Source organism: Lagopus muta, chromosome 2 (genome assembly GCF_023343835.1).
Source record: "Lagopus muta isolate bLagMut1 chromosome 2, bLagMut1 primary, whole genome shotgun sequence".
Classification (NCBI taxonomy): Eukaryota; Metazoa; Chordata; class Aves; order Galliformes; family Phasianidae; genus Lagopus; species Lagopus muta.
The window spans coordinates 48,915,917-49,060,095 of record NC_064434.1 but is presented as its reverse complement, the minus strand read 5'-3'; positions in this window follow the sequence as shown (position 1 = coordinate 49,060,095).

The following is a 144,179-nucleotide window of genomic DNA, read 5'->3' as shown; positions in this document are numbered from 1 at the left end:
AGAGTCCAGAAGTGTTTGTCATCTTCCCACTGCATGAAGTTTGTTTTCATTCTTTTATAACCTCTGCCAAAATAATTACTCTGAATTTCTAAAAATTAGCAGAAGGAGGTCTTAACCCAAAAAGAGTTACTTGATATTCAGTTTGAATAACCTTGATAGGCTGACTTCAGGGCACAAGAGGTGGAACTGCATGTGGATATACAAACACCTTTGATTTAATGTCAAAATAGTTTTGAATATGTATTTTTGCATATTTGGCAAGCACATACATTCTAGGATGAGAGGGAGGAAAGGCACTAGTCTAGTCACAGAGGTGCTATGCTTTAAACAATAATTTTTCATTTGCAATATTTATTATTTTCCAGGTTTTTTCTTTCGGTCTGAAAAATTCACATTTCAGTGTTCAAGTTGTCAAAGACCTGCAAGATAACAGCTAGATCCAGTGCTCATGAATTTATTGGAAGGACTTCTACTGACTTCAGTAGACTTTTGTTCAGCCGTGTTGTGTCTTTGACATTTGGCACTGAGGAAAAGGCACTGAGGAAAGAGTCCAGAGCAAACATTTAGACACTCCAATGAAGGTGCTGTTAAGAGGAAAGTGATGTAGTCTTTGTATGTTTGTGCTTATAGGCATGCTTGTCCTTTTTTTAAAGTCAACTTGACATTAACATTTAAAAAGCAAAACATAACTAGGAAAAATGCAGATTCCTGTAAGTCCAAATCTTCATCATAAACACAGCGTTTGTTTACAGACAATGGATGCCTCCTTGGGCCATTGCCAGGCCTCTGGGTTTGGACTGTTTCTGAAAGCTCACCCAGGAACTCAGTTGTGCACAGTCCTTTGCTTTTCCTTACTTTGAGGGCTCACTGTGCCTGTGGGAAAGCTTTTGGGCTGCACAGCAGTCACTTACATGGTTCTTTACTTCTTTTAATAAATTTTGCCTATTATATGGGATTGTTTTAGACAGTATCTACCTCAGCAAAATGATTTGCCAAACGGAAAAGCTGGACAAGTTCAGCAGTGTTCCCAACTCCAAATATTTTCCTCAGGAAAACCAGAAGGGAAAGGTCGTCTCCAACAGCTGAAGGGAAAAAAAAAAACAAAGCATTACTTTTCTAAAAATAAAGGAATGCAGGGATACTAGCATAGATGGCATTATATGAATAGTACCACTTAACAGCTATTTTGTTGCCAAAAAGATTTGAAGCTCCTAATTAAGTTTTTAATTTGCAAGAGACAGCTACTGAAATATCCAGTAATTAATACTGTGAATAAACAAGCTTCTCACTTCTAGGCAGAAAGGGCAGTGAATCTTCATGAGATTTGAAGCTGCTAGAAGAAAGACGACTGTAAATTTGTGGCATCCTTGAGCTTCCCTAGAAGTTCCCCTATTATTTAAGATAATCATATCATTATTCTGCAAACAAAAAGAAAATGCTGGCCAACTGAAAATACAAAAAAAGCCTTCATACGTTTTGAGAAAAGAATAGAGGCTTTCAGATAAGTTGGTTTTTCTTGCTGGGCTCTCTTTTGCTGTAGTTAATTATGAGTGGCATACACAAGAAAGGACAAGCCAGTAAGAAAAGTTTACAGGCAAAACTAAGGAAGCGTCCTAATTCCCTTGGGCATTTTAACATATTGTTATACACCACTAACCATTTGCTTTCCAAGTGGTCTCACCAGGGTACCAACAATGTAGGTGGCTTCAGTGGATGCTTGCTCAGGCCTAATAAATACAGTTTAAAGAACAGTTGGTTGTGCATTGTCTCAGTTGAAATTAAGACACACATTTTGTTCCCACAAGAAATTTGACTGTGTTTTTCTGTTGAAGAATGTATAATACAGAGTCTTGATGAACAATAGGAACCTGCAATCAAGACGTAAGTTTGAGAATTGCTAGTGTGACTGAACAACAAAAGAATAACTTCAGATGTCACAAAGGCCATGAGGCAGCAAACAACGACACACACGTAATGGCTAAAATACGTGAGCCTACCAAAAAAAGCACTTCATTTCTATTAAAATAATTTATTTATTATTCTCAGGGAAATTAGAGTAAGCAGTTCTTTATAATTTAGACATGTCTTTGTGTTAGAAAATGAGAGCAGAAATAGCACAAGACATTCACACGAACTACTGTTTCGTGCAGAATAAAATGGAATATGAAAGGAGAACTCTGGCTACTCAGATACAGTTTTGCTTTATGAGTGAATCTTATTTCCACAAGTCTTCTAGGTAGAGGCAAGTATATAGAGTTAGTATAAGTTTTGTTGCAATGTAACTGCATCCTCTACACATTGGGTACCTCCTCTGTTGGTCTCTTTCTCTCTCCCTCTCTCTTTTTCTCTATTCCCAGTAGAGAGAAAAAGAGAAAAGAGCATCTTCAGGGTGTAACTTCTTATATTCATTTTAACTTTACTCTACAGATGTAGTGAGTCACCTTCCAGTGCTCTCTCTTATGCTGACAGCTAGCTTGGAAGACAATTGGTTCTTAGTTTCAAATGTAAATTCAAGGTGTGCTCACTGTCACATTCATAGTAAAACTGGGGCACTTCTGAAGCTGACTCAGTTTTGTCACTGATTTCATTAACTCAGAGGTTTAACTGAGCTGCATAGGAAGGGTGCATGATCAGGGCATCACAAGACATCACAGCACAAATATATAGCAATAAAGTGATGCTGAGGTATGCCTTGCCTTTCCCCACTACTGCTACAGGGAGGATTGTTGCTGATTTCCTTGCCAAGAAAGAGGGGAGGAACATATGTACAGAGTGGAAAAGAAGAGGAGAAAGTGAGATGATTCCGGTTGGTCCTAGTTCTTACCTGCAGCATTCCAAAGCTGTTATCTGTTCCTCAGTGCCATAGGGCCCATCATGGCTCCACTTGTGTGGGAAATGTTCATGAATTTTGTATTCCCCAACATTATTTTTTTCCACATGGCATTCTACAATAAATGACTTTGCAAAGGGAAAAAATAGACCAGTAAATCATCTCCAAGATGCAAATGTCTCAACTCTATGTATTCAAGGTCTTTTAACCATTTAGAACATCAGTCCTATCAAGGTGTCATTCCTATTTTTTTACAAAATATACCTGTGTATATGTTTCTTCTATTAAAAACACAGATATGCTGGGAGGAGTAGGATATTATACAGTGTATTCTCTTATTTTGTTTGTTTGTTTATGTTATGCTAAATTCACCCTGTACCAACCCTGTACTGCATGCCAGGGAACCACAATCACAAGTGTTTTATAGATGCAAGTTTACTATTATTAGCATTCAGACACTACTAGTCATATATACAACTGAATGTAGAAATTAAGAGGTGGGGCAAGGAAAAAAAAAAGAGATAAAAAGGCAATCCAAAAGTATAAACTAGGTACGCTGTAATGCAACTTAAAATACTATAAAATATTATTGGTTATAATACTTGCTACTAAAACTTTCTGTTTGTTACTGGTAAGCTATCTATCAGTAAGAATTATTAACACTGAAAATTTGATCTTCCTTTCTTTTCAAGAGAATAGAATAACTAAAAATCCTGGTTTATTTATTCAGTATTTCACTGATTATTTTCTGTGAAATTCTATTAATTAGAATTAAGTTAAGTTTAGCACCTATCATCTCTACTAGATACTCTACTAGCGGATTGCAAAGGCAGAAATCAAAGCAGTGTGATGGGACCTTTAGAGGCCTTTAAATTGTCCTGGCAACTTCATCCATTGGATATTATTGAAAATATATATTATTATTATAAGTTTAAAAAATAAAGATACAAAAGCTCTGAACTTGTAACTTGTATTTCCATTGGGCTTGGTTTGGCAAGAAAATACAAAAACAGTAATGATATTTCCTAAGCAGAGATCATTTTTTGTATTCTTTTATGTTGGAGATTTTTTGCAATCTTGCATATCTCTGTTTATTACTGTTGATTCTTACTATAACTGATATTGATTTAATTCCCTAGTTCTTTCTTTCCACCAGTTCCTTTCTGAAGATTTCTGCAACAACATTCAGACCTACAGTATTATAGAGCTGCCAAAATCTCTGCCCAACCCTAAAAATACATGAAAGCATCTCCCAGGCACCAGTTTGGAAATGCATGCAGTGTATAAAGACAAATTCATCTCTCTGCTTCTACTGACCATGCTGTGCCTCCTAGACCAGAAACTGTGAGGAATTTAGTATTACCTGGATCTGGTAGCTGCAGGTAATTATTTCCCTAGCTAAACTTCTGGATTCCTAGATCTGTGTGCTGGAAATAATATACCATGCATCCTTTAAGTGCTGAGACAGCTGCTTTTCAAGAGGTGTTTATATATGCTGACTATTCTAGGAATTTCATCCACTTTTTTTCTTCCAAATAGAAACTGGTAATTGTGCTAAGGTCATTTACTTGTTTCTAATGGGAAATTTTCTAATTCTTGTTTTGTCAAAAGAATCAACCAATGACAGTAGCCATTCTTACATAGGAGTAAGTGAATGGGAAGACTTTTCCCTCTCTGCAGTAAAGGAACGAGATATGAAGCTGGAGAAGAAGTATTGTTGCCAGGCTCTTGGATGTGAAATTAAGGATTATAACTAGAAGGAATTGTCTGGATCAGAAACAAAGTACTAAGTTGTGAGTAAATGTCTCCAGCTGCAGAAAAAGTAAGGAGCTCTTGGGTACGAGGACACTATTCTGCTGAAATATACCCTTAAAAGGCCATGTAACTACAAGATTTCTCTGGTCTTAACCTTGTGTTATCTGGTGAATATTTATTACTCTGCTCCACCTTCAAGATCACTTTTTCTACCTTCACATGTTCTGCCTTGTCTCCTCTGATTCTTTTCCCATTGACTTCTAACTACATGTCCTCCTGAACTGGTCCATGGGGAACCAGTCCTTGAGCCCCTAATTATTACAAGGTATATGTAGGGGAGTACAAGGAAGAAAAAGTTATGTATTCCTGGTCTCAAAAATATAATTATGCATAAGAAGGCAAAAAAAAAAAAAAAAAAAAAAAAAAAAAAAAAAAAAAAAAGGCAAAAATATAATGGATATGTTAATTAAAATTTTATTTGATGTAAAGTTCATGCAGTGCACATTTGGATCCTAGACTGTAAGAAAGTCAGTTAGTTAACCTAGGAAAATTAAAAATCACATTAATTCTGTGATTGGTATTTAAATTCTCAAACACGCTAGCTGTAAGAAAAATTACTCTTGAACTTTATTCAATAATATCAAAGAAGAGATCTGGAATTGTAACAAACACTTGTTTATTTCTTTCTGCAGTTGTAAGAATCTGGTAGGCTGCAATTCCTCTGAATATCGAATAAGGTTACGTCCTCTTTTTCTCTCTATAGGCTATTGGAGGTTAGATCTGAAACTGAGCTTTAACAAAGTAAAAGCATTAGCAGTAAAAGCAAATTAAAATTCCCTCTGCTTTACTTTTCTGAAATAAGACTATCTATGTACATTAACAGAAATCAATCTAGGAAAAAAAAAGAAGATGCCAAGGCTAGCATTCCAGTCATGTGTACACCATTTTACTGAATGTGGAAGCTGTTGTTAAATGAGAAACAGTAATGAGTTGTCACTGTCAAGAAAATAAACCATTAGATTGGCTTCTGAATATGTCTTTCAAATGAACGAGGACATTGAAGACAAGGTTCTCTGGACAGGTTCTTTGATTTTTTATTTTTTTTTTTTTCTGTAAATCCTTTTGCCATTAGTCTGGCTCAGCAGTGGGTGTTTACAGCCTGTTTATTGAAATACCAAATTGAATATGTAGTACTGATTCAAAAAACAATGCTTATTACCTACTTGGATGCATCTACCTGGATGACCTCAAACCATTCTATAATTCTATGATTTTAAAATGGTTCTTGTACAATGCCTGCAAATGTTAATAGTTGTTTGTTTGTTTGCTAGTTTTATTTTGTTTTGTTTTTCCCTGAGTTAGCTTAAATGAAGTAAGCACAGTTTAATTTCTACCAGATATGAATTTCTTTCTACTTGACTTAGTATGCTCAGGAGGATCTGAGTGAAATCTTAATTTTCTCAGGTATTTGAACCTTTATTTTACAACTAAATTTGGTAAACTCACTACTTTTTTGTTTCTATGGAAACTGAATTAATATGTCTCCTGGATCATTCTTGCGGGCTGTTTACTCACAGAATAGCATGGAGTTACAGTTTGCAGGTTACCAGCGCTGAAATAATTCAGACCTTTACTTTGTTTCATTATGAACAAATGCAGGCTTGCCAAAGACTATGCCTGCTGCTTTTCTCACTTCATTGTGCAGCACAGCTGTTTTAAACTTCCTAAAAGGATTCTAGGCTGATCAGCTGGTATTTATTGGTCTTAGTGAATGTGCCAGGGGTACATACTTCTGAAGCTTAAGAAAAAAGCAGTGTTTGTTGTTAAACAGTTTTGGAAAAAATCTTTTAACCACATTTAAGAGAGTGACAAATAACTGTGCTTTAAGAGAATGAATTTTAAAGAAAGTTTCTTTTTGTTTTCTGAAGGAATGCTTCTTTTGGAATGACGAGATTTTTCCCAAAGAGCCATTACACCAAAAATGCTTTTGTTGCTTCACTGGATACTCAAGATTTCTTTCCTCCTTTAGCAAGACAAGCACGCATACTTCTGAAAATTGAAGGAAGAGGGAGGGAGGACAACACACAAAATTGGTTCTGTTAGATTTTCAGAAATCCCAGCAGGGATCCTGGAGCATCTGTGGTGGCATGAAGCAGGTTAACAAAACTAAAGCTAGGTAGGATGAATCTTACAGTTGCTGTTGGGTTCTTCTTTCGAGGCTTTTTTGTTGTTGTTTTTTACCAGCTGCTTCCCATGTTGTTCTCAAGAAGACAACGAAACTTTAGAGAGTCAGTAGAAGTCCCCTTTTCTTTTGTTCCCTTTGTTTTGTTTTTAATTGGTGGTGCCAACCAGTATTGAAATACTCCTGTAATGAACTTCAGAAGCAAAAACAAAAATGAAGAAAAAAAGGATTTAACTATTAGTCTCATATTAGTCTCATTGCCCTGTGTACGTATCTTGTTAGACAAAAAAGAGAAATCATATAAAGACATATAAATTCAAAGGACTTGGGAAATGTTTGATGTAATTAAATTCTTCCTGCCACCTAGGAGCATTCTTGCTGATGATGTGTGCTTTTAGCAATCTGTAACTTCAAGTCAAATGAATAAAATACGGGGCTTTTTCTTTAGCTTTTTTGGATTTTTTTCCATGTTCAACATGTTATCGAGTTAATCCTCCCACATATTGTAGTGTAAGACTTTCATTACACCATTTTATAAAAGAGCAGCAAAATACAAGAGAAACCATGACAGCCCATGGGGTCTACATTATGCCTAGTTGTCATTAGTATCTGAAACAATACACCACTATAGGACCAAAACGTAAACAATTTTCATAAAATATTGGGAATAGATGAAGATGTTTGTTAATCAAGCTTTACAGCATTCTTTAAAATGTAAAACATGCTTCTTACCAAGGGATTGTGCAGTCACATTTAAATGACTTATCTGAGAATATTAAGAACTCTCAAGGGTGAAAAGTGGTGGGGGTTTTCTAAGAGAAGAACAATTTAGTCCTGAAATGCAGGACTCAGTGTAGGCTCCTCAGTGTATTTATATGCACTGCACTCCATTCCTTCTTATCCTTTGCCTTGTCTAAAGACTCCAAGTAGTCCCTGTGGAGCACCATCTTGACAGAAAGGACAGCATAATTCCTGAATTTCTGTTGTTAAGGTTCTGCAATATTTTTTTTCCTATACTAAAGAAAGTTAAACACAGTATGAGGAGGAATTAAACATGAAGTAACATGGTAAAAAAAAGAACCTGAAAATTACTGTATTGAAACCTCAGCTCTTAATGATAGCTTAAATAATTTTCCCTCCCTCCCTCCCTTGTTACAAATCCTACTCCTGTTCATGCATTTCTTTTATCTTTTGCTGAGAGTGCAAGAAACAGACTTTTAATTTTCAGCTTTAACTTATTAATGGTCAGTTTTCTCTTATTTATTTCTGTGCCAACATTGTTTTTCCATGTCTTCTATTGAGTGGTTCATATTTTATGAATGCCCCATTTTAGCTTTTGTTAGCCTACATTAGCTTATATTTAAAAAGCCGACTTCTTTTTCATATTTTGGGTTTACCCTTTTCTTGTTTTTCTTAAATTGAATATTCCTTCATCATATGTACTTTAAAAACATTGTGTGAGAAATCTTGGGATTTATAGTTTTTTATGTTTATGGTACGCAAGAAATGCAGTCACTGTTTTTCTCCTAAGTATTCTTCTACACAAATGTCTTGTTGTTTCATATGAACACAGGAAAATAATGAGAAAACAGTGACTCATAGAGATGTTTCCAGATATTCCTAATCTGATTAAACTGAAGGTTATCATATCTCCTGACAGTCTTTGTTGTCCTGTATTTACCTACAGTGTCTTTCACCCCAGTAGCGGTAGGAGCATTACATCTATCATGCATGTTCAAACTCATCATCTAAACGGTAGTAAAAGTTCACCAGAGCAATGAACTCCACATCCTTCAGATAGCTATAGAGCAAGAAGTTATACTAAAAAGTTATGTTCTTAGTTGTTGCTTCCAGTGAACCACAGAGTTGTACATTACCCCGAGTATGAACTATTGTTCAAAATGAGATTTGCTGATGTAATTAGGCACGGTGGAGAAGATATATCGTGTGGCTTGTTAATAATTTCCCCAAAAATCTAAAATTTCTGAAAAGCTACATAGATAGATAAAAATTGATACATTATTTATCATGATGATGATGATTTGACCTACCATTTTTTTAAAATTGCCTGACTCTCACCTTAATCTAATTCCAGGCTATACAGAAGTTCTTAGAGGTGAAAAAAAATCTATAATGGTTATTAAATGAAAGGTATATTCATGTTCTGCGTGTTCTCATTCAGAAAGATATTTGGAAAATACTAAAAGTAAAAAAGCTTTCTTTTATTAAACCAAATGTTTTTATACTTGCTTTCACTGGCTGAGTTGTATTTCTCTATCTAATGTCCAAGATCTCAAATGAACTTGTACCTGATGTCAACTTGTAAGAGGGTATTTGTTGCTCAGATTAAGGATTGAAATAATGGATTTATGAACAGAAACAAACTGCTTTGGAGAGGCTTAATTAGTAGAGTTATTTTTTCCCTAATATATATAAAAGTATTTGAAATTTATCACAAGAATTCACATAAGTATATAAGTACTTGAAAATAAGTTTTTGTGTTTCCTAGCATGGTTGAATAAGCACAGTTAGTCTCATAATACATATGTTGCTCCAAAGGTAATACATCTTGTTTATTTCCCTGGAAATCATATCAGATGCAAAGAGCACGATACCACTATTTGGTAGAGCAAATTCTCAGTTACAAAACACTATTTTTCATCAGAGTCACTGTCATTATCCAATTTGCATGGATGAGCTGATTGAGACTCTCTTTATTCTGTGGCATGAGAGCTGCACACAGCCATCTGGAACATGACCTGTCTTTCACATCAATGTCACTGCTGAAATGCACCACGTATTACTTCATTGTGCTCACATCCTATGTTGGGTCTCCATCAGCGTTCAGTAGGAGTCAGTGAATGTCAATGAGTGCATGGAGGAATTCAGTGATGTATCTTTGCTTCACACCCATTTCCACATCAGACAATATTTTGTCAGATCCCTCTGTTGCCAGCTGTTTTACATCAACAAAATGTAATATAATATTGGTGGTAAGGTTCAAACTCTACTCCCATACCACTAATATCCACCTCTGATGTTGTGTGCCAACGTAATAAAATAGGAGGCATTACTTTCAGAGGAAGCATTACCTTTGTAGAGGTAAGCACTGAGTCAAAATGCTTGCAGGCTAAGTGATAAGGAATTTTATCTTTAAATCCAGTAGATATGAAATAAAGCTGTGTTTTCCAGTAAGTGTAAATAGCAAGGCTATATTTGCCAATTGTAACATTATAATGTGGATTCAAATAACAAGCTAACAGCCTACAGAATGAAATACATGATGCACAGTGTGAAGTGTTGAACTCGGGGATGTAGTTTACAAGTTTGTATTGGAGTTTTACAGCTTACAGATAAAAATAAGATGCTTAGGGAAAAGAGAAATTATTCTGAGGAGAGATCTGACATCAGTCTTCATCTTGCAAACATACTGAAGGGAAAGTTTATAATCGTGCAACAAAGCCTACAGGAGCTTCTAAGAGTCTGTCTTTATCAGAAAATTTATTTGAACGATCAGTAATGAGGAGAGTTAAGTTTATATGTTGTCATTTTATTATGCAAACATATGCTATATACAACTATATTACCTTTCATAATTTTAATGTGGTTGTTTAAAAGGAGAAATCAAACAGAGAAGCAAGCATTTAATGGGCCCATTTTATCAGAGTATTTTATCTAATAGTTTATGATTATTTATATGAGATTATGTGTCAGTAATTGGCATGCCATTTTAAAGAAAGTCTTTACATCTGGCATAGGGCTGTACTGAGGACTGGATTTTAATGTCAAGAAAGATGCAATAAAACAGAGAAAACTAAAAAGAGCCTTTCCCCCTACTAATAAATCCAGACATAGAGTCCTGTTTCTGTTCCAGTGACATCAGAGCACTGGACTGATACCAAGTCATTCTGAAAAATGACTCAAAGAAACATCTCTCCCCTCTCTACAGTCATGAGATGTAAGAACTCAAGTTATAAGAATACATTTTAGTACATTTAGTACAACAAATCAAATAAAAAATCAATTAAACATTTTCCCACAAACTAGAATCTGAATAACTTTTGTTGTTATTTGATTTATGGGCATGAATTGAAGTCTCCTACAAAACCAGCCTTTGTATCTACTTTTACAAGCTAACCAGCAGCATGTGACTGTTTCTTCTATTTCTTCAGGGATATAAAAAGTCTCATTTAAAATACTTCATTTATTGTATGGCACATTTCATACCATATGTGCATATCCTGGGCTGTATCGTATCAAGTTGACTTCTAACTGCAACATAAAACAGAGCAGGACAATAGGTTAGTATCTACCAACTTTTCTCTTTAATTGCATGCCTTCTCACTAGACATAACTGTTGATTTAGTTTCATCTGTGTTGGGGGAACACCTTGGGGTGCATTATTTTAGGATACAGACTCTTATGAGTTCTACATATTGGCTGAGCCAGGTTCCCCTTCTCGAACTTTTTGCTGGAAGTTATTATCCCCTCATTTTCACATGCAGTTGGCTTCTTAATCCATTTTTGACCAAGTGATTTGGGTTAGCAAAGACTAATCTGTTTTTCCTGAATTTTTTTTTTTTTTTTTTTTTTTTTTTGGTAGTCCTTTTCCATAGTGGTGCAGCCAGTTATGGTGATTTTCTCAAGGGAAATAGAAATGCAGCAGCCCCTGGAATTTAGTGGGCAAATGCAGCTGTAGTCTATAGAAGAAGGAGGTAGCTAATAGATTATGAATGCCCCTTGTGTACACAAGTGCATGTGGTAAATGTGGTAATGTGTTTTAATTTTTTTTGTAAATAATCATGAAAGTTCCTTGACAGGCAAAATGAACTGGAAAACATACCCAGAACAGTGCAGTATTTTCTACATATACATATACAATGATGACACAGTACAAACACTCTTTATTTTAAATGTTGTCTTTTTTTTTTAATTAAAGAAGGAAAAAACCCTAGGAGTCTAGGCAATAGGTGCCATAGCCAAACTCTTTTGTTGTTGTTTTGTTATTGTTGTTGTTTTTTGTTACCATTCAACTAGCTAAGTATTATGAGATGCCAAGTTGTCTATTTGTTTTAAGAATGTGTCTCTCTCTGTGGCTGTAAATATGGCCCTGTTCCCCATTTCAGAATAAGATATTCTTTGTGCATAACACTGTAGGCATGCTTTTGAAATTGCAATGATCTGATAGCAAAAGCTAACGTGAATCAACTGCATTTTAAATCCACCTCTACTGAATATGGAAGTTATCATCAGTGTAAGGGGACTATCACTTGCAGCTCACATTCACTGTATCACACTGGTAGACAGCTTGCCTCAAATATTTTTTTCCCCATAAAATGTCTGTGTCAATTTGTAGTTCAAAAGAAACTACTCCATTAGGATTCTTTTCAGCTTGTCTTTATTTTTAGTTTTAGACTAACCAAAGATTTGTAACACAGAAAAACTAATTTTAGGCATGAATTTTGTATACACACATTTTTCTTTTTTTTTTTTCATATTCACTCTTTCTAGTAATAACCCGTTTTTCTGTTTTGAGTTTCATCAGTTCACACGAGACTCTAAGCTGTTAAAGATGGGCTGATGCTTAGAAAGTTTGTTTGCAAAGAAGTTTGTTTCCCCACGGGATTATGCTGATCTTCCCAGAGTAGTGTCTCAACAACCGTCAATTATAATAAGAGTATTGTGAATAATGACAACCATACTTCTACTGATGCGCTGTTATAATATCATGGGACAATCATCTCATAATAAATGTGGCTCATCAATACAGCTACCATGATGAAAAAGAAAAGGCATGATCTTGTGTCTGGGTTCTGTTTTACTCATCCTTTCAAAATGAAATAAATTTGAAAAAAATATTTTTTATTTTTCTCTCTATTTGTGGCATATTCATAACATTCTATTTTTTATCAGTTTGGGCAGTCCTAATTAAATTTAAACCTTTAAAAAGACCATTCCTTCATAACTTAGTCCAACATCGGAATGCTTACTATTTTTCCTAGCCTCAAAAGTTCATTAAATTCTTCCCATTCCAGCTTCCCCCAAACAAGAACAGAATTAATGAAAAATGCCCAAGAAGCTGAGAATCTCAACTGTGAGTAGACAAATAAAGATTTCTTCGAGCAAAATAAGTGGGCTTAAATGTCATTGAAACATATGGTGAAACAGTTTTCGTGATGCGCCTCTTTCCAAACGCATTAAGGGGAGCTGTTCCACTGACTTCACTGGGTTTGAATCAGGCCCTGTAAAAGGTACTTAAAAATGCTTCTAAAATAAAAGCCTTCTCATGGAGGATACTTTCCAAATTAATGTGATCTGGTTTGTCCGAGAGAATTAATTTATACTTGATTGGAAGCCTAGTTTCATACATTTTAGTATTGCTACGAATATTCTGGGTTAGACCTTCAGCTGGCATGTATCAGACTTAATTCCATTAGGGTCTGTATGTGTGACAATTTACATCTGGACCATACTTTTGGAACCCATGTTCTAAATCTTCAGAGATTTTCTCATCATGTCTCACTGCATTTTTCTTATTTGGTTTTTCAAGTACAAGTTGAAGCAAAACACCATATCCAGGAAAGCAGACTGAACTCCTCTCTAAATGTGAGGAAAGATGATTGGAGATTATTTGAGAAGCGCTGCATATGGAAAAACTTTTCAGGAGAAATCTGGATATCAAATTGTCTCCAGTAAAATTCTCCTTCCATGAAAGGAGATTGTTAACAACTTGAATGCGGCAGCCTTTATTGTGCATACTTTGAAAAAATATCAGCCACTCCCTTCTGATTAGTTTCACCAGTACTGATCTCTGACAGGGTCTGTCAGCCAGCAGTGTGTGAATCTTAAGCACATATCAGATTGCTTCAAGGAGAGAGAAAATACTTCAGAGCAATAGCTTGTATAGAATACAACTTTTGTGTAGAATACAACTTTTCTTTCCTAAAGTACGTGGGATTTTGTTTATTTTTTTTTTTTTCAATTTAATAATTCAATTTAATCCTGCATCTGAGTCAAGTCAATCCCAAGCACAGATACAGATTGGGTGGAGAATGGCCTGAGAGCAGCCCTGAGGAGAAGGATTTGGGAGTGTCAGTTGGTGAAAGATTCAACGTGAGCTGGCAGTGTGCCCTTGCAGCCTAGAAGGCCAACCATATCTTGGGCTGCATCAAGAGAAATGCAGGTTGAGGGAGGTGATTTTGCCCCTCTACTCTGCTCTCATGAGATCCCACTTGAAGTACTGCATTCAGTTCTTGAGCCCCCAACAAAAGAAAGACGTGGAGTTGTTGGAACAGTCCAGAAGAGTTCCACAAAGATGATCAGAGGGCTGGAGCACCTCTGCTATGAGGACAGGCTGGCAGAGCTGGGGCTCTTCAGCCTGGAGAAGAGAAGGCTCCAGGGGGACTTTATAGTGGCCTTCTAATACCTGATGGGAGCCTACACGAAAGCTGTGGAGGGACTTTTCATAAGGGCAGTTAGTGAAGGGATGATGGTTTTAAATTGAAAGAGGGCAGATTTAGACTAGATATTAGGAAGTAATATCCCCTTTACTGTGAGGGCAGTGAGACACTGGAGCAGGTTGCCCAGTGAGGTTGTGAATGCTCTCTCTCTGAAAGCATTCAAGGCTGGGCTGAATGGGGATGTGAGCAATCTGGTCTACAGGGAGGTGCCCTTGCCTATAGCAGCGCATTGGAACTAGATGGTCTTAAAGGTCCCTTCCAACTCAAACCATTCTATGTTTCTATAATACAGCATCAATCAAACACAGACATACTGTGAAAAGCAACAAACATTTCTGCTCTCTTTTCCAAGATCTCTTGGTAAGAAATAAAAGCAGATTATAACTTCTGAAAGCCAGTCCTTAATTTGTTCTAAGAAGAAGTAGTGTCATAAATACACATCTGCTGTATTCTTTACAAGTAATGAAACACGGGCATAGTAAAGAGATCATGAGCTTGAAACCAAAGAAAAATTTTTCCTAAGTTATTCTAAGTTATTTATAGTTCAAGTGCTAAAACTGGCTCAAACAAAAAAGATATTGCCATTGCTTATTACAGTTTCTTATAAAAATATAGAAGAGGGATCAATGTGGATGGTATAGTTATGGAATTAGTCACATCTGCTGATATCACCAAATTGGATGAGGCATGGTCAAAAGCCTTTTGTGTTCAATATGTACCAGATTTAGAGTTAATTCAACAGGACCATGCAAGTCTTACTAAATCATCGCTGTTCAGCTCTGCATGATAAATGGCCTTCAACACTGAAAGTATAAAATACATTTGTTGAAAATTCACTTAGATACAGGTTCAGAAATGCTTGACTATCGCTCAGTCAAAAAGGTGCTTGACTTTTTTTTAGAAATGTGTGTAAATATGCTTCCTCTCCTTAAGCTTAATACTAAGAAAGTAAGCAGACTACTTTTGAGTTTATCGTTTACAGACTTCTAGTTCTTTGTCCGCTACAAATTAGTATAGCACTTGAATTTTGAGCATCAGAGAAATGTGATTATGACCTTGATAAGAGTATTCATTAAAGTAATTTTCTTTAATAACATGTAGAAGCTATAAGATTTGGGATATATTGGAATCTCAGTGAATAATCCTATGGATTATTTGCAAGTTAGAAACCACATAGAAAATTACTTTGATCAAATTATAAGCTTTCCACAATCATTTTTTAATAAAAAACTTCTAGTTCAACACAGTTACTGAGTGTCACAGTGTATGCAGATGTGTCTTATGATTCTGCACAGTAATTTTTCTCCTCCAGTCAGAGAGCTATTTACTCCCATACCAACTGCTCCATGAAAGGCATCTGCTTTCCCTTGCACAGGTGAAGAATCACTGTATGTTGGGTTTACCTTGCATTTGATAACATACCTCATTGCATTTTAGTCTTGCAACATGGAAGATGGAAATCAATGCAGAAGCTGTGTAGAGCACTCACAAAAAAAATAAGTAAAAAAGGAGTGAGTGGTATTGGAAAAGGCTGTTATCGGAATAACCACATGCACATGCATTAGCATTAAGCAAGGATACACTTACTTCCTATATGGAGTGATGGGAATGTGGTGACCTCAGTCAGAACAGTCTTCTGAATAGCTGGCAGTGCAAGTAAGACTGTATAGCAGTACAAACACAATATTATGGTAGGTGATGAATTCTAAGCGGGCTCAGTGTGTTAGGCACTATCAGAAATATTATTAGACTTAAGATAAGTGATGTAATTGTACCTTACTACTTCTACTTTTTTTACTACTTACTATTGTATTTTTCAGTCAGAGACTTTAATTCTAGATCACATTCCAAATACAGAAATTTTGTTAGGACTGCCACAGCAGTTCATCCGAACTTGCTGTTGTCAAGCAAGGCAATTTTCTGTAATGGTCTATCTTTTTAAAATTTCCTGGTAACAGAAATGGGAAGAGAATCACAATGCTTCAATTTCTTACTGAATTTATTATTTATTTATTTAATAATTTGGTTTTTGTAATATATTATCAGTCCAGGCTGGACAGGGCTTTGAGCAACCCGGTCTAATGAGAGGTGTCCCTGCCTGTAGTAGGGTGGTTGGAACTAGGTGGTCTAAACAGTCCCTTCCATTCCAAGCCATTGTATGATTATATGATTATTTATTTGAATTGCATTTCTTTTGTTAACTTTCACCAAATGCTCCCCGATTGTAACGATACATTTCAGTGTGTCTCAGATGTACACATCTGATTAACACTTCTATTTTAAAGGTACCTCTGGTGAAATCACAAGTTTCTGGAAGTTCCATATTATAAAGTACAGTTTTCAAATAAAATTCAGGCCAGTAAACCTCTAGTTTAATGTCGCTTTTTTATTCTGAATATTTTCTCCTTTTTTTTTTACAGTTTCTACATTAAACTGTTAAAAACAGTTCTGAGCAGTTAAATAAAGAGGGAAAATCACAAAACAATGAAGGGTGAGAAAAAAGCAAAGATAAACCCTGGAAACATTGTGGAAGCAAATCTGGAAATTCATAAAGGATCATAATAGGTAAAGCTCTCTTAAAGTCGGAAGAGAAGGTGTATTTGGTTTTTTCCTTCATATGGTTTTCAGCATGAATTATACACAGAAGGTATTTGGGGATAGACTCAGGAATCTGCTTCCACCAACTGCCTAGTCCTCCAGGGACCTAGACTGCAAATTTATGGAACTCAAATTTTAAATAGGTGAGATAATTTTAGGCTTAAATATGCAGTGAATTGGACAGTTCCTTCATGATTTAATATGTCCATACCAACATGATCATTCTCACTCATTCCTGTGGACGTGATTTTCAACCTACCCATTCCATTACGTACTTGCAAATTTGCACTGATGAATATACTTACTCACATCTAGCAGTGCAAACATTTGTGCACAATTTGACCTGCTACTGAAAATAACCAGTACACAAGTGAGAGAACCAGCATTCAGACACTGAAAAGATAATCTACACACACATAATACCATATATATGCACAGGTGTTAGATTCAGTCAAGATTGTAGCCTTGCATTCATGAAAAAAAATTTTGTACTCACGTATCTTCAAAGGCCAAGAAAAGACAGTTTCAAATATAGTCCCTACTAATTCAGCACTAGTACAATTTCACTTACATACATAAACTTAATTGACGATGTAGACTGGGAATGGAAAGACATAAAACAATTTTAAAATGTTTTAAAAGGCCTTATAATGCATACTGGCTCAAAACAGTAATGTGCATTTTATATTACTAAGCAGTCTGCCTTTTTTCATCTCCCTATATACTCTGTGACTAAATAAACTCATGAGTCCATTATATATACTTATGAAAACACACTTGAAATAGTGAACAAAATCACTCTGAAGCAGTAACAAGTCAAGACACTGCTCATCTTTTACATAGTATGAACATCTATATGAACTGTATATATTTTCTTTACTTAGAAACAAGTAATATTGCTTATGATAATGACATTTTTGGTCAACAGATGAACCATCTAGAAAAACAATAATGCTTTGCAATACTGTAATCAAGCTCTGAGTAGAAGTTAGCATTCAAGGGGAATTGCAGTTCAAATCACATTTCCACTGTATTGCAAATACCAGTTCAGCCAAAATCAAATGCAACAGCTAACAGCCTTGCATTTCTTTAGGAAATTGAAGTGTGAATCTAGATCAGGCATGTCCAATTACCAGTCTGCAGGCTGCATGTGGCCCTGGACTGCAACTATTGTAGTCTCACAAGATTGTAAACCTTAAACATTATTACATGACTTTAATGATACTTTTCATGAGTTGATTGCATGTAGTTCAAGCGATGACTGCTCATTTACATAAGTTAATCTTGAGTTCTCAAGGCAAAATCAACTTATTTTTGTTATGGCAGTGTTTGAAATGAAACTTAAATTATGACAATCTCGAGTTATGGCAAATAATTTTATGTATTTTGGTAAGTTGGATAAACAAAGTCCAGCGAATAGCAAAAAAATGTGCAACAATGTTTCCATTGTGATAAAGAAATTTGAGAATAGGTTTCAAGAAAGCATATGATAAAATAATCAATTTTTTAGTATATTTGTGACTCAATTTTCAACTGACATAACCACATCACCTGCAAATTTTCAAATGGAATGCATAGAGTTGCAATCAGACATTAAGCACAAAGAAAAAATTGATCATGTCTCTTAACTAGAATTTTGTAAGACCTATCTTACCAGAGAAATATGTCCATCACTTCAAAATCAGACCTTATTCACGTTGAATTTTGGCAGCAGGTACATTTACAAAAAACTGTTTTCAAAGATGAAGCATAGGAGAATTAGATCAGAAGTTTCTGACAAGCACCTTGAGAACTCACAAAGAATTGTATCCACTGCTATCAAACAAGACTGATGCATTCGTTTCACATAAGGCCAAATATCCCACTAGTTTTATGGGTTTTTTGCCCACTTTTTTTTTTTACGTCCTCTTTTTTTAAGTTTTAATTAAAAAAAAAAAAAAAAAAGTTTTGTTCCTTATATACATAAACTATATTATATATTTTATACTGTGAACAAAGGCAATTCCTCTTCACTCAGTGTGGTCCAGGCAAGCCAAAATTTTGGACAACCATAGTCTAGATGGAAATAGAATGCACATCTTGATATCAACATCAAAATAATCATTAAGCTCTACTTCCAAAGGTTTTCCCTACTTTTTATATAATCTGTAGGGAGATACTAAGCCACATGAAAGATAATCCTGCCAATCCCAAATGATTCAACTAATATGCTATAGGAATCTGTTCTCCCACTACACGTTCAACTTCAGAGTCACTCCAGTGATTTCAAGGAGAAACTTACATGGAGAAGAACAGTCCTAAATTATGTAGTCCTTTATTAAAAAAAGGTAAGTTGCAAACAAATTGAGAAAAATCTTTCAAGAGTAGACTCCACATCCTGGTAAGTAACCCAAAATATTAGGGAAAAAAAAAAGAAAAAAAAAAGAAACATTTGGGAAAAGTGGAAGACTTGACTGAGAGGAAATGTAACAACAAAAATAGACTAAGTTATTGTACAGAATATAAAAATAATAACAATAATAAAATGAAATGTCCATAAAGAGAAAAAGAAAGCACAAATGAGGACTTGCATACAAGTGTTGAGATGAAAAATAATCCACAGATGGCTTCCATGCTAATTCATGATGCCCTCACTATCCCATGCCAGACAAACCACTCTTTCAGTGCACAGGACTATGAGCATCCAGTACATCCAGTACTAATCAGATTATCAATACTCTGTTTAAATGATCTGAAATCCTTCAGCAAAGCCTGTGAATGAGGATGAAATTTCAGAGTGGGTAAGACTCAAGGGGACTCAATTAAAGGAAATTTCAGTCTTATACTTTAAAATATATTTAATTTAAAATTCAGGTCTTCTAAAGAAAAAAAGAAGAAAGACTTGAGAATTGCATATATTCAGCCTCGTGATAATAACTAGACAGATGCTGAGACTTGTAATTTAACAATCAATTTGTAAATGCTTAAAAGATAATAAGATGAAAGAGCATACATAAATTTGTCAAGAGCATATCATGGCAGATTAGTTTAATTTCCTTCTTTGAAAGGGAGTGACCCATCAGAAGAACTAAGAGACATGATATACCTTGACTTTAGTAAGCCTCTTCCTTTGATATCTTATGAGGAAGTAAGAAAAATATAGCCTATAATGAATTAGCACAAGCTGATCTAAGAAAGTACTTAGTGATAAAAATCAGTTATTCTAGGCAAACCAGGAAGACATCCAGGAGAAGGATGAACTTATGAAAATAGTGTTGTGAAGATCAGTGTAACATGAAAATTTTGCTACAAATGAACTAAGAAATTTGACAATGGGCAAAAAAATATTTTCTTTCAAAAGATTCTGGGGTAAATATTCTGCTTATATATAAATAAGGAAAATACTGAAACAGTTGAATTTAACATATTCTAAAATCACCTTCACCTCTGACATAAGGGTATAAGTATGTCTTAAAAAGATTATAGCATTTCAGAGCCTAAACTGAAAAAAAAAAACATCATATCTCTGTCATCAAAAAAACAATATTTTGCCCCATACTTTCAACTGCAAATAAACTGGAGATGATTCAAATGTTGCTATAATGAGGCTGATGGTCAGCTGGTTTTATATTCCCAAGAATACCAGAAAAAGTTAATCAGCTTAAATCTACTGAGCAAGATCTGAAGGGACTGTTAAGCAAACCATTATGAATATACAGACAGCTAAACACTGGAACTAGACAGAAAAAAATCATAGAATCATAGAATGGCTTGGGTTGGAAGAGACCTTTAATATCATCTTCCAACCCCCCCTGCTATAGGCAAGGACACCTCCCACTACACCAGGTTTCTCAAAGTCCCATCCAGCCTGAACACTTCCAGGGAGGGGGCATCCACAACCTCACTGGTATAAAAAAAAATAGTCACTGATGTTTCCTGAAATATTAATCAGAGAACAAATACTGCAAATGGGCAATCTCTTTATGTTATTTTGATGTTTAATGAAAGCATAAAACCAACAATCTTGAAATCTTACCCAATCTTATATTACTACTTAGTCTTTAGCTTCACAACAGTAAATGCAGAGGTTCAAATTGTTATGCTTTCACTATCCTCTCCAAGGATATTAGGGTCAGAAGGTAAGCTCATGATATTTAGTGTATACCCTTTGGGTCAAGACTATAATTTGCATTTCAGTTACTTAAGAAAGCTATAGAACTCTAGTGCAAAATCAGTGTTTAAAATAAATTAAGCCCTGTTAAGCCCTCTCCTGCTTGAGAGAGCTGGAAGAAATAAAAAACACAAGGTTCTGAGAGTCCTCATGTGCAGTTAAATGTAAAAAAAAAAATCAGTTCCAATTAACAATGTTGTGTTTCTATACATTAGCAGTTAGTTCTGTAAATTTCCATATTATAAAGATAAACCTTGCAATGAATAAGAGCATGCATATCCAGGACATCAGTTCATTAGAGCTAGAAAGTCTTTTAGGAAAAGTACAACTTATGTAAATCCAAACAGCTTCATGAAGGCCAGACAAATAGCTGTGTCAGAACTGAACGGACAGAGAGAGAAACAGAGAGATAGAAGATGCAGGAGTGAGTGTAAGTAGCTAAGGTGTAATATACAACACCAAAAAAAATGAACTTCAAGCTGACTTGGACTGACAAAAGAGAAACAGGTTTTTTAGCAATAAGACAAGATTTGAACAATCAAGATGCAAGAGTTACAGCTAGAAGCATCAAAGAGATTTAAAGATTTGGGGGAAAAATGTATTACTTTTTAAAGATTGTCTGAATTTTAATTCTGTATTCTGATCATTACTTCTTGTGACATTGCACTTCCAAGTAGAAGACAAATCCTTTCTTTCTCCCCAGATAAGCATTTATTTTTGCCATCATTTCTTGCCTCCAGTTTCTTCTGTCTAGTCCCATTTGTTGAATTCCTAAGGATATTTCATGGAATGAGATTAAGAAGAAATTAGGGGAAGCCATATTATTCGTCTGAGTAACTTGGCAAAGAGTTTGCAGCTAATTGAGATATTTTACTGGCTAAGATGCCTTGGCCTCTTGCCCAGTCATTGGACCCCTTGGAATAAGCTGTAAGATCATTAGTTTTCAGGTTGAATACCAGCTGACCTTTAAACCCCTCTTTTTCTGAGAATAAAAAGAATTGCCTAGTCCCTTTAGCCTGGGAGAGTGACACTTTAATTCTGCTATTTTTCATTCCTTTGCCTTCTGTCTAAATCATGTACTGCTTCTTCTTCTTTTTTTCTTTTTTCTTTTTTCTTTTTCTTTTTTTTTCACAGATGACTGAATGACCTGTACATGGAGATTAAATAATTTCTTTAACAAGTTCAGTGGATTACTGGGTTTACTTGTTTCCTTCTTGTAGGTATACTGGAGGTGTTCCAGATTTTAACAGTTCCTAGTATCTCTTATCACTTTTGTCTTTTCTTGGTCTTATATATGAGTTGGGGATAGAAAATTTAACTTCATATCTCTAAACATACATATGGATCTATGTTCACTCTATGTTCAATCTATTCAATCTATGTTCAGTCTGTGACTGCTTTTCTTTTGTCTTTGCTTTCCATATGATACTTTTCAGTATTTGGTTCTTCTTACATAAACTGATACTGTACATACTGTCTAGATTGCAGGAAGTACTAGTTGCAAAAAGGTTAGAAAGATCTAAGGAAATAATCAAGTTCAACACAGAGAAAAACTCTGAATTTATTATTTTAGGGTTCTTTTTTTTTTTTTTTTTTTGCTGTATCCTACTGGTTTCATAACCAATTTTCCTTCATAAGGATGTTACTTTGATGACTTCTGGCTTCTTGATGTTGGCTGCCAACGTCATCATCTCTGACTTGCCTCACGTATAGCGATAATAGCAGTGGTATCTGCAGGGAGCTTTCTCTGGAATACAGTTGGATCAAAGACGTGACAGAGAAGCACATAGTTTTTAGATAGTCATCAAGTTTGAGTGCTGAGTTGTTTATCTCTGCCTGTCAGCATTGGAACATCATTGATGTATGCAAGGTAAAAATAACACGAATGTGCTGAGGAACATTAAATGGGGAAGTGAGAAGAGCAGTCAAAAGCTATCTATATACATTTCTGTATGACCCATTTAATTTTAAGTTATGGCCCACTTGTGATACCTCTGGCCCTTGGTAGCTAAAGATGAAACTTTACAAACCACAGACTTCCAAGGAAGGGAGTGGTTGGTCGTAGTATCTGTAAGCTGATTGATCTGTGCCCACAAAAAACCAATGGCAATATCAAATTGAAGGAAATAATGCATAGGAGGGCAAGTCTGCTATTCAAAGGGACCACATACGACTTGGGGAAATGGGCTGACAGGAATCTCATTAAATTCAATAAAAGAAATTGCTTAGTCTTGCAATTACCTGTTACACCAGTACAATCTGGGGCCAGAGAGAATGAACCTTTGCATTAAAGGCCCTGAAGGTTCTAACGGACAAAACGTTGACCATGAACAAGCAATGGGCCCCTGTGGCAAGAAGGACAACAGTACCTTGGACTGTGCTACAAAATGGGTCACCAGGGAGCAAAATGATCCTTCCTCTCTGTTCAGCACTAATGTGACATCTTGAGACATCTTGGATCCAGCTCTGGACTCCCCAGTACCTGAGCAACAAGTGCATACTGCAGCAAGACCCAAGAGGGGCGATCAAGATATTTAAGGAACTGGAGCATCTGAAGGAACTGACAAAGGTAAGATTGTTTAGAATGGAAAAGGGAAGAATTGCATGGCTCTGATCAATATGTATATATAGTTGATGAGGGATAGTAAAGAAGCTGGAGACAGATTCCCAGTGGTGCCCAAAGGTCAAGAAGCAGATGTCACAAATGCAAGACACTTTGTTTAAATGTGAGAAAAAAAAATTCTTTATTATACGGATGATCAAACACAAGAACATGTTGCCAAGAACACTGTGTAGTTTCAGAGATATTCAAGCCCTGACTAGAAGTGGAATGAGAATCTGTTCCAGGTGACCTTGTTGTGAGCATGGGAATGAGACTAGACTATCATCACATGTAGCTTCCAGCTTTGGCTATTCTCTAATTCTGCGACTCTAAGGCCTTCGCAGCAGAAAATAAGCAGAAACTAAAACCATGTAGCAAGTATAGGGAATAATAAGGGGGTTGGAGCACATGACATACATGGAGAAGCTAAGAGAACTGAATTTACTGAATGTCAGGAAGAAAAGGCTGAGGGTACATCTTGCTTCTTCAACTGGTGGAGTGTAAGGAAACACACAGTGGGAGCAAACTCCTCTGCTATGAGGAGGATTGTAAGCAAACACACAGTGGGAGCAAACTCCTCTGCTATGAGGAGGTACACAGTGCAAAGGTGAGAGGTAGTGGATGCAAATGGCATCAAGGCAAAAAGGTACTGGGAAGTAAAAATATCACATTTAAGATGGACAAACATTTATTTGAACTGTTGTTCAGCGAGGTTGTAGAATCTCCATCATTCATCATTGCAGTATTCAAAATTTTACTGGACAAGGCCCAGAGCAACCTAACAAATTGTTCCTTTTTACACTGAAGGATCAAGTCGAGTAATCTTCATACATTCCTTTCCATCAAAATAATTCTATAATTATTTGATTTTATGAATGTAGATGAAGAAATGTATATTGTGTTTTGCTCAGAACTTGCCACTGGGCAGCAAGATTTGTCAGGAGGCTTCCCCGTATCTCAGCCAACACTAATGCAAAAAAATGTAGTTGTGATTCTGAATTTTGCATAATGTATTTATTTTGTTATTTTATAGTGATGTAGTTGTAGTCAGCTTCATACTGTTCCTTGATAACTAGTTTTCTTCCCTTGTAAGACAGTGTTTCTGGCAGAAAATATCAGTTTTTCGTACCTTTCATCACAAGAAAATGTCACTTGTCAATATTGTGTACTGAAAAGATGGGTTGCTTAAAAATATAGGAGACTGAAGAGTCATGGGAAGGAGTTTGTTTGGTTTACCTTTGGCCAAAGGAAAAAAATATCTGTCATTTCAAACACGTTGAACATTTTGTTGTCTTAATAGTCAGCATATACAGTCATTGTGATTCAAAAATTTACTGTAGCACCACAGATTATTCTCTTCTCTGTATCCGTTAGGAACATAAAGGCAATATCAAAATTTCGTAAGTAAGCAACAGATGACTCCATATGCATATAATTAAAGAGCTATTACCCTTGTTATCAGTATAATATGGCTATATCTATTCTAATTAAGAAAGACTAGGGATGTTGTGCAGCAGTGAGGCCAATAGGCTTGATAGAATCTATTTTCCTGCTTGTGGAGGCTGTTTTAGCTACCAAAACACGGTGTTGTCATACAAATTTCCAGTTTGAGATAGACCCAGAAGTGAATATTCTGACTTCAATCAAAGGGGAAAAAAATAAAAACAACAAGGAAAATCTTAGCAGGAAGGGCTCAGATCTGTGCCACAGAAGAATTTAGTGTTTTATGTGCATGAGTGATATGCCTTTTATGCAAATAATCATTTCTTTGCAAAAAATTACTAGTGTAGTCTGTTCCCACTCTCCTGAGTTCACTAACACTAGCAATAAGCTACTTTCTATTACTAGCTATAGGAAATAAGAAAAATAAAAGCATTTTGGTACTTCCTGTTTGACTTTCCTGTAAGAAATAAAGGGTTCAGATGAGCTTATTATCTGTTTCTAATTGTATGTACCAAGTGAATATATTAAAAAAACAAAAAACAAGAACAAATGAGTATGTGAAGGATTATTTATTATCTTCATTTTTAGTAATGAAATTTAGTCATATAGGGAGAAATGGATGAGGAAAATATCCAAATTTTGAGCAGAGCCAAGTGTTGACCTAGTATCTCTTGAGGCTAAATCAGGATTGTCTGCATTAAAATAGATTAAGATTGTCTGGAGGGTGCAGTGAAGCCCCATTGAGCTTTACTAGTTTAGTGACTGATCAGTGGAATTCCTATTTCACAGCATCTTTACCTTTTTTTTTTTTTTTTTTTTTTGGTAGAGAATGATACTGCATAATTTCAAAATTAAATAAAAAAAAATGGTTGATAATATATAAGAAAATTAATTTGTTGCTTTCTGAGGCTGCTTGGGAGAAGGTGAGAAAGTTGGTGTATTAAGTTTGCATGCTTATCAGTCTGGTAGCAGAGCAAAGAGCAGAAAAAATGAGGGACAAGTAAAAAGGTATCATCTTCTGCTGAGAAGTGCAAAAGGTGCTTTTTTTTTTTTTTTTGCATGAAGAACATTAGGCAGATGGGAGCTTTTCATTAGTTGTAGTTGCTTGCAGAATAACTCACCTCTTGAGTTATTCTGCAAGCAGAATAACTTGAAAACGCTCACTACTTGAAAACACTCACCTCAAAAGCAAAAGGGGCATCTACTTTGCCTGTTTAAAACAAGGTTGGAATAATTCTCTCTTCCTGGCAAGAACTGTTTTACTCAGAGTAACCACTTCTCTCTATTCCAATGGAGCTGTTTCAATGTATACTGATCAGCTGCATCAGAAGGAGACAGGTTCCAAAACTGACTCACCGGAGTAGGGAGATATAAGGACAAACAAGTCAGATTAGACCAGGTGTCTAAGTCTGATGATGATCATCCCAAGTACTGACAAACTTCAGCCCTGATCAACTGGCATTTCCTGTCAGGAAAGATTCTGTCAGAACTGCTGTACTCGCTAATTAAATCTGCACTGAAATCCACAGAAAACAAGATTTCTCTATCAGAAGCTGGAAATAAAACAGGGGAAGAAGACAGATTTTCTGTGCCAGTTTGTCATCTCACTACTGAGAAACTAATAACAAGTCACAAAGAATCCCCTCAGCATCTTATTCCTTTCTGAACACAGTGACACATGCATTTGAAGAAAATGTGTGCTTTGTGTTGTGAATCTTTTTTTGGTAAAGATGACTAATTTCACATGGCTTTCAACTAGTTAGCAAGGAATGTGTACCTCTAGGCACAAGTTTTCTGGGACGGGATAGATCTGTGCAACTCTAATGCCAAGGCTTAACTTTAAGGTTTTGCCTGAACAATAAAATTATTGTTCTAATTGTTCAGGAGGTAAAGTATTCAAGGGATTGCATCAGCTCCACCTTCCACACCTTCCACAACATGAAACTGAAATTTGCAGAAGGGATTTCTAAACACTGAGATGTTGACATTTGTAAAAACAAACAATAGAAAAATTCTGCATTAAAAGATATTTGCATTATTACAGAAAAATATTGATTAAAAACATATTCTATTATCAATTGTGCTTTCTACTCTTTAACTATCTGTTTAAGTTTTGTGTCTGTCTTGGCAGTAAAACCAATTTGCTTCCAATTCTATTTAGCTTTGATTTTTCACTTCCTGCTTCTCACCATGAATTAAATGTTGTTATCTTTGGTTTCTTCACTCTGCATGAGATGTTTAAACAGAAAGCCACAATATTTTTTTTTTAACTTTTATAAAACCAGTAATGAAATATCTTCTGCCCTGAGTGATTTTTTAATCCACTATGTTACAATATTTCCAGGTAAAACCACGTAATGATCATCATCAAAATCATTTTTATGGACATTTATAGAATTACTCTATAATTTACATGTTGGGATGACTACAATGTGTTCTCCACAGTGTACTGAACAGTTGCAGCTTGGGCCTTGATTAAATCAATAAATAAAATCATTAAATCAGAAATTACTCCTGTCTGTGTACTACTTGTGTAATAGTATAATGTGTAATACTATAAATGTGAAGCCAATATTCACCTCCAAATCATTTGGATGTTAAAAAACTCACAACCTACTACATATTATCATATTAAGAATCAGTTTTACCTTAATTCCAAACAATTATTTCTGTTCAGTGTTCACCAATAAAGAACAATAAGCAGTGAGTGAGGGACTGGGAGCAAAGTATATTTCCTTTGTTTGCATAATTTACCTGCAAATTGCTAGGCCCTGTGTGAGAAGTTTTTTTTACATCACTGAGTTGTCAGGGTGAACTGATGAAGGAAGAACCCTTCCCACAGCAAATACTCTAAATTTTTTAATCCACTCAGACAACTAAAGATTTGGCCATTAAACTGTCTGATCTGATTTTAATGATTGGAATAAAAATATTCTATACTGCTCCAACTTCATGAACGAATACAATTTTGGCATTAATTTTTTTCCTGTTGATGTCTAATTGTTTTCCAATGGAATCTTCAGGGGTTTTTTCCAATTTTAAACTTTTGTTTACGCTGAACTTTATTCGTGCTTAGACTGAGAAATTAGATGAGTAATCTTTGCAGGTTTCATTAATTTGTTTGTTCTTATTTTATATAATATGTTTGGAGGAAATACCGTTAGCGAACAATAAGAGAAAGATGTTTGGCTGAATAAAGAACAATAGGGCAACACTGGGGAATACTTAGGAAAGTTCTGTAATAGTGGTAGGAGAGCATCAAACATGACTATAAGGAAGAGAGCAAGTTGAGAGTTGATAGCTGAGAGTTATAAACTGCCATACTTTTTTTCTGAAAGACAGATACTCCCAGAGGAGCGAAAACCTGTATGCATGAATGACACTGGTTTTGTTAGAGCTGTTTTAATGAGTATGATTGGTTAACTGTCCCCAAACTATAGACCTCTAGCTGCTGCTTCATATTCAGAATTTCTCCTTGTCCATTTTTCCAGCATTTATATAATACTCTCAACTACAAAGCAATCAGTTTATCTGCAGGTGCCAAAAAAGAAAATTTGTGAATTTGTGAAGCTAACTTACATGAATGAAGTGGTGCAAGGTTCATTTTATTAGTAATGAGTTCCAAAAATATGTACTCCCTTATTTTATGAGATTTATCAGTATAAAGTAAACAGAACAAATGACCAAACAAAGCAGTATCCAAGTATCTTGCTATTTTAGGGTCCCACTGTCTGAATTGTGATGGTTTTTGTATTCTTCAGGAAATTAACTAAACAAATATGGTGATCTCTGTCATTAGATTTGTAAATATATACATGGTTGCTCTGAAAGCAATTCCTCCTATTTATTTCCATGGAAAATACAACAGGTACAAAGAGCACAATAGCCAATAACACTATTTGATAGATCAAATTCTCAGATATGAAACATAGTCACCACCATTAGCCGGGTGGTTGAAATGATTGAGATATTCCTCATTTCATGATGTGACAGCAGTACATGGCTCTCCAGAATGTGACTTGTCTTCTTTCACGCTGCTGTTGCCACTACTAAAATGCACCACCCAACATCTCACTGTGCTCACATCCACTGTTTGGTCTCCACAAATGATGAATTTCAGTAGTTGCCACTTTTTCCACATAGAGGAATTCAGTGGCACAGCTTTGCTTTAGATGTATTCTATGTCAGATGCCATTTTGTTAGACTGACCCACTGCTGCCATCTGACACACAGCAACAAAACATAACTGATGTTATGTTGTCAGTTGTACATAACTGATGAGGATACTGATGGGAAAGTTTGACCTCTATTGCCATATTACCAACATCCGTCTCTGACACTGTGGGCCAAAGTAATGAAACAGGAGGCATTACTTTCAGAGCAGCCCTTGTATGTTAATTGTCATTTTGAAAGTGTGTCATAAATGTAAATATGTTAATAAATAGTACAGTATTCCCACCACCTTTACCTACTAGCGACATAATAAAATGTGACTGAATACATATGAGAATAGACTAAATATTCTGTCTTTTTTTTTTTAACTTTGTATATTAGAATTCTTTTTTCTTTTTTCTTTTTTCTTTTTTTTTGAGCTATAGTAGAAATATCACTGTAAGCATGATGAAATATTTCAAACTTTTCAGATTGCAAATGATGGAAAAAATACAAAAAAAGCAAACATTTCATTGCTTTTTTCCCCCCCTTTTAATATGAGGCATTAAATCCAGCTCTATGTTATGTGTTAATATGTATTACTACTGAGCATGTACTTTCTAGCCATTGTAGTACTGGAATGTTATTACATATCTTGGATCTCCATGCTGAGTCCTGAATCAGGACACAGGCAGTGAAAACATAAAAGTCTGGTTTCCCACGCTCTGCATAAGCTATTGTTATAAAAACAATTAGTTGGCAAGACTAATATCTGGAATAAAATAAGTTGGACTCTTTGAACACCTGCAGAGATATGAGGAGGAGATCTCTCGATATATTTATTTATTTATTTGTTGCTGAAAAGCCCCATGGAGCTCATCTAGAGCTGATTGTTATCCTAATCATACAAACGATTGTCTAACCAGGACAGAAGCTGCCTTCCTGCAGTACACACACTGTATTTCAGAGTTACTCAGAAAAAGAAAGTTTGATCAATTATTATTTTACAAAGTTTTTTTTTTTTTGTTCAGATACTTAGCAGGCAAGAATAGGCAATTAATATTATTAAATCTAACACATCATATCATGTGCTATACATGAAGTAGTTTAGGGCTTACTCACAGCATCTTCCAGCTCATTTCTGGCTAAGGTGAATGTTAATTCATTGGATACACTTATTCAAGCAATATTTTTTCTTCTTATCTGATCACATTGCCATTAGCTTCTTTCCACCCTGTATTGCGTAGCATCCCATTAGTTCGTACACAACTTCAAGTGATGCATGCTGTAATTATGTAATGCTGTATCATGCATTATCACCTGGGGCACAAACAAAAAGTAAAATATTTCATTAAGAATGCAATTAGTAAGTAAAGCTAGCTGTGTAGTTTCCACAGTGATTTGCAGGTCCGATAAAAAAGCCACACAATAGCTACTTAAGCTACTTGGCAATGCATGATAGAGTTGCTGTGAGCAATGAACTAATTTGGTTTTGTATGAGGAAGTTCCTCATATTGTAATTGATAACTATACTGCATAATTAATAAGCTAAGCCTATGAAATAGAGTTGTTAATAGAGAAAAGTTCTCTCTGTTAATGGAGATACTTATGAGGCACTGAGTAGAAGGAAACATTCAACATGGTATCTGCTGATCCACAGCAGGGCTCTTCTGCAATGTGTAAAAACATCTGATTAGGGCAGGGGAACCATGTGCAGCTCACTAAGATGTAAACTTCTAACCAGAATGTTCAAAGCTGTTTTTAGACACACAATTCCCCATTAACGTTAATAGGAAGTGTATGGTTTTCATTCATCTCTTTGAAAATTATATCCCACGAACTACTTTGAAACAATATATTCCCATAAGTGTTGACTCAGAAAGGAGTACTTCAGAAGGAAAAGTGAAGTAGCCACGATTCTGAATCACTGCAGCTTAAAAAGGTGAACTTACTTTCCCAAAGATCTGTGAGGCTTATGGATTAGAAAAGACCAGTGCTTTTCAATTTTATAAATAATGCTAATGGAATCTTCACTGTTTTATCAACTATTTAACTATTATTTTTCTCCGTGAGCTAATGATGCAAACCATATTACAAGAACAGGAATGAATTTGGTCTATGCATTGATTAGAAGTAATGGCATTTATCCTTTTTAAGTTTAAGTGAACAGTTTTTTATTTGAGCTTGCTAATTTTAATTGTGTGAACATGTGAAGTGGGATCATACATACACGTTCTAAAAAAAATACCCATTCAACTCCCTATCTTGAAATTTCTGTTTCTTTATGCATTATAAAATAAAATAAGTTTGTAAACCCTATTTACTGATCAAGAACAATACTTTGTGTTTTGGTTGAATAATTCTTAATTCTTAATTAATAATTCTTAATTAATTATAAATAATTAATAATGAAAAATTAAGAATCCTTAACTGTAACTGTAAAACAGCTGAAAAATTGCATTTCAATTTTCATTTAATTGTAAGCATGACTGATTTGTATTTACAAGAACAATAGGGATTGTAGCTGTCCTTACTGCATGCTCACATTCCTGACCACATATCAGGAAGGTAGTCCTGCAAATTCAGAATTCCTCTCCTTACTGAACTTGTAACTAGTCTAGTTCACTTAAGTTAATTGACCTGATTTGTCCAACTCCATGTAAGGTTTAACCTAGGCTTAAAGTAGCATCTGTAATCTATCCTTTCTTCACTACCTTGTTCATAAAGCATCTTGAAAAATCTTGGGTTAAATGAAAATTTCTCTGGAAAATCATCAGATAAAACTACTGTTCCACAGTTTTATTTTGGGATTTGCTTTGTTTTAATAAGTATGATTTAGGATTGGCAGGAATGAAAATAAGATGTGGAGTAGAGCCCACAGTTAAGAATTCTGAATTTCCAGTGTCAGCTCAAAACTTTTGAGGTAAAGTCTGTTCTGATCTGTCATTCTTTTTTGCAAGCTTTATCAACATGAGTGACCAATTTGCTGAAAATGCTCTGGAAAAGTCCTCCCAGAATTGCACGTGTATTTTATTATGATCATAACCAAGAGAAATCTTTTTTTTCTAGTGTGAGAAGGAAATATGAAAAGTGCTTGCCTATCACAGGGATCTTCGGCATGATGACATCATTTGCAATTTCTTTGTCAATATTTCTCTTCTCTGAATGAACACAATGAAACTGCTCTGCTTTCTTTCTTTCAAACACACAAACAGCATGAGCACATCTGTTTTGCATGATCACTGACAGCTCATCAAAAAGAAAAATGCACATTGCACAGCTTTTATCCAAATGAAGTGGAAAATGTCATCTAAAGAGAATGAACTTCCCTTACCTTTTGCCTTAAAGTTTTGCTTGTTATTTTTATCCACTCTTGATTTTAAAACGATGGAAATAATACACTATCTTCCTCACTAGAAGCATATTACCTAATCACTTACAGGAATGCAACTCCATTGACATTAATGAAACTGTTCTGGGTGTAAATGTAAGTAAGTGACATCAGAATCAGGTCACTAGTTTTCCTCTGAGCTATCTTTTTTTTTTTTTCTAAATAATATGCCTTTGGAGAATTATCCCAACATAAAATAATCATAAATTTGTGTGATTTTCTCCATTTTTTTCTTTTTCTTTTTTCTTTTTTTTTCAGCTAAAGAAATGACAGAGGAACTTTAGAAACTCGTATAAGTACTAAGAGCCTCAAGGGAACTCTGGTTAATTCTCATTTTTTTCCTATGGTTCATTTTTCTCCAAGCATTGCTTTAAAGATATGTATATATATATATATACATACATATATATATATATACATACATACATACATATATATATATATAGTCAAGCATCAAGTTGTAATGCAGTAAATGCAGTAATACAGACAATAATGATGTACTGAATGAGTTCAGAAAGGATACTTAGAAAAAGAACAAATTAAACTTCACTTTTCAATGTCGCTCAAAATTGAAGATTCCTCATATTTTAGACTGATTTTTTTTTCTGGTGAACTGATCTGTTATATAGCTATAAAAAATTCTACAGAACTTTTCAATTTATCTTCATAACATTAGAACCTGATTACAATAATGTGATAAGGGCAAAATTTTAAGAGGATGAAGAAATGAAGATCCACAGAATTGAAACTGCAGAAGTTGTTCTGAAAACTGAAACAAGTAAAAAGTAATCATCCATAGCTACTGTTTTTCATTAGCTTTTTACAGAACTATTACATGAGGGCAATCATGCTCTGGGACAACATAATCTGCATTATTTCTTGCCAATGTCTGAATTTGAAACCAGAACAACTAAATCTTTTTCTTTCTATGTCTAGCAACAGGTGAAAGAAAGAAAATGGACCTTTCAATTACATTCGATGGCCAAAATGTCTCACTCATTTACAAGCAATAGCTGATCACATCCTCACCCACAGGCATCTCATGTCTACCCCCAGCAAGCCTTCAGAGATCAGTAGTGGAGAGCAGAGATATGTCAAAATAAAGTACTGGTCAACCAAATAGATACAAGATTAAGAGCGCAAGGATTTAAAGTCATGCTGGAGTAGTGGGAGAAAGACAGCTTCCGTAATAATACCCAGTTTGTGAACCTAGAATATACTCTACTATATCCCTGGAGCTGCAGATATAAGCTGCAGTTATGTCAGGAGTACAACTCAGCATAACCAGTCTGAGTAAAAGCAGCTTACTCCAGATTCTAGAAGAACATCAGTAACCCCATGGGAGAAAGTACTGCCTGAGTGTGAACTCTTTGTTCAGTTGGGATCAATAATATGAGGGAAAAATGAGGTTAATGTTTGACATCACAGTCCAAAGTTTGTTGTTAGACTTTTTCAGCTGACGTCCTGCAGCTTTGGACACCAACCCAGTATTCAATTTTAAGAGGCCCAAGTCCTGTGAACAGACTTCAGTGGATAAAATTGGTTATTTAGCCACTAGTCTTGACACTTTCTAAGAAATGGAAAGAAAAATATTTCTAGTTAATTACAAATAAACAGCAGGTGATGAAAACATTTAAATTCAGTAAAATATTTTTTTTTCTATTTGCCATCTTCAAGCAAGCTAACTAGAATTTTAAAATTACAACTGACCCCAAGAAAATTTGTTTGAATTCAAAAGAAAAGCAACGTATCAAAAATTTTTGAACACAGAAAATTTTCCCTATGCAGAGATACTAAATAATAGGATAAAAAATACTGAAATTATTGATGATGTAGAAAATTAGTAATTTCTGTTTTAAAGTAATTCATGTTTACAGAAAGAGCAAGGAATTATTTTATGACACATTGATCTGGCTTATAGTATTGAGAAGCAAATTTCTATAATCCATTCCACACAATGTACCTATCTCTGCCATTAAATTAAGAAGAGCCAGGTCACTAGAACAGGAGCTAGAAGTCAGTCACCCATGTTATTAAGCTGCTGAATGATCCTTGGCTTAGTTTTTGCTATCTACTGTTCACCGTAAAAATTCCCGAAGAACATTTGGAAGTTGTCATACACAATGATTTGTAATGATTTCTCATCCTATATGTTCCTCTGTATGATAAGAAATGGGATACAAAACCCACCTCAGTGCAATGTTATACTGGACAATCAATTGCAAACCGAGTGTCAGAAGTACTGGTGTTATGGCTAGGCAGACCATGTCTTCAGGTATAGCCAGTGCAAGTGAGAAAAACTGATAATGACCTTAAAAATTTTCTGTCTGCTACGAATCAGGAGTGCCTGATATTAATTATTACAGTTTAAAAATACTGGGCACTCTTAGCTACACAAGTCCCAGGAAACTAATCAGTCTGTCTTTAATATAATTCAATCATTATACAGGTTTCCTATACTATAAAGATAATATTTTTATAATATTCTTCAGGGTCATATTGCTGATATAACTTATTGCTTTGACAGACTGTTATATAAAATAGAGTAGATCTAATTCTGCCTAGAACTCTTTGCATTCTTTGCATCTGACAGCAGGAAGCATTTGTCACTAACCTAACCCTTATGTTGAGAAGGATAAACTGAGAAAGCATATATCAGCTGAATCCTGTGAAGACTCCAGAGCTGTATCTCCAGTAGTATGTAAAAAGTCTAGGATCCTCTTTGGCACTGAGACCAGCTGGCGTGACTCCTGTACATAATCTCAGCTTTTATATCCTTCAAATGAGCCCCATTCACATTGTCTGTTGGGAATGGTCATTGGACTGTGCTAAACTCTGGATTATGTCCAGACATTCCTTGGGAGAGTGCTAGCTGGACAAAGTGTGCCCATGGACTGACTGCACTAGTGAAAACAATCTGTTGACTGTGGGACAGTAATCAGATCCATGCCTTGGAGCAGTTTGGTTTACCAGCAGAGGCAGCAACCAATTGTCCGGTCTCCTGCTGCCCATTCTGACAGAGAATGCTCAACTTTATCTAAGTTCTAAAGAGATCTAAGTAAGAAAGTATGATTGACTATGTTATTGTGCTTGATTAGACTATTGCACAGGACTCCATTTTTTCAGGCCTGCCAGCATTTTTAGGAATGTTCATACGTCTTACTCATGAAAAAAATGTTTTAGAAAATTCATGTATTCTCTGATATGTTAATTCTTCACAAGGATTTCTTTTTTAAGAGATGGTAAATACATCAGACAATCTGTAAATGTGTTGAGATAGAGAACTGTGGAGAGCAGCTGGCATTTCATAAATTGATGCAAAGATTAGGGTGAATGTTTTTTACACTGAGACTACCTAAGGAATAAAAATTAAAACATATAATATTCAGTGGACAACAATGGAGATGTACAAATGGCTCTACTATTACTCCTATTGTGTTCTCCTTTCCACTGACTGAAATCTGATGCTTTCAAACTGCTTTTTGTTATTATATATTATATATTGTTATTATATATTATATAATGTTACATTATATGCAATTTATGCTAAATAGATTTGGAAGAAACCTATTTTTACTGCAAGAATGTTTCTTGAAGAAAAGAACACTTTAAAAGCTGGCAAGTGCATATATTAAGGCCAGGTAATGAGGCCTTTGGAAGCACCATGCATTTGTGTGCTTGAGACATTCAGAGTGTTTTAAAACAGTATACTTTGAATTGCTCAATCATTTTTCATTGTTAACAGGAATTACTTGGATAACTCCCCACAGTAAGCAGTTGTCTCCAAAGCCTTCAGAGTTGATAAACTATATTTCAACATTAAATGAAAAATTTAACATTTTCTTTTGAAGAAATACGTGCATATTACTTAGAAGAAAAAAAAAAAAAAAAAAAAAAAAAAAAAAAAAAGAAGAAATTGAATTCCAAATAATATATTTATATATGGCCCTTGCAGTAAGAATCCTTGACATTTTGGCCATTAAATTTGTGTTATTGCTGGAAAACTAAAATGACAAGCAAGGTTCTTTGGCAAAGGATCTGAAATGAGAATAAGTAAGCTTAGGGCTTTGCAGTCAATACACCATCAGCCTTTTTTATCTGTACCACATTGTCTACTGAAGGAGGCCATTGGTTTAACTGATTAAAAGCAGATGCTTAAGGCAGATGTTTGGAGTTCAAAAGAATAGACTGTACACTTATGAAATGCTTCCCTGCAAGGCGCTCAAGGCTATAGAAACAGGTACAGAATGTCCTCAGGTTCAAATTGAAAATATTCTAGGTAGCGGAGAAAGAACATTCACCTTATACTCTGTATACAGTGTTCTTGGTTTTGAGACTGTCTGTACAGTACAGTACGATTATGTTTGAGCTTTGTCCAGCAACTCTTCAGAAAAGTAAAAATCTGCTCTGTATTATTACTTCTGTAACCCTTTTATCTCTATAGTCCTGTGGTGACTTCACTAGGAGGCAAGATGGCAGATTGCCTGCCTGCTGCTGCTATGTAAAAGAAAGGGTGCTATAATCTGAGGGCGTCTAATCTAGCTGCATTTTTTTGGACCATATAGCACTTTCTGCCTTTCTAAGTAACCATTTACCAATAATAAAAAATCTCACTATTTTATCAAAGTGTGTATATGAGAATTAAATTCTAAAAGAAGGGGGCAAAGCCTCAATATTAAGTCTCCTAGGGCACCTCCAGTTCTGTGATCTCTTCCTGTCTGCCTAGAGCACCATGTCAACCCTTGCCCTTGCAAGGCTGCAGCAGGGTCTGACTCCTGCTCCACACTGCCCTGCCATACCCGGACATTCGCTTTGTGAGTTCTACCAGAGATTCACATCCTAGCCAGGCTTCAGTCCCTCCTTTTCCCCAGAGAAGTTGCTGGTCTGGGGATGCCCCACTGTCTTGTCTGCCTTGCCTCTGGCTAAGCAATGAAATGGGCCCTGACTACTGAACCCTGGTCTGACAGCCCAGGGTTGCCTCTGCCCCAATTCCTGGCCCCGAGGGAGCTTCTACTGCCAGTGTAAGAGGAGTGACTGTGCCTTTGGTAGGAAACCAAGTGTGTCTGAGGCCACCAATTAGTCCGACCACTTTCATGATACTAAACTATGCCAGGTGTGGAAATTGGGAGGGCAAATAAAACACACTGCCTGGGAGTGATCTTCATTCTACTCTAACTTACAAACCTTCTTTGTTAAGGTTGGTCATAGTCTTCCACCTGCAAAGGCATCACAGTCTTCAAAGACAGCATCTTCTGTCATGTCCAAAGCCCAAAGCCTTAAAGCTGTCATTTTTCAGATCTTGTGGGCTTTAAAACTAAATAACAATTTGCATGCCTGGATAGATTCCCTACTGGTGAGCACTATGTTTGTTACAAACATGAACATTTGAAATGCTCCGAAGTCTTTGTAAGCAAACTTGTCTGGCATTATATCCTTGAAAATGTGCGTGTTTTCCATTTACAAATAAATTTCTGAGAGTCCCGATGGGGTTATGAAGGATTCAGAGGAGCAAATATTTCTTTTCCTACATTATTTTACCTCATTTTAAGAGAAAAATATTGTATAATGTGACTGAGTTTGTTTGTTTCTATAAATATAATTATATTGTACTTTATAAAACCTTTTATCCTTTTTGGGAACAGTATAATCTCTTATGTGTTATATTGAAAACACATGAAGAGATGCTTCCATGGACAAGCTAAACCAGAAATCACTGTTATCCAGAACAGCCTACATGTAGGGAGCAGGAGGAAACATGAAGGCTCAGTGAAAGGATTCAGTGAGCTACATATTCTTGGTATTTTTCCAGAAACACTGCTGAAGCTTTGAAATTGTTTGTAGGTGCATAGATCTGTTCTGAGTTGGATAGGCAGGTTGAATTTTGAAAGGAATTCTTGAAGTTTTACCTTGATATTCATTTGCTGGGAGTCTGTAGACCTTTACATGCATCCTTTCCAATTCAGACATGTCATTGGAGACTAATTTAGGGAAAAAGAATAGAAAATGGATAAAGGATTACAAATCTAGGAACACCATCAGCAGAAATAACAGGAAATGTAAGTCTCTAAATATATGTCTCTAAATGAGACACTGAAAGTGCATCCAACGGTCAGGGAGATAACCAAGGAAGAAGGGAAGCTCAGAAGTTAATAAATGGCAAGGCTTTAGCCCAAGAGGTTTGTAGATGCCCCATTACTGGAGGTATTCAAGACCAGGCTGGATGTGACTCTGGGCAGCCTGGTCTGGTGGTTGGTGACCCTGAACATAGCACGGGGGTTGAAACTAGATGATCATCGTGGTCCTTTTCAACCCAGGCCATTCTGTGATTCTATGATTCTATGATTCTATGATTCAGAACAGGATCTTATAATCAACTTGTTAGTTAGAAGAGATTAATTAGAACACAGTCATATCAGAAGCTATGAGTCCAGCACTGTCTGCAGGGTTAATAAGTAATCAGAATACAAAAAGTTCACTCAGAAAAGGTGTATATAAAAGCAGAACTAAATGAATTATTTGTATCCCTGCTGAGTACGAAGGAGCATGAGGAAGCTCCCATCTTGGAACTGTTATTTGTGAAGGATGAGTCAGAAGAGTCATCTCAACCAGAACCAGTGGCAGAAAAATCTTAGAGTATTGGTCATTAAATAAAAAACTGTGAGTTGTAAGGCCAAGATAACAGTCATCCAAGGTCTTTAAAAGAAATAAAATGTTATACTGCCAAACTATTACATATGGTACATAGTCTATCAATTAAATCATCCCCCTTAAAGGACAGAAAATTGTTTTTAAACAGTGATTCACAGATTATAGCGCTGTAATCTTAATCTCCATATTTCCAAAAATTTGAAAAAACCTGTTACAAACGTATACTTAGTAGGCATGTAGCTAAACACAACATGAAAGAGTCAACATATTTGTAAAGGGAACATTTGTAAAGTCAACATTTGTAAAGGGAAGTCACGTTTCAAAAGCTGCATGTGTGATTTGTGACGAGGCAAATAAGCATATATACATGAGATCAGATTAATTCAGTGAACTTTGTTTTTTAAAAGGTTCTCAGACAATTGCTCATCAAAGACCATCAGGAAAATAAAGCTATCACAGGTTAAAGCAAAAATCCTTTTATGAATTTTAGAGATGAGCAGAGATAAAGTGTTATTTAAAAGATGGAAAAATAAAGAATAGGGGAAACACAGATTTTTCCAGTTAAAATAAGTGAAAGTGCCAGCCAAAAGGGCAGATAATATTCATTCAATGTAAATGTGTACACTGTAACAGATTCCCAATTAGCTTTTATAATCAAAAATAAAAGAACTCAAGGTCAGTTTCTGACAATACAAACAAACAAAAAAACCAACACAACAACCATCAATGCCAATCTGGAACTCAAAAGACAAATGGAATACTTGAATTTATTAAAAAAAGTAGCAAATCAGAAATGTATATACTGTGCTAGGGTATAACTCTAATGTGTCCCTTTATTGAGTAAACTAGGTGGACATACAATTTTTTTCCTTCTTTTAAGATTTGTAGTAGAAAACATGCAGAATAATTCAGCAGGAATAACAACGATGAAAAACAACTGTCATAGAAGTAGGCTACATAAACTAGCACTTCCCAGACTGGAAGGGAGAGATTTTCCTCTGAAAGTAATGCTTGTTTTATTATGTTGACCCACAGTGTGAGGTGTGGATACTGGTGTTATGGCAGTGGAAGTTGAACCTTCCTGCCAACATGCCACTACATTTTGTTACCATGTGACAGATGGCAGCAGAGAAGAGGTGTGACAGAATGGTATCAGATGTGCAAGTTAATATGAAGAAAATGTGTGGAATTGAATTACTCCATGTGGAAAAAATGGCATCTGTTGACATTCATTGACACTTAATGAATGTTTATGGAGGCCAAACAGTGCATGTGAGCACAGCGAGGCAGTACATTTCAGCCACAGCAACAGTGATGAGAAAGAAAAGTCATTTTCCAGGCAGCCATGAACAGCTGTCACACCACAAAATAAAGAGCATATTGATCAGGTCATTCATGGGAATTGGCTAATGGTGGTGACAAAAAATGCTGTTTTTTAGCCAAGAGTTTGTTCTATGAGATGTTGTTCCTGTGCTCTTTGTATCTGTTGCAATTTCTGTGGAATTAAACAAGAGGCATTAGTTTCAGAGTAATCTACACATGAGTTGTGGAGTGAAGGTGAGTAGGAAATCATTATCTATTGATTTTTGCAATGGAAGAAAAAACAGAACATCTAGTACATTTTGTTTCACCATTTAGGACTAATCTTTGCCAAAAGTGCAGCAGTGGGAACCTTGCACCCAAGACACAAATTAAGTATGTTTCTATGTACTCCAGGGGGATAGTGTGATGGTTTGATAGCCCATTTGACTGATTGCCATTTCCATACCAGTGAATGAAGATTAAAGATGAAATGTTCTTCTAATTTCAGAAATATTCAATTTAAAACCGAGTGCTGTTATTTGGTCTTATACATTGCTAGGTTTTAAACTGTAAATCATTCTCAAATGGTTGTTTTTATTCCTCTCTAATTTCCTCTCCTCTTCAAATAAAAATAAGTTAAAAATCCTCTAAGCTGACCATTTGCTTAGCTAACATTTTTGGGTATTTTATTAATATTTCTGCATCAACAAACAGAACTGTGAAAATCTATAGTATTGACGGGAAAGACCTAAGATGTGAGCAGAATGAGCTAGCAATTATAATGTGAAGTGGGCTTGATAAAAACATCTCACAAGTAGAATTAAAAACCGTGGTCCAGAACCCCTCCTGCTGTGACTGGATGTAGGAAAATATTGGGTTTGCAGTTTGAATTTTGGAGATGTGGCAGCAAGAGGTGAAGTCTGTTGAAAAAAAAACCAAAACATTATGGTGGCATTAACCAAATGTTCTACCCTCAAGTCCTATACTGTTACAGTTCTGATCTAAAACGTTGCAGTTAAAAAATACTCTAGCAGAGTAGTTCCTTCATCTTCTGAAATTACCTTAGGTATTTATATTTCCAAGACTGTTCTCATACCATTACTCTATCTGTAAATTGGTGAGAAATTCTGTCTAGGACTGCAGTAAGAGAAAAATGTCAAAAATACTATTGCCAGTAACAGATATTCATGGAATTATGAGAATAAGCATCAGGGGTTCCTCAAATGTCAACTGTGAAGCACTGTAACTTATCTAGGGCTGTGCACTTATAAGGTAGTTACAGAGGAACTTTTTAAGATAAGATTTTTCTGAGAATAAAAGGCATCAGAACAAAAGATGATTTGTATATTGCTTTTAGTTGCCTGTAAAGGCTTACCCAGAAAACAGCTGCACCTGTCACACTGCGATCTTTCAAGTTTATCCGTACTAAAGGTGAGCATGTGAATTGTGGGTTAAAAATGTGAGCAAGTGGACAATACCTTAATTCTTAGTTTTAATTTCATGTGGATAAGTTCATTACCAGTTCTCTGTGGCCAAGCTGGTTATTTAACAATGCTTTGTTAATGCACCATCTTGCACTTCCATGAGATCTGTGAAGCAGCAGACCTGAGATCATACTGTCTGTAGACTTAGCCTTGTTTACAGTGGGAACAAGCACAGTCCTCATTACAGCAACTCTGACTTCTTTAGTGTGTGTTAATTACATTTCCTCTTGATCACTGGTTGGGAATAATCTGTGTGCTCATATACTTTATTACTTGGTCTGGCCTATCAGCACATTCTTGATGAATTAAGCCCTTGGCTATGACAGAAAGAAAAGGCTAAAGAAAGCATGAGCTATGAAAAGAAAACAAATTCATTTATTTGCAGTGTCATGCAGACACTGTTTAGAAACAGTGGGCAATGCCCCACATTCTCACTTCTTGTTACCATCACTTTTTTGTATCCATGTGAGAGTGGTGCTATGGGCCTTCTAGTCTTCTGAATGTTTGCCTGAGAACTGAGCATGTAATTCCCTGTCTAATTCCATTTGACACATAGATCTCAGTTGGAGATGATGTATCACTATCTAAAGATTTTACAGAAAGGACAATCTTCATGAATATTTGATTTTCTGAGAGGAAATAAGATTTTTTGTTTTTCTAAAAACTAGCAGCTTTTGCAAGTTAATAGCAACAAAAATGTATTTACAGCTAATGCCCTTTATTTACTATCCTTCAAGCTGATTCCAGGATTATTTTTGATAAACACTTTGAATTCCTCTAGCCACTGATTTTGTCCATTGTTTTTATACTTATTTTGCCCAGTTTAATTCTTTTGTTTGTGGCTCTACAAATTACCTAAAGCTCTCTGATAGAGAGGTGGGCTAGTTTACGTTCTGATGTAGAAAGGGTCCAGCTATTTGGAAGAAAGCTGGAGAAAACATGCTGCTCAACCCAAGTGGGAAATGAGGCAGGAAAGTATATAGGAGTTTTATGCTAATTTGGGCAATACAAAGTTCATTCTCTTCTTGCATACATGAAAAAGGTGAGTTTAACCTCTTTTTACCAGCGGTTGTAACACTAAGCACAAGTTGTGACTGCTGCCATCTAACATGCTTGCTAGCATCCCAACAATGTCAATGGTCTGTAGATGAAGAAACACAATTGCTATATGGTCCAAATGTCTTTTGGACTGATATCTGCTCTAGAAAACCATTCCAGCTTGAGGGGTCAGCATAATGGATTTACTGGGAACGAATGCAGCAGGCTCTGCTGGGGTCAGTGAAGATCACATGTTCATGTTGCTTTTCTTTTCTTCTCTGCCTGAAAACAGGGGAAAAGAGACTTAGACACACGCAAGGAAATAGGGGCTGTTACAGAATGACTGAATGTACAAGCAGTTCTCAAGATGTAGTATTCAATAAGCTTTCTCTGTGCCCCAGGAAGACTGCCAGCAAGGATTTAAATACCAGAAGCATTGCCAATAGTCTTATGTTTGCTTTACAAGAGTCTGTATTTTCCCTGGGTTGGGGAGGGGGGTGGGTATGAACACTTAAAAATATCAAAAAATACTGTTCTGGAGAGTAATAGATTGGGAAGATCTTCTATGAGTTCAGACTTGAGACAGATAAGCAGGCTAAAGTGAATAACGTACACATTTGATTACTCAGCAGTTCTAGATTTGATTTTGTCTACAGTCAAATGGGTTTCATATTTACGAGACAAAAATTACCTTAGATGGTTTCATTTCTTTTTGTTCACTGACAACACAGTAAGGAAAAAAATTGGTTTAGAAGCACCTAAATAGCAGGTAGACTTTTCTGTCTTTTTTGAACTAAGGTAATATAGATAATCAGAAACACTTCAGTTTGTCTAGAAACACCCTCAGCAATAACTAAATATTCACATATCAAGATTAGAGTTTTCTGTCATTACGCAACAGGTATGGTAATCAGTCTTAATAAAATAATATTTTAGATAAAAGTTTAATTAAACTGTGGGATTCTTTTTCTCCAGAGTGAATAGATTTGTTCTTTGTAGGCAATATTAGTACAATCTGTCTGTATTTTGTTCATCATTTGTTCATCAAGGAGACATAAAAACACAGGAACTTCCAGAGCAGATGAAAACAGTGGTCTTCACAGTTCATCCCTCTTCCGCTTGGAAACAACTACTTTAGAAATCAATGGCAAAGACTGATATACTGTAGTAGAAATCTCTGTTTACCCTGTCAGTTTGAAGGAATACATTTTTTATCTTTCACTAAAATAATGTTGACTAATAAACCTACCACTATAAAGAATGACTTAGAATAATTTCCAAACAAACAACTACATGCTTCTGTCCTGAATGAGACTGGTCAGAGAGACTTGTGTCAGGGGGACAAGTAATGTAAAATAGCTGCTCGTAGTTCAACACAAACCACAGCTCTGTGGCAAATTGGGAAAAATACAAGCCAAAATATTTGTACCTAGAGCCATTTTTTTCAGGCCTTATGTTATTTGACACAGATATGACACAGGATCTTATGGGAAACCTATCTCTTTTTGAAACTGTTTTTGATGCCTAAATAGGATTGGGGCACTGTCATTTGTCACCTACATTTAAGTAGCTGTATGTCTCTTTTGCTGTTAGAAGTACATTACTGTCTCAGATGAGTTAGTATGCTTGTCCTTACACTAAATGTCATTTTGTGGTTGGCATTAATGATTCCACACTTCTATCCAGCATAAATCTGCTTTTGTTCTTACAAATTGGGCGTACTTTTGGCACTATAAGGGCATTCAGTCCCCTTATTGGCAGAGCATTTCCTTTATCATAAACACAGAATGTTATAACCGTGTAAATCTCAGTCTTACAGAGTGATAATCAAGCTTGATTTTAACCAAATGTTTAAGTGCTCTGCTGAATTATTATTGTAATGTCTACTATTTCACATATTCAAGTCTACTATCTATCTGTAAAATTGATCTTTTTTGAATGATACAGAGAAGAAACTTTCCTACATTTCTATTTTATACATGAGCCTCTAGGGATCACAACTTAGTTATGAGAAAATATTCTAAAAGAAGATTACAGTCAATGTAAATTTTTTTGCTGAGACCATTGAACATTTGTGCATTCAACAGAAAAACAGTGAAAACCAGCAGTTCTACCTTGATCTTGAGTTTTGAGGTCAATCCTGGTCACAAGTAATCTTTCAGTGATCCTTAGGTCAAATGAAGGTCAGTTTAACATTCCTGTCAAATTGAACCTCACAAAAACAAAACTTTCAGAGGGAAGGGTGTAAATCCACAAAAAATGAAACCAAGGAAAATGTTTGCAATAACCTTTGCAGGAGTGAAACTGCCCAGTATTGGGAACAGTTCTGCATGTTTTGCTATCATCACAGCAAGTCAGCGGAAAAATAATGGCTGTTAATACTGAATTTCATGTATTATTTTTGTATAGAGTAATAGACTTAAATGTTTTTAAATGTTCAGCCTATTTTATTGAGAATAGGCTAAACCAGTCATTTTGGAGCTAAGCATTTTGAGTTGTTCTAGTGGAGTTTGTCCTTGAGAATGCCCTTGAACTAAATATTTGAGAATTTTCTTATTGTGATGTTATGTTCCCATTATTAAATGAACTTATACTTGAATCTAGTAAAGAATAAACAAGGAGGAATTTAGAAGGTGTGAAAACTGAGAGTAGCTAATGGAATCCACTGAGCAAATGGATTGGTCTTTCTGCGAGGACTGTTTATCATTTGGCTGTGGATTAAACAGATTCCCCAGGAGGTGTTATTGCAGTAAAGTTCATGTTACTCCATCATATTTGTATTTCAGGATAATGACTGTCTACATTTGAATTTATGTAAATTAACATGATCTGACCTTACTGTCTTGCAAATAAAGCCACTTTCAGCAGATATATGATGAAACAAAGCAATGCTGTTTTTTCCGTCTTTTCTTAGATAAACCTTGTCAGGAAAGGACTGAAAGAAAATAACCTGCATATGAAAACTTAAAACTTAATAGAAAGTGAATTTTAGAGTCTCTCTAGAACACTATTAATGTGATGGAGAATACAAGAGAAAACTGTTAATTTTAAAGTCAGGGAGCTAATGTACGAACCTACTGATTTATGTAAGTTAATTGCATCTATATCTGTGCATGCAGATAAAAAAACGTAATTTCATTTTTATGTGTTTATATACATGGTTACAGAAATGTGTTTAATTTTTCCCTTCACTAAATTCTGAAAAGTTCTTTAAAATATATATTAATACCTTGTTTTCATTTTGGAATAATTAAAAGCAGTCAGTTTGGCCTTTACCAAATTTATGTTACAAAAGTCTCTCTTTATGTAAGGAGAACTGTGTCAAATATGAATCTCAGGAACAACTTCTGTGGACAGAAATAATTTACACGCAACAGGAGTGAAACAGTCCAGACACACTTTCAATTTTCTGCTTAAAAAAAAAAAAAGAAAGAAGAAAAGACATGATATTTGGCAAATTTAAGAAGTGTGAATCTATTAAGAAGAGCAAGTGATGTTAAAGTATTAGTTATTCAAGGAGATCTGGACAGAAAATTATGTCCCATGTATTAGACTTCTTCACCAAAACATAACGCACTTATAAAACTTCACCTGAAGTCCTAAGTCTCATCCTTTTAAAGCATTTTTCACATCTTCTGTGACTCTGATATCATAGGAAAAGCAGATATTTATTATCCTGACTATAGTAGGTAGAAGTATACTATTCATGGAAGAAAAATCCTGTGCTCAGTTCTGCAGAAGATTTCATTTTGATTGCATGAGGATAAAAAGTTTTCCATGAACACTGAATTATTGCATGTGAGCTTGTGTTCTAAGTTCTTGACGTTAATATTTCCTAGTGACTTTGGGACATTTACAAGGTTATTTGAACAGCTTGTTTTTGTTACTATTATTTCTTATTGTAAAGGCTCTTCAATGGTTTTGCAAAACTTGAGGAAAACTTTTCTAGATGAACAAGATTATTTAAATCCTAGTGACATTCTGAATATATTTTTTGTCTCTGAAATGTTAGCACTGCCCATGGCAAACTGGTAATTATATTTATTACTTTACGTTTCAAAATAAGATTAACCATTCTTATCTTTGAATTTTGAAGGGTCTTTCTTTCTTCTTTTTCCTTGTTATGTTCTTGGCAAATGAAAGAAAATAAATACAACACTCCTTAACCCTTCAGAACTTTTAAATCTTTCAGAGCACTTGCCTGATACATTATTCTAATTTACTCTTTAAAGTAACTTTTATTTCAAAATAATAATAACAGTAATAAAATGAAGTATTCTGTTTACCTTAAACTCAGCTGGCAAATTCTTCACTTTCTGCCTCATTTTACCACAACCAAGTTGCACTATGGAATATGTCTATCTTATTAAGGAATGTTAATTTAAATAAGATTACATCCAGTACAATTTCTTAACCACAGAAAAAAAGGAAAACTACATAGAATGATATGGATCTTGGATTAAAAAAATCTTCACCTGCATTCTATGCAAAAATTCTAGGTTAACTTTTTTTCCCACTGAAGAGCTGAAAAGTGACTGGATCAGCCATGAACATAAGAAAGCAGAATCCCACATTAAAGACTCAGAAAGGCCAATTAAAATGTTTGTGCTCTTTTAGAGTGACCCAAATCATACTAAAACCTGTGGAGTTTATTTCTGTGATGTGAATGTTGGCTAGATCACATGCCAGTGTCTGAGCCCTATAGAATTTATATAATTTTCCAGGAACTAGTTCTGCTTGGTGTGGCCAAATAGTTATGATAAGCTATCAGGTATCTGAAATGGATTGTTCCATCATTATATTTGCAAAAGCCTAACAGAAATTTCAATTTGTTAGTGTGGTTTTGGTGCTTCCTATCTTCCGCACACTTTATTTAGGTATTTGAAAATCTTTTTTTTTAATGATTGTTATCAATATTTTAAAATTGGACACACAGGAAGATTCATAGTGGGAATACACATGCAAGAATTACAAAAAATTGTGTCATCGTGAAAATGTCTCCCACCTGAAATCCTTCTAAATCCATTTTTAGGCTTAGAACCTGCACTGAAATGTGCAAGCCACAATTTGTATTGTCTTTTTTTGAAACTGCTTGCCTATCTGCAAGGGAGAAGCTGTATTGTAAATATATTGCTTCAACATACAAATCAGGAAAAGATGTAGAACAACTAAAATTTTACTTTATGTTGCCGTAGTAAACATATTTGTTCCAAATATCTATTTCTGTTTAGAGACTTAATTTCCAAATGGCAGGTTGAATAAACTTCTAGAGCCCTTTAGACTTTCTAATATCCCACATTTTTTATGCTATCTTTATATATAATACAAGTATGTATTTGTAGGGTGATTATTTGGGAAGTGTCTAAAGGAATAAAGGGCTGAAAGATAAGTCTTTGTGAGAAACCAGAGAACCGGCACATCTACTTTAGGTGAACAAAAGCAGTAACATGAACCCTGATGTCTTCACTCTGCACTCTGATGTTATTCAATTCTTAAATTATGTTTTCATTAAAGGTATGCATATATCATTAAGAATTGAGTCTTAAGCAGATCCAGCAATGGGCTAAACTGAAAATCACAAGTTTTCAGAAATATCCCATGGAAAATATAGAACTCTATAAAGTGAGATTTGCAGTCAAGGACATGTAAGGGCAGACTTTCATGGAGGTCCTCCTCAAAGAATTCAGAATGTATTAAGAGCATGGACGTTATATCACATGATCCCTTTCATGCCATAATCCCATAGTGAAAACAATCTCAGGGGTGCATGATAGGATTTAATACAGAGAAAAGCTCAAAGCTATTAAAATCATTGAGGAAGTATTATTAGGAAGGTTTGAACATTCAAGAAACTTTTTATTCAAGACGCTAAGATCCATGTCATGCTTGGAATCTGCAAGTGATTAATTAGTTAAGACCTATGAACAAATCAGAGGACTTTTATTTTTGATTTTTTTTTTAATTTAGTTGCTTTGTTTTGGAAACAAAGCAAAACAAAACAAAAACAGAATTACAATTCCTTTGAAATTTAATCACTTAGTAGTGGAGAAACTATTGTCCTCTGCTCTTATGCAGTAAAAGAGAGGAAGATGAATGAAGTCTGCAGAGTTAGGTAACAGTAGAAAGACAAAATGAAATGTAGGACTTTGGTGTCCTGAAAGAATTACTAAAGCCAGGAAAGTGCAGATGAAAAGAAGACATGATATGATATGTAGATGGATTTACATCTATTAATCTAGCTCAGAAATTCCTGACAAATTATCATGTCACTTTCTATGTAGACTCTCTCTTTTCAGAGAGAGATGCATGAGAAGTTCAATATGCAGCTATGAAGGTGTTCATTACACAAACAGATATAGCAAACAGAAGTCAAGATTTTAGCTGAGATGGATTTGAAGCAAGGATTTGGCTCTCAGTCACTCATATTCAGGTGTCCATGGTGTGTGGAATCTTACATTATCCCCTGCTGTGGCTGTTCTGCTTTTCACACTGTAACAGCATCAGTCTTTCACTTCCTAGTGCGGGCTAGCATCCGTTGCTAGGGTTTTGCACATTGGATAAGTAAATATTGGATGAGTGAGTAAGCAAGTCTGACTCTGTGACTTAGAAACAGCATCAATTTTTGTTCCTTTCAGTAATAAACAATCAATTGAACAATACAGATGGGGAGAAATCAGAGAGACATTACAGGTTTCTTACCTTTCCCCCTCTAGAAGCTAATTGACTGGACATTATAGCTCAATGGTTTTCCCCATATCTACACCTTTCTTCCAATCTGAATGTACCCTTCTGTGCCAAAAAGATAAATCCTGCTCAATTTTATATTAGGAAATAACCAAGTTCACGAGCACATGAACTAGGAGTTCAATCCACTTTGTCATTGTTTAGCAGGTTCTTAGTGCAGAAAATAATTTGGCAGTAGGTACCTGTTCATTATCAACTGGAATTGGAATCCATTGATTATTCCGAGATATTAAAAAGTAACTCCAAAATTTTTTATGGTCTGACAGCAGAAAGGAGATTGACTCCTCTTCCCTACAGTTTTGCCTCCTCCATCCTCACAAATAAGATATTATGTTCTGTTGCCACCATGCAACTTAACAATGTTTGTATTACGTATCTGACTGCTAATGAAAACTCTTTTAAATACCATTGATGAGCTACAAGAAATTTCTACACACAGCACTACTGCAGTGCTGATTCATCCTACCAAGCCGTAGTCCTGGAGAGTGAAAATCAACTAAAGAAATACCAATCAGAAGATATGTCTGTGAAGTTTCTGCCTTTTATCTGTTTCTGCCTTGAGAGAAGAATTAAGCTTTTCTAATTTTTCTAATTTCTCTTTTCTATCACTATACCTGTAAGAATTGCCTAGATCATAAAACAACAATTACAGTAGCTGACACTGCTTTACTCATTTTTTCCAGTGCTGATTATTCTTTCATCTTCACTTCTGCTCTTTTGCTAACCTTGTTAACCAACCGCTAACATTTGCTGAACAAAACATCTCTCAATGGGATAAAAAGGAAAGGTCTTGATAATGTGTAGAGATTTCCTGGAAAGTGGATGTTGTTGCCTGAAGATATTATACACCCATTTCTTGGATGGTTGAGTTTTTTCATCCCTCCCTTTAAAACTAAACATGCAAGAGGTTCTGGTCATATTTTCTCTTTTTTGCCCAGTAGGAGTCTAAAAAAGCAGTATATCTATGTGGGGTGCCTGACTTATGCCAAGTGTTCATGTTGGCTTGGAAGGAGATCACGTAATACATGTCAGAAGGACACTTCAAGTTAAATACATCAGCTAGTTGGACACAGAGTCAGCCTCATGCAGGTATGTGCTAAATTAGGGCTAGAGTTTTGCCTCTGTCATTTTACTTTTACAAAGGAGGCCAGAATGCAAACTCTTTTAGGCCAAATTGCATAAATATAACAGATTTGTCAGGAGGTGCTGAAGGCTCTGTGAAAGGACAAATTTCAGACCTGGGTTATCACAGCAGAATTTCATCCTGGTGTTTTCAATACTGTGTCAGCAGGATGGCTCCAGCACCCCCACCACCTCCTCTTCTCCATCTCTACAGATCTAGCACTAACTTGTTATATGAGAGCTCTTTGTTTTACTGCAACTTCCAACACCAACATGCAGAATCTTGCTTTTATTAAAAATGTGTTTTTATTTCTATTTTCTGTACAAAACAAGCTTTTTGGCATGAAGAGCAAAATCGGTATCATCAAAGGAGAGCAGAGTATATAATACAATCCATTCTCATAACAATGAGGGGAGGCAGAAGGTGGTGTTTAGATATGCTTGTAACTTACTTGCTTTGTGTGCCACACATTCCTGTGGTTGACGGGATGCCAGCAGTAGAAATAACACTACCTATGAAATGAGGGGCTGCCTTTCATCTGAAGATCAGAAAAATATGGCTCCTGCACTTCAGGCAGTTTTCAAAAGGCTTTTATTTTGTGCATGAAGTACAATCATATACCAGTTCTGCCATGGCAACAAGAAAATACTGACCAGTATGAGAGAGAAGTGGGACTTGTGATACATACAGAATTACAGAAAACAGCTGCATGGCTTCCAGGATAATATTTTTTTCATCAGAAATACCTATTTGTCAAAATTTTTTTCAATCTGGAAATTAGCACTGACATAAAACAGTTGTTTCTTAAGACAAACTGAAAAACAATTTTCATGAGGCTGAAATGATGCTGTAAGACTTACTAGAATTGAATTTTTTTTTCCTATTTTCAAACTGCTTACTTCAACACTAAATTTTTATCAATATCATATAAAATGAAACATACAGAAATCACAGTCAATTATTTTCATTTTCAGGAAGCTTCCTATTTATTTAAAATTTATTTATGCCATTGCCAGACTTTCCCTAAAAGGCTTGCTTGGACTTCTACATTCTCATAAAGCATCAGGTCTAGTTTATAAATGTCTGACTTCAATTTAATGATTTCAAAGTAAAGGTAGATTTAAGTATCTGTGATGCTTTTGATGCTTTGACCATGCACAATAAGAAAACAGGATAGTCCATCTACTGTCTTCTGGTAATCCCAAAAGATGGAAATCAGATATCAGTTGGAAATGTAACGTTGTAACTTCAAATGTCAGGAAAGCTATGCTTAAGAATAGGATGAAAACTGGAAAATGGTAGGAAGCTGATTTAAGTGAGAGCATTAAACACTCAACTATATCTGTCTAACTTTATTTTCCAATATTTATATTTCAGTAAAGTCAAAAAGCTCTGAAGTTAAGAATACCAAGATGAACATAGATATTTAAGGATACATCACACCAAGGAAGGCTCTGAGGTACTAGCTTGAATGATTCTAATATCTTAAACAATAGCTCCAATCCCCTACTTCAGCAATGTGCTGAGCTCCCAGGGGAAAATTTGAGGAAATTATTTGCAGAATGAAAATAATTGCAGAATGGAAATAAGCAAATACACAGACATTACTACTCCATGCTCTGATCTACTGAACTCAAGGTGAAGGTAAGATAAAGTAGAAGGCATCATTTCTTTCTGCAGTTATCTTCATCAAGCCACACACTGATAATATATCCTGGTCTACAAATGAAGGAAGGAGGAGAAGAACACATTCCTAGACTGCTTTTGTACTCAGTAAAGAGTGAGAAAAATGTGAGAGCTCTTAAAGGAGATTAAATAGAAACTCTAGATTTCATTCGAGAGGAGTCTTACTTGCTCCATTCAGACACATTGCCCAGACTATCCTCCCTATGCCAAAACTGGGCTTTGTGACTGGACCCAATACAGTAAATTCTTTCATTAGTAGTCAGCAGATTAGTGCTCTGTTCAAGGTTCTTATGGTTACTGTGGGTCTTACACTCACCTTTCCGGAACTCTCCTTGGTATCAATCAAAGGCATGTAGATATTACATCAACTCGGATGCCTTGAGTCTTTGTCTTGGAAAAATGTAAAATCATCCAACAATTAGTTTTCTCAGTATATACAGTACTAGTGAGTTTTCTTGACTTGGGGCCTCAAGTATCTCTGTTATGACAGCAGGCTGAGAGACCTGGGACCGTTCAGCCTGGGGAAAAGACTTAGGGGGAATCTTATCAATGCTTGTAAATATCTAAAGGGTGGAAGTCAAGTGGATGGAGCCAGACTCTTTGCAGTGGTGCCCAGCAACATGACAAGAGGCAATGGACACAAACTGGAACATAGAAAGTTTCATACAAACATGAGAAAAACAATCTTTACTTTGAGGGTGACAGAGGACTGGCACACACTGCTCACAGAGGTTGTGAAGTTGTCTTCTCTGGAAATATTCAAAACTCACCTAGACTCTTTCCTGTTCTCTGAGGAACCTATAGAGGGTTCAACTAGATGAACTCCAGAGGCCTTTTCCAACCCTTGTGATTCTGTGATTCTTACTCTCTATTTGACAAACAAGGAATCACAACAGAATTTACAGAACTCAGAATGGTTTTATTTCACATAAGGGAAAAAGTGGACTTTTAGAGGATAGTGTGATTCTTGGTTCTTGTATGTTGAAAATTCCTACAATTTCTAAAATAATGTCACATTTCACCTTCTATAAACCAGACTCATGAGTGACATTGTATGGTAAAGGTTTTTTTTCTCATATACCGTCTCACGTAGTGTACTGGCAATGAGGATCTTTCTTTTTAGTTTACACTGGGAACTGCAAGATAAATGAAATACTATTCATGTCAGCAAGTAGAGGTGTATTTCAATACATCATTTCCTGAAGAGTTATGGGTAAATAATTAGTGGTAAATGCTTCTGTCTTTCTGAGAGTTCAAAAATGGCATGTGAAGCTCCTGAAATCCATAATAAGAAATTATATTAATTGCCATTTATGTACTGGTGCAATTTACTTCAAATAGTTTTCATTCCATTTGAATAATGGTTATTATTTAGAGTAAAAAGCTGAAAGGAAGCTACTACAAAGAGTACAGGATATTAATCAGAGCCCTAAACTCTTGTGATAAGTCTGATTTTAGGTAAATATGGGATTTGGATAGATAGATAAAGAACTATACACATTCATTTTTATCTAGAAAGTCTACCAGTTCTTGGAAACAGCATACTGCTTTTTTTCTTCGGTGTTTCACTGGTGTCACTGTGAAGTCCTTCCCAGAGTCATCTTACTAGGAAATGCATCACGTAGATGACTAACGGGTTCCAGAACCACTTACAGTTCAGTATCAGGCATAATATGAGTCATCATCTTGCTGTGTAATCACTCAGGAAAAAGAAAAAAACAAAACAACACCACCACAAGCATTAAAAAAAAAAAAAAAAAAAAAAAAAAAAAAAAAGAGGAAAAAAAAGTTCTAAGGATAAAAAAGTTATCCTAACAGTTTAAGTTAATTTTTTTCATTTTTCCATGTAGACTGGCACATTTCAACATATCTTATTATGAAATGCTTCACTGTAAATCATAGATCAGTAAGATAACTCCACAAAGTCTTATATTGAAACAAAATACAGGATTATGAAAAATGCTTCAGCTGTTATGCATAATGCCAATCAATGAGTAACATAAGTTAATGATTTAATGATTTAGTAGCCTTTTGCATCAGTTTTGTGGACACTACTGTATTCAATAAACATTTTGACAAGAAGAAAGGAGTCCCTGCAACCTATTTCTTTAGTTGACTGTTTATATGGAAAAATCTATTTGATGTCTCTCTTTATAACTAACACTGCCCATACGGACACGCTTTTCCTTATCCATGAAGGCTATTCTTACACCTTGAACATTAATGCACTCATGTGAAGGGTGGTTGTTTTATGATTTGTATTCATTAGAAAGTGAGACCATCCAAGCTGGAGTTTGTCCAAAGCACCTTCTTGAGAGGAATGTTGATGTATCCATACCATTCAACCCTAGAGTTCATACTTGCCCAGGGACTGAATTTACGTTACTAAGTGATGATTGCTCATGTGTTGGGCACATGATTGACCACAAGGCACATTCATAGGACATTTGCTCAATTAGGAATCACATTCTGTATTTTTAAAATTTATGTTTATTTGAGGCTATGAAAGAGTCACTAACTTTCTCTTGGGTCTAAAATAAAAAGTTTCATTTCTTTATCTCACGTTACCTTTGGAAGGAAGACACTGTCATAGCTGTTGATCACCATTCTGCCCGATATTAAGGCTGTAGTACGTTATTATATTTTTGAAGTATCAATCCAAGGAAATTCCTTCTTTTTCTACATTTAGAATTTGTCATCATTCAGACAGAAAATATTCTGGATATTTGCACAGAATCATAATACACCTTTTCATACATTTCTTCCCAAGTACTCAGATCATCCAGTTTAAATTTCCCAAACTCCTCCATTTGTGATCTTCCAAGAGAACTCCAATTCAACAGTCAGATTATGCTTTCTGTGGTTTAGTGATGGAGTAGTCTGATTCCAAATTAATAACTCTGCTTTTCCAGCCATATTATTTCATTTATATCTATCTCACAGCAGACGAAAACAAAGAAAAGTAATGCAAGTGTTGGAATATGTAGTGTTGACACAGGTATAAAAGAATCAAATTTAAGAAGAGCTATTATGTTTTATAACTTTTTCCTTCATTTTCTAGTATTCTCTGCTCAGCATCTGCGCAATTTTATTTCTGTAAATTCTTTTTCTTCTTCTGTATTGCTATTAAAAATATGTTGCTTGGCTCTCCAAAAGCTGGAAAATTTACTTCAGAAAAGCACGTAAAGTTCAAAGCTATTCCTTATATATTTTCATCTCTTTGATCTGAAACTCCTGTAAGTACAAATTTTCCCAGGGACCTTCCTTTCCTTCCTGGTATCTGGCTGGAAAATACGGTGAGAATCTGCTTTTGCACTTTATTGCCAGGCTTTTACTTATAGTTTTTTCCTGAATCAGTAAGTAAAAATACATGTGAAAATATGTCTGTGTAAACCTTTATGATCAGTTTTTAGATATCAGACAATATTTTCTTTTAAACTTATTTCATTTACAGTCAACCAGTGCTTACAGTTGTTTGCATTTTCCAAAGCATTTTGTCAGATATCTGAATAACTCTACTCCTTTTTTCCAGCAGAATCTAAATTTCTAAAATTCCCCCAGTCACTTTTTTCTGTTTTGGTTTTTGCTCCCATTCTCACTGTTCATTTGCCCAAACAACTGTTTCATCAAGGCTGTTACATGTAAACCAGAATTAAGTATATATATATGTATATATTTAGCTCTCACTTTATGTAGTTTCTAATACAAAATCTGTTCCCAAGTTATATGGGTAAAACAACGACTGCTGTCATGAAAACCAGATCTGTATAGCAAAAACTTTTTGCTATGTGCAAGGTAACAAGCCAGGTATTCTGTATAGCAACATCCCAGTTCTGTATCCTCAGCATTGTAGTTGTTGGCATCAAAGGGAGCACAGGGAAATCCAGTCAGAGAGACAAATGCTAAGTAGAAAATGAAGAAAAGCACAAGACAAGTGAATAAACAGTGATGTTAATGAAGCAATTCAGCTTTTGCAATTAAGGTGCCTGAGACTCAAAGCTTTGCAATAAAAATACCAAATTAGCCACAACCTATGTAAACAGGAAGTCTATTTTCATTAAACACAGGGATGAGACACTAAAGATTATGTACAGTGTTAGCATCACCTGATACAGAAAGTACTTCGGGCCCTGTTACACGGTGATACTGTACCTGTGTGTTCAGCCCTTCCTCCCCTTCTCTCACTCTCCTGCTTCTTCTCTCATACCGTATCCAACTCAATCATCAGCTTACTAGAAATAATAGAATAATTTTTGTGCTATATTATAAATATTTTTGGGCAAATATCTGGAAGTGCCTGACAGCTAATTTGCTAACAAGTGGTTTGCTACTTATTTTTCTTCTGAGACATAATTTAGACATATGCAGACCACAGACTGGAATAAAGTACTGTATAGCACAGTGATGTCCAGCACCTTGTTGATTAGTGATGATCTGTTAACATATGTTGCACAGTAATAGTCAGATGAATTCTTCAGTGATGAATTTGTTTCTCTCCACTCACAATATATGGAATTTCAGACACTTCTACAGAAATGGCCTCCTCCTCTGAAAATTCTTCCTTTGACTGTTTACTTAACATTCTTTGACACTTGATCTCAGCAGCTGCTAAAGCCCGTGTCCTTGTTTGAAAGGCTCCATTTCCTTTTACTTTCATTAATTCCAGACAATTACAATATTTGCTTAATAACATGGTGCTGCAAATTATGCTAATCAATCGGTAGATTTTGCACCTAGCTGGGATTCGTCAAGAAATGTGGATATCTGTACTCGTTGAGAAATTAAGAGAGATGGGTGTGATGAATTTTTTTCTTTAATTAAATAATTCACCATCATAAAAGTATGCCAAAATTTCTTTTGCAGACTCCTGTCAAATCTGAAAAGCTTGGACCTGAGAGCTACTACTATTACTACCGCTGGCTACTACTGAAAAGGTCTCTTAAAGGGTCTGATTTCTTGAGAAAGAATTTGTGTTTATGTTTCTATTTCCCTTTAGGTGCTTTGATAAATGAATAGTTCTGATAGTTCTTAGTTGCCATATAGCCACATAGCCATATAGCCACACATTTCTCTCTTCTGCTGAAAAATGAATTACAGCAATGGGAAAGGTAAGATCTGCAGAGAAAATATATTCCTATATCATGCCACTCTATCCTTCAGCCCTCCACTTTTACAGTCCATGAATTTTCGGCAGGAGGGTCTACCTGTTTGTTTTCTACCATCCCTAGATATTGTTCTTAAGCCTTCTGGAGACTCTTTGAATGATAAAACAGGCTACAGTCCAAAATAGAGAAACATAAAGCATACATTTCCAAACAGCTCTTAGTGATTACTAAAATATTATTGGTTCCTTATGTAAGTAACAACAATCTGATCTATGTATGCTGAAGTAACTTCTGTGGATTGACAGAATTGTGACACCGCTTCATAGCTGGAGTCTGATAACATATGAATTAAAATTTATGCTTAAGTGATATATGGTGCAATTCACCTGGAATCTCACCCTGAAAATCCATTTCATTTAAAATATGCCATTTTGAAACTGACTTGACAATTGCATGTACTTCCAGATCCTGCCATCACATTACAGTAGGTTTCGGCAACATCATTGCATATGCAATTTCTATTGCAAACATGAATCATTTTCAAAATCTAGAGAGAGGGAGAATGCTTTCTAAAATATGCTAAGCATATATATAATTATTTGGAACAACAGGCTACTCCAAAAGAATGAAGAAGAAGCAATTGTTTGCAGTCTCTTATTTTTCTTATGAACATTTTACTGTTTGTCAGGGAAACATACTAGCTCATATATTTTTATTATTGGCAAAAATACAGCATTGCCAAGGGGGCACATTCAGAGGTAAATTGATTTCACTCTTCTAATGGAAAGAATGAATGGTATTCCAGAGTCTTTTGAAAAACACCAAAGTGAAGCAGCATCCCTTTACATATGCATTGGAATGATTCCTAAGTGCATAAATATGCTTAGGTGATTTTTAGTCAGACCAAAAAGTTATATCCAGATGTGAATAAATGGTTATGCGGATTGCTTTTCTCCTTGAAAAATGATCTATGTACCACAAAATAATATATAATATATACCAGACTAGACTCATAGTGTCATCTTGGTGATGAATGAATTTAGGGGGAGGTGGAAACCTATTTTTTTCCTATTTTTCCTTCCATACTTGTAGATTTATATGGACATGAAAAATGAAACTGACGCATTTGCTGTTAAGTTGGTTTTGAGAGATACACCCCATTCACTAGTAATGCTCAAAGAAACCTGCAGTTTACAGGAGAAACTTGTGGCTACATCTAGACAGTGACTGATGGAGATGGAGAGACAGGCACCAGGCTCTGTCACCTGCCTGCCTTCCTGTTACACACCTGATTCATAGATAGCCAAAAGGCAATCAGTATAAAGGGGTATTCTTAAATAAGGGAGTTCTGTGTGCTCCTGGGTTGCTTTCCAGATTACCCTTGCAAGATGATTGTCTGCATGCATGCATGGAAAATGGATTTCAAGGACATCTGTAAAGCCAAGAGCATGCTGCCAAGGCATATGAGGAGCTGTACAACAGCTAAGAACTCTCCACTTTTTCTCCAGCTCCTGTAAAAAAAATGTACTATCACTTTCCAAAAGCATCTTCACATAAAAGGCAGAGAGGTATGCCAATCAAAGCAAATGGAAATCCTTAAATGTAAGCCAATGCTGTCTTAATGTATTCAAATGCCTGTGTGACAGACGCATTTTTACAAGATTTTTTTTCCCATTACCCGTCCTTTTCCATGTTCTTAAGAAATGCCTTTTGTCTACATGTGCAAAGGAAAAATAGTACAGTACTGCTGCATCCAACCAATTAATATCTGACTCTTTAATGTCAGAATCTAACTCAGCAAACATAGCAGTTGTTCTGACCCAAACAAGTGAGGCTGGGAATGTATATTTTTGCTTTTCCTGTTATTAACATATCAGAGAAAGGTTCCATGAAAATTATATTTTCATCTATGTGTAGCTCATCAGATGTGAGAAAGGGTTTTTTACGTACAGACCAGTGATGTTTCTAAAGAAGAATTAATAGTCATTGTGGCAGAAGTATGGTTTTGTTGTTTGTTTTTTTTTAACTTCTCTCTACTATCTTGGTAGTCAGGAAAAGATAGACCCGTGTTTGTTTTAGGATGAAAACCATACATCTGGATTTCAGTCTTCATGTTTGCAAGACCAAAATAAGTCAGAAAAAAGGAATTGAAGGAATGAGGAAAAGTGATGTAGGAATAATTTCTCAAATTCAAATAATGAAGGTAGTTCATAGCTACATGTTTTATTACTAGTAGGAACTGAAGTGGAACTTCTGACTTCTATTGATGTTACCAGGATACCCTTGGAAAAGAACAACATCAGCAACATGTTACATATTTGCAAACTCTAACTGAATACTACAGTGAGACCTTCCCAAGACTCTGGCCTCCAGATAATGCAGATGATATGGTTTCCTTTTTGGCGGTCACATAGAAAAACAGAAGAAGAAATGCCACAACATTAGCTGGGCTGGATATGTCTATCTGCAAAGGAGTCTCTGGTGAAAAAAATGTCGTGAAATAGCCAATAGCATTCTTTTCTTTTATACTCTCTCTCTTTTTCTTTTTCTTTTTTTTTTTTTTTTTCTCTTTTTCTTTTAACCTCTCTTCTCACTTCCTTTCTTTTCTTTCTTTTTTCTTTTTTCTTTTTTTTCTGTAATACATAGTATCTCATTTGTGGTGGACATTGAATATATAAAGCAAGCCCTTGCAACTGCCTGCAGCAGGTATATTTGGTACATCTCACTTCTATAAGATAATTCCAGACCTGCCAAATCTTTGGGAGAATAGTCTCAATCACCTCCAAGAACAGCAAGCCAGTGACAAGATAGAAAACAAATTCCTGAACTCTGAAGGCGACATCAGTCCTGTCAGTTTTCTCAACATTTAACCAAAGGGGGAAGGAAATCATTTTGACTGTTTCTGAAAATAAGAATAGTTGGATGAATAAGCTGCATTTTAAATCAGCACTTCAGTATGGCCCCTTTATTCCCAGCACTAAAATAGTTGGTGTGATGCATGTATCACAAACACGAGAGCTGAGACACACTCCCCTGACTTAATTTTCCCCATGACTTTGGTGTACAGTAGCTACATAGCATTCCTTCTCTTAAACAGGTCTATCTGAAGAAGACTTGTAGTCCAGACTAGTAATCAAAACCTTTTGGTGGATTGCCCAGTTCACCTCACTCAGCCAAAATGTACTCCTTTACATTCTGGGCATTAAGCCAAGGTCTTTCTCTGGCGCTTTTAATGGCTGACATCAACACCTTGTGGGAGAGAAGATATCGGGGTCTCTGCAGTTCACCAAAACCTTCCCAAAACCTTCTGCAGGCAAAAGCCCAATTAATGTTTTCTGCATCAGGGAAAAAGAAGCAAAGAAGCCCATAAACCACTTTCTTTTTGCTCCTGACCTGAATCTGCAAGTGCTCCTGCAGCCTGAAGTGCCCCGTAAATGACCCAAAGCAAGTCATTTAATCCGTCTGTGCTTTGCTTCCACATCTGTAAAATGAAGGTAATCCCTCTCTGCTTCTCCAGGCAGTTTGGAAGATAAATTCACTAATTCTTGGGAGTTGCTCAGCTCTCTGACAAATTGGGCTCTATGCATGCAGATACATACAAAATAAATTCTACTCCTGAAGCAACCCCTTTTCTTTCTGACAGTTGAAAGATATAGGATTGAACATACTAATCCACTGGGCCTTAAGACTTTAATCCTCCAAAGTCACCCTAGTGATTATTATGCCTGGTTGAGCATCAGAACTGAACAAACAAATGTTGAATAAAGTGAGTTTGCAAAAGATTTAATTTCAGAGATTTAGGTTGTGTAAAGTTCCACCCCCAGTCCAAGCTCTATAAAGAAAAAGAAAACAAGCGGGGTGAATATTAAGGCAGCTGCCAGACTTGGGTTTTGCCACAAAGACCATGAAACAGCAGCCATGAAACACAACACCCAAATGTGTGTGGGGGAGGTAGGAAAATGTCTGAGAAGAAAGAGAAAGGAAGAATATTTAGGGACGGAGAAAACTGTGATAAAGTTAGCCTTGGCCAGGTCCACTGAAGTGCTGTGCATCAACACACACAGAAAACTCTTAGAGGTGGCACATGGGTAGCACTGAAGCATTGCCACTGTAGACATACCAAAACACTACGCAAAACCAGAGCTCATCACTTGCTTTTAACTTGGAAGTACCACTTTTGAGTTCAACAACAACTTAGCATTTGTGGGTGGACCTAAGATTTACAAGATTGGTGTGATTCTAATCAGCAGCATACTGTTCAAGCACTATTTATGAGAACATGTTGATATGGAAAATGGGGCTGAAAATATTGTAAAAACACATTAATCTGGTATGGAAACAACTTCCAAGAAGTTATTTTTGAACAATTTCCACTTCTTGTCCTTAAACAGGAAACAGTAGGAATCATAACAATAATTATGTTTAGGTTCTTAAGCTTTCCAAAATCTTGCAAACAAGTTAAAGTCACTGGCATAAGAACTGGGAACTTCTTATTAAATTCAGATAAATTTTACTATACTCTTTTTTATTATTATTATTTCCTGACAAAGAACACCTGTAACTGCAAAGGCATTTTCACAAAATGTGTTTTAGATATCAAAGATTACGTTCCTGTCCTTGACAATCCTTTGACAGCAAAGGACTTCTATCAGTTTTCCTCAGTTGGAGAAACTGGCTGAAAGCTCCTTGTTTAATGATTTCTTTAACATGTGAGTACACGAACTATAATACTTGCCTTTGTCCTGAAACTGCTAGTAAATGTCCAGCAAATTAATCTCCTCACTTCTAAGTGCATAAGAGTCTACTTCAGAGTGGGATGGATTTTTTGTTCAGATTAATAGAAGGAACTCTGTATTGTGCTTCAAATATGCTGTTTGTTCAAGTGAGTGCCACTGACACTGTGGGTGTGATGTGTTTGTCTTAACTGTCCTTGTCTTTTAATAAAGGAACTGATAACTAGTGGGTAGAATAGTAGCTCTGAGGAAAAATACATAATATGTGCTGTAATGCCCTGAAACGTGTCCAGACGAGGGCAACGAAACTGGTGAGGGGTCTGGAGCACAAGTCTTATGAGGAGCAGCTGAGGGAGCTGGGATTGTTCAGTCTGGCAGAAGAGGAGGCTCAGGGGAGACCTCATGGCACTCTACAACTTCCTGAAGGGAGGTTGTGATGAGGAGTGGTTTGGTCTCTTCTCCCAGGCAACAAACAGGACCCAAGGAAATGGACAGAAGTTGTACCACAGGAGGTTTAGGTTAGACATAAGGAAGAACTTTTTCTCTCAAAGAGAAGTCAGTCACTGGAATGGCATTCCAAGGGAGGTGGTGGAGTTGCTGTCCCTGGCAGTGTTCAAGAGGCGTCTGGATGAGGAGCTACGAGATATGGTTTAGTAGCTGTGGTAGCAATGGTAATGGGAGGATGGTTGGATTAGATGATCTTGCAGGTCATTTCCAACCTTACAATTCTATGATTCTATGATTCTGTTACTTTTTTTTTTTTACTTTTTTTTTTTTTTTTTAATCGGATTAAGGAAAACAACTTTAAAAAGTATATTAAACCTGAAACTATTGCCAGCAGGAAAAAAAAAAGTAAGAACGGGCACAAGAAAGGGCACTTCTCCCATTTTGTATCACACCAATCACTCAGCAAGTTCTACTTGTTTTACTGGAGAAATCGTTTTGTCAGCTAATTGTGTTTGTAACAAAAGCTGATGCAGCACATGGGAAGGTAAGATGCATCTTCACTGCCCATGTATCTGCTTGTGCACTGAGTGTGTGAGCCTTCTATACATAGAGAATTTCTGTCAGTAACCTTCACAGTTCTCATGCTGAACTGTTCTTGTTGAAGGGGCTAATTTTGGATATAAACCAGAAAGGAACTTGTTACCATAAGGAAATAAAAATACCTCATAAACTTCATGGAAGTTTTATCTGTAGACCATATCTCAAAGTCTTAAAAATAAATCTGACTGGTACCTGCAAGAATATAACCCTTATTAAGCCCTTAAAACAACTCTTTTTCTTCTTTTTTGCAAGTGAATTCAGCATTTATATTTCATCTGGGTTGCTCTAAATGTCTACTCCTTACTCCCCTTTTACATAGTTCAAGGGTAGGAGCAGATATGTGTTTTATTTAGAAGAAGTATTTTATTTAGGTGATGGATTTTGGCCAAAAATTAAAAAAAAACCCCAACACCTAACTAATAGTCTTTTTTAAACTTCAAGGAGTTACTAAGAAACGCTATACAAAATATGATTGTATGACAGGATGGAAAGTAATGAATACTCTCTTCTTTTTGCTGGAAGGAACTACTAACACATACACAGACATGCACAGATATACACGTATATATAGATGTACATACACCTATGGAATTACTTGTTCCTTGATGTTAAAACAAGATGTTTCAGACCTGCAGGAAAGGACACTTCCTCCAGATGTGTACGTTTTTCAAGACACAAGTCTACATGGTGTTGTAGAGTGGGAATAGTAGGAATGCTGTTTGGCACCTGTTTCTCTTGAGCAACAGGATTTCTGAACAATGTGGCACTATAGCACACTTTGGGCACTGTAAAAATCTCCAATGAGGATGTTTCCACTGCTATTTCAGAACTCAGCGCATATAAATGAGAAGATCTGGGGCAGTCTGGGACTGAACTAAGCCTTTATCCACTGAAGTTTTTTGGAAATTTAAGTCCGGTTTGATAGAAGTCTTGTTTTTTAATACATACTGAAGATAAAATGGAAAAGTCTCCCCCTATTTTAAAGTGACTCGATCTGTGTGCTTTGTAAAATTTCTGTCACATTAAGAGCTTTCTCCCAAGAGATATGAATTCTGCCACATCTCCAGTAATATTCAAATAATGAACAGCTAATTAATCTGACAAAAATGTTATGCAGTTGCTGAGTTTAATTTTGCATTCTCCCACTGTTTAATCTTCTACCTTGTTTCTCAGTGAAGCTGAGGAAGTCATCTTTTATTCTGGATAATCTAAAAAAACTGACAGAGCCTTATGGAATTATATTTCTTTCTCTATAATATAAGCATCGCTTTTTCTTTTCTTTATTTTGAACTTCTTTTTTGAAGTAAGAGTAAGTAATTTTTTACTGTTTTCTAGTAAGAGTTGGAAACAGATTGCAACAATGGTCTCAGTAATACCCTATTAAAAGTGTTTTATCAGCAACTTTTTCAATGTATTCATTTGTTTATACACCCAAGATTGATGTTTACCTTCTAAGTGTTGCTGTCTCTCCAGGAGCTCATGTTTAACATTACATACCAAGGAACATGAAATCCATGTCAGCATCACTGCTTTCCAGAATGTAATCCCCTTTCTTATAAATATAGCTATACATGCTGTTCATGGATGAATGACCATGCATTTTGCTATGCTAAACTGCTTATTGTACAACTGCACCTACTTTATCAAGTTATTTTGATTTCTAAGAGCCACTGATGTGAAGAAATGTGAGCTCTACCATCATTCTGGGTAGAATTCCTCTTGTCAAACTTCAGTTATTTAAAAACTGGACATTTAGGCTGCATTAGCCATCTAGGCTAAACAGATAGATAACAATAATTCATATTTATAATGAACCACAATCTGCAAATGCTTGCTTTCCTTCCATTGTATGTGAAGGCAGATGTCATGATTTGCTTGGACTTCTCTCCTAGCTTATACAAAGATAAAATACAGCAGATGATCCAAATTTTAAGGGTTCTTCCCTTCTCCATAACAGTACTGTGACAGGTTGTCCTTGTGAACCGTGCCAGAAACTTCTTATCCTGTCTCTCTCCTACCCTGCAGGTAATAACACTGAAGAAGTAGTAAATTTAGATATTTTAACAAGATCGGTGATATTGTACTGCACTGCCAAGACTAATATTCATGTGGAGATGCTATGTTTTCTCTTCTGGTATCATGCTCTCTGGGTTTCTCTTTGTGGTTTCTCAGAATATATTTTTTTTCTGTATTTTTACAAAATGTAAAGTGGAGCTTATGTTTATGAAAAGAGGCTTGGAAACCAGAAATATTTCTCTCAGAAGTCCAGTAAGGGCATCAAGAGGGCAAGTGAACATTGTTATGTGCATAACCCTTTAGGATCATGCACTCTAGAGGGAGTGGGCAGATCTTACTTTTGTGGTGGTTGACCTCAAAGTTGCTGCAATGTTCAGTTCTGAGAGCTCTCTCCACCTGGAATTCTGCTGACATTATCTATTTCATTCTGAATTTCAACAGAGATCAGAAGATATTCATGATTTTTAATCAGCTTAGGCTAGAGTTGAAGACATGACCATGAGTAGAGAGGCTTCCTTTCCCAGAGGATATATTTTTTGCATCCTGAAGGTTTCAACCAAAAATATCAGATTTCAGAAAAAAATACAGTCTAGGTCAAAATCTTCCCGCTTACAACTATGCAAACCTCATTGATTTCCTAGCCAAAATTTGATATTGTGAGACTCCAGTAGCAGAGAAAATAGAAAGGTCATGCAGTTATACATGGATCACTGATTTCCAAATTTTATTATAATAGATTATGAAACACAACAATGCTCTCCAAACTTCTTTGCTTGGGAATATAATATCAAGTGTCATACATACATGTTAGAACTTCTGTGTAGAAACACAGCATATTTTTATATTGCCTGGAGGAATTTTATGCTGAAAAAGTTTTTGTATATTTTAAAATGAAGTGAGTCTTAATTTGATCACTTCTCCTTGAAAAAAAATCCTGAAATCTTGATTAAAACACAGGGCTGGTATTCTCTCTCAAAATTCCCGCTTTCTCCTAATAACACCTTCTGGTCAAATCATTGTATTGCATATACAAGCCTTTAATAAATGGAGTTAGGGCGCAGTAATAGTATAGCAAAACCTACAAGTCAGACTCTTGGCTCCAGGAGTGGAATTAATTGTGCTGAATAAAACATTTCTCTAATCAAATCTATTCTGCAGAGCAGAATCTTCCTTTCCTCTCTGAATGTCCTGAGCTGAGAAATACTGCTTGTCTGGTTTCATGCTGATCTGACTCATCTTGGAGATACAAGCTGTAATTGACAGAAAATCTCATTGCCTTTTCCTACAGTCACTCCCTTACTATCTCATATTAGAGACTCAAATGTCTTAAGGCTAAAAATCATGCAGAGACCTGGGGGGCAAGGTGCTAGAGGCATTCTCTACTCACCAGGTACCATCCTGATTACTACCATTTCTGAGTGGAGGTAGCCATATGGGCAGTCAGCCTAGAAAAGATAAAGGTTTTAATGATCTGTTCAGTAGATAGAACGTTGGGAAGAGATTTTTTTTTCCCCTGAAATTTAAGGCAAGCTTATCCTAAATGTCTTTGCTGGATTTGGGGTCTCACACCAAAAATGCAGGCACACAAGTCTTGTGCTGAACCACAGTGTTTTACTTCTGTGAAGCAGAGGTCTGTGGGCATCTACATGCTTGGCTGCCCAAGGTCGTGGTGCACTGGACTCAGTGTCTGAGCTGGCCCCTTCCAATCCTATGTTCCTAAAATAGGATTATTCATCCTATTAATGGATGGGAGCATGGGAGCAACATCTCCTCTCTTCCCTATGTTCTTAGTTTTCAGGATTTTTCAAGGCAGAGACTCTTTTCATGTTTTCAGCATTTCATTATAAGGTTTCAGCCATGGCTGGGGCCTGAGATGTTACCATAATGTAAATAAAATATGATCATGAAATTTCCTGGAAATCTCTCCTCAGACTCTGAGTACACAACTAATGCACAATTCACTTCATATAAAAGTAGAGTCTGATTTTCATAGGCTTTGACAAGCTCAGTTACTGCAGCGTGGCCTATATCTTTGAATAGACCTCAGGTCTTTAATCTCACATCAGCCCACCTTTTAGAAACACCATTAAAGGCTTAGTGAAAATAACAAAATGTCATGTGCCAGACCTTATCTTGTGGACATCAGCAGTTGAAAGCAGAAGATACCACCCAACATTAGGCAACCCTCTTCACGTGGGAGGATGTGAGTGGCAAGATGGGGTCACCAGCTCAGCACACACACAGCTACAGGAAAGGAATTCAGCAAGTGCAGTGTGCCTGACCCAGCCAAGCACGGAAAACATAATCCTTGAATCGAGATGCCGGTACAAGGCTGCCTCCCTTTGATGTCAAGCAAGATGTGAGACATCAGCCACAGGTATGCAAACATGAAAGCTGAACACCATCAATCATGAAGGAGCAGCTGCCTCGGCAAACCGGAGAGTGGCTTTCCATTTGGCTAAAACAAATACAATTTGAGAGAAAAGAAACAGCGGCAGCCGTATCTAAGTCACAGCTGAATTCCTCACTGCCAAACACAGGAAAATGACAGCTTTCGGATAGACATTTTATTGAGACTAGTCATTATAAGAAAGGGATGGGTTAGGAAAGCAAGGATATTTGCTTTTCTACTTAGAAAAAAATTTAGACTTCAGGCTACACAAACAGTTGCCTTTCTGTGAGTTTCTCTGAGACTTTATTCATAATAGCAAGCCACATGCTTTCTGAAAAGTTCCATGCATTTGCTCTGCAGATGTAGCTTCCATTTTTATTATCACTTCAAATTGGTTTGTCTGAGCCCCTTTGTTATAGGCATCGAGACCTAGATCACATCATTTCCCAGGGCCAGCTATGAGAGAAATATAGATCCCTCACATTTGATGACTGCCCTGGGACTTCCTGGATCTGCAGTTTAGATGTGGGGGGTTGCATATGTGCTACAAAGAACAAAGAAAGCTAAGGAATAGATGGAAACCTGCTTGATGTTTTCCAGTCCTTCTGTTTAAGCTGGCAGAGCCAGTACTTTGTATTATGCTACACTTTAAATGGAAATGCCACAAAGCCAATGCTAGCTTAGCTGAGAACTTATTCTTCTCTCTGATCCAGGAAAACTCTTCATTTCAGGCTTACCTTTAATAGCTAAACGGTCCATGGAACTTCTTACAACTCAGCATGAAGAATTTCCACAGGCAGAAAAGTATCTATTTCCTCTGTATCAATTTTTCAAACTGCCTGCATGAGAAATCTAAAAATCTCAAGATACACATCAGTGTGATCAGGAGCCCTCTTTCTGTGTTCACTAGTGTCCTGGGCTTACTTCCCTGCCCTGCACCACCTAGCCTTGATGTAGGACTGCTGAAAAAAGTCAGCTGAAGACTGAAGCATTCCAATAAAAGACTTCTGCAGTACTCAGATCACTTTTTCAGCTGTTTCAAATCACAGCAGCCCATCTAACCAATAACAAAGACCACAAACAGCACACAAGTCTGTGTTCTTTCTCTTCTCTTATGCCTCATTGACAACTGGGTAGAATGCTAGTCTTCATGCATCTTTTCAAAAGCCTTGAACAGGTCTGGCTTAAATTACTGAGTGCACTTTATATTGTGTGACTCCCACATCACTAACATTCTGCTGGAAGGACATACTTGTCAACTTCAAGTAAATATTGTGAACACAGGGAACAAAAGCTTACTAAAGGACAGCCCATGACCCTGGGACACACTCCTCAAAAGGCACGAATGACCAGGACCAACAGTATCAGAGTGAAATGCAGTGAGATTTTCTTTCATTTGCTCTCTCCTACAGCTGCATCAGAGGATCAAGGAAAGAAGCAGCCACTTAATCAGCAAATAAGCAATGCACTACAGAGTGTGGAACTGTATGCTACACTGAGCGGTTAACATAGCTTGTCCTTTGTTGACTGAGACTAGTCACGTGCATAAAATGAAAGGCAGGGTTTTGTTGGACCCTGGAAATGTTCAGCATTTCATAAGACTGCACAGTTTATGTATTTCCAGTTCATCTGAGGTCAGAAGCCTTTACTTTTTGCTTGTCCTCCTCACTTACTTTTCCTGTGCCTTTATTTCTCAGTAGCAGCACTAAGTAGATGAGATTTAGGTGCTCATTTTAGTTTGGTTTGTAGAACAGGTGACTCCCTCTTTAAAGTGTATCTTTTAATATTGTCAAGTTTTTAAAATATTTCTTGTTTTCCATGTTTTTTCATTTAACTCAGTCTGTGAAGTGTGTACTGATGAATTATTCTGATGAGGCATTAATGTTATTTACGCTCAAGAAATTTGGCTTAAAGTCCAAATTCCTTTATTTCAGTAAGAAAACAAACTATTATTTATGATGCTGTAGGCTGTTGCTTTAATACTTCACATTACTTATAATGTTCTAAATAATAAGGCTATTTACATATTTTTTCTGTGTTTATGGAAAACAAATATATCTTTTAAGCCGTGTACTTTTAATGATAAAGTTCTTCTTTATGTACATGTTTGAAAAGATCCCAAAACAGAAGAAATTGTTCTTTCTGTAGGACAGAACATTTGTACAGTTGGTTACATTCTAAGATGAAGTACTTTCACAGCTACACAGATTCTTTAACTGTAAGTAATGACTATAGACTTCTCCTTCCATTGCTTGCTGGGGTGAGGGGGAGTTTTCCCCAGGCTTCTGCTACAAGCTCCTGGAAAAAGTCCATTGTTTGAAATTTTAATTAGGGATTTTCCAACATTTGTTCATGTTAAATTATGCAGTAAATACTGAACCATAAAATTATATCATCAGGATTTGCTTTTTAGCAAAAATATAAAATATTTCATCACAGAAAAGACAATGTTCACATCCTTGTCTTTTTTCCTCTACAAATCATGTCCTTTGGGAACCTTTTATTAGTGACAAACTAAACATTAGGTATGACACAGAACATCTTTGGAAATGTATTAAAATACAGTTGTATTCTAATCAATTATAAAGAAATGTCACTGTGCTTATCAGCATGCTTAAATACCAGACAAGCTTCAGGTTAGAGATCAGTGATACTCTGCAATCTAGGTGAGCAACTGCTATACCACTGGTGAGCCAAATTCTCTTTATATTTCTTTTTGAAACATTGGGCTTTTTGGAATCTGGGATTAATTAATGAAGTTTATGTAAGAACACATAAATCCAACTTCCTTTAACCACATACAGAGGGAAATGGTTTTGTTAAATAGCAATTGTCATTTCAGAATGAATTATAATTTAAGATGCATGATGCCATTTTTTTTCATGTTGTGCCATTTGGTCTCTGATCAGTGAGGAGGCCCAGAACTTTCAACGGAATCAATTAACCCTGAAGACTGGTTTTAATAGAAACTGCTGGATTCCTTCTTTAGCCACCTTTAAAGTAATGTGCAACCTGAACCATACATCCTGTGAGCCAGCTGCCCAGTAGAAAAGGATTCCCTCCTCCCTGTTTGCACTGCTATGTAAGATACCTGGTTGGTTGTAGTAGAGTGTGACAGTAAGTAAAACTGTAAAAAAGTAAGTAGGAGGAGTCCTGCCAGCAAATTTGGAGATCCTTGGCTTCATCCATCTTAACGCAGTCAGCCAGGAGACAGAAGAATATTCAAGGTGCTACTGGGCACTGAAACTGCTCCAGACCCAAAAGTGTTAAGCAGTCTCTTAACACATTTGGTGACCATCAAAGCTACCCAATAGAATTCTAGCTAAGGGTGTTGGCTAAATACACAGACGGACATAAAGAAATATTTTTGCCAAAGTATACCTGAAGAACAATATTTCTTCAGTATCAAGTTACAATTTTTAAATCAACCTTTTTTTGTTGTTTTTTTTTTTTTTTTTTTCACTTCTCTTTCTTCCTCCCTAAATCTGCCCTCTTTTTTTTTGACATCAGTCTGTTTCCCATCCTGGCAAACGACATGTAAGGTAAACTTGCACAGTATTTCTGTCTTTATTTGATTTTATGCAAAATAACAAAGTTTCAGGAGAGCTCCTCAAGGATTTGAAAGCATTAGTTAAAAAAATAAGAAAAAACAAGCAAACAAAAAAATCCTACGCAAAGAATTACCACAACTTGTTGCAAAATATAATCAAGTTTTTAAAAAAGCTAAAAATCACCACTGCCTCACCACAGATCTTCCACCCTGTTCCCACTAAATCCAGGGGAAAATCCAGTTTCGCAGTATGCCTAAGAGGGATGACAGGTTTGGTTGTCTTAAGACCAGAGTCAAAATACATTGCAAGAACAAGCATCCATGCTAGCAAGTGACTTCCCAGCAGCCTGGTATTTCTAAACTGAGTAGGTCCCAGCCTGTGAGCCTTGTCTAATTGCTGTGATGACAGATTCACAGTGGGAAAGAAAGAGGTGGTCTCTCCAGCAGATGGTTCCATGCCACTCAGCCAAAGCCAAAAATCTCCCCCACAAATCAGCCGACCGGTGGCTTTTAATCCCGTGGTTCAGGGACATTGTAACTCTATAGCCTCACTCATATCCGGAGGAAATGAGAGTCTGGTGTGGAAAGGAAAGCACAGTGCTGCAGGCAGATCGCAGCGTGCTCAGCTGATGAGTCGGCAGCAGTTGTGGACTGTGGCAACCTCACTGCCAACCCTCTGTCTCCATGCCCACAGGAAGATTTGCCATTATATTTGTATTTCACTCACTTTAGCCAAGGTTTGAAGCCAAGTTATTGTTTATTTGTTTTACTGCTAAGGAACAGTCTTTCTTACCATTTTCTTTGAAGATTTTAAAATACACTTTGGTTCAAATATCATATAATAATGTTTAACTTTTAGACCTTGTATTCAAGAGTTCATTCTCATAATCATTGAAAAAGGTCAAAGCAGCGACAATGAGAGCAGCATTTTGGTATCGGAAGGCCAAAAGTAACTGTAACACCATGAAAACAAATCAAGGTGGAACACAGCAGGAAAAGAATGCCAATGGAGTCGTGATTAGGTTGAACCTAAGAAAGGTCAGCATAGGTGTGACTGAAATAACTTCTTGTCCTGAACGTGTCAGCTGTGGATCACAAAAATGATTTTGACTCAGTTCACAAGGAAAGAGAAGCTGAAAGGGAGGAACAAAGCCTGTGACTGCATAAATATACCCACAAGCCTGAAGTCCAAAAACACTTTACTGAAAAGTTCAAGCATCTATGCATAGATTCAAGTGGAATTTAAAAAAAAAAAAAAAAAAAGAGAGAGAAATCATACTTCCATTTAATTTGGATCCCATTATAAATGCAAAATAAATCCTTTGTTTTGGTAATCCAACTAATTATTTCCTCTCTTAACCTATGGGGGTTTTTTTTGTCATTGTTCATGAGAGTATTTTAATTCAGAATACTTCATAGTTCCAAGACCACTGTTTTATTGATTTTTATTCCCTTCATATGAAAATATTGTTTTGTTTATAACAGTTTAGGCTGATCAAAATTTCCCTCTTTTTTTTTTTCCCCTAGAAGAAGCAGCTAAATGGAAGCAAAAAGCACAGAAGAGAATATGTTGTATGACTTCTTTGATGAGGTCTGCTTCATGTTAACATTGATGTCAACAGTAACAGAAGTGCTAGGAAGCATTCTGAAAGTCACAAGCCAATTCTTTATGGCTGTGTTCTACTCCTCCAAAATATTGTATGAAGTGTGATCTATACTGGGAACAGATAAAAATCACAGTTCATTTGATTCAAATATGAAAAAGAAAGTACCAAAGAAAACAGCGTTACCTGACAAAGAGGATGGGATAAAACTCACCTGCCTGTAGAAGACTTATCTCAGTAGTTTAGGCATCAACTTTGAGTGAGCTGAGTTCTTCCCAAAAAAAGGAACCCAGATCAGGTCAGCTCACACGTGCCTGCGTTTGCTCAGGTTAATTTTACCACAGACATTTGCAGTGAGAAACTCAGTGACACAATGCAAAACAGAATTAACTTACACTGGATAGTTAAATGGTACTCCTTTTGCTAGAAAAGACTTGAGTTTTTTTTTCCCCCAACAACATGAATTGTTACCATTCAATCATTCTAACTCTAAAAGAATAAATTGAACTACAATTCTTTTCTATCTCTTTTTTTGCAGCTCTGTTAACTCAACTTTCTACTTTGGAACAGCAGCATTTTCCTGAGGACTTGGCATTGCTTCCCTATAGTTGCACTGGCTGTGGATAAGGGCACAAGGTTTTTGAGCTGAAGGCTTGACTAGTTTTAAGTGACTAGTATTAGGTAGGAACATGCCCCAGCACCATGATGTCTCTGTTCTCCTGCAGTCTTTGTTCTGCCCCGTCATATCACAAATTTTTTAAGGCAGCACAATCTTAGTAGCAATTGAATCCTAGACTGCTGCCACAGGCAGTAAGTATAATATGTTCTTCAGAATTTTCACTCTGATTTTCCTGTAAAGCCAGCCAGAAAATACTGAATACCTGTTTTGTTCTTGCTTAATGGCAGTTGCATACAGCCCAGCAGCAGAATAAAGAACAAGGTGCTGATCTCTTGACTTTGAATCCACTCTGTACGCTACACTGCATTATCTGCACAGAAATAATTCTGCGCTGAAGCAGAAAGAAAGGGGAAGGTAACATTTTGTTTGAGAGTGTTATAAGTCTCTTCCAAGTTCCTCCATCTTGTTTTCGTTCTCGCGGAATGACACACTCAAACTTATAGCACATTAACATTAAGCAAACCAAGGAAGGAATTAAAGCCTGTGATAGGAAGAGTCAGCCTCAAATGCTGGTGGAGCCGCCTGGTACCAATTAAGGAGAGGTTATGAGAGAGGGATGAGAGATAAAGCAGGAAAGTTTTATAGTATAGGAGAAAACGAGCAAGAGGTAGTGTTGGGTTATTCGTAGGGGCAGTAAGCAGAGCCAGGTGTTTGAAGCTATCAGAAGAGGGGAGATTTATAGGCCTTCTCCATAGACAAAAGGCTGGTTTCTTCTTCTGTGTACAGATAATGAGATATTGGTAGGGCCTAAAACAGCTACATGCTGAGGTGGAAATGATACCAAAAAAGTTAGCATGAAGGTTACTGGCTCTTTTCTTAAGACTGTAACAGGACTCTGATTTAATGTTCAAAATAGAGGGGTTACTGGTGTCCCGGGACTTGCCCCTACCTGCCTTGTTAACCTTTTGAGGATTTTAATTTTAAAAGAATCTGACGAATGCTCCTCTCTGTCTGGTAATTTTTAGAAAACAGAGCTAGCTGAACAGACTGCCTGCTGATTTTTTTTTATTATTTATTTTTGACTGCTACTTTTGCAAAATACTTTATGCCTGAAAAAGACGATGTGTTTCTCTGCTTCTGTTAGAGCAAGCTGGATATTATTAGTCCTTGTTCCTGGTTGCTACGTTGTCTGCCACTCCCTTTTTCTGTCTTCCTATTTGCATAATCAAAATCTATTGTGAGAAGCGCATAAATCACAATGAATAACTAATTTTTTTCACTACAAACAAACACACTTTTGAATTTCGATATTATTTCTTCTCCTAAATAAAATATTTCCCCCCCTCCTCATTTGTTTCTTTTTTTTTTTTTTTTTTTTTTAATACGAGGGTGAAATAAGACTGTAGAGTTGTCTCTTAACAATCCTACTGCAGGACATCAAGCGGAAGAAGTGTGAATGATACAATTGTCTCTGAGAGCAAGCTTCTGACTTAGAGGCTTTGTGGCAGACAGCAGTCTGCCACAAAGGAAACTGCAGGTGAAAGGACAGATGCAGTACCAAATAAGTATCCAGTTGGGCGACAACAATTCCTTTTATCTGCTTTCCTTAAAGGTTTAATATGCACAGCATAATAGTGAATACATTGAATTTAAATCATTTTTGTGCTGATAAATGCTAAACCTAGCTTTACATTTCCTTTTTGCTAGAGAAGCATGCACATGTGTGGTAAAACTGACCAAAATGCAAACTTCTAAATTTATGTGTTTTCCTCTACACGTTTCTGCTGTGGCATAAGCATTGTTTTCAGAGGCTCTCTTTTGTTCAATGGTTATTTGGCAAGAGCGAGTGCCAAAAATACAATAGCGGACGTGCTGGAGCAGTTATCTGTTCCCATGATCCTCTGTTGAGCTGTTAAACTCATATAACTTAATGCCAGCAGAAATGTAGTTATTTGAGGAAAAGCTTTTGCAATGTGATTTTTCGGGAAGAGGGAGGAGCAGGATTAAGAAGACTGAATCTGCCCTGAGTGAGAGTACTATCTGTTCTCTGTGCGGCTAAAACGCAAGACTTATTTGACAAGTGATTTCATTTGGTTTTGTGGACTGCCAGCAGTTTCTGAGCAGGCCTGATAGAGCACTCTAGGGACCTCTTTCCTTCCCCTTCCTTATGCGATTTTCCTGCAGCTGGTCAATTTTTTTATACTGAGGACTGGTTGAAGTGATTTGGTCACTAATTAACTCCACTAATAGTAAAAGTAGTTCAGTGAAGTACTGGCAGTAGTTCTGCATAATGCTGGTTTAACAACTTACTGGTAACTTGGGTGTTTTCCTGAGTGGAAAATCTGAAGGAAGTCTGTATTTGCTATTACAGTACCTCCAACATGCCCTGGATTTCGGAATGTCTTGCTCTTTTCCAGTGGTTTAAAAATGCAACATTATATGAGCTGACTCAATAGACTGGCAATGACAAAGCTGAGTGATGGGTGTTTAGGAAACGTGAGTGTGCTGCCTGTGCCATGGCAGTGCCATGCTGGCCACAGCTACCTATTCCAGCAGGTTTTTCTCCTGTCCTACATGGAGCCCAAGGACTCAGCCGTGCCCTGCCAAGCTTCCTGTTTACAGCCACGCATCCTCTGAAAGCAGTGAGCGCTCTACTTCCCACATGTCCGAAGCCATACACGGATCCTGTAACATCCTGTGCCTTTCCGTCATCAAAACCCCTCTTCTTCTGAGAACTGCCGGGATAAGGCTCTCACAGGATTGTTAACAATCGGTCATCACCTTCTGGATGTGTCAGACTGCTGAGGCCACCAGGCCACTGGGCTTTCCTGACAAGGAAACAATACCAACAAAACATTTGCCCTTTGTTCCTGCCATATATCGAGTTTGCAGTATGTCACGGCAGATAGTACACTTCCTATGTGGAGAAAACCTTTTGATTTGAGGCTGAATGTTAAGTAGCCTCCAGAGCACGGTCTGATCTGGGACGGTAGTGGGCTCAGCACTGAATGAACCTGGCAGTCGCACAGCTTATCTTCCCGGCCGTCTCGCTGTGGTTGTGGCCAAGGTATGTGCACTGTCTGGCTCCTGCCAGCACTGCAGCCTCCTCAAGGAGGAAGCATTCCAGTCTCCAGCTCCCTTCGAAGTGGAGTCCAGATTAAGGTTTTGTTCCTCCCATTTCTTCCTCTGACCTCTGCCCTACAAAGTACGCCTGTTGTCCTCTAGGAGACAGGAGAGCTCAGGAGAGAGAAAGCAGGCAATGATGAATTGGAACATGAAAAGCAAAATCCTCCCTAGAAAGGAAAATAACAAAAAAATAATAATAATAACAAAAAAAAAAAAAAAAAAAAAAGAGAGCTCCCTCATACTGCAGATAATAACCCTTGTCTTCCAAGGGCTGTCTTTGGGTCAACAAAATAAATAAAACTGAAGCTAAGCTTGCTCTTATTTTCAGAAATATGGTAGCATCTGAACCCAAACCTGCCTACAGACTTGCACCTGCTTTTGGTGGGAAGAAGACCACACCTCCCACATCACCCTGTGCTTCTGCCACCTGCCCTGAATGTGGCAAATTGCTGGCAGGCTGGTACTTCTGTTTGTGACACTTACAATGTGGAGGAAAAGAAATCTACATAAACAGGACTTGGCCTTATTGTACAAATCTAAGTTTGCCCTATAGAGATAAAATGCCATGACATTTGGAATTGCTCTTGTTTAAACTTTATGTCCTATTAAGGCGTTCCAAACATTTGGGACCGAAAATTGCTCACAATCTTTCAATCGTTCTTTAAGACAAAATAGCAGCAGCCTCAACCACACACACCATATCAATAACAGAAAGACTATAGTTTGCACACCCCTAGATTAAACGTATAGTCTAGAAATTCTCTGCAAGATATGAAGAGATTTAATATAAGGTAGAACTTAAGAATAATTGCTGTAAATTTCAAAGATCCATGAAGAAAAAGTGTTTTCAAATACATAAGATCTGAAGGTAAAACACTTGAAAGACTGAACTGGTACAAAACACAAATCCGATTATAAAGGAGAATAAATGGTTGTTCAATTTACAGTAAAATTAATACAGGTGAAAGTGAACTGTAAGTTATGGAAAAATTTCCTTATTCACCAATAAATAATCCCAAGTAAAATCATTAATATAGGCAAATAGTGCATAGATTTTTCGTCCTATACATACTCTTAAAATTAGGCAACTGTTACAGACTTTGTGTGAAATAAGGCTTTGGGAAAAGCAATGAGCTGTTGCTAAAATTCATTAAATCTACAAACTTCTTAATTTTGTCTCTATTTGTCTGTAATATATATGCACACTGATCTTCTCACTGAAAAATTATTTCCACACATGAACATACACACATAAAGTCAAACAAAAAGAAACCCAAAGGGGCAATGCAATTACCTGACACATTTCTTGGAATTTTAATGCATCTTTCCTGTCTGTCTTTGTATTTGTATGTAGTATGTTTGTAGACAAGAAATATAAACCTCATCCTTAAGAACTTTACTTACTCCTTTGCTGGACTGCTGGCACACTATCAAGCAGTAGATTTGGTGTCATGTGTCTTTGTTGACACTGGGTTTTTTATATTACTGCTGACAAGGTAAGGCTCAGCTTGCTAGAGTGATCTTGTGTAGGAAGCTTTATTTTTGCTTGGAGGGAATTTCAGACACCAACTGAGTATTTTGTCTCACAGTAATGTATTTGATAAACTGTATGACTGAGTTATATATATTTATTTCTGTGGGACTGCTATGAATTTGGTCATTTCTTTTAGTTGGATAGTGTTATCTTGTTGCAAGATCAGAGTAACAACAAAGGTTACTCAAGTTCCCTGTGAATTTTGCTGTGTCTGAGTCCGGCAGGTAATTCAGGAAAAGTCCAGCCCAACAGCATCCTATGGCTATTGTGTGAGTGTCATTGAGTCAACAAAAGGGTCTGACCCTGAGTAAATTTGCACAGGGCCAAGATAAACTTATCAGTCTCAATAACCTTCACACTTCTTTCTTCCTTCCTTCTATTTCAAAGCATACTAGTTTCACTCTGTGGTAGCACAGACGCTTTCTGAGACACCGTAGCCTTCCTTTCCCTTTCTGAATTTCATTATCATATTTCTTCCTCCATCCAAAATTTTATTTATTCTCTGGATCTCGCTGGCATGAGCTCTCAGAAAGGCCTTGGCTCTCATGACCCTAGCGTGGCACTTCTACTTGCAAGTTTATAAAGGGATGCAGACTGTCAGTTGCAGGGCTTGTTCCTCCCACAAACAAAAGCTTGGAAGAGATCTACAGCCTCACACTTAGGGGTATTGGTCAGCCTATAGTTTAGGGTAGATTGCTTCACATTTGTCACCTGACATCTCAGACACTGTCTTCTGAAGTATACCTGCTTTAACTGCTGATCTGCACATCTCCATGATCCTCCTTGTCTTGTGAGCCATCAGGTTCCTTCAAAGCCTTAAACACTGCCATAGTCATAGACAGCAATTATTTTCAAGCTTCAGCCATTGCTTTATTTTTCAGTCTAGCTGAAAGGGGTTGTATACAATCACTAACTAAGAGTTGGTAAGAACCCTGGTAATTTCACTAGATGAACACAGATGTAAGGTTGTGAATAAATGTGGCTGTGTTGCTCTAGCTTCACTGAAGCTACAAACACTTCAGCAGGAAAATTTAAGACCAACTGTAAAACTCAGGTTATTTGAATTTGAATTATCCAAAGACTCCAGGAATCCAATTAGCACAGGCTACAGGCATGTTTATTTGTGTTAACTGTATTCACTTGATGGAGAATAAAAATGCTGCAAAGTGAAACTGTGTTCAGTAACAAATACTGTGTTAATGAAGACCTTTAACCAAACCAAAAAAAAAAAAAAAAAGGTAGAAATGGATTTATGGAGGTTTCTACCCACCCTTTTCCCTTTCAGCTGACAGTTCAAGCTCCATACCAGGAAAAAGGCGTATGCTTGGGGCTGACTTTGCTCCACAACACTAATTAAACACTGCCTCTGGAAGAGGTGTTATCCTTGGGGAATAGATGTTAAATTGAGGTCATGTCTGCACATCTCTGTTATCTGTCTATGTGTCATTTTTATTTAAAGAATGTGGAAATATTCAACATCCTGGTCAATATTTCCTCTCCCTCTGTTAAGCAATTCCTACCATTTAAGACTATCTGTAAGCTTTCTGATCATTTGCCACAGTAATATGCTGCTTTACAGTATTTAACACTCTCCTGTTAAAAGTTCCATACATCTAAGACAAAATATCTATGTATCTAGGAACAAAGCAATCAAATAAACAATACTTACTAGTATGTAGGTAACCCTGCTGACCCTTATATGAATATTGATTTGTGTCTTCTAGCACAGTACTTTCTCCCATACCACATCACAGATAGTGACAATACATTTCCAGAAACTATTCCAGCATTTCTGACAATAGAAAAAAAATTATCTACACTGCTTCTTATATAAATCCTCTTCCTTGTAGATACCAGTGGGGCCTGCATTTAACATTTTTACATTTTGCATTTGGCATTTTAACCTGTTTAGGAATTAGATCTCTGCTGTTAAGACTGCATTATTGCAGACTGTAGGTAATGGAGGTAAGGATCTGTCTTTATTTGTGATATTCAGCAGCTTCTCAGTTCCTCTCCAGATATATTCAGTGTTTACAAGCCTTTTGTTTTACTGGGTGAGTTATATCCTATTGACAGCCTATTGTCCCTGTACTTGTCAATGAAATCTCTTTGGTAATTTGTTCATTCTTTTCTTTCTGTTCCTGAGGCAAGTTTAGCTGAGGACTGTACTAGATGTATCATAAAAATTCCTTTACAGCATCTCCCAGTGTGAAGGAATCTTGGTGGGGCATTAGTCATATGGGTTCCCTGAAGTCCCGAGATTGTATCTACAGAGACAAAAAATGCCTTCAGTGAAAAAAACAAACGAACCAAAAATCTTGCCCTGACCTTTTCCTGCCATGCAAGCAAACAGCAGGCAGAGTAATCCAGTGGATGATCAGGTAGGAGTAAGCAGCCAGTTATGTTGGTGATCTGAAAAAGCCTAGCAGAGTAAAGGAATTCATCCAGTTTATCTTCCCTGACAATTTATTTTGTGATATGAGACAATGAGAAGCACTCTAAAGCTATTAAGAAAAGAACCCGTTTTAATATTTTTAAGAGTAGGACATGGAAGTGGGAAGTCAAGAAGAATACTCAGATAGTATGAATGCATGTGATTTCTGTGTTTCATTTGCAGTGTGAGTTTGCTTACACAGAACAGTCATCCATGTAGGGCTCATCCTGTGAAGAACACCAACCATTAGGTTTCCAAACTCCAGTATTACAGTCAGTCTCAGGCAATCTGACTTCCTCTTTGCTCAGAGGAATCTAAACAAGAGACTAACCTTGTCCAAGAGAAAGATATTCATTTCAAACTTTCTTTTTTAGATGTCTGTTCCTCCTGAGTAACCAGAAAGTGATGAAAAAATATGGTAAATAAATCCAAAATTTAGAGTTGAAGACAGATGATTAAAGTAACTTCCTCAGCTTTATCTGATATATTAGAGATAAATGCATACCAAAAGTGTGTAAACTGCATTGAATTTTCAATGTTTTCTGGATCCATGAATGAAAATCTCACCGAAACTATATGGATCCCAATTACTAAGAAGAAAGTCCTTCTAATTCCTCATGTTACTGACAATATTAAAAAATGTGATTTCCTAATTCTTAACTATTTTTTACTCCATTGATTTCCAGAGTCAGAACCTGTGACAGATATATCTTTTACAAAAAGTTCTTAGTCTACTGAGGGAGAACTTTTAGTTTCCGCTTATATTATTCATTTACTTTCTCACAGTTTGATTGCACACTTATAGCACAGACAGATTATCCCAGAAAAAGAAACTTGGAGTTCAACTTTTTTTCATTCTTTAACATTTTACCCCTACTGGAAGATCTAACTAAGGTGGTGGGTACCTAAGGTGGTTAATCAGGCTATACCAATTTCAAAACAATATCCTAAATAGATATCATTCAACAAAAACAAAACAAAACAAATAAAAACATCCAGCAGTGATATTTTTCGCCAAAGACATAACAAAAAACAAAAAACAAAAAACAAAAACAAAACAAAAAAAAAAATTGGATTTCAGATCTCTAACTTTCAACCTGCTCATTTTATAGTGTGACCTTTTCATGTCTCAGGATGATCTGTTCCAGTCATAATTTCATACTGTGGAGACTGGATCCCATGTCAAAGAAAAATTACTTTTGTGGAGAGAGTTAAGAATCCAGGATCTTCCCAGCTGACAGTTAAATTCCCTCTTCCCTTCTTACTCAATTTCAGTAGTATTGAGACAAAGCTGTGATTCCTGTTGAGGAAGAGAGATTTATAACACATGGCAAAAAATTAGTTGCTACTTTGTCCAATTACATATTTTTTCAGATTGATCTACTCCCCAATGAAGTCAGTGGGTGGTTTTCCACTAAATTCAATAGCTTTGGAAGTTACCCAAAATGAAAGAATTAAGTACTAGGACACTACAGCACATAAAAAGGGCAGGATAGTACATTGGTGTTTCACACAGCTAAAGTACAGCTTCTCCTCATATCAGAAAAAGAGATGTTTGAGCCTAAAAAAAGATTATATGTTTTTTCTTCTGATTTTTTTTTTAGATATATCCAGAGAATGCTTGCCAAAATGTGACTGAATCTCATGTTTATGTAAATTCATGAAAGGTCCATTCTGTAAAAACTAAAATTTTTCTTCAGTACTTTTCAAAAATGATTACCTTAATTTTCCAACGTACCTGGGTACTTAAAAAGTACTGTTAATTTTGATCATCATAGCACAGAATCATAGAATGGTCTGGTTTGAAAAGGACCTCAGTAGTGAGTTACACTCCAGCACACACACATACATTAAAACCCAAGTAAACATCATATGAATTTCCACTGATGGTAGTTCATAAGTCTTAATATCTGTTAACATCAGTCATCTGCACACTTACGCTTTGTTAAATATGCAAACTAAGGTGGCATTCCACCTTTATTTTAACATGAACTTTCAGAGTCAAGCAGTTTTTGTGTCTTTGAGGACATATTGTCTACGAGGCCAGTGACCTGTAGTGCAGATTATTTGCATAATGAGAAAAAGTGAAGAATAGAAAAAGAAAAAGCATTATGAGATTTTTCAGAAACTGAGGTAACTTAGTCAATGCATAGATATTTTTACGTTTAATTAAATTTGCTAGAACAAAATAAAGCCCTGAAAAGTTGAATGGTAATCATGTTAAGGTCATTCTTCCAATGTAAATTCACACTTGCTGCTTTTATATTTCACGAGAAAGCTTTATAGATATGGTCAAACAACACTCTTTTTTAATAAAACCATTGAATTCAGAGGATGGATAGTGCTCCAGGGATGAAAGACATGTGCAGTTGTGCAGTGATATCTGTAAGACAAGTAGCTGATATCAGACTGGGTTCCTCCAGTGGAATAAAAAATAGACTGAACAGTGATAGGTCAGCAATGAAAGCAAGATGAAGCCAGAGTGTAGGGCATTACCATACTTCATGTCTACTGAAATCTCTCACTGAGAGGGAACTCAAGATCTTACATGGTGACGTGCAAGAAAAAGAGAACATTTTTACACTGAAATTTGAGAAGTGGCCCTGAGATCATAGATAAAAAAAGCTTAGTTAAAGAAAAAAATTAAAAAAAAAAAAAAAAAACACAGGCAAACTAGCCTGCATGGAGTATGAATAATGAGGATATGGAAATGAAAGAGCTGATAAGAGAACTAATTCTTCTCAAGACAAAATCTTGGTATGGTTTGTCAAGAGACTGCTGATGATACGAAATATATATAATATTCCATTTAAGATTGACGCCTTCTGTCCATTTTCATTTTCAGTCACTACTTTCATGAGCACTGTTCTGTACAATACCCCCTCAAACCACCAAGATATATTTCAAAATACCTGCAACATACATGGCATGAAAATTCTAGCTATATATATGTATGAAGACCATGGAGTCCATATGATACTTCAACTTGTATGTTCTGTGAGTGCATTCAATCCACAGTAGATGGAACTAGCTTAGAGAAGTTTGAGGTTGTATGATTTTGAACTCCTTGATCCAGCGGTGAAAATGAGTCTTTGCAAAATATACCTTTAGTCAGATGTACAAGTATTGGAGTAGAAAGGTGACTTAAAGAAATCAAATTAACCTGAATATATTACAGAGAAAGAATCACCAGGACGTAGAAATCATCTCTCTGGAAAGGGCAAGAAATGACAGCAGAAGGTGGCAGGGTTGGTCTACTCCCAAAATACACTGATTTAACTATTCACACTAGTTAGCAGGGCTAAAGCTTCACTGGTATGTTTGAAATGAGAAATACATTTTTGTGCACTACCAGCACAAAAATGACCCTGCAACATTGAAAGTAGAAAGAAATTAACATTATTGGAAAAAATGTGGAGGGAAGAGAAAGGAAAACTGACAGGTATCAGTGGATCTGGAGCTGGGGCTCTCAAGCTTTTACTTTTTCATAAGTAGCTGAGATATATCTCATTTCATTTCACTTCTAGAGAAAATTTAATACTTACAGACTCCATAATGGTCATGTAGCATCAAATATTGAAAATCTGAGAAATCATGATGCCTTCTGGGATATTTCCAGGTTCTGTATATTGCCTGCTTCATGATGGCAATTTTCCTCTCCATGCTAGGGGTATGGTAACTAATTAAATGAGCTCATGAAAGCACATTCAGAATCTGAAAGGAAAACATGACTGATATATTCCTAACATATTCTTCGGTCCAGCACAAGCTTAAAACATTTCAAGTCAGGAGTCTGAATGAATAGAAATCAAGTGCCACAGACTGAAAGTATTGTAGTTTAACGTACCATTTACTTTAAAACATATTGTTCTTTGGAGGAGCAATTATTTAAATTTTATGATGTTTAAGGACAGAGTTGTCTAATGACTGCAACTAGAAGTATGGTTTTTAAGTACAAGTGATCAGTAGAGGGCAAGATTGATACATATATTGATTCATTTGTCAAGTTAAAATAAGGGCAATAGACTGGATCTCCTCAAAAACAAACAAACTGCACATTCTGAATAGACACAGAGGTCAATGCAAGCATGAATCATGCTTGCACCCTCTACTGAACTCTGAGTTCCTGTAAAGGAGAATGGTCAAAACTCCTGTGCTCCAGGTACTAATTTGGCTTCTGTATATCACACCTCTACACCATTCCATGTTCTTTTTCCTGACAGAAGGGACAGGAGAGGAAGGGAAGGGAAGGGAAGGGAAGGGAAGGGAAGGGAAGGGAAGGGAAGGGAAGGGAAGGGAAGGGAAGGGAAGGGAAGGGAAGGGAAGGGAAGGGAAGGGAAGGGAAGGGAAGGGAAGGGAAGGGAAGGGAAGGGAAGGGAAGGGAAGGGAAGGGAAGGGAAGGCTAAGTGACTGGGGGGGAGGGGAGGTAGTGAGGGGGGGAGGGAAGGTGAAACGATGCCAACTGTTTCCCAAAGAAGACAGTATTAAAAAAGAAACTCCTTAGTCTATCCTGGATAACTTAATGATCAATGTCTTCCTCCTTCCCATGCACATTTGCTTGCTTGTTATTTGCTACTATACAAATATATATTTTAGAGAGGAAGAAAGTTACTTGGAAAGGGTGGGAAATGATACCAAAAGACTAAAAAATGTGTGACGCATACTTTCTTTTGTTGCTGTTTCAATTCACTGAGAATCTAGACTATATACAAATGTATAAACATATGTAACTCTGGATTTTTATGTATATGAAATACCTATGTAATATATATTCTCTGAGCATATATTTGAGTGCATGTGCCTCAAAATTTCTAGTTATTTGAAGCTTTCTGATATTTCTTTGCCTTTCAATTGTATACACTTCTTATTTTTATATTTAAGTAGATAAAAGCAGAAGACTCCATTAAATATCTTTTGAGCACACGACTCTGACTAGGTTATCAGCAATATTTGACAAGGTAATATTCCTTTCTTGCCCCTACACTCACTTTAACACACACCCGGACACAAATACATACTCAACATACCGTAACTTAAATTTTTAAAAATAGGAAAACGCTACAACTCATCTGAGTTTTTTCAGAAGTACAAATTACTGCGGTGTTCAGAGCATGGGCTCACACTGTCACATGCAGTTTCTATGGCTGATTATACTCAGATGACTGCACAGCCTTTTTCTGAAGACTTCAAGATTTTTTAATGCTACCATTAAGGCTTTTCCTTTGCAACAGTTTCAAGTGCTTTCATTACACATCTCTGACTCCCTATTTTCCACTCTGATGCACACTTCTGAGGACAAAATTACATAAATAAATAAAGCTCATGTGTAACAACATCTTGACAGACTCAATACACTAAAAATATGCTTTAGCTTCTTATGTTAATTGATTTTAAGCAATCCTTATAGATGTCTGCAATGCTGCTGTCCTCACTGAAATTATAGCCCTCTCAGGCTCAACTATAAAGTCTTTCAGAAATTTGACATCATTTTCTCATTGCAATTATTTAGTTCCATGGAACTATGTTACAAATTACTGAAATTCTAAGACACAGAGGCACATTCACCTGCTTGAAATGTTACATTGGCTGAAAATATAAAAACACTGTTTCCCGTAGAACTGTCATCTTTGGAAAAATGGCAAGACATTCTTTTTGTTTCTCAAAGTCATAAAACTTCTTTTTATTCAGTTTATTCTGTATATTATTCTCTCATGTTCTACCCAGGCATTTTTAAATATAATTCATTGCACAAAGGGGCAATGACATTAAGTAATGATACTCAGAGAAAGACAACTTTTCCTCCTGTAAGAGAAAAAAAGTATATTTCAAAGTAAAGAAGTTGCCTGGTATTACGGTCCTGTACAAATTTCATTTATTTTACATAAAAGAAAACCTTAGTATTCTGAACATTCAGGACAATGATTTTTATCTGTTTCTTTTGTAATGGAGGCTGAGCTGTTCAGAGCTATAGGGAATATTTAGCTACAAAATTGCAATTAAATTAATGGGAATTGCACGGCTAAACCTGCTTGGTACTCAGTCATAGCATTTGCTGCAAGATCCAAAAACTGGAAAAGCTGCTGTCAGCTTTTAAACTGGATGGATTGCTTAGCCTTCCCAACTCACCTCCAGATTTGTTGGGCAAATGGTAAACCTTGACATAATTGTGCTTTCTATTTGGCAATAATGTGTGTAAATCATTTCGTGTTGTTACAAGGATTTTGTGCTTACAAGTTTTGCCTGTCCCTATAGCTGGAGAATTAAACAAGTAAGCAGGTGGGGAACAGTCCCTTTCTTACTGTCCTGAATTTAAGAAGAAAAATTCAAACAGGAACAAAAATTAATAGGAAATTTTTCTGAAGAGGGCTCTGAATCAGTGTTCAGTGGGCTTCAATATGGAAAACTGCCTCATAGCTGCAGAGCACTAGTATTTTTAAAAGCTCTCTCCTTTCCTTTGCCTGTGGTATCTCACATTGGAAGATTGTCCACCTATCTGGAATGGGATAATCCAGTGTGAGTAAGTTAGACACAGCTCTCATATTGTCAGTTGATGTCGTAAGCCTGAAAGGAAGCCCAAAGGGAAAACAGAAGAGAGCTAGAAAATATCCAGAAAAAAATAATAATACTTTAAACTTTTCTACTTTCAAATATTACAGCATTCACTGTTTTGCTGCTGGAACATACTGACACACAGTGCAAACTGATGTGATGGGGCCAGGATTCCATTCAGACTCACAGGGGGTTCTCCTTGTTTTGAGTATGAGTCAGCTCCCAGTAGGAATGTGAAAATCACTCCTACCCCACAGGAATCATAGGGAGGTTGTCAAGGGCCTCCAAGGAAGAGAATGTAGAGAGGAATTAGTATGAATTCTTTCATTTCCCTATGGGCTGACACAACCAAACTGTGCCCTAAGCATTATTGTCGCAATCTAAGCTATTGCTTCTTCTAAGTTATTTCCACTGCACTTGTTCAGGGCAACAAGACTCTTTAGGATGTGTAGGAAATCAAGTCATATGTCAGTGAGGAAGAGAAATGCATTCTGCATACTTTGTACAATTGGAAAACTATGAACTTCCAGCACAAAATCTATGGAGAAAATTATTAAGGAACAGGCTGTAGAAAAAGAGAAATGAGCATCAGGCAACTCTCTGGGAAATAGCAGGTCTGCATTAAGATCTCAAACAATTCACAAAGCAGAAAAAGGTCAAATTATGTGAGAATACTTTTCCTTTTGAATTAAGTGTTAGTTGTAAACTAACAGACCATTTCCACAGCCTAGGCTATTATGACAACCTCTCCTAAGTGAAATGGAACTTATGAGAATCTCTATTTTTATTCTTTAGGGAAAAAAATATGATTTCCACAATAGTTGTGTGTGAGGTCAGACCATCCTTACTATAGGCCCTTAGCTCTATTCAAACAACTCTATGAAACACCACTGAAAAACCAATGAAAATAAAGCATGGTACATTGAAAACTACCCTAAATTTAGATGTCTGGTATTTTATGGCATTTTATTCTCATTTTAATCCTCTATGCACATCAGTTCTATTTTCATCTAGGCTAACCATGTAGCTATTCTTATAACATTATCATTCTTCCAAATAAAATCAGTGTTTCTGCTAAAGAAGGCTATTGAATTTTGAAATACCATTCTAGCTTGCAAGTATTTTCCTAAGTGTTTTAAATATAGATAAATTAGTTACTTTTTACATATCATTTCACACAGTAAAATGTCCCACAATCCTTTACACATTGAACAGTTGATTTCAAAGAAATATTTGCACTTTTTTCAGGTATATCAAATCAAGACAATTGAATTTATCTAAAATAGCAGACTATTAGCTCTTACATAATGGAATATACTTATTCCACCATTCAAACAACATGAGTGATTCACAAGCTGTAGAATCAAAGAGAAAAAAAATAATCTTTTTACCATCAGATTTTGTTCTGAATGGTTATTTGAAATTGTCTTTTCTTCACTGTGTGTTTAGAGGCACCTCTCCTGTGACGGTAAGGACAATCATAAGGATATCTTTACTTTATGTTGAACCACTTACTTCAACACCACAGGGGTGAGCTAATTTATAGGAAGCATGATGACTAACAAACAAATTTAACTTCTGAACGTGACAAACAGCAGGCAGGAAAACTGGGTGGTGTCTTAAAAGGATATAGTATTGTCAGGCCCACATTCAACCAGTTTTATCTCCAAATCCTAGAATTAAGAACAGCTATTACATTTCTTGCAACGTTTAACATATAGTTATTGCACTGATTGTAGTTGATTATTGAACTACTTTCTGGATTTTGCATCAAGTAAATTCAACTAGTCAGCAGAACATCAAAATTCAAATTAATAAAAAAAAACAAAAACCTTACTATTTCTGAATGAATAACTATAATTTCTGTTCTACTATGCGCTTTGACTTCTTGTCTCAACCTGAAAAGTAAACAGGCACTGAAATGAATAAGTGGGGAAGAAGCTCCACTTTCATTTATCTGTATTATTGCCCTATGTAATACAATTAAATTCTACTCCAGAAGAACCAGGAAGAATGGATTTGGGAGCACTCTGTATTTCCAGCTAGTGCTATTTGTTATAATATTAGTGTAAATGGCCCTTACAGAATTCAGAACTAGTAATATATACACAACTGATAGCCAGATATCAACATTTAAGGTGAACAGTTTCAGGTTTAATTTGGAAATAGCAATAAGAACAACAAATAGAAAAACCTTTTTAAGCTGCAAGGTGTTCTTCTTTTCTTTGTCATTTCCTGGACAATTTCTTTCCTTGTTTTTCATGCTACTTCCAATCTACAGGCAAGTCATTTTCTTCTTCTTGTTTTAGAGAGAATGTTGTATGTATTATCTGTCTCTGAAGTAGACAGCACAGAGGATAGGGAAGTGCGGATGATCAGATTTTTATTTATTTTTTTACTTTGTTTGCAATTCCAATGCAGATTTGGAGTTAGGCCACAAACTTAGATCTGCTTTAAAGTTTAGGTGCTTCTGATAGACAAAAATGCTGTCTCTGAAAGCTCTGTAGAACTTCGCCCCCTTCTCTGCAATTAGAAATACTGCAAGACTGAACAGCACAGTGGGAAACAAGCCACTTGTACAAGCAGTTTTTTGCATTTAGCAGAACAGGTCCTGACTTTGGGAAGCCAATATTGGTTTTGAAAGCAATCTTTAGAAGTAGAGTACATTTCTCAGGAAACTCTGCAGGTGGCCCTAGTGCTGAGCTTTTAGAAGCACAAAGCTTCCAGACATTGTCACATAGATTTGCTGTACACTTAAGACTGTTCATAGAGTGTAAGGTGCCCTAAATACAAGGTTATAATAATAATAATAATAATTATAGCATTATTAACAAAAGCTGTGAACTCACTAACTTATGTGATCAAGACACAGAGCCTTTAAAAGGGAAGCTCAAAAGCTAAAGTGTAGAAATTGTTTTTTATTGGTTTCTCCTTTCTGTGACATTCATGAGTCACATGTCTGTCAAGAAAAAAAGTCTCAGACCTGCCTCCTTTAATAGTTTAGCTGCACTAGGAGAAAGATGATGCAAGATTTTTCACCCACTGCTGACTGAGCTTTTTGCTCAGTACATGACAGAACATGACTGTACAATCAAGAAGCACTGCAAGAGGCAGAATGGAAAAGGGGTATCCCTGGAGGCTGCTCTGTCTTTCATTGCCAGCCTCTATAATTATACAGCGCCTTTCAAAGCCACTTGTGAAAGCTGTCTTTGCAGCCTGCTTCTTTTTCCCAGGCCCTGGGGAAAGTGCATCATAGCCATTCCCTGCCAAATCCAAACACCTTACAATCAAGCATTTCTAAATATGGCACTGCAGTAGAGCTGTTGGGAATAATAATAAAAGAAAATTATGAGTTGCTTTTTTTTTTTTTCACTGAAAAATGACATTTTGTTCAACTCATAAGGCTTTATGTAAATATCTAGATGGTATTGAATGTCTCATCTGGAAAATCCTTCTGATCCAGAATAATATTACAGGACAGAGGAGAATCAAAAAGCTCTGTGATAGCCAGTAGTCCTAACTTTCTGCTGTTTCTCTTTCAGAGTTTTGAGGTAACTAGCTACAGCAACCTTTGTTTGCTTGTATTTCAGAAAATCTTTTAAAACCTTAAAGTTCTTTATTAAGTAGCAGTCCTCTCAATTTAGCCCTAGTGTCAAAACAGCTGTCAAAATAGTGAATAAAAAAGCCTTTGTATTATTATTAATAAATGCATGCTTACAGCACAGATAACAAAGGATAAACACATGTCCTCCTGAATGCTTATAGGCAGAAAAGAATCACTATTCTTCTCCATGGCCCCATGTGGTAAAGGAGCCAGATCATTCCAGCTCATGTTATTGCATTCCTTGGGAGCATTCCTGTGCAATACTGCATTGCTTCCCCAGCGCTAAATGATAAGGATTGTAACTCCTTGACTCGGTCTGGTGAACATTTGTGCGAGTAGATTCAACTTCTTAAGTGAGTAAATGCACATTGACATGAGAATTGACTGCAGAGACTAGGTCTGGACAGGGGAAGGCAAAGTATAGATGCGTCCCTCAATTGCTCTTTTCTCAGCTGATTCAGGTTCCCAAGGGCAAGCTTGTTGTGTTATCCTTTCCAGTGACTGTGCATTTTGAAAGGATAAAGAACTATTTTAAGTTCTCATTTATATAGCATGCTATAAAATAAGGCCCAAGTTGGATGAACAGGGGCTCTGTTTTTTAACAACACTGACTTGCACATCAGCCATCTCTCCTGTAGAGTCAGGCAGATTTACAGTGCTTGGAAATGTTTGCCAACAAAGATGTTATTGTAACTCCAGTGCCTGTTCAGGGAAGTTTATGAGGTAGAGTTAGAAACTGTTCATATTGTCTTCCTGCACTTGATGTATAGGAGGGACAATATGCCAAATGTATTGCTGAGTTAAAAGCAAAGCTACTGCAAAGCTGGGATTCTATCTAACATCAAGTACCTTGCTGTCTGGTTTGCTGCCTCCACCATTCACCTGGAAAAGAACAGCCATATTTAAGCCTCCTTGAGAGACTGTGGGAAACTCAATTATCCTTTTCTGTGTTTCTGCTTGCACAAGTGATAAATTGGGGTAATGTTCATTAACTGGCTCAAATTATTTTGCATCTGTTCAACTCTTGATAAGAAAGTTGTCTGGTCTTACATGCTATACTAACAACAGACTTTTCTCCCTCAGATGCCATCAAAGATGTGTCATTAAATGATGGGTCATTTCTATAAGTGGCCATAACTCACATTGAGATTCAGAGCAACTGAACTATTGTCTGGCTATTTTCCTTTCTCAAATATGCTAATGCTATTTTTTTTTCTCCTATTGACTTTTTGAGTTTCCATTTCTGCTTATTCTAAGCATCAACCAACTGCTAATTGTTACTCAAGACAGCTTATAAATCTTGATCTGAAAACAATTTCGTTTGTTAGTGGAAAGCAGAAAATAGCTCTGCTTCTTCTACTTGTTGGGAGGTATCAGAGAAGGTTCTTATGTGTTTGTATGTATAAAATGCACCTTTACTAAATCCCTCCTGTGGCTTTCATAGAGAAAATTAACTGTTTGTGGAGAAAATTAACTTTTTCATTAGTGAGAATTTAAATTATTTTATCCTTTTTATGTTCTCCTGAAGGAGATTAAGTGGAGTACGTAGCGAACAGTTACCTTGCTCAGGGACGATCCCCTGCCTCATTTCTTTGCAGTGCTTGTTTTAAACTTGTGCTCAAGAACCAATGCTTTCTTGTGAATACATCACTGACATTAGCTGCACATTCCTTGGATAGCAGCAAAGGATTCAACTGTCTAGACACAGCCAAATAAGAGCACAAAGCTTACTTTGAGCAAATTGCTAACAACTTCTATTGGCCAACAATGGGCAGAAAGGTTCTCTGATCCCTTTAGCTGTGGTGCATGGGATTAAGTCCAGGCTCTACATGAACCATGAACTAAGTCACTGCAACATTTTCTTCTCCATCATTTCCATTCTGGGAAGAAAAATATGATCCAGAGAGGCTATAAAGAAATGTGGGAACACAGCCAGAGTAGTTGCTGCTAAATCTCTCATGTTGGTGTGGTCATTTTTTAATGGCCCAGGTGTAATATAATGTTGAAGGGATATACAACAGGCAGATGGTACCTGGCCAATCACTCTTTTGTTAGAACAGTTCATTTTCTCTCACACTGCTGTCCAATTCTATGTTTGGAATATTACTTTCTTTAGGCTGAAAACTTAGCACTGGCTATTTTTTCCTACTTCTGGTGAAAGCGTGTTTTCTCTTTTTGTTCCATTTGAATTTAGAAGTAAAGTTGTGTGAGGAGTTGTCTTTTTACTTACATCCTTAGTTTTAGGAAATACTTGCCCAGAAAATTGCCTGTACACAAATTTAGATTTAAGCATATGCTTCATTAGAAAGAATAAGAAAACTGTACGCATTTGAGGATAGCAGATAAAAAGGACATGATGAGAAGAGATTTGTTCAATGTCACAAGAGATTTTTAGGCCAGAATGAAAATTGGATTAACGAGAGTGCTATTTCCTGTAGATCCTAATTTGCTTTCTTTCGTTCATTAGAAACAAGAAGAATCAGAGATTTAAACTGATATATGGATCATTTTTCATTGCTGTGTACAGCAGATCTGATGTAACACTCTCGGTCTTACAGAAATCGATCATTATGAATAACATGAAAACATAGATTGCCATAGTATTTGCCACTAAGGACAAATAGAGAAGTTAATCTCATTAAGTATGTAGATTTTCCATCCATTTTGAAAATATTTTTTCTCATTTTTAATGATCTTTGTACCAAGAAAAGACTTTCAGATTACCTGTAATGACATTCCCAAGAAAACTCATTTCGTTGACGTTAAAGTCATTGCATCATTCTAATTACATTGCAACCCAATGTTATAATAAAGATCTAAGTCACTGGAGTTGTGTCAAAAAAGAAATGCATGAGGCATTGTGAACCATATGTTTTGTACAAATGGGGCATGTAATGCTTCAGCCTATTCAAAGGTTTTTAACCCATGAAAGTTTGTGAGGAAATGACAGATAACACATTATTTGCATGAAAATATTTTAAGCAAGCGGGAACAAGAGCCAGCAAAATGAGTGCATCCATTCTACTTCATGTGCCTTTTCCTGCTTCTCCTGTTAGGAAAACCCCCCTGCAGTGCTTCACTGCTAGTTCAGCACTATGGCATACAAGGGCTGCTCCAGAAGTAATGCCTCCTATTTTATTATGTTGACCCATAACAGAGGTGGATGTTAGTGGTATGGCTGTAGAGGTTGAACCTTCCCACCAATATTCCATTACATTTTGCTGCTCTCTCACACAGTGGCATCTGACATGGAAGAGTCATGAAGCAAAGGTGTGTCATTGAATTCCTCCATGCAGAAAAAATAGCACCCCCTGAAATTCATCGATGCTTGCTGAATGTTTGTGGAGATCAAACAGTGGATGTGAACACAGTGAGGCAGTGGGTGATATGTTACATCAGTGGTAACAGTGATTCGAAAGATAGGCGATGTTCTGAAAGACACAAAATACTTTTCTTACTCACGAGTAAATCCAGCAGAAGGTCTTCTGGATTTCTGCACGATGCTGTTGTCAGCTGTCGCAGCCAAGCTGTGGACTCAGCAACACAAGAATTTTGCATTCCAATGTTATTGCAGCTTTTATTTCAGGACACTGATAAAGGGTCTGTGATGTGGAAACAAGTATTCAGGAGATTTTCTTATGCTTTAAAATGTATAAGCAAGTGTCTGAGACACAGGTAAGGATTTCTTGCATATAAACTGGAGTTCTCTGAAACAATAGTTGCCTTTCAAATAATCAGGTTTTCAAACTACTTTAAGTACTTTGATGGCTCTTCTGCCCATTTAAAAAGCAGTTTATCCAGAAGCACACGTGAATCTAGAAGCAGATGTAAAGGACAGTCTACAAACATGCTCTTCACATTTATGCAGCCTCAGTTGGGCTTGAAAGGAGTAAAGTTTAATGTCACCAACAAGGAATGTTCCAGAAAGTTGACACATTTAGCACAAAAATAACACATTCATCAATCATCTCTGTGAAACAAACAGAGGTTTGACAAATGGCATGTTTGTATAAAGTGCCTGGAACTACTGCTATTTTAGGAGTCCTTGCTCTACTGAAAGTAGAGAAGCCAAAGCTATTCCACTTCTTCCTGTAGTAAAATCACCTGTTGGGCTACACGTCTTGCTGAAAATGAAACTGAATACTTGATATGTGCCCATTCCCCTTGCTCTTCTGTAACACATGGTGCACATCACCATCAGCAGCTTTGGGATGGAGTACATAGGATTCCTATGTCAACTTCAGCTGACTGGAAGGTAGATTCCTATTTTCCAAAGGCTGCACAGACATTAATCACTGACAGCATGATGAGAGATCTCTGCCTTCTATCTCACTTGGGGCTGAAGAACCATGTCCCTCAACAGTACTTTTGACTAGCATGTTATTTCTTCATTCCACCTTCCACTTTGGTATACTGGAAGGGCATCTGACTTTCAAGTTTTTCATGATTTTCTTACAAATTTTTTACTTTTGCCTGATTTGTTGTAATATCCTTCAGCACTAAGTAAATACCCTTGGGAGATGGAAGGTCTGATGACGAGGATGAGCACACTGAAGATCTTTTCCAGATAGCCTCAGTTTCTTAGCTGTAAGTTCACAAGACAGTGTCATAAATGGAAGACAAAAGAGGATAGCCTCAATGTAATAAATTAATACTCTGACACTGGCTTTTGCCTTATTATTATACTTTCATTTCTGAAATCAGACAGGGCAGTTTCATTTTAGCATCTTACCTACTTTCTCCTTCAAGAACTGCTACGATATCAAAACCAACAAATACAGATTAAATTCTAACAATGGGTTACTAAAATATTTCCTAGGTTTTGTAATTCTAATTTCTTATTTTGAATTTTGTTGTGAATATTTGTATGTTGATGGGGGTTTTTTTGTATTGTTTTCTTTTTGCAATTTACAGTAAATAATGATTTTTGTTACATCTTTTACACTAAGGATCCCTTTATTTTAATTAACATGGGAAATATACTGCTCCAAAAAGAATTATACATATTTCTTTGTTCTGGCATTCTTAAACTTTTGAGCTGTCAGACGACATCCTTCACTTTCCACATCATTCCATTGTCTATCCATACTGTGGCTGTGCAAATACATGATTCTTTGCCTTCTTCTTCAATCACAAAGCATTTGATAGAAACTTTTCCCGGGTGGAAAAGGGAAACTCACTTCCTCTTCCTATCTCATATCCATATTTCCTGGGCTCATGTGTCCCTGCATTCACCTCTTCAGCCTTACAGTTTTCAAAGGGATCTTCCAGCACTCTTTTCTTTAGTTCTCTCTCTGAAGAAATGTTAATGATGTAGACCCCAATGTGTCATAGAGGAGCTTCCCCCTAAGCTTCAGCTATCCTATTGTTTTGTCTAACCAACTCTATTCACAAGATAATAACACTTAATGAGTTCCTCTCTCTCTCTCTCTCTCTTCTTCCCACAGGCAGACTTGTAGACGCCACTCTTCTGCTTTTAATGTGAGGAGTAAGAAGCAGTCACTACGAAGGCATGCCTACATTGCAGATTATGATTGCATCACATGAAAACAGATCTGAGTTACCTATATGGTTGGCCCACCACTACCTTGCTGAGTTACTGGGAGCCACTCTGTCAGCCCCACAAAACTGTGTGCTTACCTCTAACCTATATGGAGCTACAGCCTCCAGCATCTTCATTACCATCTGCAGTGGGGTTCCCCCAAATATATTCTCATAGGTATCCCACCAGCAGACCTCTTGACATATTGTAAATATTTTGAAAGGCTGTCAGATATCCAGATAATGCCAACACTTTGTACAACAGAGCTGGAACATTTTCTATTGAGGACGTTTCTATGCGGACTCAGGAAAAAAATAGGCTTCTGCTGTGACTGGTAGAAGGCATTATGTTACAGGAAAGTATTTTCTGAAAAAGGTTATTTTGGCCAAGTTTTTACTATCATCTCGACATAGCACCAAAATGGTCTTAGCAGACACAGCTGTACTCCCACAATGACTTTTGGTGTCAGGGTAGCATAGCCAAGTGCATATTTACTGAGCAGAGAAGGGCTCTGTGCCTCTGCTGGGGCACTCCATATGATGAACAGCTAGTAATCCATTTCAACTGAGATATGTCTGTCTGGGGTCTTCCTGTTGCAGTGTTTTCTTCCCTGCCTAGCAGACATAAATATGCTGGCGGAGAGGCAAGAGTATCCTGGCTGGACATTTGAATGTCTTCTCCCCGAAGAGCCCTCATTTTCTGCTCATGTCATGGATTTCTCACCTCAGCTGTTAAATGGTAAGCAGCTGCCTTCCTCTGCCTTTGCTTCCTTGTTTTTCCACATCTGGCCAAGACCTCTGAGGAACTCTTCCTTCCTGGTTGTAGACAAGAAGGCTTGTGGATATGGCTGTTTCCCAACAGATGGCAGACAAATGATGAACCTTCCCAAACCTGAAATTTTGCTGTGCATTGAAGTCCATTCTTCTTACTGTATTTTCTAATGAATATTAAATTGTTTGAATTTAACCTTTTTTTTTTTTGGGGGGGGGGGGGGGGGGGGGTGAGGAGGGTAAAAGAGAGAGTGAGGAATCACTATTACATTAGTTATTACCTCTGTCTGCTTTGACTGAGGGAGTATTTGTGGATTAATGAGATCCATTACTTGAAAACTGTATCCATAAACATACAGGAACATGAAAATAGTGACCTCTTCTTACAACTGTGAGGACGATCTGCAGGTGCAAGTTGCAATTTGGGAAATTCAGCCCTGGATTTTGAAGTTTGAATGTTGTCTTTGGTATATCATACTTTTATAGCTGTATCCCATTGTACCAAGATTGACTATCGGTTAACTTTTCCATACCAACCAAATGAAGTTATGTAACTTTCTCTTACATATCAGACCCACATAGCAGTTTTAATTAAGATTTCTAGAAGTATCAGAAATTATTTTAGATCAAGATCTTAGCTGGTGAAATATCTGAAATAACAGTTGTTAAGTTTTCATTATGAGTTTCTTGGTAACGTTCATAATATTATTATTGAGCCACTGAAGTTGCTGCCTTGCTGATCAGAAGTTCTTCTGTTGCTTTTTATGATCCTTAATTTCTTTATGAACAATATACAGGTCCTTAGTGTGTTTAACATGTTAACTTCAACCTCTGCAAACACTGATCCGTCTGTTCTTTGATATGAAGCAAAAAGGCTGACAATGCACAAAGAGTGCCTAAAGCAACTTGTTCAGCAACAAATTCAGCTGCACAAATGTGACTCAGTGCCTTTTACTCTCTCTAGAAGTAATCGTCCAGAATAGCCGGCTCAATCAGCGTATAAAATGCTACACAAAGATCTCACCTACATCATTTATTGTACTTTCTGCAAACAATTCTTGAATTGTTCCTGCAGGGCAAACCTCTGCCCATAAGACAATGCCCAACTTCCCAGCACTGAGAACTGAGATCTTTGTTTTTGAATTCTGTTTTATGTGAAGCATTTGATCATCTCCACACAGAAATTAGACCCCAAGAACAGTCCTTCTCCAACCATTGTTTTCATTACTTCCTAGGCATCTCTTCATCTCCCATTGCATTTTCAGGGATGGACTTCCCATCTCTTCACTTGTTGGATTACCAGCCTCTGGGGCAATAACTTTAGGGATGGATGGGTGGAAAATTGTAAGAGTCTCAAATGGAGTTCCAAGGGACATTAAATACCCTTAATCACATGGAAGTGATGAAATTTGTGACTTCATGGTCCTCCACCACACATCTACCTTCAAGTATCTCCACACTTAATAAAGAATTAGTAATAACACAAACAACTCTAGGTGTAATCTATTTGTAACAAGAGATTCAAAATCAAGGAACAAGTCTGATGCTGGAAAGAAATTAAAATTGCACTTCTATTCTTACAGTACAAAAATATTAAAGATTGAAAATGTCATATTTGTGTGACATGTATTGGATGACTATTTAGTGCACCAAAGAGGGCTGCCTTGATTTACAGTAAATAAAAACTTTTCCAATTACAAAAGTCCTTTCTTTATGTAGCTTTAAATAAAATAGATTGCAACTTACTGTACACAGCCAAATTACTTTCAAAAGTGCAGGGAAAAAATGATGTGGGTGCACTTAGAACAGTCCTGTTTCACAACAATTCTAGATGGATGACTAGCATATTGCAAAAACAATCTAGTTTTTTACCTACAGGTAAGAACATGTCTATTGTCCAAACCAATGTTGCTTCTAATTTTTTTTTTTTTTTTTTTTTGCAAATGTAGAAAAACCTCAAGATTTGAAATGCTATCAACTGAAAGCAATCGTGTTCTAAATGTTCTTTTTTAGCATGCCAAGTCTATACACTCTCGAAAATTCTTTACTAGTATGTACTATCAAAGAATAACACATAATTATATGCAATGTCTGCCTTGAAAAACATGTCAATATTGCATTTTAAATGCAAAAATATAACTTGATGCTATTGTGAGTGTTATTAAAATCTTCTACATAAAGATGAAATTGTACCTTATTTCAAGATGTACTCCAACACATTTGCGTAAAAACTGAAAATAGTGTTGTGTGAATTCTTTAGTAAATCAATTGTTTTCTAAATAAAGCTAACATTACAGAAACAGGTTATATTTCAAGAAAATAAAAGTGCTTTGATATTATTCATGGACATATTTTTAAGGAAAAGGGAGAAATTATTATCTCTTCCACGACACGTTTGAGTAGCCACTTCTATGTTGTTCCAGTTTGATTTTCCAGTCATTTAAAGCACATAACCTCCGCTCCTCTTCTAACTTATAGCTGTGCACTAGTGAGAACAAAATTTTCTCATAGACTACTGAATATAGATGTCTTTTTTTTTTTTTAATAACTGTTCAGTTTTCTGTGTGATACAATGAAGAAATGAAACATTGGAATTTACCAAATACAGCCTAACTTCTATACTATTTGGACACATTTCAAATTAGATTTTTCTAGTAGAATTCTCTGTATCAGTTATGGAGAGAAGTTCACCAAGATATTACTCTTCACAGTTAATGGCAACTTTTCTACTAATACAGTAGTGGTAAAACATACCATGACCTAGTATATCAAGCCCATGCAAAACTGTGGAGTTCTACTTAAAACAGAACAAAGACAACTTGTACATTCAATATTGCACATTTTTTGAGGTTAGTATACTGACAACAGGAAAAAAAATTCTGAACCTAAATCTGCTGTAAGAATAAATTACACAGTTGAGAAAGTCACATATTAATCTCATTATTGTCACATGATCAAAGAGAAGAGTATTAGATGTAAGATTTATACTTTCCTTAACCACTTCAAAAAGTGATATTGGATAAAAGGTGGGATAGCCCAGGCAGATATGAACAAACTGCCTCCAGATGTTCACCACAGGCCTGAGCCAAGCTGGCCTAAAGTGATAGGAAGACCCTCATGGAATTCAGTGCTATTTTGATCTGATTCGCAGAAAAGTGACTTGTCAGCCAATTGCCACATCACCAGGTCATTCCTGTGCTGCAGTGCTAAACACTTCTTCTGCTGGAGGCTGTCTTCAGTCTTTTGTGCCATGTTTCTGTTTGTTCCTCTTGTAGCAGTCCTAGGAAGGAATGGAAAAGCAGATCAAAAACTAAGAACAAAATAGGCACTTAGAAGAACCTTCACTGTGGGGAGGCAAGGATGGGGAGGGAGAGAGAGAGTGAGAGTGAGAGAGAGAGAGAGAGAGAGGGAGAAAAACTGGGACAGGCAAAATTTATTGCCAGGATATGTGAGTAAACGACATCAGACGTTTGTGAAGGTTAAAGCAGTTAAAGCCAAATTTCTCTCAACCTTGAGAGAACCCACTAAGGGCTCTGAAGCGAAGTGAAAGGGAGGGCAATCTGTCTAGTATGCGTGCTTGATGTATTTGTGTCCTGAACACTGTCTGTGCATGTGCCTTCAAAACCACAATGCTTCAGTACACAAACTCTTGTTCTGCAGAGTGTATAATCTCTTGGACTGCCTTAGAGGAAAGCATTAGCTTTTTTTTCCAAAGATTTCAAAAAGGTTGTACACCTTCATTGGTCTGGAGACAATATTCATGCCAATGAAAGGAGCACATAGTTTCCTGCTCATGCATTCAGATTTTGTCAAAATCTAAATGTTAAAATAACCACAAGTTGTGGCTAAACTGTCTTGGTGTCAAAAGCAAAACTCCACTGAAGATCATAGAGTCAAAACCCACAGCACAGCATATTGCTTTTCCCAAAACTTATCTGCATTTTTTGCTTCTTATGCCCCACTGCAGCATTTCTACAATAATCTCTACCTCTGCAGTTTTCCAGTATAGGTCATATAGGCATTTTACTTAAGGTGAGGCCTTTTGTTGGTGGCGGCGATAGATCACAAAGCACCAACCAGTAGGGGGTGCTACTTGAATTAGAGAGTGAAACATATAAACGAATTTAAAAAATAATCTGGTTCCATGAAATTGTACAGATATAACATAAATAGTGAACTTCTGCCACCAGTGGTAAATAAATTAATTGACAGCGTATTTTTTTTTCTTGAAATGCTTGCTTCATCTGGTGATATAAAATACTGAGAAGTGATCGAAGAGAAGCTTTGGCTTTATGCTCTGACAAAGTCTAAATGGCAGTGGATACTACTGTTCAGAAGTAAGCACAGCATACGCAGCTCTTTGTTCACTTTGGTAGACTTCTCATTTTATATTCCATAGTGTAGATAAGTTGGAAATTTTATTTCCATTTCAGGTCAGGCTATTTTACCAGACCAAAACAATATACTTGAAATTTCTTAAGTGCGTTGTTCTGCCAAAGTACTACTTCAATGGAAAGTCAGGGGCAAATTCAGCAAGATGCTTGAGACACATGAGGGCTCAGAAAAGGAAGCAGTTTAACCTCTTGAAAATTTTACTAACGTTTCTTTTGGCTTACAGTAACTGCAAAATGGCCTGGCTGAAAAACTAGAAATTTGTTTTGATCTTTCATAGGTGGTGATTTCTGTTTCCTTTGGGTTCTTTTGGGATACTTTCATTGCTAAAAGACACTTATGCAAACATTAAGGGTTCCTAAATCCGCATGTCATCTTTATAGGGCTTATGACATCCACAACTTCAGAAGGCCGCCTTCTGAGAAATTTTGGAATTATTTTCCACACCTACTGAATTTTCAACAGCATAACACTTGTGATCAGGCCAGGGCAAACTTTATTTCAGAGAAGACTTCTTTAGGTTTTAATTGACCTGTGATCAACTCCATCTACAGTGATATCAGGTTCTCAGGGACCAGCTTGAGGCAAAAGCCATTCCCTTACAGGTATTTTGTCCCCTTTTTGTCTCTACAGGAGCTTAGAGTGCCCCTACACGTCTCAGTTACCTCCAATAGTGAATACATTCTTCACCACAAATGTAAACTGTTCTGTAAACTATGCTACTCCCCGTGCATGGCCAGAGGCAGGTCTCTATGTAAAGTTTTACCCAAATGACATTCAGGGAAAAATAAAAACAGCTGTAATGTTGTTCTCACTGGTTGGCAAAATGTCCTGGATTGGCCTTTAGGATGATCTCTTTGAGTGTATTTAGCAGTGTTTAGTTAACAAAACTTTCCATGACGAGGTTTGAAGGTGATCTGAACTTTCAACTTATGTGATTTGGCCCAAAGTCTAAGGAATGAAACAATTTACTGGCAGCATTTTCTGTAGAACAATATTAAGAAAATGCAGAGGTTCTCTAATGATTTATGAACAAAATATGGTTAGAATTAGTACCAAACTGGTGAAAATACCATTCCATTTCTGAGATTTCTGTTCTGTTCCCAATTTCTTGGATTTACCATGAATTATATCTTTCTCAAACACAAGCTACAAAAATAAGGAAGTAATATCCAAATGTATAACTCAGAAAGAATCCATGGAGGTTTGAAAAACTTGGCTGTCCAAAAGGATTAAGGAAGGTATGCCAAAAGCATTGAAGTATTAATATTACACCTGTAGACAGAACTGTATTACTAAGTACTGAACATTTTCTGAGAATAATTCAGTGTTACTGAAAAGTGTTTCTAGAAGGAACAGTGTCTAAATCTGTTCCTCAGGCAGCCATTGCTTTACAAGTGAGACAACCTCATGTCACCAAATTTTCCTATTCCCGGTTCCTTTTCTTCTATTATCTCTGCTCAACCAGCCAGCTTTATTGTGGAAGTTATTTTATGAAGGGGAAATATATTTTGAACCAACTCACCCTTGTTTATCCTTAGTCATAAATCAGTGTGGTGTATAAGCAATTGCTGGCACCGTTTTATGCAACAGTAAAAGGGCTAGAAATCAAATAATGATACCTTAAAAGCTGATGAGAAAATTTGTATCAGTTAAGCTAATGATGAGTTCAAAGATATATGGACATAATAGGGAGTGAAACACACTAACAAAATTAAGAAGTGGAAGATAGCTCAATAGCAAGTAAGAATTGAAAAATAAAGACTTAAAAATAATGGAGGAAAGGAATTCTCAAAGATTTGTTTCTGGAGGGCTGCTTATGGTAGAGAAAAGAAGAACAACATTCTTTTTTATGTTAATCCCCTTCACATTTAGCATAATTGTCACCATTTATAAATATGTAACCTATTTACAAAGACTTTGTAGGCTTCAATATTTTAACCTGCTCTGTACAAAGGTCTATACTAGGTGTTTCAGCAAACAAAAGTATTGAGAAAACACTGATGAACAGAAGACTAGAAATGGAAAAGGTCAGAAAATATGAATGTTTAGACACCTCAGGGGCAACTCTGAAACTCATCCTTGAAATGCTTGTTCAGAAAGAAACAGTTTTCATCCTGCAAGTAATTATGAGGACTGGTCATCAACTAAAGGAAACTTTCTTAGTAAAAATGCATTCGTCTTGTAATTTCTCTGTATGCAACTACAAGTTTGCTGTTTTGTTTGTTTGTTTGTTTGCTTGTTTGTTTGTTTTGCATCAAACAAATCCATCACCTTTCTGATACCTAGAAGGGAAATTCTAACAAAGACTGCTTGCAAGTTCATTATTTGGCTCAGTTATTTGCCAGATGTGAGTGACGCTGTGTTTTGGCTAGCCTGTATACTCTAATGCAATATTAATTCCAATAAAAAATTAAGTGGGGTTCAAGTGCAAACCTGCAGCTAAGAGAAACATCTGATGAAATACAGAGAATTCCTGGAATTTTCTTTTCACTCTTGATCTGACTTATATATGCCAAAAGCAAATAATGAGTTTAATATTCTGTTAGACATATGAAAAAAGTCAACTATGTTTCAGTCCAGTTGAACATTGGAGGTGCAAAACTACTCATGAAAATTGCTTCTTACTTGCCTCTTGGAAATATGCAAAAACTACTTTGTAATTGCTTGGATGTTCTCTAACCTGTCCTTCAAGGAGGATTTGTTTATCCTCACGGAACTGCTCTGGGAGGAATACATATTCTTCACATGCAACCCATCATCTGTGACCAGTCACCCACTTGTGAGTATCTTCAGCTAATTCTGGTAGAAACTTGAAACTACCCCACAACTTAACAGTTTATTACATCAGTTTATTCCTTTTTCTTGTTGTATATAAGTTGTCAGTAATAAATAGGTAATAAATAGAATGGTAACAAGGATTTTATCCATACACATGCATATATGCACAAGTATATAAAAGTACTTATGAAAAAAACAAAAAAGTCACTTGCATGCATGTCCTGGAAAATAAAGGAGTGAATAAAGAAACATTTTTTGATGCGTATGAAAAATAGATAAAATTTATATAAGCAAAATTCCATCTATCTGTCTTTGTCACAGCCATACATTTGTGCATGACTGTACAGATGAATGAATGTCAAGACTTAAAGAGAACAAAATGGTGTAAACCAGCATCTATTCAAAGCAATATAATGTTTGAATCTCTTCTTGGTGAAAACTAGCTGGAATGGAATGATGGTGAGACAAGCCTTTTTTTTTTAAAGTATTTTTAGCTATTTGAAAGTCAGGCAAGTGAAGGGTTAGGCCTCTCTGGGTTTGTAGCTTTTTGCCCCAGCATCTCCATCATTTATGAGTGTAGGAAAGCTTTGTGAACTCTGTGGTTGAAATGGATGTTTTTAGCAGGAGTGAAACACACAAAAGTTATTATGTATATTTCAAAGCAGCTTTAATTAGCCATAAAAAAATAAGCTTAGCAATTATTACAAAAATCAATGTGTTAAATATCTTTAGAAGGAACAAAGCAGTTGTCACATTGTGGCTGTTTGATACAAACTTCCAATTTGGCAACAGACTGCTTTGAAATCAAGCTGTTGTAACAAGAAATTACTCCAGGTCTAGGAGAACTCTGTTCAGAATTTAAACTTCTGCTTGTTGTGATTAACCTTTATTTGTCTTCCCCAAGAAAACAGATTACCATGTCATTATAAACTCTCCTCCCTCTGCCTCCCCACTCTTGCTTCAAGTTGCTTCCAATTGAATGGTACCAGACTTGGGGAAAGCAAGACCATCCTTAATTTCCTTGGAGCAGCTACTAGAGAAGTCTTCCAAAATAAATGTTCTAAAGAGGAAATAACTATTTTCATATAAAAAGTATTCAACAAAGAAAGGCTTGGCTTCTATTTGTGTTTTTTGCTTGAGCTTAATGTAAGGAGCTATACAGACGATAATTCAGAGATTTTTCAAGGCCTAGGAGCTGCGTAGACTTCTAGTTACACTCACTCTCCTTCTTGTTAATGAAGAACTCCAATTAGCAAAGAGTTGAGGGTAAAATCAACACCCTCAAATGTTGCCTATGTGCTCCCACTACTTTTCTGGAAAGCCACCCTACTGCTAATTCTCCTGCCTCCTTTAATGGAGGATGGACTGTTTGGTGAATTAAGAATTGGTTGGCTAGACACAGCCAAAGGGTTGTGATCAATGGTTCTGTGCCAGCATGGAGGCCGGTCACAAACAGTGACCCTCAGGAGTTGATCTTGGGACTGGTGCTCTTCAACATATTAATGAATGGCAAAGACAATGGTATCGAATGCACCCTCAGCAAGTCTGCAGACGACACCAAGCTGAGTGGTGCGGTCGATACATTGGAAGGAAGGGAAGCCATCCAGAGGGACCTGGACAGGCTGGAGAAGTGGGCCCATGAAAACCTAATGAGGTTCAACAAGGCCAAGTGCAGGTCGGGGCAATCCCAGCTACTTATTCAAACTAGGGGAAGAACTCCTTGAGAGCAGCCCTGAGAGAAGAACTCGGGGGTCCTGGTAGATGTGAAGCTGAACTGATACAGCAGTGTGCATTTGCAGTCCACTGGAAATCCAACTATAACTGCATCCTGGGCTGCATTAAAAAAGGGGTGACCAGCAGAGAGAGGGAGGTGATTGTCCCCCTCTACTCGGCTCTTGTGAGGCCTCATCTGGAGTAATGCGCCCAGGCCTGGTGCCCTCTGTACAAGAAAGACTAGGAACTCTTGGAGATGGTCCAGAGGAGGGCCACTAAGATGATCACAATGCTGGAGCAGCTCTCCTATGAGGAAAGGTTGAGGGAACTGGGCTTGTTTAGCTTGGAGAAGGGAAGGCTCCAGGGAGACCTCATTGTGGCTTTCCAGTACTTGAAGGGAATGTATGAATAGGAGGGTATATGACTGTTTATGAGGGAGGATAGTGATAGGACAAGGGGGAATGGTTTTCAACTGAGACAGGGGAGGTTTAGGTTAGATATTAGGAGGAAGTTTTTCACACAGAGGGTGGTGACACACTGGAGCAGGTTGCCCAAGGAGGTTGTGGATGCCCCATCTCTGGAAGCATTCAAGGCCAGGCTAGATGTGTCTCTGGGCAGCCTGGTCTACTGGTTGGTAACCCTGCCCATGGCAGGGGGTTGAAACTAGGTGACCTTTGAGGTCCTTTTCAGCCTAGGACATTCTATGAATCTATTATTCTCCTAGGATTACAGCTTTTAACTCAAAGGCAAAAAACAATTGCTTTAGTCTCTGAATACCCTACACAACAGGGATCTCTTAATCTAAACTCTCTTGTTCTTTTGAGGGAGTAGAAATGAAGTTGTCCAACATGGTGGAGCTCAGCTAAAAATACAGATGTCCCAGCCCCTGGGTATACTTTATTTTTTAGGCTGTTGTACAAAAATTGGGTATCAACCAATTTCTTCAGGGGAGGTGCCTACAACTAGTGATCTGAAACCCATGAGGAAATGTTGACATGCTCTTTGAGTAAATGGGGAATTAAGAATACTTTGTTAATAATTCCTGAATGAAGCTCAGTGGAAAATGATGACCAAATACACTTCTGGACATATACAACTCCAGAGAGCCAAATGTTCTGGGCTCACTTCATTAAACAAGGTTTGTGCATGTATGTTATCTCAGATATTTTTATGCATAAGAATTTGATAGTGGGCTGACTGGGTCCATGCAGCTCACTGTCCTATTCTAAAAAAGTCTGAAAGAGAGTGTTCAGGGAAGAATCTAAATGAATCTGCTCAAGAATATTAGAATCATAGAATCATAGAATCACCAAGGTTGGAAAAGACCTAAAAGATCATCCAGTCCAACCATTCGCCTATTACCAATAGCTCCCACTAAACCATGTCCCTCAACACAACATCCAGCCTTTCCTTGAACACCTCCAGGGGTGTTCAAGGAAGCAGGTATTCATCCAGCATTCAACAATTTGTTCCTTATTAACTTCTTGAACCAGATGTCATACCTACAATAATTCTCAATGTTTTATTTCATGAATTTGACTAGTTGCCTCAAGAAATCATGTAAACTTTCAGTATCTGAAACTCCCTGTGATAAAGCATTCCACAGGCTAGCTGCATACTCACGTACATAGATTAGGGCTGGCTTGTTTGACTGTATCTCACACAGATTCTCTATGAGCATTTCTCTAAACAGTTGTCTTGGCTGAAAAAGTCTGAAGGTCAAATAACTTCTTGTCCCACTGAAGTACAAAATATTTTCATTAAATTCAAGGTATTTTTCTGAAGTATCACTACAGTATAGTGCCAGGACTGAAGTCTCAGAAATAGGTTACTTATAAGATCAGCTCACCTCTGACTTTTGCAGACTTACCTATTTGTTCCTTCATATAGATTGCATTAATCTTTGCTAATAATTGCACTGTTTTCTAAATTATTATTCACAATATTTTTTTATCAACAGAAATAGCACGTATTAATGATGAACACAAAAGGATGAATAAGAAAGTTTACATTTAAAAAATCCAGTCAAACTAAGCTGAAGGAAGGTTTTAAGATACTGAAGTCCAATTTTCCTTTTTAGTGGGAAATAAAAACTCTGACAAGAGAACAAAAGAAAGTTATGAACTCTCATATTACTTCTTTTTGGAGAAATGGAAGCAAAAGTATTGCTGGCAGTAGTTTGGATCTTTACGTTCAACAATGAAAAATCAAAAGACAGAAAGAAAACAAAAGTTATTTGTATTGTAAACATTTTTGCTTTGCTTTTTTTTAATCTGTCTTTTTAACCTGTGTGCCAACCATCCATCTGTGTGATTATAACACACAGGTCATTTTGTTGCTGTTGTGAATACTGTTACCACTGCAGTATTACAGATAGGCAAGGCAGATAAACAGAAGGAGCAGATAAACATCCTTCAGTGTGAGGAATGCAATTTATAATTAACATGGAGAGGGAAAAGATTCTAAGCAGAGATTTAAAAAAATACGTGTCCTGATGTTCATCTTGTTTCTAAATTTGGCTGTGAACCACTGATAAAATAGAATGAGAAAAGCCTTTGTAAAATAAATTATATATTATTACACAAAGAAATAGGAACATACAGTGCTGTAAGTATGAATTAGACAACCTGCGGCTGACTTTTGCATCATATAAACATACTAGTCACTCCAACACTGAAAACGGAGCTAGGAATTCAGTAACCAGTGTCCCTTGTCCAGGTCTTAGTGACTCCCAAAGTGCCTTGCTATAAAGGACCCATATGGAACTACTCATGTGGGTAAAGCAAACTGCCAGAATGAGCTCTACCTGGTGAGTAATAGATTAATCAAGAAATGGAGAGTATAAATCCATGAAGCATGACTAAAGCTCATTGAATTGATGGACTTTTCTATTGGATTTGTTAGCTTTTAGTCACAATGGGAAAGAAAGAATTGGTAATGTATGCCTAAAATTATACAATAATAGATAGTGGCACATATTATTAGTCATGGTATTGATACCTTGCACACACTGAGCAAAGACCTGGCAGAGAATTTCAGGTCTTAAACTTTTGAATTTTTTGAAATGGAAAATTTTCCGCAAAAACATTGTGAAACTTCACGGATGCTTCAGTGTTGACAGTACAACAAAATGCTTTTTCCCCATGCATAGTGTCGATACATACTTAGGAAGATGACCAGAATCACAGAATCACAGAATTGTAGGGGTTGGAAGGGACCTCCAGAGATCATCGAGTCCAACTCCCCTGCCAAAGCAGGTTCCCTACCATAGGTTGCACAGGTAGGCATCCAGGCAGGTCTTGAACATCTCCAGAGAAGGAGACTCCACCACCTCCCTGGGCAACCAACCTACTCCCTCGTTTGTTTCAGTTGTTAGCAGCAGATGCTGCATTTTGTTCTCTAATATAAGAATCCATAAAGACTCAAAATAATTTATGTCTGAGTTATTGATGAGACAGAAACAAATAACACTGTTTTGATGGAATGTCGTTCATTTTCTCCAATTGTTCAGCCAACTTCGTTCTGGTTGAGTTGTATAGCTGTGATATTAACACACAAGTCATGAACATCTCTCCAAACTTCGCTCATATGAACCAAGTCAAATTAAGCCCATAAAATGAGCAGTTTTCATTTCTCTTGTTTATTGCACTGAATTGTAGTACAGACAGATAATTAAAAACATTTCTTCTCTTTATGCTTCTTGGTGCCTTGATTAAGGCTCTTCTCTACAGTTTGACATTCCAGTTAGTGTATGTCCTCTATCCTTTTCTCCTTTTGCAGTAAATTTAACAGTCTTCTAATCAGTGAAAACATGGGCCATTTACCTTGTGTATCCACTTCTCTGCTTAGAATATGGATGAGATGGCCTTCCACAAATGACAACTTCTACAAAAGAAATCTTTCTCTTTACCATACTTATCTTCCTGGTACTCCCAGCAAAGGGCAGAAATACTTGATGAAATCCAGAACTGGAAGATACCATAAAGTTTATTATTTCTAATGGTGCTACAGTTGAAAGATAGCCTAAGAAATCTGCCATTATTTACAGAGTTGCTTCACTGTTTAAGTCAGCCCAGGAATTGTTCTTGCTACTGAGAATCCACTTGTCAGATTGACCAGCTTTCCACTAGTCTTTCCAAGGCAAGTAATCTTCTTTAAGCAAGCAATTTTGCATTCATGGACATTTAGAAGAGAATATGATCATCCTTGAGCTCTATTGCATTCTGATACTTGGCATCTGTGTCGAATACAGTTTCACACTGTCTTCTGTAGAACTGACATGCTATAAATGCATAGTGTGCAGCTCCAGTGCTTTCAATTCACATATGGTTTGCTATGTTGTGTATATTTTAAAGGTCATTCCAAGAAAATGTCATATGAGTGGAATGAGTAGTTGATCTCCCAACAAATTTGGGTTGCTTGAGGCAAAACACAGGGTATAATTTCAGTACAGAGGACTTTTCATTTGCAAATATTCAGCAAATCAGGTAAATTGGCAAATGAACGAAATCAATGAAACACTCTGTGCTATGCCCTTGTGAAGTGATATGCAAGAGTTCTTCAGGTTTAAATGCAGCTCTGACTGTACAGTCACCATATATAAATATCTAAGCAATGCTTTTGCAATGTAATATGTTTTGTGTTTAATAGCCCATATTTTATAGCAAATATTATTAGGGAAACTGTTGGGCACTGGCAGCATAAATAAGCAGAAATGCAACTACTTTCTTTCATAATATACATTGACTAATTCTTTTGTTTCAAATCAAATAACTTTATTTTATTATAGAATTAAAAATAATGTTCAGCCAGTCTCAGTAGTTTGCTGAATCACCAAAATCTACATTTGATGAATGTGGCTGACCAGATGGACATGCATTCTGTCAGCCAGAACTAAAAAAATATTTAAATACAGTTTTGTTGCTGACATTTCAGAGGATACTTCTGCTCACGTGCAGGCATGTACGTGGAAAAATTGCTTCTGAAATCTTAAACCTAGCATTTTCCTTTTAACCAGCAATGTCCTACATGTAAAAAAAAAATGATTCTTAAATTGGATACTATTTAAACTCTATAAAATGCTTTATATAGGCAAGAATAGGGCTGAAGAAAAGCTTCTGTAATTAGATTTAATTGTGTCTGAATCTTTTCCTCAGATATTTCACCCTTGTTAAAATCAGTCTCAGGAGTTCTGGCACCTTCACTCAAAATTAGGAATAGAAGTGCCAGGTAAATTTAAGAGACATTTGCTTTTAAAATTATGGTATAGTCACATATTTTTCAAACTGTTGCACAGTAAACCTTGTTGTACTGAAGAGAGTAGCCACAGACAATCATGAGTACACAACTAGTATAAATGCAAGTAAACGCCATGTCGATCTTAAGCTAATAAGCCTTGCTATGCAAGAAAATACATTACCTGAGAACTAAGCTACCCTAAATAGCTTTTATACAAACTTATCATGTATGGTTGAGTGTCAGACTTTTGGATAAGCTACTGACAATAGGAGACTGTACAATCCAAAGGGGAATATGGTACAAATAACTCTGGAGCAGACAGTTCAGCAGGCTATGTTGCAAACACTCTTTCAGGGTGCCGATGGCTCCAAACATCACAGTAGTTCTGAAGCAGCTTTCATACACTGGGTCTGGAATAAATGCTAGAGGAGTCTGATGATGTCTGTCCTTTCACAGTGACAGAAACACCTCCAGAGGCATCTACATTGTACCGATGAGAACCTTGAGTAGCCCCAGGTTATCTTTACATTGTCCCAGCCCTGAAATATATACAAATTAATACATAGCAGGACATGGACCTGGATGAGAGTGGTTGAAAACTAGAATATCAAATTCTGCATGATAACCACTGGGTGGGCAGGGAACCTGGATAAGCTGGTTTTCATCTAATTTGCATTGCTTCAAATCTATTTCTACATCTGCATTTGTTCTCTTAATATCTTTTATTACTGAGTCCCCATCCAGAAGCTTAAAGAGTTGGATGTTAAACAGTCTGAGAAATTATTGCAAACAGAATTTGCAAAAGTAATCAGGCAAATGTTTAGGAAAAAAAGTGAGTCTGCTTACATCCTTTCCTGTTCAAGCAAACAATTTTACTGTCAGATATTTTCAAACAGAAAAGCTGAATTACAGGCTGGTAGTCATTAATCGCATGCACAATGCAAGTTCTGAAACAGAACCTGGATCTGAGCATAGACCCCAGCCAGTCAGAATGGAAGCATTCTGTACAATCTGTTTCTCCTACCTCACATAATCAAAACAGCTCAAACTTCTGTTTTTGAATACATGACAGTCACAACACACTAATTGCAACTAAACAGCAGGCCAAGAATTATTCAGAACAATAACAAAAGAGTTACCAAAATACACATATTTGAGAAAGTTCCCATTTGTAGCTTTTAAACAGGAAAAGCATAGATTAGAAAATACATCATGCAATGTAATCACATAAACTTGTATGTGAGTTTCTTTTCTTTTTTTCTTATTTTAAAGAGAGAGAGGCATTCAATAGAACATTCTGTAAGTGAGCTTTCAAGAGAATGGATTCAAGGCCTGTTCCCAGGTGTATTACTTTCAGGATAAGTAACATATATTATAATGTGGATTCATTTTCATTTTTACAATAAATCCAATAACTATGGACCCAAAAATCTATATACATATATATATATATATATATAATTCTTTTATTTTTATTTTTGGTGGAATAAGACATAATCCAAAATTCCTAGCCAGTTCTAACTATGAGCTTGTTCTGGAAAGGGGAAAACTGAAGGAGTAAAAACATAGCCATATTTGCTGGGCAAATCACACAATGAATGCATCCTTCTGGTAGAATAAACAGAATGACAGGCAGAGTTATCCAAAAAATCAGGCTGTAAATTGAAAATAGGAGATTTATATTCTAATCTTGGCTCTGTCGCTGACCTGATTTAGGTATTACTTTCTAATTCTTTGCCTTTTTGTACCCTGATGCGTCTTGTTTATATAAATTATAATAACTTAGACATTGCAGCTTCTTCTTAAAATCTGTTCAGTGAAGCAGTGACCACTGTGTGGCAGCATGACTGCCACATGAGCAATGGCAAGCTCTTGGGGTGGTGATCTCTTCACCTAGATCTAAGTAGACATAGGTAGGAAGAGCTGCTGCATATGTGAGAATAAGAGCTTAGGAGCCAATTAAAATTAAAAGCCAATTCTAGCAAACTAGACTGAGCATTTTCCAGTACAACTCCAACCCTCTAGTTGTGAATGCAACCCTCCTATTCATCTCCATCATGCACGGAGTTCTCTGTCAGCTTGAATAAATTTAGATTTTACTTGAAAAAGATGGGGGTTTTTCTCTTCTTCAGGAACTTTTCTTGTGAGGGCTTGATACTGTTACTATCTGCAACCAAAACAACTTCTTTGATGACATGAGCCAAGGTCAGTGTGATAAAATCAGACCCCAGCATAAAACACCAAAACTATGAAGCCCTTGCATCTGACAGGATGGATTTTTTTTTCCACTTGACTGTGTGGAGGTTAGGGATTGGGTCAAATTGTGTTCTTGCAATGCTGAGAGTCTAGAAGTGAAGTTAATACTGAAGGTGGTTGATTCTAGCACTGTATCCACATTTATCAATAAACATGTTTTTTTAATTTTTATACAATTAGCACACACGGCTAATTGTATAATTCATTCTTGATGTTAAAATAACATATAGTATCATTATAAAACTAGAAATAACTGCTTTATAGTAATATATTAACAGCTACGTATGTGTATTTGGGTGTCTTCTTTGAGTAAAAAGGGCTGTTAGATTCCGACACCAAGTTTAATTTCTTCCCTTCTCTTAATTTCATTTTTACTGATTTAGGAGGTGGATGGTTTTTTCTATTTTTAGTTGCCTTGACTCATGCTTGAATTTACTAAATTACTCTTCCCAAACCCTCCCAGGGACGGTCCTTTGAATTAATGGATAAAACTAAACTCAACTTCTGCAACTAAATTAGTATATTACATGTAATTATTTATGATTCATCCAGATTGGCTTCCCATGGCTGCATAAATCATACAGAGTCAGAACATTGTGGCATCATCTCTGATGCCACATCTCCTACTTTTTCCAGTCATAGTACTCCTTAAACTGGGGGAAAAAATTCAATTCCCCTCAGGAAGGAGCAGTTACTGAACCGATACAGGGAAGTTTAGGGAACTGGGTTCAGTATGACAGAAGGAAAGCATGTATTTCCAGTAGGAAACCTAACTCTAAAACTATAGTCTTCAAAATTCCTGCTCATTTATTGCCACACCCTGGAGAAGCCTAACATCTACAGGCGCCAGCTTTTCACATTAAAATTCCCCAGACTCCTGAAATCCTGCAGTCAGCATGTCCAGAAATGCCTCACACAGTAGCACCAAGTTAGCTCATGCTCAAGCACCCTCAGATCCAAGGAAGGCAACTTTTCTGCAACTGCACCTATCTTGCCCAAGGGACAGAGGTGGTGAAGATTCCCAAAACACCTCTCTCTGAGAAGTGCAGAGGCAACTCAGCAGCTCCTTGGTCAGAACTTTTACCCTAGATGTGGGAAAGCTGGGTTATAGGCTCTCCTACGCCTGAGGAGATCGAAACCCACACCCTGGCCACAATGCTGGGGTTGCTCTGGGTGAAAGTGCTCCCCACCCTGCCCTTTGAAGCTCTTCCACCCAACAGGAACAAACCACAGGTTTGCAGCAGCCACAGGGAACATGAGTGAGCATGAATCTCTAAAGGGTTACGGCCCTCGTGGGAGCAGACAAAGGAGGTTTCGGTGCTGTTTCCCTCCCCTAAGGAGTTTCTGGGTATTATGTCCTAGGTCAAGCACATACACGATCTTTTCGGAACATGTATGGGAACAGGCATCCCCAGTGCTCCTCAGGAGGATGCCAAGGACTCTGGCAGTAGAATGTTTCACCTGGCACTGGAGTCACGCTTCCCTGACTGAAGCACTGGAGCCTCTGGAGGCTGAAGCAGCCTCTTCTGGATGGCTTGCTCTCCCCAGAGCCTTCTGAAGGTTGAGTTTCTCAACAAATCCTCTTTCTGGAGAAGCAAATCAACAGTGACAAACAGTTGCCAAACGCTGCACTTCCAGTGCATACAATGCTCATCACACTTTACCTTTAAGCTACCCTATGGTCCCACCTGTAGTTGTAGCCCTTCTGCCCGATGCTGGTAGATACCTGTGGCCCTGTGGCAGCCCATTGCCAGAGATGGCACCAGTGCTGTTTGTCCTCATTTCACTTGGTCCAGGAGTTCTACCCTTACAGCTTGCTCAAGCTATTTAACATTTAACAAATGACTTAAGGAAAATGGTGCACTCAGTCCTCTTTCTTCTTTCAGGAGGTTTGAAGGCTGAGCTTTTATAGATCCATATTTGTCTAATATCTTATTTGCTTTTGCTAATGAGCACTGCTCTCCAAGGCAATCTTTGTGAAGTGTCAGCAGACCCTTGCACCCCAATTCAGAGCAAGCTTTTTCATTTGTATTGACTGTTGGAAGTCTCTAGAGACTCTCCAGTTTCTAGCAGCACAGTCACATGTGACACTGAAGAGCCCTTCAGTCTGGGCCTTTTTTGTGCGTGAGCTTGGATTCCTTGGCCCACAGGTCAAACCTCTAGTCCATTTCATAAGCTTCAGTCCTTTGGCTCACAAATTCAAAGTGCACTGTTGTTCAAAGATTAATTCTAGATCTGCACTGTGTTTCTTTGATTTTCTTAGGCATATTTCCAGTGGAAATAAAGCTTGCAACATCAGTCTGTCTGCTTGTCTGGTGCCATCCACAGAGTACTTTGCCTCCTTTGGCTGATGTCAGACGAACCTGACAACTGGATACTGGTTTGACAGGACAGATGAGGCTTGAGCATTCACAGGTTCTCCCCAGCTAGTATTGCCAGCTGATTTCTGAGTGAAATCTGTGAATTTGCGATGCCAAAATGCTTTTCAGAAGCAGTTTAGAGATATATAACAATAACACAATTTTTCATTAAAACCAGTGAACTGAAAGGCAGAAACAGATAGGAAAGCAGCCCTCATGACTGTCTGTGTTCAGAGAACTAATTACTATAGGGTAGTGACAGAACTGGTGTTCATGTCTGGGAGGACAGGCACTGTACAAACTGGTTTATGACCGCATGTTGTACAGCTTACCAGGCAAGGACAAGGGTTGGACCTGGCTGAAGGCAATCGTTTATAGCTACTTCAAGAGTGGTTGGGGTTGCATTAATAATACCGGGGATCCATACTCACCCAGTAAATAACTATGTAAGACTGTTTGTGTAATTCATTTTGATCTGGATTTTAATGGGGGATGTACTCATCTAACTTTAACCCTTTTATCTCCAAAGAAGCTACAAGATTGTCTCTCCAACTTTAGTACTTTCAGAGTACCAGAGTCGTACCTGTTTTGTTTTTTGCTGTGATTTGCAGTATTTATTTTTTAATGTGTCTTGTAGAAGCTGATTACACTATAATCACTTCCAAATACTCCCCCTGACAAGGATAAATCAGCCTATGCTGAGCTCTGGGCTGCTACAGCCAAATTGCTGCCAATATCAAAGCCTGTTTAAAAGTAGCTTGGGGATCTCAGCTCTGCTCTGCAGATGCAGATGTTTAACATTTCACTTCCACAGCTTTATGCTAGCCTCCTCTACATGAGTGAACCTAAACCTTTTCAATACCATACCTAATGATTCAACAATTGTTGAAATAAGGCTATACTTTGTGTATCTTCTCCTCGGCTGTCAGGTTGTGTTGGCAAGTGCAGTGAATTATGGTTCACCCTTCCTTTGGCAATCCCTCATGCTTGTAGGGATTTTCAGGGCTTTCAGTAACTCCAACAACCTACAGCTCCTCTTTATTCTACTCCTAGTGACCAATGTTCTTGAGAATTCACTCAGTGCCAAGGACTGTAACCAGCCTGCTTCACTTTGTGTCTAATTTCTGGATGGTCAGCCTTATGAAACACTGTCCTTGCTGGACCTCATCAACTTGAGAGAATGGCTTGACAAAACCCAGGCCCCTCACTTCTGTGGCTGGCATGGATCACAAAGCTGTTCCAGCAACACTCCTTTCTGTACTTCACAGCTGTGCTTTTGCTATCTCCAAGGACTGAACACCTGCACTTCTTGAGCTAGAGGGCTTTGTTCGTACTTACAGATAATAGTAACAATGCTAAATGACTTTTTTCGATAGAAAAACAATGCCTCCAGTTGGATATCAGCAAAGAAAGGTCAGAAGATCCTACTGTTTTCACGTACCTTACAGCCAGGGAAATGCTGTCTGGAAGAAATTGAGCTTGCTGCACTGACAGGAAAGTAGGACCTTGTAAGGCTTTAAAAAAAGGGTTTGTTGTTATTCTGTTCGTCTGATCCTTAGCAGCTCTCACAAGACTGACTCACATACTAGTTTTGGTATTGACTAATTAAAATCACTGCCTTTTGTCTTCCAGCAGACAAATGGATTTCAGGAATGTCCTTTACAATATAATACCTTGGGAGGTGAAATTTGATAAAGATCAACACAGAGCTATAAATAAATGAAATAGTGTCAAATAGATCAAAATGTCCCCTGGAAGCTTTGTGAGGAGCTAACTAGAGGGACTGCATGAATAATGTTAGATCCAAACATAATGAGATATCTTGTTGCTTAGGAAACTATTTGCATGACAAAGAACCTGTTGCAATCGCATCTCAAAATCTCAGAATTTCAGCTAAGGAAATATGATTACAATTTCCAAAATACTTGAATTGTCAGGAAATTTCCTTTTGACAGGACCATGTTCTGACCTTTAAGTAGCACTGCTTGTCCTTCTGCACACTTTACAATATGGATCACTCTTTGTGACAGTAGATACTTTAAGCATAAATCCTTCAGTAACCCTAAATCAACAAGCCTCTGCCACAGCCAGCTGGTTTATACTGGTTGTATAAAAGTGCTTTCTGTAAATGAAAAATCATAAAATGATGCTTTCTTTTATGAATTAAATAATCTGCACTAATTACTAATGGAAGCAAAGGGATCTTCAAGTTGCAGAAGAAAATATACAGCAGTTTTAGAATGTTATGAGAATTCCGTATGACAACCTCTCCTGGTAGGACTGAATTTTGATGATTTCAGGTGTAGACTTAGACCTTCCATCTGTGTTATACACACAACAATGCAAGTGAAGCATTTTTTTACCATTTTCATGAGGAACAGATTTACATCAGAAGAATGAATTCACAGACCATCCCTGTTTAATCTTGCAAGAATTTACTGATTTTTAAAGAAGGAGGAAGGGCTGATCAAGTGTCAGCTCGGATCCCCACTCCTTTCCCAGAGGGCACATAAAGGCTAGCTCCTGGAAAGCACTTGCCCCCTGTTGTTTAGGTCTGGGAGTGATATCTGTATCACCGTATAACCCACCTTTATCTTCAAAGTAAAGCCAAGCCCTCCTGAACAAGATCCAAAACAGCCAACATGCTACGCTTGGACTTGCCTAAAATCAGAACACTCAGCAGGCAGCTGCCGAAAACTCCTTATTAGGGTGTGCTAAGGGCAAGGGTTAACCTGAAATCTTTGGCTGGCACAAAACTGCAGGTAGTCACCTCAGCTAGCTACTGCTGCCCAGCTTGCAAATAGCCCTAAGGGAGGTGAGAAACAAAACTCCTTCAAAGCATCAGACAGCTCTTTCAGCTGCTCTGAAGAAATTACAACCACACCATGTTTTGTTTTATTTTTATTTTTAAAAGTATACTATCCAAATAGTAAGAGAATGAATTAATTTACCTTTGTAGCTTGAGGGGCTTAAACCCACTGTTCTCAGAAGATCAGACATTTTATCAGTCAGCAGGGTAGCAATAAAACTTTCCACCCACCCCACCACTCCACTGAAACTGAGCCACAGTACAGGAAAAGCTCAGGATTCACTGGTTTGGAGCTGCTTGCTCCTGTCAAGACAGATGCAGCTTTGGACATGCATGGAGGAGGCCTGTTCTCTGCACGTACAGAGGTACAGCCTTAGGGGATCTGGAGATCTTAACACCAAAAGTGATGTCTAAAGAAAATTCATCCAGAATTTTGCTACTTTAAGAATCGGTGCTTTCATGTTGATTGCTGCTTCCACCCTTCCCCTCCACAGTGACCTTCGAATGCTCACCAGACCTCGGTAATGTGTAAATTTTCACTGTTGTACAACGTTGGCACCAAGTACCTCTTGCTGTCTCTCTGCCAGTTATTAATAGATAGCCTTTCTGGTCTGTGAGAAGCTGTGAGACAAGGTCCCCCATAACTGCACATATTCTATCTCTGTATTCTGTCTGCATAGTGATATTGTAACATGAATAATGAAATGAAATGAAATGAAATGAAATGAAATGAAATGAAATGAAATGAAATAATGAAATCTGGACGCTGCTTGTGCTACTGAGTGAAGCTGAATCTATTTAAAGCAGCTGAGAAACTGCACAAATATATGTTTTCTTTCTTTGCCCTAGAAATCTAAACCCTTCATTTTCTCTTGCATGAAAAGACACCATGTAATCATTATTTTGGCAGATTGTTTCCCATGTGCTCTGGGTTGTCCTTTTTTTTTTTTTTTCTGAGCATGCACTGAAGTCTGGAAAAAATCTTTTAAAAATGCCGTACTTGCCTGTGAGCTGCATTCTGGCAAAATGAAGAAAAAACTCACAACTTTTTAATTTAACAAAAAGTTCTCAGGTCTGTCTTGGAAAGCAGTAGGAAACAGATTCCAGGACTGTCACAATGGCATGTCTGTATAAACTTGCACAGGATATTTCATCAGTATTTGATAGCTTTTTATTTTTAACCTGATGTCTAAACGAAACTACAGTAAGCCTGCAATGATGGAAAACATTTTGGGGTGTTTGAATCTCTAGGAAACAGAGGCATGTACATTGAAATAAATCCATCTCTAGCATTGGTTTGAGTACCTGAAAGTCTATATTTTACTGCACATGGTATAATAGAGACCTAATTATTCACTGCTCACTACAGCGATTCACAAATCTATGCCTGTTCAGAAAGTACTTAAGTGTGTTTCTATCAACCTAAATAAATTATATATTCTTCAAGCAAGGGGACATATTTTCAATAAAAGAGATTTGGTAAAATCTTATATTTAGTTTACACTACTTTAGAACACCTATAAATCATAACACAATAAAATATCATACTCGGCAACTCAGAGGTCTGAACAGCCTGCCCCATAATGCTGACATTTAAATTGCTCCTTGTAGTTGTCTCAGTTGATAGTGCTCATTATTTTAGCACTCACTTTCAGCTACTGTGTTTAACCTAGAATCCATAATCCATCTCCTAAACTGGCCAGTTTCCCAAACTTGCAATTGCCTGCTCCCCATTCTTCTGTCCTCAGTCTCTTATCAGTTAGGTACTCAATGCATTTGCTATAATACTTGGGACATAGCACAAGTTAAATATGAAGCTTTAATAACACAGAAGCTCCTAAGCTATTTGAAGAATAGATCTTTCACCTTAGAATTTATTTTAATTTTGTGTTTAGGATGAAAATTTAAATATGGCCAACTCTCCATTCTCTATGTACCCCTTCTAGTATTTAAATTGAGTGCTTAACAAATATATTTAACAATTTAAATCCATTGTTGAATGTCAGGCATATAAATGATGTATAATTATGAAACCATGAATTACCCTCTCCCATACTTTTTTGAAGTTTTCTAATTCCATCTGGGAAAAAAAAAAAAAAAAAAGAAAAGAAAAAAAAAAAGAAAAGAAAAAAGAAAAAAAAGAAAAAAAAGAAAAAAAGCACAGCAGATACTATAGGTCATCAAGACAATTAGTACATCTGAGCCCAGAACAACTGAAGAAAACAAATATTAGAACAAGTTTTGTTCATAAAATTGGTCTTCCAGGGGATTCACTTCCTTTCTAGCATGAACACTTTGTATACAAAGAATGTCAAAGCTGAACAGGATTAACTCAGGAAGAGTTTTGGGCTGACATCTTAAAGTATATTCTGTATTAATTTTAATATTGACTGGCTCAATGGGGATATGACCAAGGCTGGTCCCTTCAGAATCATTGTTTGGATCAGAGTTGTTGTTTATAATATTGGTCAAAACTTGAAAGGAAGACGTTTGTGGCTTACATGATGAGAACAATTCTGTCAGAATAAGCTATATAAAATTCAATTAGAATTTTTAATATAGCAATCTTCTGTTAGATGATTCGGGGCCAAATAGTACAGAAAAACAAGAGCCTTATTATGCTTTGCTCCATTCTTTTGTTTACTGATGACTCCACTTCTAAGCCTCATAGTTAAAAGCTTGTGAATTATGAACCCGCCTTTTGTTATTTTGGATTTGTAGTTTTTTCACAGAAAAAGCTGTCTTACAGATTAAAAAGAAGTGTAACTCTTAGAACTGATCTCAGCCTCTTCAGTTTCTCCTTCTATAAGGACTCCAATCTCCACATAAACATAGTCCTCCTATTGTGTGCAGGGTAGGATTTTGCCATTTCTAAACTATAATGAAATCTGATATCTTTTTCTTTTCATTTAAAACAATGCCCTGTTTTTAAACAGTCCATTTTCATAAAGTTATTTATAACTCTGCCTCACACAGATTTTGGAAGAAAACATATCATTATCTCCATCAAGGGTCAACCACAGATTATAACTCTGTTTTTGCTTGTTATGATGAATACCTTTTCTGTGAAAAATAAGATATGGCAAAAAATGTGTGAGGACAGAATCCGAAGAGGAATATATCACCTTGGGTCCTTGTTTATGGTGCATTCTGTTAGTTAGCTAATGCTGAATTGTAACATACTCCAAATTGGAATTCTTTCCAAGTCAGCTGGGTGGAGCGCTATTAATCAATCAAAGCTGATGGATGCTGATTCTCAACTTCTGTAAGTTCCATAACATAGAGAAAATGACGATCAAGGGATGACTGTTGTAAGAAATACTAATGAAAAAACAAAACAAAACAAAACAAAAAAAAAACAGAAGAAAACAGAATCTGAGAACCAGTCACATCAGTTTGAGATTTGCAGGACTGAAATGTAAGCAGTGCTGCTGAAATGGATGTAGGATTGGAAAACAAATGTAACTGGTAGCATTGCTTGAGATAGAAACCAATCTCTAGGCTAGATGTGAGCTGTGCAGTAGGAGCACAATTACTTTGCAAAAACTTTGGAACATATAGGGGTTTACTCCCATTATAGCAAAGTACAGGGAAAGGCTGAAGAAAAACAGGCTAGTTTGCAGGGGGGAATAGCAAAAGAGGCATTAGCTGAAGTACTTGATGATCAGACTTTAGCTCATCACATACAGCAGCAAAACATTGCATTACATAGCTGAACTCACACTTCCTATTTTGTAATTTGTTTCTACAGAGTTACAAGATGCATGCAGCTCACGTCCCACAGGTAGTGGCTATATGGCTGCATGTGCTGTTGTGAAGTTGAGCATGCCTTGTTCTTCAGACCACTCAGTAGAGGCCCACTCTCTAGCTGGGAAGCAGAGAGGAGTGTCAGGATACTGCAGGTTTTCTATTTTGTTAGAGCAGATATTACAAACTTTCTAAGTTTTAAAAACAGGGTATATGTTTGTTGAAGAAAAAGAAAAGAATTATAAAATTAAATATCTCTAACATCTGCAATTATATGTATATACTAAATTATTGGAATTACAGTATTTTGCCAGTCGATTTTCTTCATAAATTTATTCCTCTTCATCAACTTTTATTCTTGAAAATAGCACACAATTTGCTAGCACCCACTGGATCCTAGAATGTATTTTCATTTGTTAAAATAAAAAAGACAAAAATAGACCAGTCTCAATTAGCTGCATCATTTAATCAGTTCTTCTTACTCAAGGCGATGAAGAAAGAACTGCACATGCTTTCACATGTGATAAATGTGAAACAATAGTGAAAGTCTGGCAAAAACCAAAAAGGACCAAATAAATAAATAGATAAATAAATAATATCATCTTCCACTGAGTTAGCAGCGAAAATATTATTATGCAACAGCCACTTAATATTATAGACAAAATCTGTGGTCCTGCTGTAGAACATGACTGAGGAGATTTTGATTTCCTGACTTAAAAATAAATCTTGCAGTTTGCTGCATTTCTCCTGCTATACATAATCTTTATACTGTACTGCTATTATTGTACTGATTGATTGTGTTGTAGAAAGGATCCTAGCACTGTTTGCCTATGGGATTATGGGGGTATGTGGAGAAAGGAGGAGGGCACCATAAAGTTTCCCCACCTGCACTGATATTAGTAAGACTATGTGCTTCTCCCACTGAAATATGATGCATTTTAAAAAAAAAAAAAAAAAGGTAACTTATCCTTGGCTGGAGTGAGGCTGAGCCAGTAACAGTGCCATGGTGTGATTGATATGTTTGTTCTAACACAGTCTGTTCAATATCAATGAGTTGAGAACACCCAGATGAAGGGAGTATAATTAGGTAATACTGATTGAATTTCTCCACATTCTCGTTTTTTTTTTTCCCCCCCAAATAAACATTTTCATTGGATTAAGACAAATGTGTCAGGTTATACGAAAGGGAATACATTTTCCTGGTAAAGGGGAGGTTCTTGTGGTTAAAGCATGGGTCTGGTAGCTTTGATTTGTGTTCCGTTGTAACATTTCAGCTCTGGCTATCACAACAGTTCCTACTGGCTTTAAGGGGAACTATATCTGCTTAATCCAGGTGTACAGTTTCCGTCTGGGTAGGGCACAGATATTACTCAACGATTCTCTTTTTCCAAGTGTGTTTCTGAAGATAGCACTCCTTCACATCTTTGAGCATTCTAAGGTGTCTAAGGTGCTACTGTAGCACCAACATTTTTATTCTTCATCATTATGTTATACTCTCAGATCCTGAAGTCCAAGAGTCTCGGGTGGCACCAGACATTTTAGTGTTTGATTTTATTAGGGGCCATCCAAGTGATTCTTTACAAAAGTGCACTTGGCTTGTGCCTGGGCTCCTTCTCCACAAAAGCTAGAAGGGCACCTCTACTTTTAAAGAGGAATGATTAAATATGTTCTCAGGTCATGAACAATTTTCAGAAACTAGAATCATTTAAAAACATCTGTCTCTCTGCCAACATAGGCCTGCCTAATTCTATATCTCCATCAGAAATAAATAGCTCCTCAGGTTTTTCAGTACATCTATTTTCATCATATCTTCATTCAAATAAACTGAATTCATGCTATTACTTCTCAATCACCTGTTCTTCAGATTTAAATAATAATATTAATAATCTGGTTCCATAATATTTTCCTTATAGATCTTTTTTCTTAGAGCCTCTTCTGAGTGTTGTTTGGCACGTATGTATCCAAGGTAAGGTGAAAGGTGTCAAGTCTGGGGGGATTATTGATAATAGCATACTAGATTATGGTTTTTTGGATGTCAAGACAACCTGTTGACCCAAGCAATTCCTATACTGATGGTACACAGTTTTTAGTCTTTATTCTGTCCATCAATATCTTTACTACTCTTTCTATTGACTCAAAGAACTGGTTTGAACCCTCTGAAACAGGTAACACATTAATGTGTGACAAAAAGAGCTGAATCTACTCAGTGCTCATTTCGAGGTACTTTTATGATTATTTTCCAGCCTTCATTCAAAGTGAATTTGTACTGAATGCAAAATACCATCTGAGGGCAGTTCTGCAAATGCTTTCCATCACATGACATTGCAAAGAAAATTGCAAATCCCATGAAAAAGGGGAAAAAAAAAAAAACACGAAGAAAACAAAACAAAGCAAAAAAACCCCTAATATGTATGACCACTTTGTAAGTCTGTTTTCAAGGACTTTGATTTGTTTGTTCCTTTCTTCAAAGCATTATATTGTTAACAAAGTGAGAAACTGAAAATCTGAACAAGGTCATGGAAAATAAATTTTATTTTGGAGGTACTCACTCAACACAGTAATTTAAACATTATTCTTATTCAGCAAAACACTTGTGCTTACTTCTTCTTATCGTGTTCCTAAACAGGCAGACTGGAAAAACATCCATGGTACAATGATTTCCACTGAAGTCAGCAGCCATGCATGGATGTCTCTGAACTGATTTGAACTCAGAACTGTCCATTTTTATCCTGTAGGAATTTTCTGAGAAGCCTTTAAATTACAGTTTTGTGCTCTACTGAAACATGTGCTTCTGCATAACTATTATTTATTTTTAAAATAGCCCATTCTGAACATGGAACACAATATTCACTGCACAAGTATCAGAGTCCTTAGTTATTTTTCCCTCATCAAGACTGGTGCCAGTGAAGAAGGAAAATGCAACCGCTGCAGTTAGTACACACTTTAGCAACAGTACACTTGCTGAAAATTTGCAATATCATTCTCTTCTACGTGACATAAGTCCCAGCTTCTGAAAATGAGATGTCATAGAAATGTAGGTATTATGCCACTACCAGAATCTGCATAACAGGTGATCATTAAAAGCAGGCTGAAGGACATCACTATAGAAGCAGTTCAGGAACATCAGCCTCTATGACGGACAGCCACTCTGGCCACTAGTTTATCAACACTCAGAAACAGAAAAGTAGATGAATAGTAGACAAATTTGTCTTCTTATCACTATGATTTATTTTTCACTTTATTAGATTTTCCCCCTAATTTAAGCTCCACTGTTTCCAAATAGAAGAAAAGGTTTAAAACTTTGAAAATACAAGAGCTGATCCTCCTCCAAACTAATCTGCCAGTCCAAGAGGAGTGGTCCTGCACATACTGTAGAACAAACAAGTCAACTTATACAAAGCTATGGAGCGACATACATTGCATCATCACAAGTCTAATGACTGTGCATCTCACAGCATTGTATGCCAAACTAGCCTTACCCCAGTGCTCTGAGTATCTTAATCACTTTACCTAAGAGGCTTTATGTAATGTCTCACACAATAGCACAGAAAACTGATCAAAAGCAGGGTTGTTTTCTGTTTTTCACTTTGAAATCACATAGCGGCAGTGAATTACGTCATTCACACCAGGAGAATTCCAGCATATAAACTGGAGCTGAGTCCAGATCAAGGGGTAGGAAGAAACAAAATATTTAGGAAAGTGTCCTAAACTGCAGGCAGCACATGGAGAGAAGGAGGGAGGAAAGGAGGCGGGAAGTTACTTCTACTTGCATTAGTTTGTTCAATCCAGTACCTCTGCCTTGAATTCATGCCTTCACTTCGCAGCACTGCTATAATGGAGCATATTTTTTTTCTTTTTTTCTTTTATTTTCTTTTTAGCAAATATTTTTAATAAAGTCATGGCTACCTTTTTATCATACATTGTGTATTTTATATCTTATCAGATCAACACTTCATTGTTTCACCTAATCTTGAAAGCAGATATATGCCTTTTGAAATGTATTTGCCAGTAATGATGTAAAAATTCAAGAAAAAATTTATCAGAAGATACATGCCAGTCAGAAATATACAGAATTATAACTTGGTAACTATGAATAATAACTTTGGTAGGAAGTGATTTTTTTTTTTAATTTGTTTCTGATAGGCTTTTACAAATGATTGCATGGCGTTTTCCTATCAAGTGATTTTTAAAATCAACTTTCAAAATAATCTGCTCTGTGAAATATTATGTTCATTAAGCTGTTAACATTGAGTTTTTACTCTTCAGACTTGTTGTGATTATTTAAATATATGCATATTTTTGTAAGAGAGCAGAGCCATAGGAATTCCAAACAAATGATATTTCTGAGTAAAGGGTTCTCTGCTGTAGTTTATATATATGTATCTTTTTATGTAAATATACTGCAATAAAAATCGTAAGAAAACTTGGCATTCAAACTTCCCCTAAGTAGTTGAAAAAATCTTAGCTTGAAATTGTCATTTATCTGCCATTTCTGAAAGGTCATTATATCCACATTATAAACCACAATGTTAAAAATAAAAGCACTAAACATTTATAATGGAATATGCAATCCTTCTTTACATTAATCATAGTGTTCATGTGTGTGCTTTGTTTATATTTATTTCATCTTAATTATTTCTATTAATTTTTAAAATTAGTCCACTCTTCTTTCTACTTTTAAAAATATTTCTCCAGTAATTTCTTGCATGATTGCTTTAATGCATTCAAAACAAAGATACTTTCTTCTAAAAGAACTCTGAAGGCTTTCTCTTTCAAAAGAAAACTTCTATGCCTATGCCTATGCCTTACCTATGCCTACCAATGCCTAGACCAAGCCTACTTTATCTTCCTTGTGCTTAATAATTACTGCCGCACATTTAATGAGAAGCCTCTACTTTTCTTGATCTTTGTGTCAGTGAAAAATATTTCTGTTACTCCATTTTTCTTTCCAAAGTTTAGCTTAGCTTCTATCAGTCCACATTTTCCTTGACATTTTTCAACTTTTAAACATCAGGTATTTTGCTGATAAAAAGTGTTGTCACTCCTGTCTCTAATCACTTTCTGAAATATGTCTATACAGGCCTTTTGTCCCGTCATGGACTATTCTTTGAACTCTGCAGTTTAGCTGATGTTTCTAACCAATTCACAGTTTCGCAAAGCTGGGGATATTAGGCCCGATTCTGATAGATGAATGATGTGGGAATAGTGTTTTGAAAGTGTGGGATCAGTTAGTGAGTACCAGTTTACCTACTCATTTTACAACTCAAATCTTCCTTCTACTTGTTTTTGATACAAGAACCTGCTTTAAAATGCCTAGTTATGGATTTTAATTGATTTCCTCCAGCAAAACAATTCTTGTTATCATAGAATCATAAAATCATAGAAATACAGAATAGCTTAGATTGGAAGGGACCTTGAAGATAACCTAGTTCCAACCTTTTGCCATGGGCAGAGCTGCTATCCACTAGATCAGGCTGCCTAGGGACCCATCCAACCTGGCCTTGAATGCCTCCATGGATGGGGTAGATACAGCTTGTTTGGGCAACCTATACCAGTGCTCACAACTCTCTGAATAAAGAATGTTCACCTAACATCTATCACAGGACTGCTCTCAATGGCTTCTTCTCTCAGGCAATGAGAGCATGATGTTCAAGATGTTCAAGAAGAGGTCAGATGCTAACACACCACTGATTTGGGTTTAGATTCCTTCCTTAGTCAAATTATCTTCCAGATAGTGAAATATAAGCAAGGGATATAGAGACTTAAACAAACAAATAAACAAACAAACAAACAACAAAAAGGAGTTTCTTAATTCCAAGGCAATCCTTACGATTTCTCTTAAAGTCCAACCTTGTATACAGTGATGACAATTCTTGTTCTCTGTCCTAGCCACAAGCTATGAGTGTAACTCACCAAGTGTGCTCTTCTCTGACTGCAGGTGTTTTTTGTTTTGGTTTTTGTTTTTCAGCTACGCGCCATAGTTTTAAAGTGCCAACTGTGGTTACTGTCTGGCCCTCCTTTTCATTTGCCACTGCCTGTGCATGTAGTTACATTTTAATAAATGAAAAGACTTCTTACTAAGAGCCCTTATTAACAGCTTACATGCTGTGTTGCAGAGAGCAGCTACATCTCAGCTGGAGATACTTCATTCCAGCTGGAGACCTGAGACTTCAAAGTACCTTGTCATACACCAGCCATGTAGCAAAACAAGCACAGCAGTGAGATCTCCAGTCTTGCTACAGGCAGAAATGTTGTAGCGACTCTTTACAAGGTGGATGAAACTTCTTCCCACCTACACCACAGCTGCAGTAAATATGCTCAAGGTCACTGGAAGTCCCAACAACAAGGAAATCACCCTGACCAAACTGTCAGACATCTACCTGTAGCACTGCTACCAGTCATTAATAAAACCAACGTGCTTCTGCAGATCCATAAAGATAACTGCAGGCTACCTGACAGAGTTCCTCCAAGTGGGAAATGCTGTGGCTAGTTCTGCCAAATATTTTCAATTTCCTGAAAGTATGTCTTCTATTTTGCTCACGGTGAGTTTTAGCCAGTTTATCTTTGTGAATGTGCTTTTTTTTTTTTTTTTTCAGCTAGGCATCCTGGCCTCTGGATTATAAGCATGGGGAGTGAGGAAGATGTATGACTGAAGGTATCTGCTTACCACTGACCTTCTAAGGTCTAACTTAGACTTAGACCTAACTAAGGTCTAGTTTCACTCCAGAGTGTCCAGATAGAAACAGATAAGCAATAGTAAAAGGTGCACTGGATTCATTTTCATCATGGGGTCATCAGTTACAGTAAAAGAGAACAGCACTAACAGGCTGCAATATGTTCTCTGCAGATGAACAGAAAGCTGGGAAAACAAGAAATGTCTCTTTTCTTGTTCTCAGCTCAGAGTTTTTAAAGCCATTGGAGGTCGTCACAGACTTCAGTGAGCTTCTCTGTGAAACAGGTGGACAAATCATACAGATATACAATGTCCTTCAGGGTCAGTGTAAAATAGTAATTAATGACTGATGTTAAGATTTACTGGGCTGATAATTGTTGACAATATAACACAGAGATGGAAAAATAACCAAGTAGGATGACCTATGATCTGTTGAAGAAGATAAAATAACCACCACATAACATAATTTAAAAAAAAAAAAAAAAAAAAAAAAAAAAAAAAAAGTGTTAGGCAGTGCTTAAAAGGCATAGATTTAGAAGGCTGAACTGATAAGGAAATGAGTGGTAAAAGAAAATGAAAGGGAAGAATGTCTAGTGATCAGAATCCAAGATTGGGAGTAATTTTGTTTGTTGTTCTTGTAATAAAATATGTATTCTGCAATGGAAAGCAGAAGAATCTGGATGCCAGTGATGCCTACAGGATTAGTCTGTGAGTTTCAGTCTTTGACCAAGATTTTACTCTACAAGATGGGGAGACAAATACATGGTTCCCACCTCAATTAATGTATAATCTTAGAGAAAGCTAAGTAAAAAACAAGGAAGAGTAGTGGATGAGAGAGAAACAGGGAGAGGAGTTTGATATGCACGTACGAATAGTCAGTACAAAGTGAATACTATAAATTATTTAAAAGAATTATCAGCAGTGCCAGCACAACAGCAGACTAATTGGTCTTCTTGCTGGGGTAGCAAAATTTGATTTTGCCTACTCTGCTGAGAAGCCTTGAGCTGGGAATGTGCAAGTACATGTCTGAAAATCTGAGAAGTGGATGATGAAAGCTGGCCAACAGAGAAAACTAGATGCTAGGGAGGATGGCAGCAAGCCATGAGGCAGTCTGAGAGGAGCAAGTAGTTCATCTGGTTCATTTGATGTGGCAGGGAAGGAGGAGCCAGTGGAAGAGCAGAGGGGGAAAGGGCCATAGGAACAGTCCAATAAGCACTGCAGAAGCCTCCTATAAAGATAGGAGTAGAGCAGCACTGCATTAGCAAAGTAAAGAAATGAATGTTGCAATATAAGTGTTCATGGTGCATTAGTAAAGATCCCAATGAATAAGTCTGGATTGCCAGGAAATGTTCTTTTAAAAACATTTCAAAGAAGAGTTTAGACACAGCCTGGATTTGTAGAACTAAAGGAGATGGTAAATAATACTTAGATTACAGATGGGAATTACAGTCAAGAGTGCGGTGTATGACATCAGGTAAACTCTGACCTGAAAAGTTTGCGATCTCAAACACAAAGCAGGTGTTTAAGACAAGCAGTGCCCAGTCAGTGTGGAGGGGTGAAATGTCATTAAAATGCTTAGTGGAGCTGTAGCAACAACCACAGCTCGCGATTTACATATGATGTTATTGCACAGCAGGTTCCTTTTATGCATTACAGCACAGATGTATGTTAAAGTGGCATTTGAAGTAAGATGAGTTGAGACACTAGCATGTCCAAACATGTGGAAAACAGCTAAGACTGCTTCTGTGCTAGTGCCTAGATCTGGAGCCAGGAAAGAATGGAAAGGAACTGAATCTTTTGGTAATACATCTGGTTTGGGTTGTGCAGCAATTCTTGACTACCCTTTTGCGAAATAATCAGCTAAATATTTACTTGCTTGCATTATCACAACCAGACTAATGTCAAGACTTTCCTTTTAAACTGCTATCAGTATACTGCATACTTATGAAGGTGAGAAAGTTTTTCGTATTACATAACATGGTAATATGAGTAATAAACCCAAATAAAGAGAATGATGTTAATATCACACTATCGACCTGGCATTCAAGGCTGCCCTGTGCAGCCTTCAAATACAAATGTTATTATGAGTTTGGAGGTAGCCTATGCAAAGAGAGATTATGGAAATTGTGTAAATAAATCCTCTGAAGTTCAGAAGATACTGGAAGAAGTTTTTGTGGCATACAAAAACTGTATGTCACAAGCTAAAATCCAGTGGGAATTTCTTTTCTCATGAGAAAGTTGAATGACAGAAAGCAGACACCACTGTAAAACAAATGTTCTCTCCCTCTGCTCTGAGTCAGCCTCAATTCCTCGGACCATCCTGGAGGAATGCCCTTCCCCTTTCCAAGACTGTCCTGGGCACTGGATTCCATAAAATCTGTTGGGAACAAATTCAGTTACATCACTGTCTCTCAACTCACAGCTTTTTGCTCAGTTGTGCAGCAAAACCTTTTTGTTGCAAATTAAGCTAAAGCCTTCGTGTCAGATCCCATGGGCACAAAGAACAGCTAGCTCTGTATGCTGGAGATCTGCTGCCACACTGCTCTTATCCTCTCATTCTAGACTAAACATAACAAGGCCTCTCCTCATGTGGCGTGTTTTCCATACCACTTATCATTCTTGCTCTTCTTGTCTGGGCTCTCTCCAGTTTTTCTCTATCATTTTTAAAGTGTGGTGCCCAAAACAGGACAAAGCGCTCAAGCTGAGACTGCTCAATGCCAAGCAGATTAAAACAGAGGAGCCATACACATCTTACATAATAGTCTCTTGCTAATACATGCCACAGTGAGATTCATCTTTTCTTGGTCACATTGTGCAGGTCTTATTCTGATTCAGTTTCTGGGCCACATAGTCTTAAGATTTCATTCCTATCCTGCATCCCACATAAACATTTCCCATTCTGTATTTGGGCAGTTCTCTCTCCTCACAGTAGTAAATCACACTTCTCTGTTTGTCTGAATTCATGGTATTTGCTTCAGATCATCTCTCCATGCTCTGATACAGCCCTCAAAAGCATTGGCACTTCCTATTTTTTATCTGCTTTTATAACTTGAAGATGTACTACTTTACCTTCCAAGTCACTCATAAAATTATTGAGTAGAACTAGACCAAGAAGAGACATCTATTCCCTACATACATTATGGTGAACTCATCTATACTATGCTTGCCCAGTTTACTTTTGAAAAAAGGACTGCATTAAGACCTAGAAACTGAAATGCTTCATTCTTATCCCCTAGGTCATTTACTCTGTCAAAGAAAAATGAGATTAATTTATTTTTTACAAATCTGTGCAGTAGTTTTTTTTATTGCCTTAGAATACTCAAAATGCTCAGAAACTAATTATATACTATAGTATTTTAGAATTTCTGTGGTAATAGGGTTATCTTTCTAGGCATTTTATTATGTCCACATTTTAATAGATAGTTCTTACACCAGACAGTCTCCTGGTGTCTCACTGTGGTATCTTCCCTAGTAATCCATATTTTCTTTAAAATACATGTTAATAGTTCAGTGGTTGCTTTTGGTTAGTTCATTAAGTGTTGCAATATGCATTTTACTGCCTGTTCTGTTAACACAGTGTTTCTGTTCAATGTCTTCATGGTTTGATACATCTTACTAGAAGAAAGGTAGACATACTGGAACCACAAAAGACGCGAAGGAATACAGTGACATGAGAAACAATCTGTGTTTTCCAGTCCTTACTAATGGTTCCCCTTGAAGAGGATAGACAACATTCACTCCATCAATATAAGGAGGCTTTCAGATCCAACCTTGGATTGGTAAGGAAATTCCTGATATAGGGGTTCAGTAGTCACTTTGGTTATGTTAAGATCAATGCTAACAGATATGAGGGTAAATTTTTGGGGATGTGTATGGTAACCAGTAGTTAACTATGTCTGATGACAACAACAGTATCTTAATGTTTTCCTTTCCTTCCCTTGTATTTTCTTTGATCACTGTTTAGCATAATATTACATCTAAAGCTGTGATTACTGTTTATCTTTCTAGTTAGTTTAAAGTTTAAAGTTAGTAATAGCTTTTTTCTTTACGGTTTATCCTGTCTCTTATTCTTGTTGCCATCTGTCTCAGAATAGATTGAGAAGAGCAAAATCTTCGATAAATATTGTGCATTATCGCTGTTCCCTCTTGGAGTAACAAAAAAAGCATTGCTATGGGATGAGTGTTCCTGCTCACTTGTCTTAAAGGTTATTTAATTAAAACATGAACAAAAGAAGAACGTCTCTTCTTTGGCCAAACATAAAATGCCATCCTAAAAATAGAGCTAAAATACTTACCTTGATGTGACATTGCTCAGATCCAATCCACAAGCTAATGAAAATCTTCATAAAGCATAAAGGGAACCTTACTATCTCAGCGAAAAGGTATTTGTTGCATCATTTCTCAGCACCTCCTGCTGGCTAAGAAGTCTAAGGAGACTTTGTTGATATGAGGACTAGCTGAGCATGGCTGGCTATAAAATCATGCACACACACAGCTGAGCTATATGTTGTAACTAATCTGAAACCCAGGGGTTACTATAAAGTAGGCAGTAGCTGCAGTAAGCAGAAAGAATAGGTTTGTACAAGACAAAGAAGAGCCCAAAGACTTGAGCAAGCAAGAAAAAAATCATTAATTTCCTAGACTTGTTTCTTGTTTATCTATCTATATCATGAGTAACACTACAGAGATAATGTGTTACCTCAGAGTAAAAGATACGATAGTGAAATAGAAATCAAGCACAAGATAACATCAGTAAAAATGGCATGCTGTAAAACAGAGAAGTGATGCAACATATATGAGAGTTCTTTTGTTGGCATTTATATTTCCATTTCAGACATATAGTGGAGCAAGGGAAATATTGCTTTGGTGTACCAAGTCCATAAAAGTAACTTTACTGCAACCCAAAGTGTGGCTTAGTATCCTAGGATGTGTATAGAGTGAGTATCAAAATAAACTACTGGTGTTAACCTTCTGCATGTATTCAAAATGAAAATTTCGGGGAAATTTGCCAGCTATAAAAAAAATAAACATTGCTGGTTAATGTCCCTGGACCAGAACTAGCTCAGTGTGAATAGATTTTATTTACATAAGTGCAGAAGCAGGTTCCATTTGCTATTAGATCTTCTAAGGTAAACTTTCTTATATAAACTATGGAATCTCCCACTAAAATAGTACCATGAAAGAAAGCCAAAATTTGGGGTTAAAACACAAAGACTGTATTTATTCTCTGAACCGCACTCAAAAACTCATACTTTTGCTTATTTGTTCGTCCAAGGATCACAAGGCAACAACCAGTTATAATAATGTCTACGTCTACATTAGAATACATTGTCACAGTGTAGGAATGGCCCTGCAGAGCAAAACTTTCTGTACCATGGACCTAGTGCCACCATTATGAAATGTTCTGAAGTTTTTACTGTAGAGTAGCTATTCCTGTTGACGACATCAAATATGCAACTATAGTGTGTCTTCCAGCTAAGCACAAGAAAGACTCAGCTGGCATGTGGTGACGTTGCTCCACTATTTGACCCAAAGGACTGCAACTGATGAGGATGAAGAAGTCCACTTCAGAAGCATGTCTTGATTTGCAATATAGCACCAGTAGAGACATATCCAGGGAACTAAGCCCTGCCCAGCAGGAGTGTGTGAGTCAGACTTCATTATCCCTATTTCACAGGTGGTAAATGGAGACCAAGCACGTTTACATAAAATAAGTGGCAGAACTTTGATGAAGCTGAATGCCTCACTACCCAGAGACACTGGGAACTGTGGAGAACTATGTGGTAGGACAAAACACTGTGGTGAACAAGTGAACTAACGCAAGTAACCAGTACCAGAAAAACAAAGCAGAAGCAGAAATGAGAGGATCTAGCTTGATTGGGTGATCTTTTTCAGTCAACAATAAGGAAGGAAGATTGCAGTTGGATTGTCTGTGGCAACTTAGCAACTTAGATCAAGAGACACAAAATTGAGAAATATGAGGGCAAAGAAGATGGAGTCCCTGTCTTGGCATTGTGAGATATAACACTGCCTCTAGTCTCTGGATGGAGGAAAGGTCACCCCACTAACAACCCACCTGCCTCCATCATAGCTACTTCCAGGAGCAGCTATATTAATTGGAGCTCCCAGGCTAATTCACAGAACTCAATTAAGGACTCCACTTCTATCAGTACAGTGACCACCACAGAAACATGTTATTTTAACCAGCAGTAAGAGCCAATCATGTCTTATTTTGTATTGATTCTGTGGTTATCATATAGAGCAGAGCTCACCACTTCTATTTTTTTTTTTCTATTATTAAATATCTGATAAAACTGCTGTTCAGATTGGATATTAGCTAGTTAGTTAATTATTATGCGGTTGTTCTGAAAAATGATGCCAGAAAATACAGGCAAACCAGAAGTGCCAGTGTTGGTTTTGGTCTTAGCCTGCATATTTTGCCAGTGAAGAGCTTAAATAAGTATATTAAAGATGTAATTCTGGAGGTCTCTAAAGCAAAGAGTTACCACAAAAGCACAAAGGCTTTTGGGAGCAGAGGATAAACCAAATTACCGATGAGCTCATAGGCAAAAGAGCAGAAGGCAAGTAGAGGCAAGTAGAAGAAATTCTTAGATATTTCTTTTTTGCATCAGAAGGCAGAATGGACATGTCATGAGATAGGGCCCAAACCGTAATCTCTCCAAGTCACTCAGTAGATATAAAAATATCTGTGAATAAAGACTCATGTCTTTCTCTCCTCCTCATGTATCCAAATGTACTGCACCTAGGAGAAGAATGGGTTCGAGTTTTCATAGAAGATCACATTTTTTCTCTCCTAAGTGATTTTAGGAGAAAGAAATCTTAAATCTCCTTTTTACTTTTTTGAGTGTTCTTTTTTTTTTTAACTTTTGAATGTATGTTTGCAATTATTTGATCATTGTATTAAGACAATTGGATGTGAGAATTAATTTTTTTTTTAAATAAATACCTGCATCCGATCTTTACCAAAAAGTTGCTCAGAACCCATTTCTCATCTATTAAAAAACCTCTCTCTGGTTCCTCTCTCAACCTCCATTTCCATCAAAATTCATTTATAATGCTGTACTGTCCAAAAGGAACATGAGATGTATTTGTTTCAAAAAATCACATTGATTGATCAGAATGTCCAGCCACTAGAGCTGCAGAGATTGCAGTTCTCTCTGAAAATTCTTTTCCTTTCCTTCATCTTTATATTCAAACTTCAGAGTGTGATGCTTTTGAGTAACAAGTTCACAAGCTAACAGAATATAAAGACATAACAAGATGTTATTTGTTCTCATCTGAATATAACTTAGTCTTTCCCTCTCTGATATTTCCCAAATTTTCTTTCATATCTCTTAGCATGTTCATTTAGGAAATGCTTCACTTTGATACATCACAAATTTGTAATAACAAATACAGGCCAATTGGTGCAATTCAAAACTGGTCTTGTATCAGTTTCTAAATTGCTTGTCATCTTCAGACTCCCACCTATCTTTCCTCCTCTGGGGATTATGCAACTGTTGAAGAGTCATTTCGGCTGTGTGTACAGTTTTACTGTGGCTTTCTAAATAACAATGATGTCTCATTCCTGCAAAGTTTAAACTCAGAACGTGGGTTTTTTGTGTTGTTTTTCTTTTTTCCTAGCTATACTTTGTAGCTAATAAGATCATAATGTTGGTCACACAGTACATTTACTTCCTTTGTTTTAAGTTTTTTATCCACAGAACTAGAACAGCTGATTCATATTTTATTTACGTATGTACAGAGAGTTGTTGTTACTTTGAAGAACTTTAAAATAACTTAAGCTCTGAGATTAAAAAAAATAATCCCAGCCTAAGATTTTAGAAAAACACACTACACCACTTTCCCCTCCCCCCATAAAAGAGAGAGAATAATAGGGGGAAAAAAAAAAGAAAAAGTAGAAGAAAAAAAGTTAGTTTTAAGTTAGATCTAATGTTTTAAAATGAGTTTGAAAACCTTGAGAACAAAACGCTTATTTCTCCTAATCTCCCTCTTTGTTTTCATTTCTGGAGAGTAAGATTTTCTTGAGCTTTGCATCAATCTCAACACAAGAGTTTAAGAAATTTCCTCCTTAGCCACTCTGTGCTCAGATTCTAGACAATGTTTGAAACCTGCATTACCTACAGACTCACCCAAGAATTTCATGTTGTGTTTCTACAGTATTTCTGTAAGGTTTAATATCTTTCAAATCCATTTGTCTGTTGTCAGACTTGCATAGCATTGCGGCACATTGCTAGGATACAGTAAATGTTTTTAGAAGTGAAAGACCTCCCCTTTTTCCTATTACTATCTAGAATATAAGGCCAGATTTTACTCTCTGATATGCTTGTGCAACTAGCAGTGGAGTAAAAGAAGTCTTAGAAGGACTGAATAGAGACTGGGTAGAGAATTTGTCCTTGTAGATTTATAGAGCTATAAAAATACATGTAGATAGCTCAGATGATATTTTCTGGAATTTAGAACTGAACCAACATCCCTATCAAAAGTTTCTTCTTAAAATGGCTTTAGAATTCCTCAGAGCACAATTTATTATTATTATTATTATTATGCTTTCTAAAGTCGTTGGATTCATTTAACCTTTGGTCTGATCTGTCAAAGCTAAAATTTGCATTTGCATGGCAAGTCAGTCTAGTTCTCTTCCCTCTTCCTCTCTTGCCTATCTACTATCAAGGGTGGGACAATACAGGACAGAAGTCAGAAGCAGAAATGCAGTACCGGCTAATTCAACATCTCCTGGAAGCTGCAACAGAAGTTCTCCCACTGTCCAGAAGAAGGGAAGTGAAGTGGGAGTGGACCAGCATGGTTTGGAATGACTACTGAGGCAATGACCTAATAAGACTTACGTACGAGAGAAACAACACAGCCTGTGAGCTGCAATAGTAGCTTACTCAGATTTTGCAAATTAGTGAATCTCATTCTTTTTCTGACTTGTCATGATGTCCATGAAGATTCTTACCCTCTTCTTTATTTTTGAAAATAATTTTCCTATCTCCTAGGCAATTACTGAAGAGCCTGCCATTTATTCTTTGAGAACTATGTAGCATAATGTATGTATTGTAGATCTCCTTTTTATTTATTGTCTGTTTTTCCATGCTCCAAACAGAATTAACTCAAAATAAACACTAGATAATGAGAATCAAAAACATGTGTAATAGCCATGCCATTTCGTAATTACTTGTTACGTCTTTGTTTGGCACACCGGAATTTGTTAGGAGAAACATGGTAGTATCATAAGGTCAGAGTCTCTACAATTTAATCCATCCCTAACAAAGGCTGGAATTCAGACGACACAGACTTCTGTACAAAAGAGTTTCAATTGAATTTAAATCCCCTTAAAAGGGTGAACAAAATGCAGTCAATTATAAAGAGGAAAAAATACTGAAAATAACTCCCCAAAGTCTCCTTGATTAGTTAACATATTTTTAAAATAAAATAAACACCTTCATATATACAAGATACTGTTGCTTTGCTCTCTTGGCTAGGTGCCAAATCACCTCAACTGTCATCATGACAGATTTCAAAAATTAAGCAGAGGTAAGCCTGCTTTGCAAAGTTACTCAATAGGGAGTTCTCCAAGACGAGCACAGAGGCTTACAGTCTTGCAAGCAGTGTTTTAATAAGAACAGAAGTAACACTCTTTTCAGACTCACAGACCCATGCTGGAATTATACTAAGGATAAATAAAGGATCAAAAAAACATTGGTGGAGAAAAATAGTACTCTGTAATTCATAGGTGCAAGCATAGAAGTATGTATGGATCAACTGGAAAAAAAGAGAACTTGGCAGAAAAATTACACTTTTGTTCTTAATTCACTCATCTTGCTATTCTGTGAAGCACACTTACATAGACCAATGCCACCCGAAGGTACTGTGACAATTCTTCCAGTTTAATAATAGATATTGAACTAATGTCCATGAAATATCATTTCCTTTCTAAACCACACTGTGACACAGGGCAATCTAGAACATTTCGCATCCTCTAGAGTAATTCCTTTGCTTTCATGCACTTGCAGTTCTCTTCAGCTACACAAAATCCAGCTGACTTGTGGCCAGAAGTACAAAAAGACACTATAAGTAGTATGAGCATGCTTTCTTAAATAGCCCTGTCAAAGCTCTTCCCAGCTCTGTTTCTCCTTCTTCTTTGAGCAATTGTACTGGTGTTGGAAGGCCAGGAACAGTTCTAATGAGAACTACATGTCCCATGACAGTGGAAATTCATACCTTAAATATAGGGTACCAAACCCTAAATCTAGCATACCTAAATCTAGTCATAATTTATCTTCTAAATGATGAAACCATTTAGGGATCATTCTCTGTCCTCAAGAATAAATGTGAGCTTATGATTTTTGTGCTTTCTGTTTGGCTTTTTATGGCTCCATGCAAACCCTATAACATAGTTGCCTCACCCATAGAGCTTATTGGCAGCAGTCATTATCAGAGGACTGGCCATGCTGATTCCTAAATTTTATCTTGGGCATTTCTGAGGCAGAGCCAAAAACCATGCCAAAAAGTAGGTTAGAAGTTAAGAAATGATGATAGTTATGGGAGAGTAATCAAGCCTGTGTTCTTTATACTACAGTAAGGATGCAATCTAAGGTTCTTGCAAAAGGAGCAAGTAGCACTGTGACCTTCTGTGTGTCCTTTGCAATTAGAATATTACTGACTGGGAAATAAGAGATCATATTATTAGCATTTTAATCACAATGAATAAGCCAATTGTATTTTTAATTAGCTTAATAAGTAACAGCCACTAAAGCTAAATTTGTAATCATCACCATATGCAATAGCAACAGACTAACTTGATCAGCAGTCTCTTACTTTTACATCCAAGTGATGCCAATGACATCCAGTCAGCAGCAAAAGTAGAGTTTAATCTAATCTATTTATCACTTGTTCACAATTACCACATCACAAAGTGGTTGCAATTACACACTGTAGTTTTATTTTTTGATCCTTCCTTCTTCTTCTGACTTGGTGGCTGTATTCAAAACTGTGAGAAATAGCTGACTTGTGCCTGTGTAGCACGTATCTCAAAAATAATTATTTTAGTCTGTTCCCAGAGAGAGAGATGCTGACAGCTGTACCTGTTGGAAGCTGAGAGGCAATATATTGCCTTAAAGTCACCAGTCACAAGACAGGTATTTCCTGGCTGGGCAAACAACCAGAAGAGTGATTGTGCGCACGCTTCTTGCTGAGCCTAGAAGACATGGATGCTGGCCTGCTGGCTGCATCTCAGAGCTCTAGACTGCTTTTCAAGATCTCAAACAAGTTAAGCAGGATGTACTTACTTCCCAGTACAACTGGTTTGGCATTAGTAATTACTGTTGCTGCGGAGGAGGAAGAGAAAGCCAGTTATTTGCAATGAGAAGGGAACTCATGGCAGGTGAGGTTATGGCAGGAGAAGAGTCATGGTTTAATGTTAACAAAATGGAGTCTTTACAGGTTTATCCACTCATTTTGTTGGTGACATTTAATGCACACAGAATAAAACTGAGCTAGAAGCAAGTTACATCAAATACATGAACTCAACTTCTGTTTTCCTTATGCAAGTCTTTTCCAGCTGTAGTAATTTTAAGTTTTACCTGAAAACATTACAGGTAGTATCTCCAGGCAGTCAAATACTTGAAAGATATTATTTTATGACATTGGCTCACACTAAGTATTAAGTGAACGTGCCACACTCAATGGTTTAGATAACTTCATTTTCATTCAGGCTTGGTGACAGATGATTGCTCTTCAAACCAGATTCACTGGATTTGCTTAGAATTATTATTGTAAAATTTGTAGTTCCATTCACCTGCACTTCAGGATGCATCTCTGATGACTATACAAAAAATGTGTGTTTAACACAGGTTCCAGAGTAGCAACCTTTCTTCAAACAGCACTGAGCAGGGAGATGGGAAGTTCAGATTAAGAGAACACAGATATTTGCATCTCAATGACGCTTTCTATTGAATGACTTTAAAGCATTGATATCCTGGTCCTACTTCAATTTAAATCAATGGCAAAACTCCCACTGAGGTCAATTGAAGGTTTGAACAGATTGCAGTACTCCGACTGCTACTGAGAAAGCTGTTCTGTCCGTGCAATTCCACTTAATGTCTTATTTTTGAAGTAAAACACTACTCACTCTCAGTGTCTGCCATAAAGCTCATATCTCCTTTGAAGTTCATCAGTAAATGTGATGAGCTTATACTAGGAAAGAAAATGCATTAGTAGTGCATACTATCTATCTGCTCTTTAAGTAATTGTGAAACATTTCTGATAATAAATTTGTAATTTTGATGGTTTTATGTCCTTTGGTTTTATGATTTTTTTATTACTTCAATATTTATTTTATGAGATTGGTCAGCTAAATCACATTATCTTTGCTGACTGGATGCTAACATTTTAAACAAATTTCCTAACAAACTGTAAGGAACAAGTTTTTTGCATTACTCTTCGTAACAATGGCTAAAATTTATATAATGGCCTTCCTGAATAAATGAGAAAAAAAATCTCTGAATAAGTCAAATGAAGACCCACTAAAAGAATCCAAGATCTTTTTCACAAAAATAATTGTATTGCATTTGCTCTCTTGGTGATGCAGAGGACAATATTTTGAAAGCATAAAAGCAAATTTGCACTAGTGAAAGTATCTATGAATTGAAAGCAAAACATACTTGTCTCTTGGAAACCTCTCCATATATTCAGGTATATATTTACCTACACTGTACATGTTACGGAACTATTGCACAGTGTTAAATAATTTTTCACAGTGGAGATGGCTTGTAAATAAGAAAATGCCTTCCTGTCTTTAAACTGTATGCTTTTACCTCTTAGTTTTTCTCCCATAAAGGACTCATATCCCTTTCTAATAACACTTTGTCTACAGAGGAAATTAGGGAGCAGTAGCAAAAGTAAAATTTTTAGAAAATTAAAAAATTTTTTATTAGGATATCATAACTGTCACCCATAAAGGGAATGGAAGCAATGGTTGAGTTTGAAAGGAATCATTCACCATGTGTGATACTGCTAGAAGATGCATGTTCCACAGCTCTTTTGGATACTCATGTATATGACCTGAACCTTCATGAAGATTTTGACCAAAATAACTACAATTTTTTTTTCTTATTTTCAGTATGAAGTGAGAATGACAATGTCCCAAATACCAAGAGAAAGTCTTGTTCTCATTATCATTACAAATACATTTCAGAAATCTCATAAAATAGCCCAGATTTACAAAGTAAAAAAAAAAAGATTTACATAAATAATCATCAGATAAAATCTCTCTCAAACTTTCAAATATCATCAATCACTAGTATTAACAAAAGATGATCATTGATCATTACTGATGTAGATGTATAGTGTCATGGCAAACAGAAGGGACTAGAATAAACTAAAGTTTTTTTCCCTAACAGCTGTGAATATTTGGCCTGTTAAGTAGCTTTCTGGTTACAACTCAGAAGGAATTTTTTTAGTTTCATCAAATATTGATAATAAACACAGAATCACCAGGGCCTGGAAAACAGTTACTTCCAACAATCCTTTCGCAATCAACTTAGTTTATTTAAACAACCAAGATTTGTTCAGGCTTGAAAGCAAATACAAAATTTTTTCAAGTTTAAATAACAAGCACCAGAGTTTATTCCTACTTTCAGTATTAGAGTCATCAAAATTGCACAACTGTCAAGTACATCAAAATCAATTGCATTTAAAGTCAAAAGTTCTACATTAACATCCTTGCTGGTTTTTTTTTTGTTGTTGTTGTTGTTGTTGTTTTTCAATATATATTTTTACCTGCTATATTTTTTTAAACATAGTGCCTGGAGAAGTGTAAGTCTTCATCCTCATTCTAATCCCTCACTGGGTTAAGGGGCTACTGAGGACAGTGGGGCTACTGGACGATGGAATTGTGCTCATGTAGGGCCTACGGTCTGCTAAAGCCTTTCCAAAACTCTCAGTAAACATTGATGATAATCCTAATTGATTTTATGACTTGGAGAAAAGCCAGAAGACTGGAGCAAAGTAATCTCAGTCCTTTTTACAGGAATGGCAAGAACGCATGGAAGTACAAATTGGTCAGCCTCACCTTGATCCTTGGGGAGGTGATGGAACAGCTAAATTTGGAAGCCATTTCCAGACATATGTAGGACAAAATGGTGACCAAAAATAGTCAGTGTGGATTCACAAAGTGAAAGTCATGCTTGACAAACCTGCTAACCTTCTAAAATGAAATGAATGATCTGGTAAAAAAGGGAAAAGCAGTGACTACTATTGATTTAGGCTTCATAATGACTTTCAATATTGTTTCTTATCAGATACTCATAGAAAAGCAATTGTATGGGCTTCATGAGCAAACAGTGAGGTGAATTGAATGCTTGAGCCCAGAGCATGGTAATCAGTGGCATAAACTCTAGTTTGAGGACAGAAACAAGGGTACAGAAGGGGTCAAAACTGTGTCCAATCATGTTTAAAATCTGCATTAGTGGTCTGAGTTTGTCTCCAGGAAGTTGTTGCTGACACAAGGCTAGGATATGTGGTTGATACATCGGGTCATGCTGCTATTCAGTAGCACCTCAATAGGCTGGAGAAATGAGCTGACAGGAACACTATGAAGTCCAACAAGGAGAACTGCAAAGACCTGCCTCTGGGGAAGAACAACCCCAGGCATCAGTACAGGCTGGTAAAGCAGATCTCCAGAAAATGTCCTGGTGGACGTGAAATTAACATGAGTCAGCAATGTGCCCTCACCACTAAGAAAGCTATCAGTATCCTGTACTGTACTAGGCAAAGTGTTGCCAGCAGGATGAGGGAGGTGATTCTTCCCCTCTTTTTGGCACTGGTGAGGCCTCACATGGAATACTGTCTCAACATCAGAAAGTACTTTTTCAGTATGAAGGTGACCAAGCACTGGCAAGAGGTTGCCCAGATGTCTTATGGAGTACTCATCCTTGGAGATCTTCCAAAGCAATCCAGACATAGTTCTGAGCCATT